Here is a 144,179-nt window from a genome sequence, read left to right as displayed (position 1 = left end):
CACTATCTGTCCTAATAAAGGCTGCATGATCCAAGATGAACAGATGCAGTACTCTACATACCAGATGTCATGCATGGAACATCTTGCATTTTCAGTTCTGCAGTAGACAGAATATCACAACTCCACTCAAATCAAAGCATTTGGCAGCTAAAGTTGCTACTGTATTTAGAATTGAAAGCACACAAACAAATAAACAAGATTAGGCAACTACTGCAAAGTACAATGAACAAGTATAAAAGCCCTTTTACAAAGGATTATTTTATCCTCAAACAGTCCTGCCACCACAGAATTTGAGATGCAGTATTTTGTAGGTTTAAATCATAAACAGCCCATTAAATTCTCCAACAGCCATGGTGCGTTTGAACACATTCACTGGATTATTAGTGTCGGCCTCTGGATTACCAGTGGCAACCACTACAGTACTATTTTCCCACAAAACAACAGTAACTACTCATCAAAAGGGAATGAATTGACAGTGAAGCACTTTGGGACCCCCTGAGGATGTGAAAGGTATTGTTTAAATGTATGCCAGCGAGGTCTTTTAGATGAGCTGTCTAACAATAAAATCTTCCAGTTTTTAAGCCAAATTCCTATTTAGTTTCAACATTTAAGATGACATGATTAACATATGAAAAATTAGAATTTCAGACATACCTTTGACAATGAAGTACTATTAGATTAATTAAATCCAATATATTACAAAAAAATCTCTATAAAATGCTAATGTAGAGTTGACTGAACATTCTGAGTCAAATGGCAGGCGTACAATTGTGGACACAGCTGCCCTCATCACATATGAAGCCCTTTCGTATGAAAGTTTAAAATGCGATGTGTTTGTGTGTTACAATATACAAAGTTTGCAAAGAGACATCCTTTCAAAGGCAAAGTGAAATACTGAAGACACTGGAAATCTGAAAAATGGAAAATCCTGGAAATACTCAGCAGATTTGGCAGCATTTGTGGAGAGAAACAGGAGTTAACGTTTCAGGTCTGACCATTTGTCAGAACCGTTTTGCCAGACCTGCTGACTATTTCCAGCATTTTCTGTTAGTTCAACCTTTCAAAGGACCATGGTGTTTATTAGATTTTTTGCAACAGTTGATCAAAAGCACCCTCTGAAACAGAACTTGATGGTCAAGCAGACAGACGTTGCATACATTCACTTTGGAACTTACATAGTGTCACTTCATGTTACATTATATATAAAAAAGAGAATAAATTCAGTTTTTGTCAGTCATATTATAAATCCAATGTTGGTTAATCATTAGAAGTAAAATATTGCTCAAAATGTAACATTAAAACTGTCCCATAATGGCAAATTAAAATTATAAGTGATGGAACACACACAATTACAGAGTTTCCTGTTACTGTAGATAAAAAAACATTAAGCACAAATAAAATGTAACTTCTGGAGATGTGCCCTTGTTCTTGGAGATAATTTGCTACAAATGTTAGTTAAAAATGTGACTATGTAATCGTGAACAAACTAAACTCAGTTCAGTGCATCACAACCAACATTTTTCAGTTCAGTGGTTCCTGATTATATTCTTACCACCATGTAAAGCTCTTTACAAATAGGGAACATTTTACATGGATTATGTAGAAATGAGGTCTCAAATTTTCCGCAATCTTTTTAAGTTTTAGTCGTAATGTTTAAAACAGCTACAAGGAAGATGGTCATTATATACTTACCCTATTGTACTACTGCATACAACTTTTACTGTCCTGATTTAAAACTAAAATTATGTCCAAATGACTTATTTGTGAATTAATTAAAGTCAAGATGTCTGTAAACAACTAAGTCTGTTCAAGCATTTATGCAAAACCAATGTTGTAGCATGGTTTAATGGTTCTAACATAACCATATTTTGATAACTAAATTCCTAATGAGGATTAACAAGTGTTTTTTAATGTGATGCAGATTTGAGTTTGGTTTGGTAGCTGTAGCTAAACAGTAGCATTGTAGTATTTAAATATTAAAGTAAGGCAACAATTTGTTAAAACTAAAGAAAAAAAATACCATATTTGACCAGTAGAATATATTGTTAAGATGTAGCAAAATGTAAGGCTTACAAATTATAGACATGACTAGCAGCTCAGAAATGATTGTAATGTCTTAAAGTAGTCTTGTTTATGTGTGTCCCATTGTAAATAAACAGTTCACTATTATGGTTCAAAGTTCCTGTGTTTTAACCGAGCATGTGCATTGTTCATAATTGTCCTTGGAGCTAATCACTTGTGATATGACTTCCTGAATTTTAAAAAAAAGTTAAGTAAGAGGTGGAGTTTGCAGAAGAATGGTCTGTAATAAATTTTGGGAACAAATATCAAGAATGGGAATATACTTCAGAAATTGAGGCAGAGTGATCTAGATATACAAATACCTAAATCCTCCAAAGTAAGTGATGCGTTTTTTTAAAAATCAAAAAGGCAATTGAATTATTGAGGTTAGTGATGAGAGGAAACTAATGCAGCCCCAAGAAATCATGATGTTTCTGTACTAAATGACAGTTAGTTCATATCTAGGATACTGTGTGCAGTTAGATGTTAACAGTAGGATGGGTATAATAGTTCTGGAAAATGTGGAATACAGATCTATCAGCATAGTATCAAGGGCGAGGAGACCTCACTGACAAAGAAAGGTGACTAAGGCTATATCCTCTTGAATTAAAATAGAAAAGGGACTGATCAAGATAATCAAAATGTTGAGAACAGACCAGGTAAACACACACAATTAATTCCAGTGGTAGTTGAAAGACCTTGGAGGGAGTGGAATGGTGTCAGAACAGAGTTCCAAAGTCATGATGCCATGTCCAGATTTTGCTCGGGGCAGACGGAAAGTTTAAGTGGAATACCTTCTGAGAAAAGGTACTTAAGGCAGTTAAAAGTGGTAATTGGTCAGTATTTTATGAGCCCATTCGAATTATCCGAAAAGTGAATGGAGGTCAAGGGATGTCAGAGCCCCAGCAGGTATATCATGGTGGCAATGAGGGGACAGCTCCAGTCATTTCTGCATTCAGCGGCCGTAGAGTGAGGGAGCGTGCCTTCACAGGAAGGCTGGGGCAGCATGATCATGGCATTTTGCAGCGACAGGGGAGTTCAGGTTCCACGGCTTTGGAGTCGATCCTCCATAGTACCATCTTGCTGCTGGCACTTGGGTGCATTGAAAGGAGGCCGAGAGGGGGTGGGGATGGTTGGAGGAAGCATCTGGAAGAGTGACCCTCGAGACTGGGAGTACACCTGCCATGGGCATCATCCATTCAGGAGGCGGGTCCTCCAGCAGGCCTGCACTGCTGGCTGGATCTTCAGGGAAGGCTGACTTCTGTCGAGGAGGGCTTCCGGCTGCATACTGGTGCTGGTAGCCCTTTAAATATGGCACCAGGACATCCTTCTGTGCCAGCTGACCCCACGGTGGCTGCCTAAATGTCTGCCTCCAACCTCGGAATGGTCAGACTCCCACCATCTGGCGGCAGATAATTGGCCAGCTGCTGCGAAATAGCTATGCAATCAGGGTCTAGGTTGGGAGCATCAGCGCTACTTGCTTCCAACCTTGGCAAACGCTCCTCGGCAATGCTCTTAAAATCCTGGTCCAAGACGAAAGGCGGTAACCTCAGGATAAGCATTTTAAAATGGGAAATTTGAAAAAACTTTTTCATAATGGGAATATAGCAAATTGTATTTAATGCTAATATAAAAGCAAAATACTGCGGATGCTGGAAATCTGAAATCAAGACTGAAAATGCTGGAATTACTCAGCATGTCAGCCAGCATCAGTGGAGAGAGAACAGTTAATATTTCAGGTTGATGACCTTTCATCAATAAAGTCATGCTAAATTGATTTCTTGCATTCAAAAAATACTGAATGATTACTCTAAAGAAGAATTTAAAAGGAATGGAGAAAATTAAGAAAGTATGATTCATTTGGGGAGAGCTCCTAAGAGGGCCCTAAGTTCAGTGCAGGCAAACAGGATTGAATGGCACCCTTTAATGCTTAAATGTTTGTTTTCATTTCTAAGTCAAAACTTCAGTGCCTTGCATGTTTCCCAAGATTGCTAATTGTGAAGACTTATTCCCACATATATATATGGGAACTGGGTCAATCAGTTGGAACACAGGAACCATAAGGCTTTTCATTTCCTCAAAAGGTGCTCTACAATCACTGCAAATGGTCCCAAGGTTGCTCCAAATAAAAGAGTTTTTACTTACAATTCCTCATATTGTATCATTTGATTCATTGTTTGGCCAAGCCAAATGATATGGATATGAGTTGAAATCATAGCTTATAAATCTTCACATTTCCCCTAAATTTTAATACGTACATCCAAATTAGGAGCAGGAGTAGGCCACTCGGCCATTTGAGCCTGCTGTGCCATTCAATAAGATTGTAGCTGATCTGATTGTAACCTCAACTCCACATTACTGCCTACCCCCGATAGCCCCTTGATAAAGCAAAGATTGTTTAACCAGGCACACCTGTTATAGAGCAAAGTTTTGTTCCAGCAATTATTATTTCTTCATTCCACTTTCATATACAGAAAGAAAAATAGCCTTAATCCTGGTGGCAGAGGGAACTCTTGGAGACATTGGCCACTAAAGTGAACCGTGGTAGAAAATGGCCGCAGATATCGCACTGCATAATTAACCCATGTCTGTTGCATCCAATGCAGGCAGCATGCAAACTTCATGCTGTCTACTGATTTGCATGATAGCTGTCTACAGCCAGCACAAAACACACTGCTGAGTGGCTCAGGTTGTGAGGCTTGCACTACTTAAAGCCAGCTTGCACTTTTTAAAGTGGAGGTGCATTTTGGCTGGAGCAGGTGCTGGAATTGGTTGCAGAAGAGAGTACGATCAAGAAGAACACTGAATTGTAGCAAAACAGGGCAATGAGCATGCTCCAAACCTTCCTGACACTGCACTGGATGCCCAGCAGGAGGAGGTGTACAGTAGGAGAGAGGTCCATCGTCCACAGGAGGCCCTCCAGACAAACTGCAGAGACAGTGGGAGCAGATAGCTATGGCAGTCAATGTCAGGAGCCCAGCCCTGAGGACCTGGATGCGATGCCACTAGAAGCTCAATGACTAACATGAATGGCCAAAGTTGGTGAATTGTCTTCAAATGCCATATCACATCAACTGCACCAATAGCTGGACATACTGCTCAATGCACCACAGTTCAAATAATCTACCAACAGTCTTATTGGTCATGACACAGTGGCGCAGTGGTTAGCACTGCAGCCTCACAGCTGCAGGGACCCGGGTTCGATTCTGGGTACTGCCTGTGTGGAGTTTGCAAGTTCTCCCTGTGTCTGCGTGGGTTTTCTCCGGGTGCTCCGGTTTCCTCCCACAAGCCAAAAGACTTGCAGGTTGGTAGGTAAATTGGCCATTATAAATTGTCACTAGTATAGGTAGGTGGTAGGGAAATATAGGGACAGGTGGGGATGTTTGGTAGGAATATGGGATTAGTGTAGGATTAGTATAAATGGGTGGTTGATGGTCGGCACAGACTCGGTGGGCCGAAGGGCCTGTTTCAGTGCTGTATCTCTAATCTAATCTAATCACATTCGTAGCTTTACGTCACCCTCACTTGGCACTGCTGCAAGCATCACACTCATATCTCACAGTTTACACACTTGTCAGCGATTCAAGCATGACAACCATATCACCCAAATGAAATGTACCACACTCACTGACACCCTTCCCTGTTGCAGGACATGGTGGTGCATAACCAGAGGTAGCAGCATCTAACCAGTGGGATATGGCAAAGCTGCATGTTTTAACTTAGATGGATAAGGTGGCGGTCACCGTTATTAATGTGGCCTTCACTGTGGCTAGTGACAGGACTGAAACAATTGAAGTTGACAGTATCCTGACACCTAATAATCCTCCTCCATCCCACTTCCTGCACATCCCACAATCTTCTAATTTACAAGCTGCAGATGGTGTAAGTATGCACCTCTCGCTTCCCCCACCCACCACACCTCACCACAGCCCTACCCTTGTGCCCTTATCCTTTCAGATACCCAAGAACTGCAACGTGGCTAGGCAGTGATGAAGGAGCTAGAACTGCAAGAGCAAAAAGTTTGAAGAAGAAATGTCGTCACTCGCTTTCAAAGCCACCAGCTCAGATACTGACATTGTGTGTACATTAGAGGATAGCTAAGAGGTAGATCTACATGTGGTGAGACTGGGCATAAGTGGGCTGCAGCTAGGGCAGGTGACAGAGGTAGCACAGTGCTCACTGGAGGGCAAGTGAGGATTTTGATGGGGTGGCCTACAAAAAAAGACTGATGGGGATGCACAATGAAATGCTTGGCGCATTGGAGGAATCCAGCACTAATTTGTCACAGGGCTTTGTGCAGAGCTTGGACCCCCATACCAGCGTGCAAGTAGTGGTCAACTCCATTTCAACACTGTGGACTCGACCATGATGCAGTGTCTGATGGCTGATGTCTCGGTCTCCACCCAAAATCTGAGTGCTGCAGTAGAAGCTCAGACTTGCAAACTCAGCTTGCTACCATGCAAGCTTAGATTACTGCTACCATGGCTGCAGAAACCAATATTCAAAGGCACTCACAGGATGTCACGGCGCTCCAGCAATCTGTCCTCCAACACATTCCTAGGATTGATGAGGTGCTTTCTGGGGAAGTGGCAGTGCCTTTATGGAGAATGAACCTGCTGTTCACCCTCAGGATGACAGCATTCATCCTCCCACCACTGCCATTCCACAAGTGCCCTTGTTATCTGTCAACTAGCTAGCCCAGACTGCTGCTGTGCATGAGGAGATGTTGCAGTCCAAAGCCAAACCTTCCAAGCCCAGAATAAAAGCAAAATACTGCAGATGTTGGAAATCTGAAAATAAAAGCAAGAAATGCTAGAAATACTCAGCAGGTCTGGCAGCATCTGTGGAGAGAGAGGCAGAGTTAACATTTCAGATCAGTGACCCTTCATCAAAACTGGCAGATATTAGAAATGTAAGAGGTTTTAAGCAAGTAAATCGAGTGGGGGGTGGGCAAGAGATAACAAAAGAGGTGTTAATAGGACAGAGGGTCACAGAGAATAACTGACCAGAAGGTCATGGAACAAAGGCAAACGGTATGTTAATGGTGTGCTGAAAGACAAAGCGTTAGTACAGAGAGGGTGTGAATAGACTGTAAAGCACAAAGCACACCATGCACAAACATTTTAAAAAAAAATAGAAACAGTGGGTAGGCACCGTAGAAATAAAATGACCAAATAAAAAAGAAAAAATAACATAAAAAGGGGGGCCCGTCATGCTCTGAAATGATTGAACTCAATGTTCAGTCCGGCAGGCTGTAGCATGCCTAATCGGTAAATGAGATGCTGTTCCTCAAGCTTGCGTTGATGTTCGCTGGAACACTGCAGCAATCCCAGGACAGAGATGTGAGCAGAAGATTGGGTGACCGCTTTGCGGAACACCTCCGCTCAATCTGTAAGCATAACCCCGAGCTTCCGGTTGCTGGCCATTTCAACACTTCCCCCCCCCCCCCCCCCCCGCCCCAGCTGTCATGCTCACTCTCTGTCCTGGGATTGCTGCAGTGCTCCAGCGAACATCAACACAAGCTCGAGGAACAGCATCTCATTTCCTGATTAGGCACGCTACAGCCTGCCGGACTGAACGTTGAATTCAATAATTTCAGAGCATGACGGACCCCCCTTTTTATGTTTACTTATTCTTTAGTTTATTTTTAGTTTGTTTCTACTGTGCCTACCCACTGTTTCTGGGTTTTTTTAATGTTTGTGCTTGGTGTGCTTTGTGCTTTCCAGTCTATTCTCTGTACTAACGCTTTGTCTTAAAGCACACCATTAACATACCATTTGCCTTTGTTCCATGACCTGGTCAGTTATTCTCTGTGACCCTCTGTCCTATCAACACCTCTTCTGTTATCTCTTGCCCCACCCCCCACTTTACTTCCTTAAAACTTCTTACATTTCTAATATCTGCCAGTTCTGATGAAGGGTCACTGACCCGAAAAGTTAACTCTGCTTCTCTCTCCACAGATGCTGCCAGACCTGTTGAGTATTTCCAGCATTTCTTGTTTCTAAGCCCAGAGCTGCTCGGGGGTCATCCTGCAATGCCATGTGCAATTTCTCCCATTGGAAGTCAGAAGCTTTCCACCAGTCATGCTGCCACTGGGGTAGTACTGCATAGGAGCACTATGAAAGGCAAAGGTACACAGAAGACAGGAACTAGGGGAATTCACAAGGGTTATTAGTTGATGTTTGGCATTGTTTGATTCGTAAATCTGGTTTGGCATATTTATTTTGTGGTGGTGCACTGGAGTTATGAGCCATGTCATCAAAGTATAGCCCTTGTTGCCCAGTAGCCACCCTCTATTTTGTCATGGTCACTCAAATGCCGATTGTATTTTCTGCAGAATGAAAGCATGACTGTATTGATCTGCATGATGCGCTGAGTATGGGTGGAATCTCTTTTCGGTTGCAGTACATATCAGAATTGAGATGTGGCACCTGCAAAACGACATCTGTGCAGCGAATGGCACTCAGCACCATGGGGAAGCCGGCAATCTTTGCTAAGCCGCTTGCTCACTCCACCTGCTTCTCTCTGACAAGAGAAATAAATGTGTTCCGCTCTATTGGAACACATAGGGCTGTATTTTCATTACTGAGGTGCAAAGCTGGAGCCAGGTCAGGTTTTGGGTCAGAAACCCACCTCCGATGGGAAACTGATTAAGATTTTCAAATGCATAAGCCCTGAATTGGTATGGAGACGGATTTCTTGTCCATTTGAACCAGTAGGGGAAGGAATGGAGGTAGGTCAGATGAACTGTGGCACTCATGTAGATAGCCCATGGCAGCCATCACTGAGGCTGTTGGTTGTCCTGAGGGAGAGATCATTTGTGCCAAAACCTTCCACTTCACCAGAAGGAAATGAGATGTCACAGGGGAGCTTGAGGTCTGGAACTAGGGACAGAGCAGACCCTTGCTTCAGCGATACCAACCTGGATCTAATTCTGGAGGCCTTGAGGAAGAGGAGGGAGGTCCTCTTCCGAATAGTGACGGGGAGGCCACTTTGTTGTGCAGTAGGGGCACCTCTCTGTTCAATGTTATCCCCCTCTGCCTTCTCTTCCTCCTCCTGCTCTCTTACCTCCTGCCCTTCCCACTGATGAGCTGTCTCCTTCCATGGCCTCACTGTCATCAAGGGTGGCGCAGTGGTTAGCACCGCAGCCTCACAGCTCCAGCGACCCGGGTTCAATTCTGGGTACTGCCTGTGTGGAGTTTGGAAGTTCTCCCTGTGTCTGCGTGGGTTTCCTCCGGGTGCTCCGGTTTCCTCCCACATGCCAAAAGACTTGCAGGTTGATAGGTAAATTGGCCATTATAAATTGCCCCTAGTATAGGTAGGTGGTAGGGAAATATAGGGACAGGTGGGGATGTGATAGGAATATGGAATTAGTGTAGGATTAGTATAAATGGGTGGTTGATGGTCGGCACAGACTCGGTGGGCCGAAGGGCCTGTTTCAGTGCTGTATCTCTAACTAACTAACTAAGATCCACATCTCTCTGGAGGGCCAAGTTACGGAGAGCGCAGTAGACCACCACAATGACAGAGACCCTGCAGGAGGGTATTGGAAGGTGCCACCCAACTGGTCCAGGCACCGGAATTGCATTTTCAGAGGCCCAATGGCCTACTCAATGGTTGGCCTACCAAGCAAGTGGGATTGGTTGTATCACCTCTGTGGCTCCTGTAGAGCGGTGAGTTGCCATTTCTTCAAGGGATTTCCCTTGTCCCCATCCGCGCATTTTGGGGGATGGAGTGAAGATCCGAACCAGCCTGGAATGACGGAGGATGAAGGAGCATGACAGCAGCCGGGAAAGTGAGTGCACATATGGAGGAAGCTCTTGTAGTTGCAGACCAGTTGGACATTGAGGGAGTGGGAGCCCTTCCTGTTAATCGATGATACCCTGCAACTGGGGAATCCAGCAATAAAGACGGAAACCAATGCCTTCTGTGCCTGCGCAGGCCCATCTGTTTCAAAGTCAGTGTAGTCCCCTGCCCTCTTGAATATGGCATTCATGATCTGCCTGGTAACGTCATGCTAGGCCCCCACCTGCCAAGAATGAGGTGTTTGCTCCTGGACTGAGAAGATCTCTTCCCTGTCTGCTCCCATCTCTCTCTTACAAGCCTTTGAATCTACTGAAGATGCATGAACCCAAGACAGAAAAGTCTCCTACAGCGAACAAGGTTTAAGAAGAACACTGGGCCCCAACGAAAAGCAAGATCTACCTACAATCAAGAACTCTACAGTGAGCTCGAAGAAGGTAATAACAATCTTTAGATGTTGCCTTAAACTTTTCCACTTTATTTTGCTTCTCTTTTCTGCCTCTGTTTGCCTGTGTGTATCGCATACACATGCTAGCGTGGGCACGTCGTGTATCCGTAGGCGAATAAATTTCAACTTTTTTTCATTAAATCTAAGAAAGCCTGTTTGTGCTGGTTTCTTTGCCTTATAATTAGAAAGCAGTGAACAAGGATTCACCAAGGGGGAGCTAAAAACACAATGTGTTTAAAATTAAACCCTGTTACATTAAGACCAGGTGAATGCTGAAACGGAACCCTAGACCTCTTTCTCACCTGGTCAGAACAGAAATTTGGGTGCTAGCATCTGGAATTGACTCACAGACAAACGAGAAATTGGAAGTGGAAAGCCAAATTGTTTTCAATCAAAACAGAGCAAGATTTCAATACAGGTTTTCTTGTGGTTGTTTGTGCTTGAATACTAACATGTCTGCAACTGAAGCTAATAGCTCTCCAAGCCAGGGTGAAGTAACGGGATAAGTTAAAAGCACTGTCTATGGAGGAGTTGAGGAAAATGGCTGAGCAATGTGGGATCACTGTATGTGGCAAGGCTATGAAGTCTGAACTCCTAAGTCTAATGGCCAACCACCTTTCCCTTGAATCTGAAGAAGCAGAAACGGGGTTAGAAGCAGACTCCAACAGGGTATTGTTAGCAAAGATACAATTGGAACAGAGGAAACCTGAATTTGGGGAAAGAGAGAGACTTCCAGAAGGAACATGGAGGGAGAGAGAAAGAAAGGCAGGAGAAGGAATGAGAGTGGAGGAGAGAGAGAGAGAGATGGAATATTTCAGAAAGAGAGCTGAAGTGGCTTGAGTTAACTAGGGGGCAACAGAGTAACCCCAGTGAAAGCATGACCAGTATGGAGGAGCATAATTCAGGGCTGGGTACCACATTGTTAAAACTAGCTCAACTAATTCGAAGATTCAATGAGGGGGATGTAGAAGATTTTTTTGTGTCCTTTGAGAAACTGGCAAGGCTGCTAAAATGGCCAGCTGAGACCTGGCCTCTTTTACTGCAAAGCAAGCTCACTGGAAAAGCGCTTGAGGTTTATTCCCTGTTGCCAGATGAGAGTTCATCAAATTATGAACTGACCAAAAATGCTATCCTTGGGGTGTATGAATTAGTACCCAAAACCTATTGCCAAAAGTTTAGAACCCTCAAGAAGCAAGCTAATCAAACTTATCTGGAGTTTGAAAGCAGTAAGCAGCTGGCTTTTGATCAGTTGTTGAGGGCTCTTAAAGTACAGCTAAGCTATGAGAATCTCAGAGAAGTAATTCTGTTGGAGGAATTTAAACACTCTCTCCCACTCTCCATCAAGACCCCTGTAGAGGAGCAGCGGGTTCAGAGAGCCTAGCAAGCTGCATCCTGGCCGATGAACTTGCTTTAATTTATAAGTCGGTTTCCCAGTCGCCCTGACAAATCCGAAAGGGACAAAGGGTGGGAAGGTGATAGGAGCCCAAGCAGTCCTGGGAGAGATGGGAAAGCAGGAGACACAGGGGGCCCTCCTCCATCCAAAAAGGAAGGTGCTGTGAGCAAGAGTGAGACCCGGAGACCTATGTGCTTCCATTGTAATAAAGCAGGGCATTTAACAGCTGACTGCTGGAAACTAAAGGGAAAACCTGCAGGGTTAATCAAGACCGCCCACTCAGCAAAGAAGTGAACCTGATGGAAAGCACAGCAGAACAAGCTGTGGCTTTAACTGCAGTAAGAGTGAGACCCAGGAAGTCTAACGCTGCAAGTGCAGGAATATTTAATAGGGTTCCTGAAGGTTATCAGGGTTTTGTGTCTGAAGGGAGAGTAACCCCATACCTCTTGAGGGGGCAAGCAAGCCCATAGTGATTCTTAGGGACACATGGGCCACTAGATCCCTTTTACAGGGAAAAGGCCTGACCTTTCCCCCAGAGAGTGCAGTAAACACCAAAATGGTGGTGAATGGTATTGGAAGGCAGTGTATGCCTGTACCTGTACACTACATGCACCTGGAGTGCGGCCTAGTTTCGGGACCGGTGACTATAGGGATTATCCCTAGTTTGCCTGTGGATAGGGCTGACCTGCCCTTAGGTAATGATCTGGTGAAGGTGGTAGCCCTCCCAGTAGTGAAAGAAAGACTGCAGGAGGCAGTTTCTCTGAATGTGTAGTAGATCAGGCTATGATCAAACCACCTCCCCCAGAGGAGACTGCATTGACAGTGCAGGCAGATGACCGTGAGGTCTGCCTGTCCAAGACTTTCTTTGGAAAGTTAGGAGACCCAGGGAATGAATTAAATGGATTTTCCCTAGCTGAGGCTCGGCGAGCTGACCCAGTATTGCAAGAGTTAGCACAGGCTGCCCAGTCTGAAAGTGAAGCAGAGGGAGTCCCTGATTGCTACTATTTAAAGAATGAAGTACTGATGAGGAAATGGAGTTCTCCTCACTGACCTGAGAGCAAGGAGTGGGCAGTAGTTCACTAGTTAGTGGTGCCACAGAGGTACCGGAGAGAAATATTAAGAAGGGCCCACAAGACGACGGTGGCTGTACATGCCGGTATACAAAAGACCAAAGCCCACATAAGACAGCAGTTTGACTGGCCAAAATTCCACAAAGATGTGGTGGAGTACTGCAGGTGTTGCCACATATGGCAGGTTGAGGGGAAACCCCAACCTACAGTGAAACCTGTACCCTTAGGTCCTGTACTGGTGTTAAGATGACCCTCCAGCAGAGGGCTGGTGAACGGTAAGGGACCTCCGCCGAGAACAAAAGGGGACATTCAGGCACAAGACTGGCAAAATGTTAGATAGGGAAGGGGAAAAAGTGACCAAGAGGGCAGGTTAAAGGAAGTCCAGGAGGAATCCCGGATCCGGTCAGCCAATCCTGAAAAACTTGAAAGGTTAGACCCCACATCCTCCTATGTAAATGCAGACACTAGATGCACCACACCAGAGTTGCTAACAGCATTTACAGGAACCTGCAGAGACAAAGAAAGACCTCTAGGGGGAGAGAAACCATGAGGGTGATGCCTCACCTAGTCTAAGTGTCACGGGTGTTCAGTAGGGTCTGCACAAATACCTGCAGGCAGGTGTGTCCTCTGGGACAAAGGGGAGATTAGCAAAGAATCCTCCCCCGCAGCCAGAAATAAGAAAACCACCCATCCCCCTAAAATCAAAAGCCTTTGCATAACTCAGCAAAGCACTGAAGGAGAGTTCAGGATAGACCCGCCCACTACGGACTCTCCTGAGGAAATAAATTACCTCAGCAGGAACAAAGACCCGAGGCAGCCATGGAAATGGGCAAACGGAAGAGAAACTTCCCCAAAAAAGAACCAGTGTTTATTGGGATGCCAGAAAAGGGGTGATTTTAATAAGTTTTAAGATTTATGAATGAATGAGAGAAATGCATGTTTTTTTCTGTATCATACTTTTCTCTTGACCCTTTTAATGAAATGCACTTTTCTCCAATCGCATTTCATTCAGCTGGGTGTCAGGCTAGGCCCCCATCTGCCAAGAATGAGGCACATGAATTTTGTCATGAACATTGATTTTAAACTGTTACTGGAGTGAAGAAAGGACTTATTAAACAGATCAGCCATGGCTGGAAAGACATTTGCATATTAACAGATAGTGTTTGGAAAGACAAAACAGCCATTCCCTGACACATTCAACCCACAATGGACATTTGATCACCAGATGTTGAAGGTGGGGGAGTTTGCATTCCAGGTTGACTGCTAAGATGGCCGAATACACAAATGGACATGGTCAAACCAGCTAGTCACATGACTAATCTGCTGGACAACCTGAGTTTTTTGAATTTGTACAAACAGTTTGGGCAGAAAGTCTGTTTGTTTCTGGACTGAGAAGATCTCTCTCTTGTCTGCTCCCATCTCTTTCTCACAAGCCTCTGAATCTACTGAAGACACATGAAGCCCAAGAGAGAAATGTCTCCTACAGCGAACAAGGTTTAAGAAGAATACTGAGTCCCAACAAAAAGAAAGATTGACCTACAATCAAGGAGTTGACAGTGTGCTCGAAAAACAGTAACAAAAATTCTTCAGATATTGCCTCAGACTTTTCTACTTTATTTTTATTCTGATCTTTTCTGTCTCTATTTGCATGTTTGTATAACTTATACATGCTAGCGTGGGCATGGCGTCTATCCATAGGCGTTAATCGAATTAGAGTTTAAGTTTAAGTTCAACTTTTCTTCTTTGAACCTAAGAAAGTTTGCAAGTTCTCCCTGTGACCGCGTGGGTTTTCACCGGGTGCTCCAGTTTCCTCCCACAGCCAAAGACTTGCAGGTTGATAGGTAAATTGGCCATTATAAATTGCCCCTAGTATAGGTAAGTGGTAGGGGAATATAGGGAAGGTGGGGATGTGGTAGGAATATGGGATTAGTGTAGGATTAGTATAAATGAGTGGTTGATGGTTGGCACAGACTCGTTGGGCCGAAGGACTTGTTTCAGTGCTGTATCTCTAAATAAATAAATAAAGCCTGTTTGTGCTGGTTTCTTTGCCTTATAATTGGAAAGCGGTGAACAAGGATTCACCAAGGGGGAGCTAAAAACAGGATGTGTTTAAAATTAAACCCTGTTACAGTAAGACCAGGTGAAGGTGAAAGGGAAGCCTAGACCTCTCTCACCTGGTCGTAACAACGTGATGAGCTGCCAACTGCGAGATGCCACCTAGGTCCACAGCTGATTCCTGGAATAACCTGGTTGCATAGACAGTGACCTTGACGGCTGCAGTTAAGGGACTGCCATGGGGCCCAGGCTGCAAGGCCAGAGATCATTGTGAATCAGAGCACCCAGGTCCGAGACCATCTGCCTTGGTAGGCATAGCTTCCTATGACACTGGCACTCTTTCATTTGCAGGTAGCTGACTTCTGAACGATAGACCCGATGTCTAGGGTAGTGCCTTCTTCCCCTTGCAGCCCTCTGTCCAGGAGGTTGCATCTGCTGAAGCTCATCCTGGCTGCTCGATCCAATGTCACAGTAACCTGTTCCCATCTGAACAATCTCAGCTGGACTTTTTACGTTCAACTGGCCTTCCCTGCCATCCCCAGCTGCCTCAGTGATGGCAGCGGCCTCGTTCTCTCTCCGAATTCCTACCACTCACCATTGAGAAAAACAAGTCTGACAGCTCCAGCAATAGCTACTCTGCGGCACTTTTTGAGTAGCTGAGCTTCATTTTGGGCCTCTGCATTATGTTAATCAGCCCTTCTCATGGACCCCTGCAGTGTTCATGACCTATTCACCCTGCTGTGTTCCAGACCTGGTGTTCTCCCAATGCCCTTCTTTTGAAAATTGTGAACTGCTGCTTACAAGCCCGTTAATGAGCTCCACAATGAGCTCAACAGGCACTGAATTGGAGACATGTGGGGATGTCGTTCCCTCCCTCCCGGCGTCCCTTTAAAAATAGCTTCACGTTTTGGAGGCGGTGGGACCCAGTGCCAATCTCCGAGAATGGAATCTTCACATCACGCACAAACCTGCTTCCCACCCCAAGCGGGCTTTAGAGATCTGGCCCAGAGCCGCAGTGACATCCCTTCAACTGGCAGATGTTGCAGAACTACCTGCTTCAGCCTAGAAGGAGCCAGATGTATTAAACGTTCATGGCCACGGTCACCTTCACGGCCACTGGCAATGCAGGCCTTGTCCTAATCTGTGGCTGCAGTTGCGGCTGTAGCAGGTGGCAGATTTCAGTGAGGATTTCTTTAGTGAAGTGGTTTAGGTACAAGAATTGTTAGTTGAACACTATGGGCAATATAGCCTTCTTCTGATAGCCCTTCTGTCCCTCCTTCTCTTCCCTCTGCAAGCAGTTTGTCCTGTTCTGTTTCGCCTTTGTTCATTCTCCTCGTCATGCTGTAGTTCAAGGGGTTGCAGACTCCTGCACCCATGTCTGAGCGCAAGTGATTTGTGCAGAATTCTTAAAGTCAGGACAAAGTCCTTCAGCGAGTGCCACACCACTCTCTGTAGACTTCAACAACTTTAAAGAACTCTGAAAACCACCACCAACACTTAATCACAGCAAGAGCCAGTAGAAATCAATCAGCAACATGACCTGAAAGTAGTTGATGATCCCTTTAAATAGCGCTGGTTGGAGTTTTTCTCTTGCTACTGAATGCACATTCAGTTGCGCAAGACTATGAGCGAGGATTAGCTGAAATGTTGAGCTCCAAAATGGTACCACTGGCGTCAAATCAGCATTACACACTGATTGACTTCACAGTCTGCTTTCTCTACACACTTAGGACGGACACTCACTACGTGTGCGCTAATGCCTTCTCCAAACAGCATCTGACCTGGCTAGCACAAGTGTGTGCGTGTGCACTGTGGATGCCATTTTGTAGGCAAAATACCACGTAGTACTGAGCAACAATGCATTATGGAGCTGAACTTTGCAACCATTGTTCTTTTAAGAAATTAAGAAATGTTCACTCAACAACAGTTTGCATTTATATAGCAACTTCACAGGCATAAGGAGCAGCAGACCAAATCTTGGTCAGAAAGATATGAAGGAAAGCCTTAAAGAAGGAGGTTGGAAAGAAGTTTAGGAAGGACATTCCATATGATGGTGGGTTAAGGATGGGCACAGATAGAACGTTTCTTGCGGTACTACTTGAGTTTTTCCAAACTTTTTGCTAAAAAGCTGGAGGACAAATTCCAAACTCTTAATTATTACGATAGAATTGATTTTTTTTAATGAAAACAGTCTTATGCGTAGGAAACCCCTGTTGTGCTGTCGGGTAAGTAATTTCAATATTTAAATACCCAATTAACTGAGGATTTAACCCAGCATTCTGGCTTTAACAGCCAGTACAGGTTTCCCGAGCTGTGTGGAACTCGCCAGGGTCAACCAAGTGAAAGCACAGAGGGGAGTGCTTGTACAGTGAAATTGACAGGCTGGAAGGCCTTCAAATGCTGAAACTGAATAGTTGCTGATGCTCACTTCTGAGTGTGTGCTTTCCCTGCTTGACAGGTGATTTCCAACTTCCAAGAAGTCAGTCACCTGACTTGGACTTCACTCACCTTGATCTGCAGTTTTCTTTTGTTTGCTTTCACTGTGGCATGGGAGCAGCTTATGCAGCTCCACCTTAGACCTCTGATGAGAAACAAGAGCAACAACAAAAGCAACATCAACAGACCACCAGCTGCCTTCTCAGTCACATGTTGCTCCACCGAATGGAATGAATGGGCACAGAGATACAGTTTGAAAGAGTCGAGCCCCCCCCAACACCGTTTCTACAGGCAGACGATCAGCTCTCATGACGTATGTGAGCACCGGTGCCTCAGGAAGCTCGGGCTTTTACAGCGAGTTGTTGCTGACATCTGCAGCTTCCTTAAACACCCCCTTCCCAGAGGACCAGGTTTCCATCCATTGCCAGTAGCCATCAAGGTGCCTATCACTGTAGATGCAAACTTCCGCTTCCTAACACCATCCCGCCCCCTGCCTTCCTGGGTTCTCTCCCTGGAGTTTTGCACTCTTCTGCAAGGAGAGAAAGCAGAAGGTTGAGAGGAGGGAAGGACAACATATGTTGAGAGTGTAAGGCATGGGTGTGAGATGGCGCAAAGATGAAGGTGTGTGAGTGTTGGCTATTCAGATAGTGATGTGAGGAGGTGGCTGCAGAGAGAGATGAGTGGAGCTGCAAACTGTGTTGGTCTGAGGAGTGTTGTGCAGGAGAATGCTGGAAAAGTCAGTGTGTGGGGCTTGGCACCTGAAAGTATAATGCCACTCACCTTTCTTGCCCTCCTGAGGTCCTTGAACCGCTTGGGGCACTGTTTCCAGGTTTGACGGACCACACTCCTGCTCGCCTCTTTGGCCGCTTCTATTCTTGCCTGGTTGGTTTGAGAAACCAGCCTCTTCCTCCCATTCTTGGCAATAATCTCACTTCAGTCCCTCAGATCCCACAGCAGACCCTCCAGGTAAGAGTCAGAGACCTGGGGACAGCCTTCCTAGGTCTCCTTTCCAGCTTTCCATTCCTTTTGCTGAAGCCTCCAGAATCAATGTACAGGTTAGCCATTGTGACCCCTGCCAGAGTCCCTTTAACTAGAAATCCTTCCTTTGACAGATTCGTCCACCCTCACTAATTGATCAGGAAACCCAGAAACATGATGTCAGTGCCATGGTTGAGTTTAAGAGCAACTGCAAAGCCCACTACTGGCTATGAGCAATGCCACAGTGGGTCTGGTATATTTTTCTAGGAATTTGTTCTAAAATGGCTCTGATAGCTTTCTGGGATAAATTTCTTTTGTCTTGAGACTGGTTGAGTAAATCCTGCCTGTCTAGAGTGGATTTCAGTATATTCAAAGAAAACATCTCACCTCTATTTATAAAAACAAAATACTGCTGATACTGGAAATCTGAAATAATAACCAAAAATGTTGGAAATACTCAGTAGTCAGGTAGTATCTGTGGAGAGACAGAGTTAACGTTTCAGGTTGATGACCTTTCATCAGAGCTGGGAAAAGTTATAGGTGTTATAAGTTTTAAGTAAATAAAGGGGGGAGGGTGGGGAAAAGAACAATGACAAAAGATTTTGTCATTTAATCTCTTCTGCCTTCTACTTTATCATAGACCTTCCTTTGGTTCTTTTTCCCACGTTGGTGGAGGTAGATACAATCAGGGCTTTCAAAAGGGAATTGGATAAGCACTTGAAGAGAAAAAATTTGCAGGGCTATGGGGAAAGGGTGAGGGAGTGAAACGAGCTGAGTTGCTCTTGCAGAGAGCTGGCATAACCACAACAGGCTGTAACCATTCTATAATTCAATGATTCCATATATGTGGGTTGGATATGGCTGTAAAGAGTTCGAGCCATGCTCTGAACTGGTTGTCTCACTGGGGAAGGATGTAATTGCTTAACAGCTTGTTTCTTGAAATAAGTCAGACCTTCTTTATCAAAAATAAAAACAGAAAATGCTGGCAATACTCAGCAGGACTGGCAGAATCTGTGGAGCGAAGCTCAAAGCATCTAGTGAAGCAGTGATAGCTTCCGCTCTGGTACTCACCAATGTCCTTTGTACTTATTTCTGGTATCATATTGCCACTGCTCCTTCTAAAATTGGTGCATTTAGGCTTGTGCTGGAGTACCTGAGATGCCATCCCAGGAGTAGTGAGGATAGGCTTGATGGAACCTGCTGGTTGTCTACTTCCTGTAAGCTTTCTCCTAGGATTTGAAGCAGACAAAGCCACCTTGAGCTCGTTAAACAATCACATGTCTAAAGAAATAGAAAGCTTTGCAGTTCATTGAAAGGCAGAGAGGCTGTGAGAAAAGGGGATATGCAGATTCACCAAGGATTAAATTATGAGGAGAAATTACATTTAACTAGGCTTATATTCCCTGGGATATAGAAGGTTAAGTTGTGATTTGATTACGGTTTTATGGATACTGAAAAGATTTGACACTGTCAATAGAGAAAACCTTTTTCTGCTGATGGGGGAGTCTAGGACTCAGAAATCAGAAATAAAAACAAAGTGTGAAGGCAGAAGCAGAGAAATCAGAAATAAAAACAAAGTGTGAAGGCAGAAGCAGAGTTAACGTTTCAGGTCTGACCTTTCATCCGAACTGGCAAAGGTTAGAAATGTAATAGGTTTTAAGCCAGTGAAGCCGGGGTGGAGGGGGACTGGGAAGGGAACAAAAGGGAAGATGTGTGATAGATCAGAGGGCAGGAGAGATTAACTGACAAGGTCGTGGGGCAAAGGGAGTGTGATAATGGTGTGGTGAAAGACAAAGCATTAGTGCAGAGAGAGTGTTAATAACAGAATAATGAACAGCTCTATCCAAAAGCACAAACATGAAAAACCAACTTTAAGGCAGGCACATGGTGAAAAAAATGATAAAATAAAATAATAAAAAAAGGCAAGTCATGCTCTGAAATTATTGAACTCAATGTTCAGTCCGGAAGGCTGTAGAGTGCCTAATCGGAAAATGAGGTGCTGCTCTTCGAGCTTATGTTGATGTTCACTGGAATACTGCAGCAGTTCAAGGACAGAAATGTGGGCATGAGAGCAGGGGGATGTGTTGAAATGGCAAGCAATCGGAAGCTCAGGGTCATGCTTGCGGACTGAGCGGAGATGTTCCGCAAAGCGGCCACCCATGATCTTGACCATGATCTTGTCAGTTAATCCCTCCTGCCCTCTGACCTATGAGACACCTTCCATTTTGTTCTCTTCCCCCCCCACCCCTACTTCACTGGCTTAAAACCTATTACATTTCTAACCTTTTCCAGTTCTGATGAAAGGTCACAGACCTGAAACGTTAACTCTGCTTCTGTCTCCGCAGATGCTGTCAGACCTGCTGAGTATTTCCAGCACTTTCTGTTTTTAATTTCAGATTTCCAGCATCCGCGGTATTTTGCTTTTATTTTAGCGTTTAATTCACTGCCACTTCTCTTCCAGGAATGCCTACCTTGAAGAAGTTCTGCTCTCCTCTCCGACGGGATTTCTGTTTGTCTCTTTTACCTTGTTCACCTTCATTGCTTTCTATTTCCCTCCTGGTGTCTTATCAAAACTCGTTTTCACAGCCACATCTCCTTCCTCAGTGACTGTCTCTGTTTCCGACTTATTCCGTGTGGATTCCAACTGAAGTTCCATCCTTCATGTTTTGAATCCACCCAGGATTACAGATATCTCTGAGATATAAAACGTTCCTTGGACTGTTATTCTCGCCGCATCCCGAGATCCACACTCAGTGCCATACGCCGCCACATGTACACACACGACCTGTCTTCAGAAGCACCAATTCACCTTGTCTCAAAGCTGTACTGACCCGCAGTTTCATTTCATTCCTCATCTTATCTGACACATTAACAAAATCTTTTTTTCTTCCTTTCAGGTGTTAAGGAATGCAAGCTCCAGCAGCTGATGGGGCATAACACCCCTCCAGATCCTTCTTCCCCTTCACTTCCCTCTTACCCCATCCCTTCTCCTAATCTGACCCCTTGCCATTTATTCACAATACCCTCTGACCTTTCCCTCTCTGACGCTGAACGATCTGTACTCAACAAAGGATTCAATTTTATCCCCTTACACCCCCACCTCAATGAATTGCACGTTCGGCATGACGGTGAGCTCTTCTTCAGTCCCCTTTGCCTCCGGGCTCACTTCTTTGACCAGGAGTCTTCCTCCAACCAGTAGACCCATTCACTCGCCTCCAGCATTCTCCCTCCACCTGGACCCCTCCCTCTGGCCTCTTATCCACTCTAGATCTTTTTATTGAGAACTGTCGGCAAGATATCGGCCATCTCAATTTCTCCACTCCTCTCTCTCACTCTAACCTGTCTTCCTTTGAACTTGCTGCACTCTGTTCTCTCAGGTCTAACCCTGACATTGTGATTAAACCTGCTGACAAGGGTGATGCTGTTGTTGTCTGGCATACCGAGCTTTGCCTTGCAGAGGCTGAGCGCCAACTCTCAGACACTTCTTCCTACCTCTCCCGGACCATAACCCCACCACCGAACATCAAGCTACTGTCTCCAGGACTGTCACTGACCTCATCTCCTCCGGAGACCTTCCCTTTGCAGCTTCCAAGCTCATAGTCCCGCCACCCCAGACAGCCCGCTCCTGCCTCCTTCTCAAAATCCACAAACAGGACTGTCTTGGTAGACCCATCGTTTAAGCCTGTTCCTGCCACATTGAACTTATTTCTTCCTATCTTGACTCTATGTTTTCTCCCCTCTACCAGTCTCTTCCCACCTACATCCGTGACTGTTCTGATGCCCTACGTCTTTTCGACAATTTCCAGTTTCCTGGACCTAACCGCCACCTCTTCACTATGGACGTCCAATCTCTCTACACCTCCAACCCCCCACCAAGACGGTCTGAGGGCTCTTCGCTTCTTTCTTGAGCAGAAGTCCAACCACTCCCCATCCAGCACCACCCTCCTCCGCCTGGCTGAACTTGTTCTCACATTGAACAACTTCTCCTTCAACTCCACTCACTTCCTTCAAAAAAAAGGTGTTGCTATGGGTACCCACATGGGTTCTAGTTATGCAATTCTTTTTGTGGGGTATGGTCCACCACCCTTCCCTTCCTCGACTTCTCTCTCTCCATCTCTGGGGATAGACTGTCCACTAATATTCATTATTAGCCCACCAACTCCCACAGCTCCCTTGACTACACTTCCTCAAACCCTGCTTCTGGAAGGACTCCATTCCATTCTCCCAGTTTTTTTGTCTCCGACGCATCTGTTCTGATGCAACCTTCCACAACAGTGCTTCTGATATGTCTTCCTTTTTCCTCAACTGAGGGTTTCCCCCCCACTGTGGTTGACAGGGCCCTCAACCGTGTTCATCCCATTTCCCCACATTTCTGCCCTCATCCCTTCCCCTCCCTCCCTGAACCGCGACAAGGTTGTTCTTGTCCTCACTTTCCACCCCACCAGCCTACACATCCAAAGATCATCCTCCGCCATTTCCGCCATCTCCAGCTTGATGCCATCACCAAATGCATCTTCTCCTCCCCTCCCCTGTCAGCATTCCGAAGGGATCATTCCTTCCACGATACCCTTGCCCACTCCTCCGTCACCCCCGACACCTCATCCCCTTCCCACGGCACCTTCCCACACAATCGCAAGAGGTGTAATACCTGCCCTTTTACCTTGTCTCTCCTCACCATCCAAGGCCCAAAACACTCCTTCCAGGTGAAGCTGCGATTTACTTGTACATCTTTCAATTTAGTATACTGTATTCGCTGCTCACAGTGCGGTCTCCTCTGCATTGGGGAGACCAAACGCAGATTGGGTGACCACTTTGCAGAACACCTCTGCTCAATCCGCGAGGATGACCCCAAGCTTCCGAATGCTTGCCGTTTCGATACACACCCCTGCTGTCATGCCCACATTTCTGTCTGGCCTGCTGCAGTGTTCCAATGAACATCAACGCATGCTCAAGAAGCAGCACCTCATTTTCCAATTAGGCATTCTATAGCCTTCCGGACTGAACATTGAGTTCAATAATTTCAGAGTGACTGGCCCTTTTTTATTATTTTAATTTGTTTTATCATTTTTTTCACCATGTGCCTGCCTTAAAGTTGTTTTTTCATATTTGTGCCTTTGGACAGAGCTGTTCATTATTCTGTCATTAACACTCTGCATTAATGTTTTGTCTTTCACCACACCATTATCACACTTCCTTAGCCTTTGCTCCATGACTTTATCAGTTAATCTCTCCTGCCCTCTGATCTATCACACACCTTCCCTTTTGTTCTCTTCCCAGTTCCCTTCCACCCCGGCTTCACTGGCTTAGAATCTATTACATTTCGAGCCTTTGCCAGTTCTAATGAAAGGTCACAGACCTGAACGTTAACTCTACTTCTTTTTCCACAGATGCAACCAGACCTGCTGATTATTTCCAGCAATTTCTGTTTTTATTTCAGATTTCGAGCATCCGCAGTATTTTCCTTTTACTCTGAAATCATAGCCAGGCCATTCAGGAGAGAAGCTTTTGAATACCTTGTCACACAAAGGGTAGTAGAAGTTTGGAGCTCTCTTCCACAAAAATCAGTGGGTTCCAGCTCAAGTAATAACTTTCAATCTGAGATCGATAGATTTTTGGTAGCCATAGACAGATATGGAGCCCCGGCAGGTAAATGGAGTTAGGGTACAGATCAGTCATGATCTCATTGAATAAGCTCAAGGGGTTGAATTGCCTACTCCTGTACCTATATTCCTAATCAATACCTGTTTCAGTACTTTGACACTCCACATGAAGCTGAAAACTGCCCTCTCTTACCCGGCCTTTACTAACCCATTCTTAGCCCTTTCCCTTTACTCATAGTCTCTCTGTGTGCCTTCCAATGAGATACAAAACTTCCTTATTGTATGCACTCAATTTTTGTAAATGGGGTGTTCCTCCCTCAGTTGCATTTCTTTGCCACAAGTTGGGCAGAACCTTTCCCTTTGCAGACACCATTTAAAAACCCCTTCAAGGTTAGCATAACTTCCTTATGGCAGTCAGTGTGACTTTAAAGAGTGATATGGAGCTAACAAGATGTATTATTGGTTCCAGAGATTCCATGTGAATAATGCAAGTTACTTTTTAGCCAGCTAATAATACAATGAGTCAGGAAAAGGAGATGGTGGATCCTGTCGGATGGTTCCCCAAGCAGACCGCCAAAGTCATTTGGCGAAATGCCTCATCACCAGAACTTTCAAACAAGCACCAAGATGTAGCTTGGCTGTTGGTGAGAAGAGCCCTCCCCGTCAGATCCTTCCTGCACGCCCGAAGTCTCACCCCCTCTGCACAATGCCCTCAAGGTGTCTGTGGTGGGGAAGAGATGGTTGCCCACCTCCTTCTGGAATGTGTCTTTGCGAAGCAGGTGTGGACAGAGATGCAGTGGTTTTTGTCGAGGTTCATCCCAAGCAGCTCTATAACATCGGAGTCTGTGCTCTGCGGGCTGTTCCCAGGGATGCACATCGAGATAAACATCAACTGCTGCTGGAGGACTATCAATTCGGTGAATGACGCCCTTTGATCTGCCCGAAACTTGCTGGTCTTCCAGCGCAAAGAGTTGTCCACGACCGAATGTTGCAGACTGGCACATTCCAAGGTCCAGGACTACGTGCTGAGGGACGCACTAACGCTTGGGGCAGCCGCAGCAAAGGCTCAATGGGGAAAGACCACTGTGTAAGGTCCTCCCACCAAGATGAACTCAGGGACTAGATCCATGGAAAACCCTTTGAACTGTATCGGAAAATTTTTGTTTGCTGTAAAATGTATATGACATGAAAAATGAAATGGAAGGGTTGTGAGGCAACTCACTTCTGTATTGAAGGAAACTGACCTCCTTTGCACTGTTTGTATTTTTTGACTTGGTGCTGTTTGGAACTGTTTTGTAATGTATTTTTTACAGATTTTTATGAATAAAGTATATTTTGGAAAAAAATAATACAATGAGTATGATGGATAAAGGGGAAGCATCATGCCTCTATGATAGAGTGTGCTTGGGGAATGATTCCTTCACTCACCTTGGCTAACCTTGTGAGGTAATTAAACCTCTCCCTGTAATGTATACTAATTTGTGGGGCGGTATACTGCTAATCTTGAAGGGATTTTTAAAAGGAGTCTGCAACTTTCAGCATTACAATCATTTTATGAGTGCAAACACCTGGGTGAAAAGAATTTAAGTGGCAATCCGATTCATTCATCACTGTATTTTCTCCTTGCAAAGGAACATACAAGATTCTGAAGGGGCTTGACAGGGTAGACACTGAGAGTTTGTTTCCCCTGACTGGGAATCTATAAACAGGAGCACAGTCTCAGGATAAGGGTTAATCATTTAGAACTGAGATGAGAAGAAATTTCTTCACATAATTGGGCGCCGCAGTGGTTTAGCACTGCAGCCTCATAGCTCCAGTGAGCTGGGTTCAGTTCTGGGTACTGCCTGTGTGGAGTTTGCAAGTTCTCTCTGTGACTACATGGGTTTCTGCTGGGTACTCTGGTTTCCTCCCACAGCCAAAGACTTGCAGGTTGATAGGTAAATTGGCCATTGTAAATTGCCCCGAGTGTGGTAGGTGGTAGGAGAATTGAGGGAAGATGGGGATGCAGTAGGGAATATGGGATTAATGTAGGTTTAGTATAAATGGGTGGTTGATGGTTGGCACAGACTTGGTGGGCCTAAGGGCCTGTTTCAATGCTGTATCTCTCTATGACTCTAATCACTCAAAGTGTTCTGAATCTTTAGAATTGTCTACTCCAGTGGGTTGTAGATGCTCCATTGTGGAGTATGTTTAAGGCTGATATGGACAGATCTTTGGTCTCTCAGGGAATCAAGGAATATGGGGAGTGGGTGGGAAAGTGGAGTTGAGGCAGATCAGCCATGATCGTCTTGAATGGCGGAACAGGCTCGAGGTGCCAAATGATCATCTCCTATTTCATATACGTGTCCCAGACTCCTCCATCACCATCTTGTAAGTCTTGTCCCACCGGCAGGACAGACCCACCAAAGGTGGTGGCTCAGTGGTATACAGTCAGGAGGTAGTGGTCCAGGGAGCCCTCAACATTGACCCCAGACCCCATGAAGTCTCCTGGCATCAGGTCAAACATGGGTAAGGAAACCTTCTGCTGATTACCACCTAGCACTCTCCCTCAGCTGATGAATCAGTACTCCTCCATGTTGAACACCATTTGGAAGAAGCACTGAGGTAGCAAGGACCTAGAATGTATTCTGAATTGTCTATCACCAAAAGCTTTGTTTTTATTCGTTCATGGGATGTGGGCATCACTGGCTAGGCCAGCATTTGTTGCTCATTCCTGTTTGCCATTGAGAAACTGAGTGCATGAGGACATTTTAAGAGTCAACCACATTGCTGTGGGTCTGGAGTCACATGTAGGCCAGACCAGGTAAGGACAGCAGATTTCCTTCCCTAAAGTGCATTAGTGAACCAGATGGTTTTTACAACAATGGAAAATGGTTTCATGGACTAGCTTTTAATTCCAGATTTATTAATTGAATTCAAATTTCACCATCTGCTGTTTTGGGATTCAAACCTGTGTCCCCAGAGCATTAGCCTGGGTTTCTGGGATTACTAGTCCAGCGACATTACCACTACACAACCACCTCCCTGAAGGAATAGCTGCGAGATTGGGCCTGCAGCAGGTGGTGAGAGAACCAACATGAGGGAAAAACCTACTTGACCAATCTACCTGTCGCAGGTGCATGTTTCCATTACAAGATTGATAGGAGTGACCACCACAAAGTTCATGTGGAGCCTTCACACCGTTCATCATGTGTGGCACTGTGCTAAATTGGATAGACTCAACAGATCTAATCGCTAAAAACTGGGGACATATGGTCCATCAGCAGCAGCAGAATTGTATTCCACCACAATCTGTAATCTCATGGCTCGGCATATCCCTTGCAGGGAGCATCAAGCCAATGGACCAACCCTGGTTCAAAGCAGATTATAGGGGAGCATGCCAAGAGCAGCATCAGGCATACCTAGAAATGAGGTGCCAACCTGGTGAGACCACAACACGGGACTACTTGCATGCTAAACAGTAGAAACAGCATTCCATCAGCAGAGCTGAGCCATTCCACAACCAACAGATCAAATCAAAGCTTTGCCCTCCTTTCACATCAAGTCATAAATGGTGGTGTGGAATTGAATAACTAACTGGAGGAGGAGGATCCAGGAACATTTCCGGCTTCAATGATGGTGGAGCCCAGAATGTCAGTTCAAAAGACAAGGCAGAAGTGTTTGCAACCATCTTCAGCCAGAAGTGCTGAGCAGATGATCCATTTCAGCTTCCTCCTGAAGTCGCCACCATCACAGATACCATTCTTCAGCCAATTTGATTCACTCCAAATGATATCAAGAAATGGCAAAAGCTATGGGCCACAATAACATTCCAGTTGTAGCACTGAAGACTTGTGCCCCAGAACTAGCCGGGCCCCTAGCCAAGTTGTTCCTGTACAGCTACAACGTTTAACCTCTATCCGAGAATGTGGAGAATTGCCCTGGTATGTCCTGTCCACAAAAACCAAGAGAAATCCAATCCGGCCAATTACCACCCCAACACCCTACTCTCAATCAATAACAAAGTGATGGAAGGTGTTGTCAGCAGGCTATCAAGCAGCAGTTACTCACCAATAACCTGCTCACCAGTGCTCTGTTTGGGCTCTGCCAAGACCACTCAGCTTCAGACCTCATTACAGCCTTGGTCCAAACAGAATTCCAGAGATGAGGTGAGGGTGATTTCCCCTGACATCAAGGCAGCATTTGGCCGAATGTGGTATCAAGGAGCCCCAGGAAAATTGAAGTCAATGGGAATGAGGGGCGATAAGTTTCCTCTGGCTCAAGTCATACCTAGCACAAAGGAATTTGGTTGTGGTTGTTGGAGGCCAATCATCTCAGCCCCAGGACATTGCTGCAGGAGTTCCTCGAGATACTTCCTGAGGCCCAGCCACCTTCAGCTGCTTTATCAATGATCATCCCTCCCTCATAAGGTCAGAAGTGGGGATGCTTGCTGATGATTACACAGTGTTCAATGCCATCCGCCACTCAGATAATGAAGCAGTCCATGCCCAAATGCAGCAAGACCTGGATAACATTCAGACTTGAGCAAGTAACAACTGTGCCACACAAGTGCCAGGCAATGGCAATCTCCAACGTGAGAGAATCTAACCATCTCCCCTTGACATTCAACGGCATTACCATCGCTGAATCCCCCACCATCAACATGCTGGGGGTCACTGACCAGAAACTTAACTGGACCAGGCATATAAATACTATGACTACAAGGTCCAAGACTGGGTATTCTGTGGTGAGTAATTCACCTCCTGACTCCCTAAAGCCTTTCCATCATCTGCAAGGCAGAAGTCAGGAGTGTGATGGATTACGCTCCTCTTGTCTGGGTGAGTGCAGCTCCAACACCATTCAAAAAGCTCAACACCATCCAGGACAAAGCGGCCGAATCGACTAGCCTTAAACATTCACTCCCTCCACCAGAGGCACACCTTGTCTACAGTGTGCACTATTTACAAGGTGCACTGCAGCAACTCGCCAATGCTCCTTCAATAGCCCCTTCCAAACCTACGACCTCTACCACCTAGAAGAACAAGGGCAGCAGGCGATGGGAGCACCACCACCTACAGGTTCCCCTCCAAGTCACACACCATCCTGAGTTGGAACTATTTCGCTACTCCTTCATCGTCACTCGGTCAAAATTCTGGAACTCCCTCCCTAACAGCACTGTGGGTGTACCTGCACCACATGGACTGCAACGGTTCAAGAAGGCAGCTCACCACCACCTTCTCAAGGGCAATTAGGGATGGATAAATTGCCAGCAATGCCCACATCCCGCGAATGAATTAAAAAAAAGTCTACTATAATATTGTAATATTTGCATATACTGCAGGTTATTTTAAATTCCACATGTATTTTTAAAATCCTTGCCCTCTGCATGGAGGAAATAATTCTGTTTGCAATGATTAAGGAATTTCATCAACATGTATTTTTCTTCACGTAATTTCCTGATTTATGAAAAATACAAAAGGTACAAATACTGTAATCCCGAAGGTTTTTTTTATTTGAATTCATTGCAGCATTGTCAGAAAGCTTGATGACTTCTATAGTTCAATCTGCCTAATCCACTATTTTTAAGTTTAGCCAGGAAGTTCTTCCTGTAAAACCATGACAAAACTATTAATAATATTTTCTTACTGTTTTAATAGTCTTTTATCAGTTTGTTCTTATCGTACATGGCAAATTAGTTTCCTGAAACAAACTCTTGATTTGATGTGGTTTTCCAAGTATCCAGGAACTATGCTCCAATCTGCAAATGAATGATTTCAGCAGAATCCAAACCTCTCAGTGTGTTAACCATTCCTCTCAGATGCCAGAAACAGTTTCCTCTCAGGGATTTTACTTCCTTTCTGGAAATGATTTTAGTCTACAACCATTTTGGAGCTTTCTACTTCAGACGGGGTTTCTATTTGCTGTTTGGACAGCCATCTGACTGGTTCCAGAGCACTTCTTCTCATCGCAGGTAATTCCTTCCAAGTTTCATTCTTGCCTTTTGTTTACTTGTTAATTACCCAGTTTAAGTCTGTCGGGGGGGAAGAAAACTTGTGTCCACTACTACACTATTAAGGGCCTTAGTCCAGACTGACGTGGCATGAAAGGCTGTGATAAAGTGGAGCTGTTTGTGTGCAGCATTAATGATTGTAGCTAACTTTTTACTCCATACATATGGGGTTTGTGTTTCAAATGCAGAAAATGCAAAACGTGACATATGGCTTTAAAAAATACATAGAGGAACAGTTCTCCTGTTTTTGAGAGTTCAGGGGCCCAGTTTCACTTTTAACTGATTTCAGGATTTATAGAAGCCAGAAGGCATAACAGAAATTATAACTGCCCTTTGTTGAAATCAGAGTCACAGAACTCATGAGTAGTTCTTGAATCTGTCTATTTGCAGATCCTGCCATGGGTTGTGGGCTACGAAAGCTGGAAGATTCTGATGATAGTAGCCCTGGCAAAATATTTTCTACTCTAAAGAGACCACAAGTGGAAACAAAGACTGATATTTCATATGAATATCTTTTGCTGGATTTCACTTTGGACATTGGTGAGTCTCTTTTGCTTTGTTGTTGTTTCTGTTTGAAACCCGGTTGTTGTTAATAGTGCAGAATTAGAAGATCTTTTAATAGTCACTTTGATTTTAAAAAGCCAGATAGCTGTTTAAACAATTGTTTATACACATCACAGCCAATAGTCTTCAAATTAATCAAGTACATAATTGTTCCATAGCACTAACATTTAACACCTCCAGAAGTGTAAGGAAAGCAATTGTGATTGAAGTCTGTTTAATTTAAACAAAGCAACTTCAGAAAAGGTTCCAAAGTCAACCACTTACTTCAGTTTCATGAAGTAAGAATTCATGCATATCATCAATTGAATGTCTGTGCTGAGTGTGCCATTATGTTTCTGTTTACAATACAGGAGCCTTCTGCCCAGGGTGCAGACTACTTGAAGTTAGCACCTCAGCTTAAACTGGGTTGTTTGCTGTTCCCAAGTCAAATAAACACCCCCAGCTGGCAGCAATCTTGAAATAGAGCAGCCAGTGTCTGTTGGTGCTTCAAATTCTGACAGAAAGCTAAAACAATTAGCTCATAATCTTTTGAAAAATTTCCAGTCACTCTGTAGTAACCAGCTCAGTGTACTTAATCAGATTGTTGTTATATTTGTTAAAATAATATGGTGTGTTTAGTGAACACTATATGATTGAAGATAGTAGAATGAAAGTTAATGCTGCTGAATTTTTCTCCCGTTTGATATTTTTTCTGTCTCCTCCTCCTCCTGCCTGTTTCTGAAAGTGTTCACTCCATGCTGGTCTATGGTTTCATTGGTGCCGAATTGACTATTTTTCACAGGTGAACTTATGCAATGACAGGCAGCATTCTTTTCAGCTGTACAGTTCATTACAGCTGAGCTGATTTCACACAACATCCATATATAAAAGCACTTTGTAGTACGGAGTCACTGTAGTAATTAGGAGGGATCATCCTGACTGGATTACCCTTGTCCACTTGAAGAGCACTGAAAGCAATTGTTCCAATGCCATTGAACCGTTGGCAATTGGCATCGGAACCCTTTAACTGAGGACAAACCAAGAATTGGATTTAGAGCCAGGATGGCTCAGAAACTTTACCCCTGAGACCTTAAGGGAGCCCCGTTCCTGTTACTTGCGTTCCTCAGCCTTAAAAATGTTTTTCTTTTAAAGCATGAGTAGAAATTGAATCTATCAGTGTGTTTGACCTCCGTATTATAATCTAGAATGACCTCCACCTCTTAGTGTTTAAGTTGAGCAGGGGGAGATTCCTTCGGAATGGAAACTATATACGTTGTGTCAGCTTGTCTTCAGTTTTGCAGCATCATAGTCTCAACTTGGTGCAGGTTCTTAATTTCTTTTCCAGAGACATTAGCAGTAGGCACGTTCACTTGCTTTCACAGAAAAAGTCTGTAGGTTCCAAAAGTCTCTGAACAAGAAGGATTTGTTAAAGAAAATAGAAAATGCTTGAAATACACAGCAGCACTGGCAGAATCTGTGAAGAGAAAAAAACAGATGTACGTTTTAGACATAAACCTTTTATCAGAACTACAGACTCGGTGATAAAGTTGTTTTAATAGGTCTGAACAAAATAAAGGGAAGGCCGAAAAGAACAGGTAAAAGTCAAATATCATAAATGCTGACTTCTATCACTTAAAGGAGTTAATGGACTGGATTTTTCTTTGTATACCACCCAAAATCATAGGAAAAAAGGAAAATCAGGTATGGTGGCCTATAGCCACATCCCCACCTCCACAAGTACACCAATAAATTTCCCTTTCTCACCACAGCACGGACAAAAGCCTCACAATGCTTTAATAAAAGCAAAATACTGCAGATGCTGGAAATCTGAAATAAAAACAAGAAATGCTGGAAATACTCAGCAGGTCTGGCAGCATCTGTGGAGAGAGAAGCAGAGTTAACGTTTCAGGGCAGTGACCCTTCTTCAGAACCCCTCACAATGCTTTCCTGTCCTGATCCATTTAAATGATAGCCAGAGATGAAGAGTGCCTCGTAGTGGGCTTCCCTCCCTCACTTCGCTATTCTCTTACCTTTTTTGGGAGGTTGGTCAGCTCATGAAAAGCCTCATAAAAGTTTAAAAATTTTATTTGAGGCTGTTTTTCCCTTTGCCTGTGCCTTTGACATTTTGCTCCTTTACAGCGGCAGGCTCCCTCTTAGTGATAAGGCAGGCACCAAGAGGCAGCTCTATGTGCGCAACGAGCCATGGCTCAGGATAAAAGGTTGGTATCCTATCAGGGTTGGAGCAGAGGGTTGTGACCCTCCACTGCAGGCAAACCCATACTGGAGGAAAATCCAGCCCAACAGACATCTGAAAAGGTGGAAATGCCGAGAATTGGTGGATGATAAATAAAGTTTATCTGAGGGAGACAATAAAAACCCATTAAAAGAATGAAAAGCACAAGATGTAGGAGCAGGAGTAGGCCATTCGGCCCATGCCTGCTCCACCATCAGTAAGATCATTGCTGATCTTCTACCGCAGCTACACCTTCCCATGCTATCCCCTATCCCTTGATTCCCTTAGCATTGAAAAATTTGCCAATCTCTGACTTGAGTATACTTAACAACTGTGCATCCACAGCTCTCTTCAGTAGAATGAAGAAACTTCTCATTGCAGTCCTAAATAGTTGACCCCTCTTAATCTGAGTCTGTGACCCCCAGTTCTAGACTTCCCAACCAAGGGAAACATCCTCCCAGCATCTACCCTGTCAAGCCACTTAAGAATTTTATATGTTTCAATGAGATTACCTCTCATTCATCTATGCTCTAGGAATATAAAAATTTGCATTTATATAGTTCCTTTCATGACCACAGGACATCCCACAGCACTTTTCAGTCAATTAAGTACTTTTGAAGTGACTTCACTGTTGTAATGTAGAAAAGACAGAAGCCAATCTTTTGCACAGCAAGCTCATGCAAACAGAAAAGTGATAATGACCAGATAATCTGTTTTTATGATGTTGATTGAGGGATAAATATTGGCTAGAGCACCTGGGATAACTCGCCTTCTTCAAAATAATGCCACGGGATCTTTTACGTCCACATGAGAGGGCAGACTGCGCCTCGGTTTAACATCTCATCCAAAAGACAGCACCTGTGACAGTGCAGCACTCCCTCAGGACTGCAGTAGATTTTTGTGCTCAAGTCTTAGAGTGGAACTTGAGCCTTCTGTCTCAGAGGCAAGAGAGCTACCAACTGAACCACAGCTGACACTCTATGCAGACCTAGCTTACTCAATCTCCCCCCAGGACAATTCCGTCAACCTAGAAATCCGTCTAGTGAATCTTCACAGTCCCTCAAACGCAAGTATATCCTTTCTTAGTTCAGGAGACCAAAACTATACACAGTTACAGGTGTTTTCACCAAGGTCCTATATAACTGAGTAAGACCAATTCATTCTTATACTCCAATTCTTTGGTAATAAAGGCTAACATACTATTTGCTTTCCTAATTGCTTGCTATATCTGCATGTTAACTTTCTGTGATTCATGTACAAGGACACCCAGATACCTCTGAATACCAATATTTTCCAGTATCTCACCATTTCAAAAATATTCTGCTTTTCTATTTTACCTACCTGCAATCTTATTGCCTAATCACTTAACCAATATAAATTCTTTTCCCACCTAATTTTTGATCATTAGCAAGCTTGGATACATTTGGCTCAACATCTAAGTCATTGATATAGATTGCAAATAGCTGAGGCCCAAGCAATGATCCTTGCGATACCCCACTTGTTACAGCCTGCCAACTCAAAAAATGACCAATTTATTCCTACTCCCTGTTTTCTGCTGTTAATCCGTCCATGCTGATATATTACCCCTAATCCCATGAGCCCTAATTTTGTATAATAATCTCTTGTGCAGCACCTTATCGAATGCTTTTTGAAAATCCAAATACACTACATCCACAGGTTCCCCAATATCTACCCTGCTAGTTAACCTCAAATAACTCTTAACAGGTTTATCAAGCATTTCTCTTTCATGAATCCGTGTTGACTCTACCAAGTGTGCTGTTATGACATCCCCAATAATATATTCTGGATTTTCTCTATTACTGATATCAGGCTAACTAGCCCGTGGTTATCTGTTTTCTCTCTCCTTCCTTTCTTGAATACTGGAGTTACGTTTGCTACCTTCCAAGCCATGCGGACTGTTGCAGAATGTAGGGAATTCTGGAGATCAAAATCAGTGCTTCTACTATTTCTGTAGCCACTTCATTTAAAACACGAGGGTGTAAGCCATCAGGTCCATGGACTTGGTCAGTTCTTAGTCCCATTAATTTCTTCAGTACTATTTCTTTACTAATACTAATATCCTTAAGTCCCCCATTTCCAGCAGACCCTGGCTCCCCATTACTTTTAGAATGTTTTTTTCTGTCTTTTACTGTGGAAACAGATACAAGGTAATTGTTTAAACAATTCCTTATTGCCCGTTATAATTTCTCCTGTTCTCAATGCTGCATATGGACATGGGCTGCTTCAGTATCTGAGGAGTCACAATTGGTGCTGAACATTGGGCAATCATCAGCAAACATCCCCACTTCTGACCTTGTGATAGAGGGAAGGTCATTGATGAAGCAGCTGAAGATGGTTGAGCCTAGGACACTACCCTGAGGAACTCCTGCAGTGATATCCTGGGACTGAGATGATAGACCTGCAACAACCACAGATGGATGCAAATGCTTTAGCCTTGTCTTTTGCATTGATGTGCTGGGTTCCCCCATCGTTGAGGATGGGGATATTTGTGGAGCCTCCTGTTAGTTGTTTAATTGTCCACCACCGTTCACGACTGGATGTGGCAGGACTGCAGAGTTTAGATCTGATCTCTTGTGGGGGAGACTGGAATAGGGGACTACTCCTAATGGGCTACTCCTGCTCCTGAGTTCTATGTTCCTATGTTCAATCCAATGCTGCCTTGATGTCAAGGGCAATTACTCTCACTTCACCTCTGGAATTCAGCTCTTTAGTCCATGTTTCGACCAAGGCTGTAATGAGCTCTGAAGCCAAATGGTCTTGGTGGAACCCAAACTGAGCATCGCTGAGCAGGTTATTGTTGAGTAAGTGCTGCTTGATAGAACTGTCGACGACCCCTTCCACCCGTTTACTGATTGGGCAGTAATTTTCCAAATTGGATTTTCCTGCTTTTTGTGGACAGGACATACCCGGGCAATTTTCCTCTTTCTTGGGTAGATGCCAGTGTTGTACCAACACTAGAACAGCTTAGCCAGTGGCACATCTAGTTCTGGAGCACATGTTCAGCACAATAGCTGGGTGTTGTCAGGGCCTATAGTCTTTGCTGTATCCTGTGTGTTCAGCTGTTTCTTGATACCATGTGGAGTGAATAAACTTGGCTGAAGAATAGCTTCTGGTATTGGAGGGATCTCATGAGGCTGAGATGGATCATGCACTCAGGACTTCTGGCTGAAAATGTTTGCAAATGCTTCAACTTTGTCTTTTGCAATCACATGCTTGGCTCTCTCATCATTGTGGATGGGGATGTTCATGGAGCATCCTCCTCCCGTTAGTTATTTAATTGTCCACCACAGTTCACAACTGGATGTGGTGGCACAGCAGAGTTTGACGTGATCCATTGGTTGTGGGTTGTGGGCTCTGTGTATAGCTGCTTCCACTGTTTAGCATGCATGTAGGCCTGAGTTGGAGCTTCACCAGGTCGACATCTCATTTTTAGATATGCCTGGTGCTGCTCCTGATCATGCTCTCCTACACTCTGTGTTGAACCAGGTTTGGTCCCATGGCTTGCATTAGTGACAGAGTGAGGGATATGCCGGGACATGAGGTTACAGATTGTGGTGGAATATGCTTCTGCTGCTACTGATGGCCCACAGAGCCTCATGGATGCCCTGTTTTGATCTGTTCTGAATCTATCCCATTTAGCACAATGGAGCGTGTCCAATGGTGGAAGATGTTCTCAGTGTGAAAACAAATAAAGATAAAATTGCAAATGCAGGAAATCCAAATAAATCCAGTATAGGCAGGACTCACAGCAGGTCCATCAGCATCTATAAAGAGAAACCATGCCCGAAAACCTGGATCCTCTTAAGCTTTCGTAAGGGTAATGGCTGAGCAGGCTCGAAGGGCTGAATGGCCTACTCCTCCTAGTTCTTGTGTAAAGCAGCACCAATTAAAATATACAGGGAAGTAATCGTGAGCCTTTTCTACCATTGGTGAGCCAAGGTAAACATAAGTGTGAATCAGAAAAAAGGCTACAACATTGTAACCCCAATTCTGTGCACCTTGTTGCAGAAAGCCAGTTGCTGAAGGATATAACTGGAGCCAATCTTTATACAGGTTTATAAGCATTCTTTTACACAGTTACAGATTACAAACAAACACCAACAATCACAGTTTAAGTCAGTGTCTCTATATAGGGCACAAGTGAATCTAGTTAATGTCCAGCACCTGCCTACAATTAAACATAACAAAAATACAATTAACAGAGAGAACAAAGTACTGTAATAGGCTCAGGCCTGGGCACTGATGCCCTACAGATTCGAGACCAGTAATCCATTCTTGGTCACCAGCCCCAAGAGTTGCATACGGACCCTCTGCCTTCTTCCCATTGAGTAGAAGAAGGGGAAGACGCAGTCCAGGTCCTGGAGGAACCAGATTCCCAACATCATGAATGTGCAGGTCCTTCAGCTCGCCCATCTTCTCTTCATATACCTTCCACAGGACTGGGTCCTTGACATCTTCAGTGAGATGGGATTCCAGGTCGAGCACCTCCCATTCTAATTGCTCGAGAACTGTAAAGGCGGTCGATTCTGGACCTTTCTCCTCCAGACCTCATGGAAGTAAAAGCAGTGTGGAGATTTTGCCAGACGTCCACCAAGTTGTAGGACTCAACCAAATCCCTCACCCCTCCATTACTACCAGGCTGTGCAAAGTACCGAAGCGGTTCCTTGTCTCAACAGTATAGTTGAAACCCCCACGAAGATAATGCACTCACCAGCATCAATGAAGTCAAGATGAGTGAACGTTATTTCAAAGTGCTAGCTTGCATGCCAACCTGAGGAGTAAACACCCTGCCTGAATTAGAGGCCATGTGGCTCATGTAGCCCCATCCTTGCCACTCCAGGAGCCACGTGGCCTTTTCTCCCAGAATGGCGTGGGTTTCCTGCAGGAAGCACGCTCCCCAAGGGAACAGACCTCCCTTGCTTAAGGAGCGAGAAGTTGAGAAATCTGTGCCTTTCTGCTGCTGTTGATGTTGAGGCTGGCTATGGCTGGCTTCATGGCAAGAGTATTGTGCAACCCCACCTATACTTATGATCCTCCACTCTCTCAGCAGCCCAGTGAGGAACACCTTCAGCTGGCGCAGCTTATGTTGGCTCACATCCCTGCTCGTGCCCGCGGTCTTTACAGCGAAGCAGATAAACCTGACGAGCAGCGGCAATTCCAACCACTGGTCGCAGGACGCCTGGACCTTGTCATGGTGACCCAAGCTATTGGCCAGGAATTCCCAGAGTTCTGCAAGAGTGTGTGACTCGGTAGGAAGCACCAAGGCGTCCACTGACGATGGACTCCAAATCATTCCTGGTGCCCTCCACTGAGCCACCGTCCTCCTCCGGGTTGTTCAGCTTTAACAACCAAGCCACCCACTGCACAAGGTGCAGTGGGCAGTCTAGGAGCACCAGGCAGCCCTTCCTCTGCCACCATCCCAACCCCAAGGTTGACAGCAGAGGGACCCTCCCTGGGCTGCTGTGCAAGGTCTGGGCCCGAGGGCAGCTGCTCCACCTCAGGCACCCAGCTATCCCCTCCCCCAGTTGTGAAGGTTAGGGAGGAGGAGCTCACCCGGGATAAAGGGCGGGATGTTTGAAATGACAATCCGTTGCACAGTGGCTTCAAGAGGGTCCACCGGCAGGAAGTTCCCGCCCATTGTGAGCCCGCTTTCAAGGGTCAGGTGCACGACCTGCTCGGTCTTCAGAAAGAACACCACCTTCCCACCTTTTCAAGGCAGCTACGATGGATGAAGGGTTGACAACCTCAGGCATAGTTTTGACACACGCCTCAATCATCATATTTGGGTGAGTGTAGCTCTTCACCCCATGCTTTTTAGTAATTAGTGTAAATGGTGATGGAGCTGCAGGAGCAGCGGGAGAAGCAGAGGCAGCCACTCTACATAGGTCCTTGCAGATCCCGCCACCAGCAAAGATGGAGTCGCCATTGAAGCTTGCAAGCTACACCCTCCCAAAGCCTGATGTTCCTGATGACAGCCTTCATCTGCACAGAAGGGCACTGATAAGATTGGGATGGGACAGTGGCTTCCTCCCTTCTGTACAGTTCTAAAATATAACAATATATCGTGAGGAGACCGAAAGTCAGTTAACACATTATGCTCAGATCCAACACAGCCATAGGGAGGCCATGTATATTTTTACAACCACTTACATACATACATACATACGAATTAGGAGCAGAAGTATGCCATTTGGCCTCTATTTTGCTCATTATGTGGTCCATTGTTTTGCTACATCTTTTAAGTGGGAGACTACAGTATCTAGATTGTGAAATTCAGTTTAACAACTAACACTGCCATTTTGTTGCTAGCTATATGGAAGACAAATCTTCTTCTGCTTAGGCAGTCCCTCGGCAACGAGGATGACTTTCTTCCACTCCACTCCAAGGCAGCATGCATAGGATTACATAGAAATTACAACACAGAAACAGCTTGTGTTGGTATCCTCCATATAAGTAGTAGATAGGCCCTGCTCCCATTACTTTTATCTCCCTTTCCTCCAACCATCTATCTGAACTATTAAATGTTGACAGAGTCTTTGCTTCAGTCACTAATTCCAGTTGTGCATTCCACAGTCTCTCAATCCTCTGTGTAAAGTTTTTCTTGCACTCAGTCCTCCATCTCATATTTAATCTGATATCTATGTATCTCATTCGAGACCCCTCAATCACTGACAATTCGGTTTCTATCTAATCTTCCCATTTCTTCATAAATTTGGATACCTCTATCAAATAACCCTTCTAATCTCCTCTCTGCTAACAAAAGCAGCTCCAATTTTTCGCCTTTGTATTTCTATTTCTTCATATCAGGCAACAATTGTGGAGATGTTTAAAGGGTATTTTCCTGCAGTAAACAGAGTAATAACTATTGAACTTCTACAACATAAGATTGGCCAAGTTTGAATATGAGTTTAGGAACAACCCAATATTTATTTTCCAGCGAAACTGCCAAATTAGAAGCTTTTAAATAAAATTTAATTTTAAAGAATCAAGGGCCAGATTTTTAACGCCTACTGGGGGGCGGGAGCAGGTGCAATTACAATTTGATGATCGCGATCTCAGAGGTCAGCACCGTGTCTTGCCATCTGCAGAACGCAAAACCATTTTTAAGGGGATACCATAAGGGAGGGAACGGCAAGCCCACATGCCTCCAATTAATTTTTTCAGGTTGTTTTTCTTCAGGTTTGCACTTGCTGATGTTCCTTATTCAGTATATTCACACCTAATCTGTACTAATGCTTTGTCTTTCAACACACCATTAACATATTGTTTGCCTTTGCTCCGTGACCTTTTGGTCAGCTATGTGGCCTGGTCCAATCTGCACCTTCTCCTTTGTTATCTCTTGCCCAACCCCCACCTCACTTGTTTATAATCTGTGACTTTTCTAATATTTGTCAGTTCCGAAGAAGGGTCACTGACCCGAAACGTTAACTCTGCTTCTCTTTCCACAGATGCTGCCAGACCTGCTGAGTGAATCCAGCATTTCTTGTTTTTGTTTCAGATTTCCAGCATCCGCAGTATTTTGCTTTTATATTATTGCCTCCAATTAATTGCCTGCTGAGCTAATTAACAGGCTTGTCAGCAGCACACTTGGGATTTTCAAAGGAAGGACATGGGGAGAACGCCATGTCTGGAGCACGGCAGATTTAGAAGATGTGAACAATGCAGAGGGCCATGAATGCTATGGGATGGGCTGATTAACATAATGCAGAGGTCCAAAATAAAGCTCAGCTGCTCCAAAAAGCACCACAGAGTAGCCATTGCTAGAACTGTGAGACTTGCTTTTCTCAGGTGGTGTGTGGCAGGAATCTGGAGAGGACACAAGCCCACTGTCATCACTTGGGGTTGGCAGGGAAAGGCCTGGTGAACGCACAAAGCCCAGCTGAGGGAGTTCAGATTGGAACAGGCTACTCTGACATTGGACAGAGCAGCCAGGATGAATTTCAGCAGATGCAACCTCCTGGACAGCAGGAGGCCAGAGGTGCATAGTGGTGGGCTGCAAGGTGAAGAAGGCACTACCCAAGACATCGGGTCTGCCACCCAAGAGTCAACTACCAGCAAATGACAGAGCCAGTGCCGTAGGAAGCTGTATCTATCCAGGCAGATGGTCTCGGACATTTGTGCTCTGATCCACAATTACCCAAGGCTTCACGGCCCCCTTGGCAGTCCCTTATCTGTAGCCATCAAGGTCACCGTCGCCCTGATTTTCTATGCAACCAGGTTGTTCCAGGGATCAACTGCGGACCTAGGGCATCTCGCAGTCAGCAGATCATCACGCCATCAGACACGTCACAGATGTCATATTCAGACAGGTGGGGGGGGCTACATCCACCTTAACATAGATAGACATGTACAGGCACAGAGGGTATTGGGTTTCGCCTCCGTTGCTGGATTCCCCCAGGTGCAGGGCATCATCAATTGCGCCCATGTGGCCATCAAGGCGCCTAGCCATCAGCCAGTGAGATCCATCAATAGGAAGGGCTTCCACTCCCTCAACATCCAGCTGGTCTGCGACCACAACAAGAGTTTCCTCCATGTGTGCACTCGTTTCTTGACAGCTCCTATGACTCCTTTATCCTCCACCATTCCAGGCTGTCTAGAATCATCACTCCATCCCCCAAAGTGCATGGATGGATCCAAGGAGACATGGGAAATCTTTTGAACAGATGACTACTGACCTCTCTGTGGGAGCCCCAGTCAAAGGCTTAGAGACGATACAGCCAGTGCCCAAATAAAAGCAAAATGCTGCGGATGGTGGAAATTTGAAATATAAACAGAAAGTGCTGGAAATACTCAGCAGGTCTGGCAGCATCTGTGGAGAGAGAAACAGAGTTAACACTTAAGGTCTGTGAACTTTCATCAGCTGACCCTCCTGCAAGGGTCTCTGTTATTGTGGTGGTCTGCTGTATTCTCCATAACATGTCCCTCCAGAGAGTTCTGGACCTTGAGGACAGTAAGGCCCTGGAAGGAGACAGCTCATCAAAATTGCTGAGATGGATCACCCACTCGGCCTTTCTGGCTGAAGATGGTTGCGAATGCTTCAGCCTTATCTTTTGCACTGATGTGCTGGGCGCCCCCATCACTGAGGATGGGGATATTTGTGGAGCTATCTCCTCCAGTCAGTTGTTTTATTGTCCACCATCATTCATGAATGGATGTGGCAGGACTTCAGAGCTTAGATCTGATCCACTGATTGTGGGATTGCTTAGCTCTGTCTATCGCATGCTGCTTCCGCTGTTTGGTATGCAAGTAGTCCTGTGTTGTAGCTTCACCAGCCTAACACCTCATTTTTAGGTATGCCTGGTGCTACTCCTGCCCTGCTGCACTCTTCATTGAACCAGGGTTGATCCCTTGGCTTGATGGTAATGGTAGAGTGAGGCCTATGTTGGGCTGAGGTTACAGATTGTGATTGATGAAGGGGGCGCTCCAGCAGTGTCCAATGCCCAGGCATTGGAGGATGAATGCCAAGGCCATCCCAGGCCGCATGGCAATCAGCAGACTGGCATGGCCACAAGGGCCACACTAATGCAGCAGCCTTTCACTTGTACACCTCTCAGCCCTTATGATAGATGACGTAACTCACCTTCCATCTGAGAGGGAAATCATCCAGCAAGCACATACATCTGAAGAAACCCAAAATTGCCACCCAAAACTATTGAGAATAGGGTTTCCACCGGCAACATTCTCCCACATCACAGATCATGGCACCACAGCAAACCCAGACGCCCACACCACTCACCCCCCCCCCCCACCTCCCCAAACTCCATTTTCCTTTTGTCATCAAGCAATTATAACATACATGTCTGATCGAAAGCATAAGCAATTATTACAGGAAAAGTCACTGAAAAAACAAATTGAGAAAACATCACTCAAGTGACCCATAAAGGCCAACAGCGTGGCCCCTTGTGTTCCCATTCACTTCAATGGAGTGCTCCCACTGTGTCTAAGGAAGAGTTGGAGGCAGCCTGCCTGTGGCTTCTGTCCTCATCTTGGAAGTGTCCATGGGGGCTCCTCCACAGGCTGCTCCGCCTGCGTCTTTGCAAGGTTAGCCTCTGTCTCAGGGCCTTGCAATATGGATGGTTGTTGAGTCAGTGAGGCCAAGGTGGCAAGGGATGACTCCAGTGCTCCCTGAGGGGTGGCCCCTTCATCAGCCCCTTTGACTTCCTCAGCCCTTTCAAGGCACCCATGCATGTTGTATGAGGCCTCTGGCTGGGATGCAACTGGCATCCACTTCAAGCATCTCTGCGCCATCAGCGACACTGAGCGGTCAATGCCACAGAGCGTGTCTCTGTTTGTGTATATCAGCGTGCTGCTGGTGCATCCACTCAGAGTGGTACTGCATATGGCTCTTTCTCTCCATAAGACCACTCTCAATGGAGGAGCTGATGCGCTGAAAATGCTGAGTCACAACAGTGCACATGCACTACATGGACTCCTCCATTGTCTGCCCGTGGCTCCACAATGCCTCAGAGATCTGACATTTGGGAGCTCATCTACCTCTGATGCTCCAAAAAGAACTCTCCTTGTGTGTGGTACCTGAGGCCCAGCAACTTCGCCCAGAGGCTGTATCAGTCCTCCATCCTCCAAGGGGAACTGCCCACAGCTGACTTTGCCTCACTCTCCTCCTCCTGCTCATGTGTGATGTGCTGCTCACCCAGTGCTCCCCGCTCTTATCTTGATTGAGGCCCAATCTAGGTGAATGTGTCTGCACTGGTGGATGGTGCGGAGGAATGATGTGACTGTGCAAGCCCTCGAACGTCCCTCCCCACTGAGGAGGCAGGCGGCGACTGGGCTGGAACACTCTGCTCCCACTCCACTACTGATCCTGTCGGAAAAAGGTGATAAAAATAAAAGGGCTACTCAGCAGGTGAATCAGCACAACCAACCCCATAGATAACAGCGAGAGTATAGACACAATGTGCGTTGGGCAGGAGTTTCCTTCATGCCCTTCACCAGAAGATGGAGCTATCAAATGACCCTGCTCTTTATAGCTTCCCATCTCGCCATCACACACAGCGTGGCGCAATGTCAGTCTCGCGGTTTCCAGTGCCACCTCCTCCATCGGGAGTGTGGTGGTCTGCCACACCATCACCCCTCCAAGACATTTCTTGGGATTGTGCGCTCTCTTATCCTGCAGGATGAGGAGAGAATGATTTATGAGTAGGCTGCCCTCCCACACCTATTCCAGTATGATATTCACAGGAACTGTTACGCTCACAGTGATGCCCCCTGCTCAATTGTGCCCCATATGAGGGTTGCTCACATCTCAATAGTGCAACTGGACACTTGATCTGACAATGTTAGGGAGAACTATGGATATTCAGTCTGCTCAGCTCATCTGCATGTTGGCGTATACAGAGTTGGAGACCTGATTCCTGGGTGTCGCTTGCTACTCACCTTTCCAGTCCTTATCAGGTCATTGCATCTTTTTGTATACTGGACCAACATCCTTCTGATCACTCCTCAGCTGCTGACTTCTATCACCACCTCCGTCCAGGCCCTCTGTTCCTAGGCGCGTTTCTTCTTCCAGACACTGGGAAGATCTCTCTCCTATCTGCTACTGCATCGGTTAAAGCCATGAGGAAAACATCAGAGAACCATGGTGCCGCCTGTGGACACCTGTCCATGCCAGTTCTGGCCCTCTGAGCGCCCTGCTTCTCCATCTCAAAATGAATGGCAAGCAGTCATGGCTACCACTCACCTTTTAAAAGGGCCCTAGGTTACTCTGTCCTGCTTCCAGGCCACAGAGGTGCCAAACTCGCCCCCAGACCAATTAGGCCCCTTTCATTTGAAAATTGCATTGTCTCTCTGACGCTGACACGACGCAGGGTCAGGACCCGGAAATGATTCAGGCGTCGGGTTCCCAACCCCGGACTGAAAATCCAGGCCATTGCTATGGAAAACGTCCCGGACCCAATCAAGAAATTCACTAGTTTTCTGACGTGCTAGTCTGCTTACCAGTATCGAAATAAAAGTTAAAATCCCCCATTAGTCTTTGCTGCATGGTTGTCTAATTTCTGCATTTATATAATCTACCACTTCATAGCTGCTACAAGGAGGCCTCTACACAACTCCCACTACAGTCCTAAATCCTTTATTTCTTAATGCTACCCATAAAGTCTCCACTACCTGCTTACCTCTTGTTATATCCTCTCATCACCGAAGTAATTTCATCCTTAATCATGGAGGTGCTACTCCTCCCCTTCTACCATTTTCCCTATCTTTCCTGTAGTCCTTATAAACTGGTATATTTCATTTCTAGTACTCACCATCTTGCAACCATATCTGAATAATAGCTATCTTGTCATACCCTCCTAGTTGAATTTGTGTCTGCAGTTTATTCAATTTGTTCTTTATATAAATGCATGCAGTATAAGGAACGCTAATTTGGGCCACACGCCGTAACACTTCTGCTCTGTTTTACGCGCATGTTTCTTATTTCTCTCTCCTGGTTTAATTACTTTACATCTTTTAGTTTTCCTTTACCTGTAGTGTCTAAAGCACAATTTCTGACAGTTACTATACTCACTTCACTTTCATTTATTTTTGAACTATTATCTAATCTACCTTTCCCACTTGAGCCCTCCACTCGCCCCACACCCCCACCCCCCACTTATTAGTTTAAAATCCTTGTGACCACTCTATTTCTCCTTTCCGCTAAGATAGTGGTCCCAGCCCAGTTTAGGTGGAGCCCGTCCTAATGGTACAGTTCCTTCCCGTCCCAATACTGGTGTCAGTGTCCCATGAAATGGATGCCCTCTGTCCCACACCACTCCTTTAGCTTTTCATTCATCTCCCTAATCTGCTTATCCCAACGCTAATTCACACGTGGCTCAGGTAATAAGAATGTCTATAACTCTTCAGGTCCTGTAGTTCCTGGTACTTTCCAAACAGGAACTCTTGCCTGCTCTGCCTGATGTTGTTTGTCACATGGATCAAAATGGATTGAATCCTCCCCCTCCCCTCCAATATTCTTTGAAGCCAGTTCAAGATGTCCCTCACCCTGGTACCAAGTAGGCAAAACACTATGTGGAACTCTTGATTCTGTTTACAAAGGATGCTATCTGTTCCCCTAATTATTGAATCCCCTACAACTACCGCTTTACACTTCCCCTCCCCCTCCTCCTCCCTCTCCCTGCTTTGCACAGCTTTCTGCTCGAAGTTGCTATACATGGTTCGCATTCTGGCTGTCCTTTTGACAATTTACAGTTAACAAGTACATTTTGCCTGTTGAATAGGATCAGCTTTTGCAAATCCTGTTTCTGCACTTCACCTGGGTTCCCCTTACTCTGCACACTATCAGTCACATGAATCCTGTTCTGAACCTGCACACCTGAGGTGCGAGTGAAGTCTGGAGCAAACTGTCCAGATACTGCACCCCTCCCTTATGTGTCTCCAACTTGCACTCCAGCTCAATAACTGAGCGGGGGAGATTGGAGATATCTGCAGATGTGTTTGCTTGTAACAGCCTTGCTTTTTCCCCCCAAAAATATACTTTATTCATAAAAATCTGTTAAAGAATGCATTACAAAACAGTTCAAAACAGCACCAAGTTGACATTCCAAAAAGTGCAAAGGAAATCAGTTTTCTTCGATACAGGAGTGAGTTGCCTCACAACCCTTCCATTCCATTTTATATGCCGTGTACATTTTATAGCAAACCCATATCTGGTGTATACAGCCCAAGGGATTTCCCATGGGTCCAGCCCCTCAGTTCACTTTGGTGGGAGGAGCTTACACAGTGGTCTTGCCCCATTGAGCCTTTGCAGCGGCTGCCCCAAGCTTTAGTGCATCCCTCAGCACGTAGTCCTGGACCTTGGAATGTGCCAGTCTGCAACATTCAGTCATGAACAACTCTTTGCACTGGAAGACCAGCAAATTTTGGGCAGATCAAAGAGCGTCTTTCACCGAATTGATAGTCCTCCAGCAGCATTTGATGTTTATCTCGGGGAGAGTCCCTAGGAACAGCCGGTAGAGCACAAACTGCTGTGTTACAAAGCTGCTTGGGATGAACCTCGACAAAAAACCAGTGCATCTCTTTCCACACCTGCTTTGCAAAGACACATTCCAGAAGGAGGTGGGCAACTATCTCTTCCCCGCCGCAGTAACCTCGAGGGCAGCGTGTGGAGGGGGCGAGACTCCGCGCATGCAGGAAGGATCTGACGGGGAGGGCCCTTCTCACCACCAGCCAAGCTACATCTTGGTGCTTGTTTGAAAGTTCTGGTGATGAGGTATTCTGCCAAATGACTTTGGCAGTCTGCTCGGGGAACCATCCGACTGAATCCACCATCTCCTTTTCCCGTAGGGCCTTGAGGACATTTCGTGCAGACCACTGCCTGATGGATTGGTGGTCAAAGGTGTTTCCCCGCAGAAACTTTCCCACAAAGGATAGGTGGTGTGGCACAGTCCAACTGGATGGAGCGATCGTAACACCAGGGACAGATAGAACCTCAGCACGTAGTGACACTTGGTGTTTGTGCACTGGGGTTCTACACACAGTTTGATGTAGCCGCACACGAAAGTGGCCACCAGGATGAGGGCAACGTTGGGTACATTTTTCCTGCCCTTATCCAGAGGTTTGAACATTGTGTCCCTCCGGAGCCGGTCCATTTTAGATCTCCACATAAAGCGGAAAATGGCTCGGGTGACCGCCACAGCGCAGGAGTGGGGTCTGGGCCAGACTTCCGCCATATACAGCAACAATGTGAGCACCTCGCACCTGATGACCAGGTTCTGACAGACAGACAGACAGAGAGAGCTCCACATGCAGATTCCCTCCCCAAACCACATTTTGGAGAGCACGTCCATCATGTAGGTGTGCGATATCTTGTCCAAAGCCTTCTCCCGGGCCAAGCTGATGAGGCAGGTGTCCACCCTCCTGTCCAATACATAGTCTCGCGCTACTCAGGGATACGATCGCCAATCAGAGATCTTCCTGCCGGGTATAGTGCAGGTCTGGTCAGGGTGAATCACCAACTCCAGAGCAGACCTGACCCGACTGGCAATGACTTTGGACAGAATCTTGTAGTCAACATCAAGCAGTGAGATGGGCCGCCAATTTCTGATTTCCGCCCTCTCCCCCTTCCACTTGTAGATGAGGGTGATGCTTTTCCTCATGGATTCTGACATGCTGTTATCCAGAAGCATACTCTCGTATACATCTTGCAGTTCTGGGCTGACCCAGTCCCACATAGCCGAATACAACTCAACCGGTAAGCCGTCGCTTCCGGGAGTTCTACTTGTCTCAAAAGGACCCATGTCTGCTCATCCAGAGTTAGCAGTTTGTCCAGTATCTCCCTCATGCTGTCATCCAAGACCTCCATGATAGATGACAGGAAGGACTGGGAAGCGGTGCTGTCTGTGGGCTTCACGTCGTACAGCCCAGCATAAAAGGATTTGCTGATCCTTAGTATGTCGGACTGCGAAGACGTTACCGAGCCATCCTCTTCCTTCAGGCTGCTGATCACAGAGCTCTGTGTACCTTTTGGAAGTAGTAACGCAAGCACGTCTCATCCTGCTCAACGGAGCGGACTCTGGACCGGAAGATGATTTTGGAGGCCTCTGTGGCAAAGAGCGAGGCCTGCTGGCTCTTCACCTCTTGGAGTTCCTCCTTGACCTCGACCCCCATCGACTGCAGCCGGAGCAGATTTTGCATTCATTTCTGGAGTCGGGGCATTTCCCTCTGTCTCTCTCTCGCCCTCTGAAAATCTTTGGAGATAAAGAACCTCTTGATGTTCTCCTTGATTGCCTCCCACCAGTGAACTGGAGACTCAAAAGAGGGGTTTCATGGTTCTCCAACCTTTGTAATCCCTTTTGAGTTCCTCAACTTTCTGTGGGGATGGCAGTGTAGCATTGAGCTTCCATGCCCCCCTGCCAACCCGCTGGTCGGCCTGTAAGTGACAGTCGACCAGTAAGAGGCAATGGTCGGAGAAGAACACCAGCTTGATGTCGGTGGATCTGAATGTGACAGCACGGGACACAAACAGGAAGTCAATCCTGGAACGGGCAGGCCCATCCAATCTTGACCAGGTGTATCTACGCTGCGCTCTGTCTGCAGGGTTGCTGAAGACATCATGCAGCTTGGCATCTTTTACTATTTCCATCAGGAATCTGGACGTAGTGTCCAGTTTGCTGTCATCACTGCCGGATCATCCAGCTGCATCAATGATGCAGTTAAAGTCACCGCCTAGAATGACCGGCCTGGATGTCGCCAGCAGCAGTGGGAGCCGCTGGAAGATGGTCAGCCGCTCACTGCATTGAACCGGGGCGTACCCGTTGATCAACCGGAGCATAGCATTGTTGTACATTACATCTGCAATGAGGAGGCGACTGCCCACCACCTCTTTAACTTCGGAGATGGTGAAGTTACCTCCCCACAGCAGAATACCCAGGCCGGAGGAATGGGAATCATTACCCCCTGACCAGATCAATGGCCCGTGGGACCATCGCAACCATTGCCTGTAGGTGCTGAGGTGTGGTATTCCACACTCCTGCAGAAGCAGTAGGTCGGCTTTGACCTTGGCAAGGTAGTCCAAGGTTGAAACACATCGCGTAGTGGATTTAATGCTACGCACGTTAATTGAAGCAATCTTTATACCCATTTTTAAGTTAGTTGTTGCTTCCCACACCATTTGTCCTTGCTAGTCCCAATCCTTCCGTATGTTCCTGCATACCCATAGTGTACGCAAGCTGTTTCGCATTTATTGGACTCAGAAACCCCTCCTGCTTTCTCATGCAGGGTTTGTTCCACTGGGGTGACATCGGTGGGGGGTGGGGGGGGGTGCCTCGTAAGCAGCAAGGCTTGGGTTGTCTTCTGCTGTTGGTGTCTTTCCCCTTTGTTCCTCCTCGAAAACATCACTGCTCACGGCTTCCCGGAGCTGGAGCGTGCCCGACGCTTTTGTTCTCGGTGTTCCGGAACTGTGATGCACTGGACATGTCGCTAGGTTCAGCATGGGCTGGGCCCATCACAGCTTCCAGTGCCCCGGAGTTGGGGGGCTTTATCTTCCAGCTCCTTTGAGTTCTGCCGCTTCTTTTGCGGGTGCAATCGTTCCGGTCCTTCCTCGTCCAGTGAGGAGCTGCTGTAGTCTGTCTCAGACGGTAGCCTCTTCTTGCCACTGGTTTGGGTAGTGGCCTGTTCCTTTGAGGATTTTTCTTTGTGATTTTCCTTTGTACCACCTGCCACTGACCTGTTTGTCTATCTGCTACCTCCTCCTCCATTGATTCTGTCTGTAGAGGGGTTTCGGGGCACAAGATAGATATTGGGTCACTGGTTTCAGCTGCCTCCTCTTTCTTCTCCTTGTCAGGTAGACTTTCCTCGCTGCGGAGAGGGTTGCTGGTCTCCTTCCAGCACCAGACGCATTCGCCGTTCCTTCTCCCGGCCTTTCCTTGGACCTTGCCGCCTAAGCATAACTGAGGCAGCATTTGGGGCAGGTTTTGTAGAGGTGGCTTGCCTCACTGCACAGGTTGCAGCAGTGACTCTGCTTAGTCCTTGGTCTGATGGCCTTCCTTCTTGCAGTTCTTGCAGACGACTGTGCTGCAGTTAGCTGCCATGTGACCAGATTTGCCACAGTTGCGACAAACTCTGGGTTGCCCCGCATAGACCAAGAAGCCTCGACTTCCGATTGCGAAGCTAGAGGGAGGATGGACGATGGCTCCATTGGCATTGACCTTCAAGGTCACCTTGACCTGCCACTTGCTGGTCCAAATCCCAAATGGGTCCTTGACATCAGTGCTGCTGCCAGCCACCTCAATGTACTTGTCGAGGAAGGAGAGTACATCCACGACAGGAACATTGTCACCACCCGGTCATGTTGTGACAGCAGCGTGAAGAGTGGCTCCACTGTGAGGATCTACAGCGACGCCTTGTTTTCCTTCTCCTTGAACACCTTCAGGAACTTGATGCATCCTGCTACGTTCTTGAAAGTCACGTCGAAATATCCACTGCTGGGGAAGTCCTGCAGGCAGAAGATGTCCGCAGCTTGGAATCCACAGCAACCAATAAGGATTTTCTTAATGAAGAAGGTATGGTCAACCGGTGCACCTCCTTCCTTATCCTTCACCACCACCCAAACGGTGTTATGCACTCCCTGGCCTGAAACTCTAGAATTGGTTACAGCCATTCTACTCAAAACCTACCTGGAACAGGATCAAAGGCTACTGATCATGGTTTCGCCCCTGCCAGGTAAGTATCGGACTGCCTTGCTGTCCACAAACTCCAGTCCAGACACGTAATCTACTCTGTCATATCTTAGACCAGGTTATTTATATCTACTTTTTAAATTTGTTGCAAGTTCTTTTTTCTTTTCCACACAAACTTGCGCTAAACACAAACCACTGGAAAAATGTAAAAGTTGCTATTAGACTACTATCTAAACTTAGCAGAAATAAACTTTTGACCCTGATCTGATCTGGAAAAGAAAACACACACCAGCTACTCAATCAGCTCCCTCCCTTGTGCTGCTGTCACTTTACATGATGCTTGTGCTCCCTTACCTCTGGGCTTTCTGATTCTTAAACTAATTGATCAGTTTCAAAAAATATTAACACAAGTACAGTATACACAAGTACTGAACCTATATACTGGGAGAGAGTTCCACTCAGAAGAAGCAATTTGTGGATCGATGACACTGGGATTCTGTGTAGATACTGGAATATTAAAGGAAAATATGCTTCAATTGCAGCAACTCTTATGTTCCCACAACATGAGGTCCAGTTGAAGCAGTTCTGAATCTGGAAGTGCTCCAGCAGTCATAATTTATTAGGAGGACTGTCGACCAAGTATGCTATATTCATCATACTAATTTTAAGAGTAACTCATATCTACCATCTGTCTGATACGCAATTGTCAAACAGCTCCTATGCAGACTGTCCAATAAAATCAATTGCTGGTGCACAGAAGCAGTTTTCTTTTGACACCTCTTTTGTTAGAGAAATCTCCAAGCTTGTTTGTGAAGAAGACACTGAGACTAGGATGTTTTGGAGGAGATTATTTATTGCTTGCCAGAGCTGACTTCTGCTCTTCAAACACCAGCCAGTGCTGGCTGGCTTTTCTTTATACAGACACACACAATTGAACACAATTAACTAAACTAACACCCAACATCTGTTCACCTTATCTTTAACAAGCAGGTATTTATCATCCATTAACAGAACTTCAGACCCTAACAGATTCCCCCTTTTTTCTTTAAATATAAAAAAAACAAAAATAATGACACATTTTTCTTTACATTATTTATCATTAACTTTCAACAGCACCAGCTATTAAAATGCTGTATATTCCCCCTTTAAAAAAAAACCACGATCTTATCAAAAAATTTCCACATTTTCCTAACCGTTCATAACACAACACGAGGACATCCAACAAGCACCTCTTAGCAAAACAATCCGACAACTGATGACTTGCGTCAACCCATTTTATTTTGGAATTTCTTTTTCTTTTATACTCGAGATCAATCCTCAACCTCTTTTCTGCGATACTTTTTGTCGAATGGACATTAACCATTCTTTCTGGGACATTTATGTAGCAGTCTATAGGAAAACTTTTCTCCGATTGCCCCTTATACAAGAGTTCCTTTAAAATATTGAATAGAGGGAAACTGTTCCCACTCATGAAAGGATCGAGAACAAGAGGGCACAGATTTAAATTATTTGGTAAGAGAAGCAAAAGTGACATGAGGAAAACCTTTTTCACGCAGCGAGTGGTTAAGGTCTGGAATGCGTTGCCTGAGATCGTGGTGGAGGCAGGTTCAATTGAAACATTCAAAAGGGAATTAGACAGTTATATGAAAAGGAAGAATGTGCAGGGTTATGGGGAGAAGGCAGGGGAATGGAACTGAGGGAATTGCTCTTTCAGAGAGCCAGTGTGGACATGATGGGCCAAATGGCCTCCTTCTACGCTGTAATGGTTGTGAAATACATACCCATATCTATTGCTTCTTTCAGTGCAAGTGTCTCAGCAGCTCAGGTGCTTTTAACTATTTATTTTCTTCAATTCCCAGGCTAACAGACCACATTTATCATATCTTCCCACCAAAAATATAATGAAGCCTGCTGCGCTCGAATAACCATCGGGAAGATTAGCATGTGAGGCGTCACTAAAAATGACCAATTTCATTTCTTCTGGGTCACCCAGTGCTGAAAACCTTGTGTACACACCTGTGTGTACATTTGTCAAAACTCAGTCTCTTCAATGTCTTATTTGCTTTCAGCACTTCAATTCTAATACATCATAGCAAACATCAGGCCTCTTTTGTATGCACAACCAGTTCAACTGCCCGATTAAGCTCCTTACCTGTTCTACTTCTTCCTTGGTTGCAGAGTCTTCCTTTTGTAAGGGTCTGGCCCGATTTATTGGGATCCTATTAACATTCTCCTAGGCGAGACTGTTGATTTAGGGTTACCCCCAACTTAGTCTGCCTAATATTCAACCCTATGTTTTTAAAAGCTCTGGAAGCCGGACTTCCAATTTTAAATTCCTGCAAAACTTTATCTACCACAAGTTTCTCAAAAGCCTCAGATCCTCCCCACAGAGCATTGTCCACATGCATCAAGAAAATGCCTGCTGGTTTTTCTTCATAGTACCAATAAGACATTGCCATCGCCACCTTTAATTACATAGAATCAGCTTTTAGTAGGACGGACCTAACTGAAAAATACCACACCCTGGATGCATCATTTAGCCCATAAACACACTTGTTTAGCTTGCATAATTTCCCTTCTATATCACCAGCTTCTTTTGGTAGCTTTAAAAATACTTCCCTTTGAAATTTCTCCCCTTGCAAAAATGCTGCTTTGAGGTCAATGGACTTACATTCCCATGAATGTGTCACTAAAAGGGCTAGGAAAATCCTTAAACTTGCTTTTCTTGCTGTTGGGGAGTCCACTCTAATTTCCTGGTCACTTAGTTGTTCCTCAAGTCCCCGAGCTACAAGTCTGGCCTTCGCTTTGTACGTACCATCAGGAAGTACTTTCTCTGTGCAGATCCATCTATGGGACAATGCTGGTTGTCCTCTACCTGGCACCTCCCTGTATACGCCAAACTCTCTCCAACTGTCAAGCTCTTTTTGCTTTGCATCCTTTATCAATTTACTATCTAACTTGTTAGTAGCCACTAGAGCTTCTCTATCGTAAAGGCTCCTACTTCTTGTGGCACCCCTCACCTGCTCTCTGGTCCTTGCTCTAGAAACCAAGTCCTCTACTAGAGTTCCTATCCTTTCGGGACTACTACTACTCCACCTGTCCCTCCTACAACCTGACTTCATTTCACAAGTTCGTGACCTTTTCCTTGGACTATGATCATCTTCAGGCCCACGTCTGAACTTAAACTGTTTTCTGGCTTTCCAGATTTTCACTTCCTTCTGCCAATCTATAGATCTGATATCCTGTCGCTTGTCTTGCACATTCAGCCAATGTTTGTATTTCCCTGTGGCCTTTCCTGCCCTTCCTATAATGGTGACTTCCCTCCATTCACTAGCCCACTTCTGGCATATACGTCACTCTAGTCCCAACTTTCGGTAGTTGACCTTTGGGATAAATGGCTTTATCTGGATCTTCACTATCACTTGGTCCCTTCTCAGTTAGCCCATTATCTGCCACAATCTGTTGCTCGCAAAGGTCTGACATATGTGCATGGGAAGTACATGGTGCATCACCAATGTCCATCATTTGTTCAGATTCTGGTCAATGTATTATCAGTGCCAATAGGCAGCGAGGAATGTTCTCTAATAGTTTGGTTGCCATGTTGGTAATATCACCATTTTGCCATCAGTGCCTGTAACTATTCCCGGACCTCTCCATTCTTTCTGCCATTCTCTTTTGTAATACACGATATCCCCAGTATCAAAATTCTTTCCTGATGGCCTGATCCAATACCTCAGTGCTCTCCTGATTTTTTCTGAAACCCCCACCTTAATAAATGCTCATCTCCCTACATGCATGGCATTCAAATGTTCCGCAAAAATTGAACGAATTGTCATCCCCTCTAAAGCCGGGGATGATCCCACATTACCAAAGGTATTTTCGGATTCCTGCCATAAACTAATTGATATGGGCTGTAGCCCCCAACCATTTGAAGCGTGTTTTTTGTATGAACTACCTATGCCAGAGCAGTAGTCAATTTACAGTTTGGCTGGTCTGCTAAAATTTTCCCAGAGCATTTTGTCAATCACGGCATGATTTCTCTCTCAAATCCCATTACTAAAAGGACTTTCTGCTGCTGTGTGCATTGCTACAATATTCATTGTGTCATACAAACTCCTGAACTCATCATTGGCAAATTCTCCTCCATTGTCAGTTAGAAACCTAGCCAGTGCTCCCAATCCTGTTCCTATCCACCTTTCCATTATCTGGTCCACTATTACTTTGTCTTTACTATAAATTACCATCAACCGACTGAATCTGGTCGCCATGTCTATAAAGTGTGGAAGAAAAATGTTTTCTTTATCCCATATCTTCAAGTCCATCGCTACGGTTTCATTAAAGTCCCTTGCTAATGGAAGACTCACTATGGGTCACAATGGCATCCTCCTGTATTTTTTTTTTAAAACAGATACTACATTTTCCACTGATATCTTTGATAAGTTTAGTGTAGTCATCATCTATTACCCCTGCATCTTTTGACAGAATCTTCAACCTATGACAAGATAGATGTGCAAACTGTCGATGTAGTTTTGAAATAATTTGCTTTTTCTCCTTTAAATCCCGATCCCCAGCTGCCATTAATACGTCTTTAGCATCCTGCTTATAGATGTTAGGTCTTGCTAAAGGAATACAATAATGTCCCGACTGTAAACCGCAAAGCTACAGGTTTCCCAAAGACAATTGCCTTGTCATGTTCCATATTCAATTTCATCCGAGCTTTTTTCATAGACTGTTTACTTAACAGCAAAGGTATTTCACTGGATACTACATCCATACTAATAAAATGGTTTGCCTCTGCTATTTTACATGGAATTACCACTCTTTTGAGTGATTTCAACGTGTTATCATCCCCAAATCTGAAACAGGTAGAACTGTCATTCTTTGACCTTATTTCAGTCTTCTTTACTTAAAGAACCCATGTAACACCTTAACCAGTCCACTCTACATACTGTGGACGTACACCCACTGTCTAGTATTGCACAATTAAATTAATCTGCGACCTGGACACTCAGTACTGGACTGAAGCTTCTCGTGACCAGTACAATTCCTTCTGATTGATCAGTAGCGTCATCCTCACCTTCCACATCATGTGTCATCTCAAAAACCCTGTTATTCCTTTTTGGACAATGCAACGCATAATGATACTTTGAGTCACATCTGAAACACCTGTTGACCACCCCTTGGTTATTCCTGGGGTTCATCCTTCCACCATAAATTACCCAATTCCTGCCATCTGTTATAGCTGCCAAAAAGGTCTCTATCCTCATTAGTTTTGTGTGTGTTTTTCCTTTCATACGGACACTTGGGCCCCATACTTGAACAGCCTCGACATGCTGCTAACATTGTATCCTCCACCTTCGGAGTCACTGCTAAAGAGCCCATCTGCGCCACGAAAGCAGCCAGAAAAGAATGTTATCCCAAAATTTTTCTTTTTTTATAAAGGTGTCAGACATCTGATCAAACAGCTTATCTTTTTCTTTTAATCTAGCTCTGGTTAATACCAAGAGCCTATCCATGCTCAATATCCCAGCACAATCCAACAATTTGAAGGCAAGTACTGATCTAGAAATTTCCAAGCAGAATCACTGTGACCTTGCATATAGTCAGTTAAACTGCATAATATATTCGTCTGTGGAAGAACCGTCCATTTTTCTAAATTTATCAAAGTCCGGCTATGCTTCACAAGCATTCAATAAGTCATCTCTCAGATTTTATCCATAAATTTCAAGAGTTTGTCCAGACTTTCCTCATCGTCCAAATGATGAGCCTCTAGCTCAGAGAACACTTTGCTTCTGGTAGGAAGTGAAAGTGCAAGGGCCATTCCTTGCTTCCTTTTAAGTAAAGATGTAACCCGTGTCCATATATCAACGTCATTCTTCCATTGATCGCAAGATTCAGCTTCACAAAACAGTGGTGGAAAATCATATCCCGACACCTTACACTTGGTTTCAGTCATCTTTCTTCCAAAAAAACACTCCAAATACAGCTTTCTCAAAAATAAAACTCCAATTCTAATCTGTCTGAAAACAAATCTTAATCTCCACTTTCAGGCAACCACCCTCTGCTACCAATGTTAGAGAAATCGCCAAGCCTGTTTGTGAAGAAGACACTGAGACTAGGATGCTTTGGTGGAGATTGTTTATTACTTGCCATAGAGTTCACTTCTGTTCTCCAAACAACACCAGCCAGTGCTGGCTGGCTCTTTATATATAACACTTGAATACAATTAACTAATTAAACCCAACACCTGTTCACCCTATTATCTTGAACTACAGGTATTTATCATCATTAACAGAATTTCAGACCCTAACATCTGTCCTCGTTGGCAGAGCCAGGACCAGGCTTGCTCTCAGATGAGCTGTCCTTTCCACTATTCGTCTGCTAATACACACTTGAGTAATGTGAATCACCCTGTGCAGACCCAGCTAACTTGCTATGTATACCATTTAAGGTGCTGTTTTCCATGCTGGTGTTTGGGAGGGATTGGGTGCATGACAGTATTTCTTCCAGAGGATTGTCCCACTTATTCGGCAGGGTTTGAGTCATTGGATGGTCCTAGAAGAGGACAAGGGTCAGCACGACATGGAAAGGTTTGGCAATAGCAGATGATTGACAACACTTTGCAGCACCAGAATACTATGCTGCCTGGATGTATAATTACTTGAGAGAAGAGTAATAGGCAAGTACTCTGTTGAGCATAGCCTCCAACCTCACCATCGCCTATGCACCTTGAGCTGTCTGCTCCAATTATCTGCGTGGCATCTTCCTCCACCTGTCTGAGGACCTGGATGGAGTCTGGCCCTCTCCTGGCTCTGATCCTCTCCCACTTGAGCCAGCATCTCCTCCAAAAAGAGTTGGAGACTGTTAGTGTGTGGTTATTGTGAAGGTGCAGACCTGTGACACAACTTCGTACAGTGTGCATGCCGAGAGAAAGAGGCAGCGGGTTGCAAGCAGAATGAGAAGGTGATCACATGTAAAAATGTGGCTGCAGTGTGAATGTGGAAGTAGTTAGGAGAGAAATGAAATGCTTTGGAGTTGCTACCAGGTAAGTGTGGAATGCTGTTGTGAGGGTAGCAGCAGCAGGTGAGTATGTGATTAGCATGAGAAGGAGAGATGGTACAGTATCCTATTGTGATTAATGATATGGAGTAGAGGAGGGATGTGTTTAGAGTTCTGGTGGGTGGGGGGGGGGAGGGTCAGCAGTGGGGAGAATTGCTGTGGCAAGGTGTAATGTAGAGAAATAGAGATATTCTCACTGTTGCTGTCTGGCTCAGGTTGCTGAAGCCCATGCAGCACTGAACCCATATCCTGGTGTGATAGTCCAGGCCCTAACATTTCCAACCACCTCCCTCCAAGCAAGCCACATAGTCTGCCTTAGCATCCTCCTGGAAGAGTTCCTGCCTAGATGTGGAAAATTGCCCAGGTGTGTCCTGTCCACATATAGCAGGACAAATCCAATCTGGCTATTTACCGCCCCATCGGTCTACTCGCAATAATAGGCAAAATGATGGAAGGTGTCACTGACAGTGGTATCAAGCAGCAATTACTCTCCAGTTACCTGCTCACCAATGCTCAGTTTGGATTCTGCTAGGACCACTTGGCTCCAAACCTCATTACAGCCTTGGTCCAAGCATGGAAGGCAAATTCCAGAGATGAGGTGAGAGTGATTTGACCAAGTGTGGCATTAAGACCCCAGTAAAATTGAAGTCAATGGGAATCAGGGGAAAACTCTCCTAGCTGGAGTCATACCTAGCAGAAAGGAAGATCCTCTCTGCCCCAGGACATCACTGCAGGAGTACCTCCAGGCAGTGTCCTAGGGCCAACCATCTTAAACTGCTTCATCAATGATCTTCCCTCCATCATAAGGTTTGAAGTGGGCTTGTTCACTTATAAGTGCACAGTGTTCAGTTCCGTTTGCAGATAATGAAGTAGTCTGTGCCCGCCTGTAGCAAGACCTGGACAACATTCAGGCTTGGGTTGATAAGTGGCAAGTAACATTCGCACCACACAAGTACCAGACATTGACCATCTCAAACAAAACAGAATCTAACTGCTTCCCGTTCACGTTCAATGGCATTACCATCGCTGAACATCCTTGGGGTCACCGTTGACCAGAAACTTAACTGGACCAGCCACAAATACTGTGGCTACAAGAGCAGGTCAGAGGCTAGGAATTCTGCAGTGCCACCCCCATCACTGGCATACACTGGCTGGAGTGCATACCATCTACAAGATGCACTGCAGCAGCTCGCCATGGCTCCTTCAATATCACCTCCCAGGCTCGCAACCTGTACCATGTGGAATAGAGGCCTGCTCAGGTTGGGGAAAAAGAACCCGACCAAACCACAGCGGACCTGAGCCCGGCCCGAGTCCCTCTGATTTTGCCCTGGGCCCGACCCGACCTGAACCCGCCCTGACTCGACCCGACCCAAGCCCAATCTGACCATCCCTTTACTTACCTTCCGACTAAGAAGCCCCACGAAGCTGCAGCGCATGCGCGATGACGTCATAGTGACGTAACTCGATCACTGCGCAGACTCAGTTTTGTCCCGGACTCCCAGCTCAGGTAAGTTTTTTTTAATTTCAATACTGACCAGCAGAACACTTACCATGTGTGTCCGGCCCGACCTGGACTCGGCCCGACCCGACCTGAGCCCGAAAGCAGTACCTTGAAGATAGGCCCTACCCGACCCAAACCCGACACAAGTCGCCGGGTCCCGTCGGGTTCAGGTCCGGTAGCAGGCCTCTAACGTGGAAGGACAAGGGCAGCAGGTAGATGGGAACACCACCACCTGAAAGTTCCCCTCCAAGTCACACACCATCCTGACTTGGAAATATATTGCCGTTCCTTCATTGTCGCTGGATCAAAATCCTGGAAGTCTCTCCCCTGCAGCACTGTGGGTGTACCTACACCACATGGTCTGTAGCAGTTCAAGAAGGGGTTTCACTGCCATCTTCTCAAGGACAATTAGGAATGACAATAAATGCTGGCCTTGCCAGCAACACCCACATTCCATGAACAAATAAAAATAATGCTGTCACCTGCTCAACAAGGACTTCCACCACTGAGTCACTAAATCTAAGTGCTCTTGCCTGAGACATGTTCCCTAATCTTCCTTTAGCAGCAAAAATTTCTAGAGCGTGAAAAGACACCCCGCTGTATATAGCTCTGGGCCCAATGGAAATATTGTTGTCCAATTGGATTGGCTACCCATCACTACTAGAAATGTGTGTGCAACCCACCAATGAAATTTCAATTTGGCCTAAACATCAATATAGTTCAAGCCTCTCACTAATGACATCAGGTGGGCAACCCAATTGCTCCAACCAATGCCTGCCCAAAAAGTAAGATTTTGGCCCAGATTAACATGTATATTCATGAATATTGCATCAGTTCATCACCACTTTATCAAGGGCCATTAGGGATGGGCAATAAATGCTGCCCTGGCTAGCGACACCCACATCCCATGAAATGAATTTTAAAAAGTCAAGTTGTAAAAATATTTTTAATTTCTATCATGCAGGCCATGAATGAGACACATTAATTTCGCTACATGAGCAATGATTTTAAACTGTTACTGGCGTAAAGAAAGAACCTGTTTTTTAAAAAAAACAGACCCTTGACTGGAAAGACATTTGCATAGTAACAGACAGTACTTGGAAAGGACAAAGGGGCCACTCCTTGCTCCAGTTTAATCCACAATGGAATTTTGATTACCAGACGTTGAAGGTGGAGAAGCTAGCATTCCAGGTTAATTGCTAAAATGGCTGAATACATAAAGAGACATGGTCAGACCAGTTTAGTCACATGACTAACTGGCTGTTGGAGTTTTTTGAATTTGAACTTGCCACAGAGTTTTAAAACTCAGAAAGCTGTTTGCTCCGGGACTGAAAAGACCTTTCTCCTGTCTGCTCTCATCTTGCTCTCACCAGCTTCGGAAACCATTGAAGACATATGAACCCCAAGAGAGAAAAGTCTCCTACAGTGAACAAGGTTTAAGAAGAATGCTCGGCCCCAACGAAAAGCAAGATCTACCTACAAGCAAGGACTACAGTGAGCTCGAAGCACAGTAACAAAAACCCCTCTTCAGAGATTGCCTCAAACCTTACTTTATTTTTCTTTTGCTCTTTTCTGTCTCTGTTTGCATGTGCACATCGTGTATGTATGCTTGCGTGGGGCGCGCGGTATGTATCCGTAGGCATTAACCGAATTAGAGATTAAGTTTAAGTTTTAATAAATTTCACTTTCCTCTTTAAACCTAAGAAAGCCTGTTGTGCTCATTTCTTTGCCTTATAATTGGAAAGCAGTGAACAAGAATTCACCAAGGGGGAGCTCAAAACACCAATGTGTTTAAAAACAAAACCCTGTTACAATAAGACCAGGTGAAGGCTAAAAGGGACCCCTAGACACCTTTCTCACCTGGTTGTAACAATATCACTGCTACATACAATATTCTGTTCATCACAAGCTCACCAACCACTTAATTTATGTTTAAGAATTCTTTTAGAATTGTCTTTTGCATGCACTGTGTCCTGTAACAGGAACTTCATGGTGACATGATTGTCATCGTATTATGAATGAGTGAGGAAGCATGCTTCTCCCATATGGAAAGGAACAGTCCACATGTTTCATATTATTGGAATTAGGATGCAAGCAGAATCCAAACTTTAATGATTGCTCACTTTTCTGTCTTTTGTTCCTACCATTATAGGTTCATCAAATCCAGATGTTATCAAGATCTCCTCTCTCTTGGATCTTAATTCTAAATTGGAAGGGTACTACAGGAAAGGATATGTTGTTGCCACCATCCACCCTACAATTCTTCCTATGGGGCAAAGGAAACGATCGCCACTGAGTTACATCTATAGAGTTATATTAACTAAAATGAGATCAGGGTAACTTAAATTCATAGCTTTAATATCTTGTTTTTTTATAAGTGTAAGAGTTCTATATCAAAAATGAATGACTTAATTTGAAATTTAAAGATTCCAAAATGCAAATGCTTCATGTTAGATGGTTGTAATAATTGTCACATTTTGTTTGAAGTGCTATTATTATAGTGCAGCTAAGAAATAAGGTTTTATGTTGTACTTGCGGTAGAAATCTAATTCTACGTCCATTGGGACAACATTGAGGACATTTTAACAATTTGATTCCAGCGATTATTAGAATTTAATTGCAGTTAATGGTTTCTTTTAAAACTTAAGTTTGCCGGTTGCATGTATAGTGTATTTTTTAAAGATTTGTTTTACAGTATACTCTCCTTGATCATTCAATTGGATGAAGATTGTTTTATAATTTATGTCATGATAAATTTCTTTAAAAGTTAATTGGTCAGAACATCTTTATACTATGTGTATTCCCTTAGTAATAGAACAAATATGTCCTTACTTTTAATTAAGTTTGGGTTTAATAGGACATTATATACCTACTTGTACTGAAAATATTGGGCACAGCAAATCTGCCTATATATTTATTTACTAGCTGATGATCCTTGGTGTTGCGCACAGGAAATCAATACTAAGTGTCGTCTTCAGGTGAAGCGGGTTTCACGGGCAAGGCATAATTGGACTACCGTCTGCAGATGTAATTAATTCCCAATTCCAAAATTATACATTATGTCCTTTGTTTGACATTTCCATTACTAATTCTTAAGTGCAAATTTATGTCAATGTAAATTTATCACACAGTAATTACTGCCTCCTGCCAGTGATGGCATTGCATCCTCTCACCACCATCCATCCCTACACTTCACCCATCTCCTTCATTTCTGATCTTCTGCCTTGTCACTTATTCCTAAATCTCTTTTCCCCCATCCACTTTTCTGTTCTCCCACAATCTCTGTACTCCTCCTTCCCCTTACCCTGACTTCTCTTTATCCTGCTCTCTCCTACCAATCTCCTTTCCTGTCTCCCTAAGACCTTAATCACACTTCTTCCCTCTGTCAGCCTTCTCACACTTGATAAGCTTGGTGGAAGCAGGATACAAAATTGTGTGAGTGGCCTGGAGGGGTCAGTAGTTTGAGGTGGATGAAGATACAGATGGAGCAGGAAGTCATCTGAGCAGTGTGGGACAAACACAGGATGGCTGTGTTGGGAGTATGGGGGAGACAGGATCACCCTGGCTACATGAATTAGCTCTGTAAATGCTTTCCTGGTGAAGAGAGGGGCCAAAAAGGTAGTCACATCTGAGGTTGGAGTTTGTGGAGTAGGGCACCAAACAAGAATTTTGCCATCTGCTAAACAGTACAGAAAAGGCTGAAGCAGCCCGAGAGAGAATTACGAGGCTGGATTAAAACATGTGAGGGGCAGAAAGCTAGACAGAAGAAAAAATAAATTAATATACAAAGCAAGAAGAAAAATTGTTAAACTTAGAAGTATAAAACTGATTTATCTGACACGAAAAGTCACTTTCTTTCTCCAAAGGTGCTGCTTGGCTGAATAAATGTTTCCACAGTTTTCTGTTATTGTTTCAGATTTCCAGTATCCACAGTATGTTGCTTTTGTTTTTGTGTAAACAGGAAGTGCTCATGGACATATGATTTTAATCTATCATAGCTAGACATTAAAAGTTCTCCATCTGCACATACTTCTGGTTGATTAACCCTTTTTACTCCCTTTAGCTGTCATATATTTTGTCACAGTCACACTTGTGTGATGCTATTTCCATTGTGCTGTCCATCACATTTTCTGTTATTTTTCAATTAATGTACTTATCTCAAGTGCTGCAATACTTGGTCTGCAAACTAGATGGCACTGCTGTCTACTTAGCTTTGATACCTCTAAGTGCCTAACCTTGGTGGCAGTGTTTCAGGACATTCATGCCTTCCAGATACACTTTTTAAAATGTATCATTTTTTAAAAGACTAGGTTTCATTTAAATTTAACTACACATGTTTTAATTTTTTCTGCATCTTTCTTCCACTCCTGCCACCATCCACTTTTCCTACTTGCCTGTTCTTGGTCACCACCCACCATTATAGCCTACTCCCACCACAAGTCATATCCCTACACCTCCTCAGTTGCTCCTATCTTTGGGCTTCAGGATTTGTAGTTGTGATTCCGGCCCTGCACCAACCTTCCACCCATTCTGTCCCCATGCCAGTCCCTACCCCAGTCCCATTGCAATCCTCTTCATTGTTCTCCCAGCTTAGTGGAACTTATCTTCAAAATGGTTGTAAAGCTACAGTTTATTTAAAACACTAAGGAAACCAGCTGGAGGGAGACATTAGGAGATGGGGATACAGATGTAAAGAAAAGGGATGGGGTAAGAAGGGGCGATCATAGGGGCTGCAGAGGAAAGGGAGGGTGAGAGAGTGTGTAGGTGATGTAAGTGTCATTAGAAGGAGCACTTCGAAGATCTCCTCAATCGCAACTCAGTCCTGGATGCGAGTGCCCTCGACCACATTCCACAGCATGCTACCAACCACGACCTCAGCACAACCCCAGACCGACATGAGATTGAAAAGGCCATCCGACAGCTAAAAGAACAAGACCACCGGCATAGACAGAAATCCCGCCGAAATTCTAAAATACGGTGGAGAGGCACTCTTGACACAAATACATGGTCTCTTCTCCCTCATCTGGAAGGAGGAGAGCATGCTGGGGAATCTCCGAGACACCGTAATTGTGACCATCTTCAAAAAAGGCGACAAGACCAGCTGTGGTAACTACAGAGGGATATCCCTGCTGTCTGCCACAGGGAAGGTCATTCCCTGTCCTTCTCAACTGCCTCCTCCCCATGGCTGAAGAGCTCCGACCGGAATCACAATGTGGTTCCATCCATCAAGAGGAACAATGAACATGATCTTCACAGCAAGACAACTTCAAGAAAAAGGTAGGGAGCAGCAGCAACCTTTATACATGGTCTTCTTTGACATCCTTTGACTCTTATCAACCAGGAGGGATTATGGAACATCCTCCTCAAAGTTGGCTGCCCAGAGAAATTTGTCACCATCCTCCGCCTACTGCATGACGACATGCAAGTTGTAATCCTTGCTGACGGATCTGCCACTGACCCAATCCGAGTACAAACTGGGGTCAAGCAAGGCTGTGTCATCGCACCAATGCTCTTTTCCATCTTCCTCGCTGCAACACTCCACCTCATCTACTTGAAGCTCCCTGCGGGAGTGGATCTACTCTACAGGACAAGTAGGAAACTATTTAACCTACGTCGCCTCCAGTCCAGAACCAAGGTCACTCCAACCTCTGTCATCGAGCTGCATTATGCTGGCAACGCTTGTGTATGCGCACACTCAGAGGCCGAGCTTCAAATCCTCGTTGATGCATTCACAGAGGCGTATGAAAGAATGGGCCTTAAGCTAAACATCCGAAAGACTAAGGTCCTCCACCAGCCTGCTCCCGACTATCAAGATCCACAGCGAACCACTGGACAATGTGGATCACTTCTCATACTTTGGAAGCCTCCTCTCAGCAAGGGCAGACGTCGACGATGAAACTCAGCATCGCCTCCAGTGTGCCAGCGCAGCCCTCGGTCATCTGAGGAAAAAGGTGTCTGACAACAAAGACCTTAAACCTGGCACCAAGCTCATGGTCTACAGGGCCGCAGTGTTACTTGCCCTCCTGTATGCATCAAAAACATGGACACTGTACAGCAGACATCTCAAAGCCCTGGAGAGATATCACCAGCAGTGCCTCCGCAAGATCCTGCAAATTCAGTGACAGGACAGGCGCTCCAATATCAGTGTCCTCTCTCAGGCCAACATCCCCAGTATCGAGACGCTGGTCATGGCTAGTCAGTTACTTTGGGTGGGCCACATTGTCTGCATGCCTGACACAAGACTCCCAAAACAAACCTTCTACTCCAAGCTCCGTCACGGCAAGAGGCTACCAGGGGGGCAGAGGAAACGTGACAAGGATGTCCTTAAAGCCTCCTTGAAAAAATGTGACATCTCCACTGATTCGTGGGAATCTCTTGCCCAAGACTGCCCAAAACAGAGAAGAAGCATCTGCAAAGGTGCCAACCAGTTCGAACAACGTCAACATGCTCAGGCAGTGAACAAGTGCAAACAGCGGAAGGAGCGTTTGGAAATTCGAGCATCCCATTCACTCACCTCACCAAACACCACCTGCCCAACCTGTGGCAGAGTGTGCAGATCCAGAATTGGACTTTTCAGTCACCTAAGCACCCACAACCCTGGAGTGGAAGAAAGTCATCCTCGTTCCCGTGGGACTGCCTAAGAGAAAAGAGGTGATGTGAATGAAGGTGAAGAAGGAACCTTTTTTTAAACATATGTGACGAGGGTTTCCATTTTTTTGTTAAAACTTGAGAATCTATATATTTTTAAACATGGAAAAGGATTTCATAGATGCTGGAATCTTGAAGCCAAACAAGATTTTTTTAAAAGGGAGGTCAACAGAAGTTGACACATGTTTTTACTGGAAGGCACATGATTTCAAGTAAACATAGCAGGGGTTGTGTTTTGATTTTATCAGCTGTTTTCTTATTGACAAGTCACGATTTATGGTGTCCTAGGACTTGCCTCTGGAAACGTTTTTGTTTCATTTTGAACTGTTAAGAAAAGCTAGCTGGTTTGGCTAAAAGCAAGGAGTTGGCGTTTGATTATTGACCTGCCAGGAGAACCGAAGATCGAGCCCATCTTTCTCTCTTGAAAAGCAAATCCTGCATCAAGTTGTGCTGTTGCCTCCTGTATTTGAATAAATCCTGAATGTTTGCAGAAACCTTGCATCTTTGAAAAAATTTGCATCGAATGTGTGAGAATTGAAACCGTTGTTGCTGCAGACCTGATGTGAGACCTATGTGAAGCATTCTATAGCTACATTTTTGGAAAGCCTACCCAGACTGTTATTCAACATTGCCTGAAAAGAACTGTCCTAGGACGATTCCTAGTGGCAGCCATCTATTCGCCTTTGGGACACCTCGCCAGAATAAAGGACTTCCATACCTTCGTTTTTAAGCATACATGTTTTGTTTACTCCTTCTATTTCATTCTAACAGCTGTAAACTAAAATCCTTTTTTTTGTTCCCTGTTAACTGGTTGTGTATGTGAGTATGTGTGAGGGCTGGGATAAAATAAGGGGCTTTAATATTTCCATTTATGGATATGTTTTACTTCATTATTGGTTAAGTCTTGGTTTATAATCAGATAAATGAGTTGTTTATTGAATAAACCTGTTTGGTGTACTTTCTTTCTTTCTTTTGGGCCTCCTTATCTCGAGAGACAATGGATACGCGCCTGGAGGTGGTCAGTGGTTTGTGAAGCAGCGCCTGGAGTGGCTATAAAGGCCAATTCTGGAGTGACAGGCTCTTCCACAGGTGCTGCAGAGAAATTTGTTTGTTGGGGCTGTTGCACAGTTGGCTCTCCCCTTGCGCCTCTGTCTTTTTTCCTGCCAACTACTAAGTCTCTTCGACTCGCCACAATTTAGCCCTGTCTTTATGGCTGCCCGCCAGCTCTGGCGAATGCTGGCAACTGACTCCCACGACTTGTGATCAATGTCACAGGATTTCATGTCGCGTTTGCAGACGTCTTTATAACGGAGACATGGACGGCCGGTGGGTCTGATACCAGTGGCGAGCTCGCTGTACAATGTGTCTTTGGGGATCCTGCCATCTTCCATGCGGCTCACATGGCCAAGCCATCTCAAGCGCCGCTGACTCAGTAGTGTGTATAAGCTGGGGATGTTGGCCGCTTCAAGGACTTCTGTGTTGGAGATATAGTCCTGCCACCTGATGCCAAGTATTCTCCGAAGGCAGCGAAGATGGAATGAATTGAGACGTCGCTCTTGGCTGGCATACGTTGTCCAGGCCTCGCTGCCGTAGAGCAAGGTACTGAGGACACAGGCCTGATACACTCGGACTTTTGTGTTCCGTGTCAGTGCGCCATTTTCCCACACTCTCTTGGCCAGTCTGGACATAGCAGTGGAAGCCTTACCCATGCGCTTGTTGATTTCTGCATCTAGAGACAGGTTACTGGTGATAGTTGAGCCTATGTAGGTGAACTCTTGAACCACTTCCAGAGCGTGGTCGCCAATATTGATGGATGGAGCATTTCTGACATCCTGCCCCATGATGTTCGTTTTCTTGAGGCTGATGGTTAGGCCAAATTCATTGCAGGCAGACGCAAACCTGTCGATGAGACTCTGCAGGCATTCTTCAGTGTGAGATGTTAAAGCAGCATCGTCAGCAAAGAGGAGTTCTCTGATGAGGACTTTCCGTACTTTGGACTTCGCTCTTAGACGGGCAAGGTTGAACAACCTGCCCCCTGATCTTGTGTGGAGGAAAATTCCTTCTTCAGAGGATTTGAACGCATGTGAAAGCAGCAGGGAGAAGAAAATCCCAAAAAGTGTGGGTGCGAGAACACAGCCCTGTTTCACACCACTCAGGATAGGAAAGGGCTCTGATGAGGAGCCACCATGTTGAATTGTGCCTTTCATATTGTCATGGAATGAGGTGATGATACTTAGTAGCTTTGGTGGACATCCGATCTTTTCTAGTAGTCTGAAGAGACCACGTCTGCTGACGAGGTCAAAGGCTTTGGTGAGATCAATGAAAGCAATGTAGAGGGGCATCTGTTGTTCACGGCATTTCTCCTGTATCTGACGAAGGGAGAACAGCATGTCAATAGTCGATCTCTCTGCACGAAAGCCACACTGTGCCTCAGGGTAGACGCGCTCGGCCAGCTTCTGGAGCCTGTTCAGAGCGACTCGAGCAAAGACTTTCCCCACTATGCTGAGCAGGGAGATTCCACGGTAGTTGTTGCAGTCACCGCGGTCACCTTTGTTTTTATAGAGGGTGATGATGTTGGCATCGCGCATGTCCTGGGGTACTGCTCCCTCGTCCCAGCACAGGCATAGCAGTTCATGTAGTGCTGAGAGTATAGCAGGCTTGGCACTCTTGATTATTTCAGGGGTAATGCTGTCCTTCCCAGGGGCTTTTCCGCTGGCTAGGGAATCAATGGCATCACTGAGTTCCGATTTGGTTGGCTGTATGTCCAGCTCATCCATGACTGGTAGAGGCTGGGCTGCATTGAGGGCAGTCTCAGTGACAGCATTCTCCCTGGAGTACAGTTCTAGGTAGTGCTCAACCCAGCGGTCCATCTGTTTGCGTTGGTCAGTGATTATGTCCCCCGATTTAGATTTGAGGGGGGTGATCTTCTTGATGGTTGGCCCAAGAGCTCTCTTCATGCCATCATACATTCCTCTGATGTTTCCGGTGTCTGAGGCCAGCTGAATATGGCTGCATAGGTGTTGCCAGTAGTCGTTTGCGCAACGCCTAGCTGTTCTTTGTGCAGTACTTCTGGCTGCTTTAAGTGCTGCGGATGTTAAATCGCTGGGGGCTTTCTTGTAGTTCAAAAGTGCAATGCGCTTAGCGGCTATGACAGGTTCCAGCTCTTCATTATGAGATTGAAACCAGTCTGCATTTCTCTTCGCACTTTTGCCGTAGGTGGTCAAAGCTGACTCATAGATGGCGTCTCTGATGTGGGCCCACTTGGTCTCAGCATCCCCTGTGGGAGTGTTTTGAAGGGCTGTTACAAGTGAATTTAGAAATTTTTGTAACAGCTGTGGGTGAGAAATTCTGCTCGTGTTGATGCGCGGGTGGCCCTTCTGCTTGGAATGATGCAACTTCTTTGGTCTGAGTCTAACCTTGCTGCACACCAGGGAGTGGTCGGTGTCGCAGTCCGCACTGTGGAAGCTGCGTGTGATTTGAACACTGTTTAAGGCGGCTCGCCTTGTGACAATGAGGTCTAGCTGGTGCCAACGACGTGATCTTGGGTGCCTCCATGAAACCTGGTGACAGGGTTTAGTGTGAAAGAACGAGTTGGTGATGCAGAGGTTATGATAGGTACACAACTCAAGCAGTCTCTGCCCGTTCTCATTCATCCTTCCAACGCCATAGCGCCCAAGGCAGGAGGGCCATGAGTCATGGTCGGCCCCAACCCTGGCATTAAAGTCCCCCAGCAGGAATAGGTGTTCGGTGTTGGGGATGCTGCTAATGATGTTATGGAGTTGTTCATAGAACTGGTCTTTAGCTTCAGGTGCGGAACAGAGTGTTGGAGCATAGATGCTGAGTAGGTGTACTGGACCAGAGGTGGTGAGCAGTCGGATGGACAGTATGCGTTCCGAGCCATTTGAGGGAGGCTCTATCATGCTGAGCAAGGAGTTTCTGATGGCGAAGCCCACTCCATGCTGTCTTGGTTCTTCAGGATCCCTGCCCTGCCAGAAGAAGGTGTAGTCTTGCTCTGCTAGAGAGCCACTCGCGGGGAGGCGAGTCTCCTGAAGTGCTGCAATGTCCACATTGAGTCTACTGAGCTCGTTGTTAATGATGGCGGTCTTCCGAGAATCGTTGATTTGTGTAAGGTCTTCCGACAGGCCAGGACACATAGTTCTGACGTTCCAGCTTGCAAAGCGAAGGGCTGGTACCTTCTTTCCTTTTTTCATGTTGTTTGGTGCGGTGTATCAGTCCACCTTTCGGGCAATGACCCTGAGCTCCAAGCACCCATTGAAGCAGGCAGACTGTGGCGGGACAGAACCTTATTGACCGGGGGCTGCCCGGTTTGAGGCGGGCGGTAGCTGTCCAGTGAGGTGCAATGACCTCTCCCACCGACAAAGGCAACCCGTGGCGCCCAGTTTCTACGCCAATTTATCTGGACTTATAACCCGTAACTGCTGCCTTCCGTGTTGTTTCAGTCGCTGTGAGGCAACTATGGAGTGACCTCTCCATGGCGCATGCCTGGGCAAATTTATGGAGGTTGAGAGTTGCCCAGTCGTCAAAACCCCCCTCTCGGCCTTTCTGGTGGGGTCCAAAGGAGTGCAGGACACGACGTTTGGCACCAGTATGGCTGCAGGAACTGCCGGAAACATGCCAAAGGTGACACATGACCGCCTACGGGGTTCCGCTCCGGATTTTCTGTTAGGGTTTACTCCCTTAGCCTTGGTCTCTCCCGAGACGCCCACAAGGCAGTGGGGTTGTTGGGGCCCCTACACAGGTGTAGGATGGTGCCGGTGGGAGGAGGGGATGCAAGGGGGAGGGGTAGAGGGAGGGGGTGGGGGGGGGGTGCAGGGGAAGGGGGTGCGGGGTGAAGATGGTGCGGGGGGGGGGCGGGCTGGGACGGGGTTGTGAGGGGGTGAGCTGAGAGGGTGGAGCAGGGAAGGGGACGGGGGTGGGGGGGGGTGGAAGGGGGGTAAAGGGGGGGGGGAGGGGGGGTGGAATCTGGTGCAGGTAATAAGCCATTTCCTCAGTGCCCACCATCGACGTCCGGTGTGCTTTATTCTGGGAACAAATAGAGTATCTGATTGACTGTTTCGGTAAGTGGGAAAATTTAAATATATGTTGTGAGCTTTGGAGCAGTTGGGCTGAATTAAAGTGCACTCCTCTCACCTCAGTCGTAACATACAGTAAGCACTTAAAAAACAGCTTCTTAGCAGTACTGTCCAACAGAAACTGCTGACTAGCCATAGGTGTAGCTACAGTGACAGTATTTTAGCCACAAGCACCAATTTCAGGAGAAAACTCCCGACACCCAATACAGGAAATCGACTTTGCATGTACAATTACTCAGCAGACATCTACTATTTAGTACTACAGATAATCAAATGTTGGCACAGAATTTAATTTGGTGGGCTTAATTCCTCCAGTCGCTTTGCATTACAGAACAACCAGAACCGATTATAAAACATTGATGTTCTGGATTTTGCATTTGTAATGATGGCGAAAGGGCGGCACAGTGGTTAGCACTGCAGCCTCACAGCTCCAGTGACCTGGGTTCCATTCTGGGTACTGCCTGTGTGGAGTTTGCAAGTTCTCCCTGTGACCGTGTGGGTTTCTGCCGGGTGCTCCGGTTTCCTCCCACAGCCAAAGACTTGCAGGTTGATAGGTAAATTGGCCATTGTAAATTGCCCCCAGTGTAGGTAGGTGGTAGGAGAATTGAGGGAAGGTGGGGATGTGGTAGGGAACATGGGATTAATGTAGGATTAGTATAAATGGATGGTTGATGGTCGGCACAGACTTGGTGGGCCGAAGGGCCTGTTTCAGTGCTGTATCACTCTATGACTATGAAACTGATAGCAGCTTCTGGCATCTGTACATGCACAATTAAACGTGGCAATCTGGACAATGCTGTCAGTGATGCTCAGATTCTCCACAGGATGTGTTGTACAGTCTTTGCAAATATGAAATCCACACTAAATCATTGATTTGATGTGAACTTCAACTTTTTATGCAGTATTCTTGCTATAAAAACCACTAAAAATGTTAAGCTTTGTTGAATGAGGTGTAACTGAGTTTTCAACAGCACATTAAGTCATAATTGAACACCCTCACTGACCCTGAAAAACTAATTTTACAAGTGTGAAGTATCATTCCTTCATAATATATTTTTAAAATTGCATGTTTTTTTAAATCTTACAAATAATTTTTAATTTTATTTTTTAAAGTTCATTTAAGATATTTCAGCTTCTACCTTAACCCCATATGTATGTACCAATCTTTATTTTGCTGTCTGTAAAATGGTTAGAAAAATGAAACATAATCTGAGATTTTTGCTTCCTCTTTTACTGTCTGAGAATTCTTCAATCCGGTTGCCAGATCAGCCTCCTTGATTACTTCACTGCTGCTGGATGCCACAGATTCCTATAGTGGCGCCAGATTCAAAATTCTTTTTTATTCATTCATGGGACGTGGGCGTCGTTGGCTAGGCCAGCATTTATTGCCCATCCCTAATCACCCTTCAGAAGATGGTGGTGAGCTGGCTTCTTGAACCGCTGCAGTCCTGCAGTCCTGGATTAGTACCTGGGAGTATGATGTTATTGCTATTACTGAAACTTGGTTAAGGGAAGGGCATGATTGGCAACTAAATATCCCAGGATACCGATGCTTCAGGCGGGATAGAGAGGGAGGTAAAAGGGGTGGAGGAGTTGCATTACTGGTCAAAGAGGATATCACAGCTGTGCTGAAGGAAGGCACTATGGAGGACTCGAGCTGTGAGGCAATATGGGCAGAACTCAGAAATAGGAAGGGTGCGGTAACAATGTTGGGGCTGTACTACAGGCCTCCCAACAGCGAGCGTGAGATAGAGGTACAAATATGTAAACAGATTATGGAAAGCTGTAGGAGCAACAGGGTGGTGGTGATAGGAGATTTTAATTTTCCCAACATTGACTGGGATTCACTTAGTGTTAGAGGTCTAGATGAAGCTGAATTTGTAAGGAGCATCCAGGAGGGTTTTCTAGAGCAGTATGCAAATAGTCCAACTCGGGAAGGGGCCATACTGGACCTGGTGTTGGGGAATGAGCCGGGTCAGGTGGTTGACGTTTCAGTAGGGGACTACTTTGGAAATAGTGATCACAATTCCGTAAGTTTTAGAATACTCATGGACAAAGATGAGAGTGGTCCTAAAGGAAGAGTGCTAAATTGGGGCAAGGCCAACTATACCAAAATTCGGCAGGAGCTGGGGAATGTAGATTGGGAGCAGCTGTTTGAAGGTAAATCCACATGTGATATGTGGGAGGCATTTAAAGAGAGGTTGATTAGTGTGCAGGAGAGACATGTTCCTGTGAAAATGAGGGGTAGAAATAGCAAGATTAGGGAACCATGGATGACAGGTGAAATTGTGAGACTAGCTAAGAGGAAAAAGGAAGCATACATAAGGTCGAGGTGGCTGAAGAAAGACGAAGCTTTAAAAGAATATCAGGATTGTAGGCGCAATCTGAAACGAGGAATTATTAGGGCTAAAAGGGGTCATGAAATATCTTTAGCAAACAGGGTTAAGGAAAATCCCAAAGCCTTTTATTCATATATAAGGAGCAAGAGGGTAACTAGAGAAAGGATTGGCCCACTCAAGGACAAAGGAGGAAAGTTATGCGTGGAGTCAGAGAAAATGGGTGAGATTCTAAACGAGTACTTTGCATCGGTATTCACCGAGGAGAGGGACATGACGGATGTTGAGGTTAGGGACAGATGTTTGATTACTCTAGGTCAAGTCGGCATAAGGAGGGAGGAAGTGTTGGGTATTCTAAAAGGCATTAAGTTGGACAAGTCCCCAGGTCCGGATGGGATCTATCCCAGGTTACTGAGGGAAGAGAGAGAGGAAATAGCTGGGGCCTTAACAGATATCTTTGCAACATCCTTAAACACGGGTGAGGTCCCGGAGGACTGGAGAATTGCTAATGTTGTCCCCTTGTTTAAGAAGGGTAGCAGGGCAAATCCAGGTAATTATAGACCGGTGAGCCTGACGTCAGTGGTAGGGAAGCTGCTGGAGAAGATACTGAGGGATAGGATCTATTCCCATCTGGAAGAAAATGGGCTTATCAGTGATAGGCAACATGGTTTTGTGCAGGGAAGGTCATGTCTTACCAACTTAATAGAATTCTTTGAGGAAGTGACAAAGTTGATTGATGAGGGAAGGGCTCTAGATGTCGTATACATGGACTTCAGTAAGGCGTTTGATAAGGTTCCCCATGGTAGGCTGATGGAGAAAGTGAAGGCACATGGGGTCCAAGGTGTACTAGCTAGATGGATAAAGAACTGGCTGGGCAACAGGAGACAGAGAGTAGCAGTGGAAGGGAGTTTCTCAAAATGGAGACGTGTGACCAGTGGTGTTCCACAGGGATTCGTGCTGGGACCACTGTTGTTTGTGATATACATAAATGATTTGGAGGAAAGTATAGGAGGTCTGATTAGCAAGTTTGCAGACGACACTAAGATTGGTGGAGTAGCAGATAGTGAAGGGGACTGTCAGAGAATACAGCAGAATATAGATAGACTGGAGAGTTGGGCAGAGAAATGGCAGATGGAGTTCAATCAGGGCAAATGCGAGGTGATGCATTTTGGAAGATCCAATTCAAGAATGAACTATACAGTAAATGGAAAAGTCCTGGGGAAAATTGATGTGCAGAGAGATTTGGGTGTTCAGGTCCATTGTTCCCTGAAGGTGGCAACGCAGGTCAGTAGAGTGGTCAAGAAGGCATACGGCATGCTTTCCTTCATCGGACGGGGTATTGAGTACAAAAGTTGGCAGGTCATGTTACAGTTGTATAGGACTTTGGTTCGGCCACATTTGGAATACTGCGTGCAGTTCTGGTCGCCACATTACCAAAAGGATGTGGATGCTTTGGAGAGGGTGCAGAGGAGGTTCACCATGATGTTGCCTGGTATGGAGGGCGCTAGCTATGAAGAGAGGTTGAGTAGATTAGGATTATTTTCATTAGAAAGATGGAGGTTGAGGGGGGACCTGATTGAGGTGTACAAAATCATGAGAGGTATAGACAGGGTGGATAGCAAGAAGCTTTTTCCCCAGAGTGGGGGTTTCAATTACAAGGGGACATGAGTTCAAAGTGAAAGGGGAAAAGTTTAGGGGGGATATGCGTGGAATGTTCTTTACGCAGAAGGTGGTGGGTGCATGGAAGCATTGCCAGCGGAGGTGGTAGACGCGGGCGCGATAGCTTCTTTTAAGATGTATCTAGACAGATACATGAATGGGCAGGAAGTAAAGAGATACAGACCCTTAGATAATAGGCGACGGGTTTAGATAGAGGATTTGGATCGGCGTAGGCTTGGAGAGCCGAAGGGCCTGTTCCTGTGCTGTAATTTTCTTTGTTCTTTGTTCCATGTGAGGTAGGTACACCTACAGTGCGTTAGGAGGGGAATTCCAGGATTTTGACCAAGAGACAGTGAAGGAACGGCGATATAGTTCCAAGTCAGGATGGTGTGTGACTTGGAGGGGAAATTGCAGGTGGTGGTGTTCCCATGCATTTGCTGCCCTTGTCCTTCTAGTTGGTAGAGGTCGCGGGTTTGGAAAGTGCTGTCGAAGGAGCCTTGGTGCATTGCTGCAGTGCATCTTGTAGATGGTACACATTGCTGCCACTGTGCTTCGGTGGTGGAGGGAGTGAATGTTTGTGGATGGGATGCCAATCAAGCGGGCTGCTTTGTCCTGGATGATGTCAAGCTTCTTGAGCGTTGTTGGAGCTACACGCATCCAGGCCAGTGGAGGGTATACCGTCACACTCCTGACTTGTGCCTTGTAGATGGTGAACAGGCTTTGGGGAGTCAGGAGTTGAGTTACTCGCCGCAGGATTCCTAGCCTCTGACCTGCTCTTGTAGCCACAGTATTTATATGGCTACTCCAGTTCATTTTCTGGTCGATGGTAACCCCTAGGATGTTGATAGTGGGGGATTCAACAATCATAATGCCATTGAATGTCAAGGGGAGATGGTTAGATTCTCTCGTTGGAGATGGTCATTGCCTGGCATTTGTGTGGCGCGAATGTTACTTGCCACTTATCAGCCCAAGCCTGGATATTGTACAGCTCTTGCTGCATTTCTACACGGACTGTTTCAGTATCTGAGGAGTCGCGAATGGTGCTGAACATTGTGCAATCATCAGTGAACATCCCCACTTCTGGCCTTATGATTGAAGGAAGGTCATTGATGAAGCAGCTGATGATGGTTGGGCCTAGGACACTACCCTGAGGAACTCCTGCAGTGATGTCCTGGAGCTCAGATGATTGACTTCCAACAACCACAACCATCTTCCTTTGCGCTAGGTATGACTCCAACCAGCAGAGAGTTTTCCCCCTGATTCTCATTAACTTCAGATTTGCTAGGGCTCCTTGATGCCATAGGCAAACAATTGCTGCCTTGATGTCAAGGGCAGTCACTCTCACCTCACTTCTTGAATTCAGTTCGTTTGCCCATGTTTGAACCAAGGCTGTAATGAGGTCAGGAGCTGAGTGGCCCTGGCGTAACCCAAACTGAGCATCACTGAGCAGGTTATTGCTAAGCAAGTGCCGCTTGATAGCAATGTCGATGACACCTTCCTTCACTTTATTGCTGATTGAGAGTAGACTGATAGGGCGGTAAGTGGCTGGGTTGGACTTGTCCTGCTTTTTGTATACAGGACAAACCTGGGCAATTTTCCACATTGCTGGGTAGATAGATGCCAGTGTTGTAGCTGCACTGGAACAGCTTGGCTAGGGGCATGGCAAGTTCTGGAGCGCAGGTCTTCAGTAATATTGATGGAATATTGTCAGGTCCCGTAGCCTTTGCAGTATCTAGTGCCTTCAGTCATTTCTTGATATCACATAGAGTGAATCGAATTGGCTGAAGTCTGGCATCTGTGATGCTGGGGACTTCAGGAGGAGGCCAAGATGGATCATCCACTCAGCACTTCTGGCTGAAGATTGTTGCAAATCCTTCAGCCTTATCTTTCGCACTGATGTGCTGGGCTCCCCCATCATTGAGGATAGGGATATTAAACAACAGTTAGTCGTTTAATTGCCCACCACCGTTCACGGCTGGATCTGGCAGGACTTTCAGAGCTTAGATCTGATCCGTTGATTATGGGATCGCTTAGCTCTGGCTATCGCATGCTGCTTACGCAGTTTGGCATGCAAGTAGTCCTGTGTGGTAGCTTCATCAGGTTGACACCTCATTTTGAAGTATGTCTGGTGCTGCTCCTGGCATGCCCTCCTGCACTCTTCATTGAACCAGGGTTGGTTTCCTGACTTGGTGGTAATCGTAGAGTGGGGAATATGCCAGGCCATGAGGTTACAGATTGCAGTTGAGTACAATTCTGCTGCTGCTGATGGCCCACAGCGCCTCATGGATGCTAGATCTGTTCGAAATCTGCCCCATTTAGTATGGTGGTAGTGCCACACAACACGATGGAGGGTATCCTCAATGTGAAGGCGGGACTTCGTCCCCACAAGGACTGTGCGGTGGTCACTCCTACCAATACTGTCATGGACAGATGCATCTGCAGCAGGCAGATTGGTGAGGACGAGGTCAAGTATATTTTTCCCTCTTGTTGGTTCCCTCACCACCTGCCGCATATCCAGTCTAGCAGCTATATCCTTTAGGACTCGGCCAGCTGGGTCAGTAGTGGTGCTACTGAGCCACTCTTGGTGATGAACATTGAAATTCCCCACCCAGAGTACATACTGCCCCCTTGCCACCTTCAGTGCTTCCTCCAAGAGGTGATCAACATGGAGGAGTACTGATTCATCAGCTGAGGGAGGGCAGTAGGTGGTAATCAGCAGGAGGTTTGCTTGCCCATGTTTGACCTGATGCCATGAGACTTGTTGAGGGCTCCCAGGGCAACTCCCTCCTGACTGTATACCACTGTGCCGCCACCTCTGCTGGGTCAGTCCCGGCGGTGGGACAGGAATTACCCGGAGATGGTGATGGCAGTGTCTGGGAGATTGTAAGGTATAATTCTGTGAGTATGACTATGTCAGGCTGTTGCTTGACTAGTCTGTGGGACAACTCTCCTAACTTTGGCACAAGCTCCCAGATGTTAGTAAAGAGGACATTGCAGGGTCGACAAGGCTGGGTTTGCCGTTGTCGTTTCCGGTGCCTAGGTCGATGCCGGGTGGTCCGTCCGGTTTCATTCTGTTCTATTGACTTCGTAGCGGTGAGATATAACTGAGTGGCTTGCTCGGCCATTTCAGAGGGCATTTAAGAGTCAGCCACATTGTTGTGGGTCTGGAGTCACATGTAGGCCAGATCAGGTAAGGACAGCAGATTTCCTTCCCTAAAGGACATTAGTGAACCAGATGGTTTTTACAACAATCGACAATGGTTTCATGGCCATCATTAGACTTGCTTTTAATTCCAGATTTGTTAACTGAATTCAAATTCCACATTCTACTGTGGTGGGATTCGAATCCATGTCCCTCGAGAAATACTCTGGGTTACTAGTCCAGTGACAATACCACTACACCACTGCCACCGTCATGTTGGATAGAGGAAATTGACTCTCTGGAGTCCGCTCAATATATGTGAGCTGCTTTTTTCAAAGTCAGCAGCAAGCACTGCCCTTCATCACTGACCGCAAAATCCAGGCCATATATTTGTAATCCCATAGACATTTCCACCAACTAGGATTGCAGCAGCCCACTGCTGGAGTTATGGAAAGAGACTGATAGAATTTCAGCTCCCTAACCTTATTCTCTTAATTCCTCTTAAGTGTTTAATTTTATAACAGTGGAGCTTTAAGGCTGAAGAGTCTATAGGTGAATTAGGAAAAATAAAACTATTTGACTATAGAGAAAAGCAAATTGATCTGATCCAAAACTTTAAAAGAATTAGCTGAAAATGTTCTTTCTTTCACTTCATGGTACAATGACTTTTACTAAACAGAAACTAACTCAGACTGTGGGATATTTTATGGTTACATCAATTCTAATGTGAACAGCCAGCATTTAGTTATTTCCTCTAAATATCCACAGAAAATCTTATTCCTTATAAAGCTAAAAGTATTATTACTCTTATATAGTTTCTGTTTATTTTACTTCAATACAGTGTAAAGAAATCAGAACAAGAAGAACAAAGACACTGCAAGCTAGTTGTTGAAGAATGGTCTGTAAACAATCAAGCACTCTCCAGTGATGATGTGAAGGGATTGTTAGACAAGGTACTCTCTCATAATGCTCGCTTAGTGAGGCCTGTTGAATCATTATCGGAGTCGATAATGAGTCCATGGAGTTCATGAGTAAAGGCAAACAATGAACACTGTATCAGTGAATCAGGCCATCGAGGAGCACCTGTGTATATACTGCGTGTGTGTATACAATTGATCAATTTTGAGTCTGATTAGTGAGATAATTTTTGCTTGTTCTGTGGAACTTTAACGTTTCAGCCTTCATGTTTGCAATGTAGTCGCTCTTGCATATTATGGTGTGTGAGGAATAATCTACTGCATACATATCAGTAATGACTAATGGCTAGACAAACATATTTTTCACAGTTGCATCCAGAAAAGATCTATTTCACTTAGTTGAACTAAATGACAGTATTTCCTAATTTGTTTGGGAGGCAGTGTGTTGGTGCAGACGTAGGAGGTCATAAATTTAGTATATGTGATCAGGTATACCAGAATTAAGCATTCTAAAATGCACACAAAATTCTGATGGAAGTGAACGCTGGCACCCTGTCCTCCACCACCCTGCCACCCCTTCCTTCCCCACCCACCCCCCTCTACCCCCCGCCCCCACCACCCTGTCTATTCCTTGCCCACTCTGCCCATCCCTCAGGGCATGAGAGAGCCACAGCAGATAAGGCTGCACCAAAGGAAAAGGAAAACCAAGAATTACCCTTCTACCAGAATCTACAGACTACGCTGTTCCCTCCAGGATGTATCAGAAGAGGTCTTCTTAAACAGGCAATGATTCAGTAAGGAGCCATAGAAGGAGCTAAGCCATCTTCTTGGAGATGTACTTGACACAATGACCCTAGGGCACTGTACAATGAGTGCGCCACATGACAATGGGGCCCTTTCCTGAAATTCCCTGTTTCAGAGTGACCTGTGATTTCTGCCCATTACCCTCTTCAGAGAACCACAACCTGCTGCATATTGCTGCCCAACAATTTTTAAAAATAAGAGAAAATGTGTGTTTTGAAATTGACAAATACAACTTTTAATTCTGTGTTGTTGAATTTTAGGTGAATGATTCAGCCAAGAAAGGAATGAAGTTCATCGGATTTTTAAATCAACTCAGTTCCCAGTCAAAGGACTGCAATGGTACAAAATTATCAAGAGAACTAGACGTAGATTTGGAACAGGGTGTCTACTTTAAATTGCCAGATCAAATAAAGCATAATACTGATGATAACTATATAAAATGCAGTGAGGGGACTTTGACCAAAAGGCCTGTGGAATTTGCAGTGGAAGGAGAACATTGGTGCAATAAAATCACTGTTTTAGAGAATGCAAAAGCTCCAGAGGAAGATCTTTTGCATAGGAGAGAAAAAGGAATTGGAAAAGAAAGCTGCCTTTCTGTTCAACCAAAGGAAGGTTTGTCTTATTTATTTTTTTTAAAATCACTTTCCTTCATAAGTGTCAATGTTCTGGTTAAAAGTGGTATTTATTTGCAAGTTACATATTCATGTGGTCAGATACTGAAATATAGGAAATCCTAAATTTACTCCAGTTTCTTTATAATGAAACATCTTCTATGCTGCATGTCCATCAACAATATGAAATAGAACATGAAAGAACTACTCTCAATCCAGAGTCCTATAAAAGTGACATGAGCCACCCTTGTTAAGTGGAAGCAGAGCAATAACAAACTGTTTTTAATTTTGGGCACATGTGTACCGCAGGCTAGATTATAGTGCAGTTTGAGTTGTATCTGATCCTGTGGAGAATCCTCCCAGACCCAGACGGCACTAAAATCTATGAGGATGGAAAATTGACTTATATTTCAAAGATTTGAATTATATTTTATGAGTAAGAACATTTGTTACAGCAGCCATAAAATACTGTCTCAGCAAGGAAGGAGTGTTGAGAAATTATGACTATAAACTAAACTTTTAAAAACATCACGTGCCCCTTAAAAATAAGCAACTTTACTTAATTCTTATTTTTATTTTTAATTCTTATTTTAAGATACAGCACTGAAACAGGCCCTTCGGCCCACCGAGTCTGTGCCAACCAACAACCACCCATTTATACTAATCCTACATTAACTCCATATTCTCTACCACATCCCCACCATTCTCCTACCACCTACCTACACTAGGGGCAATTTACAATGGCCATCTTACAAGTATCATTTGTGTCCATCTTGCACCGTAACAGAATCCACTCCAATTTTCTAACCAATGGAAGATATTATTACTATAGAAATATTACTATGGACAGTACAACATGCCAATAAGAACACTTGTTTCACAAGGTCACACACTCAAGTACTTGAGCTTCCTGACATTTGACTGCACCAATTAGTGCCTGAGATGAGTTTGCTTTATTGTCAACCAGGCTTCCAGATGAAGCACCTTACAGTGAAGGAGCATTCTCCCCAGGTTCAGATGCACCTTAGACGTCACTTAGAAACAACCAACTGACAACTGACTCATGTTCTCTATTGACTGAACTGATGAAGAAGGGTAGCAATGTGCTTTGGAGCACCGATATCTTCGATCTGGTGGAACCCATGTTCAGTATCCCATGCTGGTGAATTACTGATCAATGGAAGTGTAAAACATTGTTGATCAGAGGCCAATGGGGAAGAATGGAGAGTCATTACCAATTTGCTGTTATATTTTACCTTTTGGTTCAGCTCAGAATGGCATAGGGAGTAGTTCGGAAGTTGGTCATCTGCCTGTATTCTCAGGCTTTAGAAAATTCACAGCAAGGGAACTGAGATTTTTAGCCTCACCAAAGTTATAAAAAGAAACAGAAGTAAGAAGCTTGGGGAAACAATACATTATTGGTCTCTGCACATCCACTTCCAATTCTGAAAAAAATCTTTAAAAGGGGTAAGTTTAGCTTAACCCATCCAGTGGGAAATTGATGGGATTGGATCAGCTGCCCATTTTACAGCCCTCTCCCAAACCGACGGGATTGGATCAGCCGCCCATTTTACAACCCTCTCCCACACTGATGGGGTCACCTGTTTTAAACCCCTGGCCCCCACTGATGGGAATGGATCAGTTGCCCTTTCTAACGTAAAGCACAAAGTCGGATTGTAAAGCAGGCGGTAAACCAATGCCATCAGTTTCTCAGTGGGTGAGTTAAGTCAAAGTTACCTACTCTATGACTAAATTACCTTTTGAATTGTGGTGCTGTTTATTTGCTATATTCATTTTTTATTCTACTTTTTCCAGTATTCTGACAGTATATAAATTGTCATTCTAGATTTAAAACTGTTCGCAGTTTTCAATGTTTCTGATGAAGACGTCAGTGGATGGTCCTACCATGAAGGCAATATATCTCTCAGAGTAACAAGGAAGGGCCGTACCATCTGTACCCTAGAAGCAGATTGGTTGGAAATCACAACATCTTATTATAAAAGTGGAATGTCATTGGTTGATTCATTCATAGCCTGGGAAACAATGAAGGGTAAATATATATTTTATCAAAATTTACAGCAGTACTGTGAAATCTATGATGTGTACAATACTTTTATTAGTTTGAGGGTAATTGTCTAAGAGTTACTGCATTAGGAAACTGCTTTTAAAATATTCTGCTATTGAAGAAGATAAATGTGTATGTGCGTATGGGGTGACAATTGATTTAATGTAAAGTAGCACCCCCTGGCTAAATTGAAAGATTAATACCTTGTAGGATCCTGTGAACAGGCAAAGGATCAAAGTTGTAAAATGATCGAATGTGATCTCTTGCAATAAAAGAACTGGGCAGATGTTAGAAAGTGTTTCAGTGATGCCCAGAAAAAGCCCACACAACAGGTCACCAAGCTGATGGAGCGACGAGCAGTGGAGCATCCATTCAAAGACCACTGAAACTGTTTAGATGAGTTTCAAACATGTTTTCTGTGCACCATTGAGAAGGAATTGAAGGCAATGATACGTATTGGACCATTAGTGATTCTGGTAAGTGCCCTCAGGTATATTTTTAAATATAACAATTTATAAATCACATTTCTTAGCACAATGTATCAAATTTACTTTTTTTTTCTCATTTTATCTCTACATAATATTGACAGACCATTGTTCATATTGTGGGGAATTTTAGGATACTGTGCCTTTCAGACTTTGGTGCTTTGCATATACATAGTTTTCTCTAATTCTCAATGCACACGAGTCCTCATATTGGTATTGTAACTTTTGATTTTTTTCAATTGTTCCCAGCATCAGTTTATTTTGTAACTAGCACTACTTCACTGTCTTGTCTATATAATAATAGTTACTGAATTTCAAAAGTACTCCATTGGTTGTGCAGTACTTTGGGATATTCTGAAGGTATGATAAGGCAGTATACAAATGCAAGTTCCCTTTCAGAATTCAATTTTTTATCCTTAAATCATGTTGATTTTGTAAAGGTTTGACAAAATGTCTGTAATTTTTTTCTTCAAAGTTTGTTTATTCCTACTAGTTCTCACTTTTTTGCACATAGTAAATAGGAACATAGAAACAGGAGTAGGCCAGTTAGCCCCTCGAGCCTGTTCTGCCATTCAATGAGATCATGGCTGATCTGCAACCTAACTCTATAAACCTGCGTTTGCTCCATATCCCTTAATATCTTTGGTTAACAAAAATTTATCAATCTCAGATTTAAATCAACAATTAATCTAACATCAATTGCTGTTTGCAGAAGTGAGTTCTAAAGTTCTTCCATTCTTTTAGTGTAGAAATGTTTCCTAATTTCACTCCTGAAAGGTCTGGCTGTAATTTTTAGACTATGTCCCCTAGTCCTAGACAGCCCACCCCATGAAATAGTTTCTCTCTATCTATCCTATCTGTTCCCCTTATATTGAAAACTTTAATCAAATTACCCTTAATCTTCTGAATTACAGGGAATACAACTCTAGTTTGTGTAATCTCTCCTTGTAATTTTGGAGTCCACGTCTCATTCTAGTAGATCTCAGTTGCATTGTGTCCAACGCCAATGTATCCAGAACTCCTCACAGTACTCCCAGGTGTGGTGTAACCAGGGCTTTGTGTAGCTGAAGCATGACTTCTACCCCTTGTATTCTTGTCTTCTAAATATATAGGCCAGAATTCCATGAACCTTTTTGATTATTTTCTGTGCCAGTTCATGATATTTTAATGAACTATGTACCTGGACTCCCCATGTTTCTTTGGACCTCCACTGTTTATAGCTTTTCCCCATTTAGAAAGTACCCTGTTCTATCCTTTTTAGGTCCAAAGTGGATGACCTCACATGTGCCATTATTTTGTCCATTCTCTTAATCTATCAGTGTTTCCATTTTATTTTGTGCTTCCATCAGCACTGCTTATAATGTCAGTAATTGCCATGAACTTCTGGCTTCAAAATATAATCTATTATTTTCATGTCAAACTTCTTGATCTGAGTTCCTAGTCCCCTCAGATTGTTATTGCTTTTAATAGATATCAGCACTTAGATATCAAAGTGGAATATCTTGCCATGGTCATTTCCACTGACTGATAGTTACACTTGGGGGAATAGCTGGGCTGTGTAACGCCTTTTTTAGGCACCACATAGCCTCCTAATGCTCGAAAATGGGATCCAGGATGCTTGCGCACACTTTCAACTGGAAATGCGCTGACTGTCATCTTGGTAAAAAGGAGTTTGACACACACACTTAACAACTACTGGCAGCATGCAGGGCAGGCAGATCATGACATCAATCACTGTGCAATGCTGATTTGACACTGGTACTGCTATTTTTAAAAGCCATGCTCCAGCCTGCGCACTGTCTTAACCTCAAACAGCTCAACTAAACAGCATGAAGGACCCTCCGCCACCATCGCTATTTAAAGAGATCATGAACTACTTAGTTGCTGGATGATTTTTTATGGCTGCTGGTGCAATTGTATGAGTTTTTGGAACTTTCCTACACTTGCATAAAGTTTGAATAGTTTCCAGGGAGTGATCTGGCTGGTGCTGAATTACTTTTTTAGGGCTTTAAAGGCCTGTGCTGAAACACGATGTTTCTGTACATGGATAGCCTGATGGAGCTTCCTCTGGGAATTGAGTATGATTGGGAGAATGAAAAGAGGCCATGTAGAGCAGGACACGCTTCTAGAAGAGGGTGGAGGAGCAAGAGGGAGAGAAATGTTCTCAGCAGGAGGCTGTTAGACAGGTTTTTGATCTACGAGGGAGTCAAGAGTTATTGGAGGCAGGCAGGAAAATCGAGTTAAAGGCCTCAATTAGATCAGCCATGATCTTATTGAATGGCAGCGCAGGCTCAAGGGGCCAAATGGCCTACTCCTGCTCCTATTTCTTATGATCTTTTGACCTTATGAAGAGATTGTGACTGAAATCTGCCAACTGCTGCAACCACAACTGCAATCTCAAAATAGGGCAAAGATAGCATTGCTGGTGACTGTCAAGGTTACTGTGGCTCTTACCTTTTATGCATCTGACTCCTTTAAAGCTACTACTGGAGAAATGAGCAACATTTCACAGTTTGCAATACTCTGCTACATAAGAGAGGTCACTGAGGCTCTCTACACACAGAGATAACTACAGCTCATTCCCTCTTGCCAGAGACGAGCAGGGAAAGTGGGCACAATGGTGTGCATGGATTGCCAGCTTCTCCTTGGCGCAGGGTGCCATAGACTGTATACATCTTGCCTTGTGTATGCTTCATGCGAACTTGACCATTTTCATGAACAAAAAGGGATTCAACTCCTTTAATGTGCAGCTTGTGTGTGACCACAGGCAGCGCATCAAGCTGATGAATACCCGTTATCCTAGTAGCTGTTACAGTTCCATCATTCTACGTCAGTCCTCTGTGCCACCTGTACTTGACTCACCACGTCAAGTCAAAGTCTGGCTACTGGGTGGCAAGGGTGACAGATTATCCACTGAGACATGGTTCATGACTCTGGTTAGGAACCCATGCTCACAAGCACAGCAGGCCTACAACAAGAGCCGTGCTGTCACAAGGAGCATTATCGAGCACACATCTGTCATCCTGAAGCAACATTTTCACTACCTGGACCACTGAAGGAGCCCTGTGATACTCAGCTGACCTGGTACCAAGATTTTTGTTCCATCACCTATCAAGTATGGAGCAGGAGCATAAGGAAGAGGAGGAGGAAGAAGTGCAAGCAGAAATAGAGGAACAGGAAGAAAAAGGCAGGATATCACATCGTCAGCCGCTTTCTGACCAGGCTGTACGTGATTAAATAATGCAGAAACAATACCAGTAACCTCAACTACAACTCTTCATTCATTCACCATCCCATGCTCCTTATCTTTCCTCTATCACTGACCATCACATTCTCCTCTTTCCAACAACACAAAAATAAAAACCACCAGAGGAGGGGAGGTGGTGGCATAGTTATAATGTCACTGGACTAGCAATCCAGAGGCCCAGGCTAATGCTGTAGGGACACGGTTCAAATCACACCATGGCAACTTGTGTAATTTAAATTCAATTAATAAATCTGGAATTTAAGGAAAGCCATGTCTCAGTAATGGTAATCATGAAACCATTGTTGATTGTTGTAAGAACCCATCTGGTTCACTAATGTCCTTCAGGGAAAGAAATCAGCCATCCTTACCTGGTCTGGCCTACATGTGACTTCAGACCCACAGCAATGTGGTTGACTCTTAAATGCCCTCTGAAATGGCCAAGCAAGCCACTCAGTTGTATCAAACCGCTAGAGAAAAGTCTAAAAAAAAAAGGATTGAAACTGGACGGACCACCTGGCATGAACCTAGGCACCAGAAACGACAACGGCACACCCAGTCCTGTCAACCCTGCAAAGTCCTCCTTACTGGGGGCTTGTGCTAAAATTGGGAGAGCTGTCCCACAGACTAGTCATGCAACAGCCTGACAAAGTCATACTCATGGAATCATACCCTACAATGGCCCAGACACCACTATCACCATTCCTGGACTGGACATACCCACCACAGGTGACGGCACAGTGGTATACTGTCGTGAGGGAGTTGCCGTGGGAGTCCTCCATGTTGAACACCACTTGGAAGAACAACTGAGGGTGACAAGGGCATAGACTGTACTCTGGGGTGGGGGCCTTCAATGTCCATTACCAAGTGGCTTGGTAGCACCATTACTGACCGAGCTGGCCAACTCCTACAGGACACAGCTGTTAGACTGGATCTGCAGCAGGTGGTGAGGGAGCCAACAAGAGGAAAAAACCTACTTGGGCTCGTCCTCACCAATCTACCTGTCGCAAATGCATCTGTCGATGACGGTATAGGTAGGAAGATGAAGTCCCGTCTCCACATTGAGAATACCCTCCATTGTGTAGTATGGCACTACCACCGTGCTAAATGGGATCGATTTTGAACAGATCTAGCAATTCAAAACTGGGCATCAATGAGGCGCTGTGGGCTATCAGCAGCAGCAGAATTGTATTCAACCACAATCTGTAACCTCATGGCCCGGCATATCCCCCACTCTACTGTTAGCGTCAAGCCGCGGGATCAACCCTGGTTCAATGAAGAGTGCAGGAGAGCATGCCAGGAGCAGCACCAGGCATACTTAAAACAAGGTGTCAACCTGGTGAAGCTATAACACAGGACTACATGCATGCCAAACAGTGGAAGCAGTATGCAATAGACAGAGTTAAGCAATCCCACAACCAATAGATCAGATCTAAGATCTGCATTCCTGCTGCATCCAGTTGTGAATGCTAATGGACAATTAAAACAACTAACAGGAAGAGGAGGCTCCACAAATATCCCCATCCTCAATGATGGGGGAGCCCAGCACATCAGTGCAAAAGGCAAGGCGGAAGCATTCGCAACCATCTTCAGCCAGAAGTGCCAAGTGGATGAGGTCCCCAGCATCACAGATGTCAGTCTTCAGCCAATCTGATTCACTCCACGAGATATCAAGAAACGGCTGAAGGCACTGGATACTGCACAGGCTATGGGCCCTGACAACATTCTGGCAATAGTACTAAAGACTTGTGCTCCAGAACTGGCTACGCCCCTAGCCAAGCTGTTCCAGTACAGCTACAACACTGGCATCTACCCAACAATGTTGAAAATTGCCCTGTTATGTCCTGTACATAAAAAGCAGGACAGATCCAACCCAGCCAATCACTGCCCCATCAGTATATTCCCAATTATCAGCAAAGTGATGGAAGGTGTCGTCAACCATGATATCAAGCGGCACTCGTTCAGCAATAACGTGTTCAATGATGCTAAGTTTGGGTTCTGCCATTTCCTGACCTCATTACAGCCTTGGTCCAACCATGGACAAAAGAGCTGAACTCAAGAGGTGTGGTGAGAGACTGCCCTTGATATCAAGGCAGCATTTGAGCGAGTGTGGCAACAAGGAGTCTAGCTAAACTGGAGTCAGTGGGAATCGGGGAAAACTCTCCACTGGTTCGAGTCATATCTAGCACAAAGTAAGATGGTTGTGGTTGTTGGAGGTCAGTCATCTCAGTCCCAGGACATCACTGCAGGAGTTCCTCAGGGTAGTGTCCTGGGTCCAACCAACTTCAGCTGCTTCATCAATGACCTTCCCTCCATCAGAAGATCAGAAGTGGGGAAGTTCGCTGATGCTCGCACAATGTTCAGCACCATTCGCGACTCCTCAGATACTGAAGCAGTCCGTGTCCGTGTGCAACAAGAGCTGGACAACGTTCAGGCTTGGGCTGATAAGTGGCAAATAACATTTGTGCGACACAAGTGCCAGGCAATGACCATCTCCACCAAGAGAGAATCCAACCATCTCCCCTTGACATTCAGTAGTATTACCATTGCTGAATTCTTCCGCTATCAACATCCTGGGGGTTACCATTGACCAGAAATTGAACTGAACCAGCCATATAAGTACTGTGGCTACAAGAGAAGATCAGAGGCTGGGAATTCAGCGGCGAGTAACTCATCTTCTGACTCCCCTCCACCATCTACAAGGCACAAGTCAGGAGTGTGATAGAATACTCCCCACTTGCCTGGATGAGTGCAGCTCCAACAACGCACAAGGAGCTTGACACCATCCAGGACAAAGCAGCCTGTTTGATTGGCACCCCAGCCACCATCTTCAACATTCATTCCCTCCACCACCGCTGCACAGTAGCAGCAGTGTGTACCATCTACAAGATACACTGCAGCAATTCACCATGGCTCCTTCAATAGCACCTTCCAAACTCGGGACCTCTACCACTTAGAAGGACAAAGACAGTCGATGCATGAAAGCACCACCACCTGCAAGTTCTCCTCCAAGCCACACACCATCCTGATTTGGAACTATATTGCTGTTACTTCACTGTTGCTGGGTCAAAATCCTGGAACTCCCTTCCTAACAGCACTGTGGGTGTACTACACCACATGGACTGCAATGGTTCAAGAAGACGGCTTACACCACTTTCTCAAGGGCAATTAGGGATGGACAATAAATGCTGGCCTAGCCAGCAATGCCCATATCCCATGAAAGAATAAATAAAAAAAGAAAATATACATTCCAATCCAAACTTATAAATTCAATCGAGACATAATGCATGCAAAAATAATTATCCTTATGCATTCCCTTAGTGCCTGTCTTCTGTATGCCTTTGCCTCTCTGAGGTGTTTTCTCAGTGGTTGCAGCATGAATGATAGAAGGCTGTTGGCCTCGAATTGAGGCAACTGCAGATGGTCTTCAAGAGCGACCTCAAGCAGTTCTGGAGAGAAGCAGCAGGAAAGGAGAGCATTCAAAAAGCATGCCAGAACCTCGGAGATTCGGAGAGAAGCAGCAGGAGAGGAGAGCATTCAAAAAGTGCACCAGAACCTCGGAGATTCGGAGAGAAGCAGCGGGAGAGGAGAGCATTCATAAAGCGCGCCAGAACCTCGGAGATTCGGAGAGAAACAGCGGGAGAGGCGAGCATTTAAAAAGCACGGCAGAACCTCGGAGATTCAGAGAGAAGCAGGGTGAGAGGAGAGCATTCAAAAAGCGCGCCAGAACCTCGGAGATTCGGAGAGAAGCAGTAGGAGAGGAGAGAGAGTTTCAGATGCAAATCCAAAATCGAAAAGTGATGTCACAATCAACAGAGGGCGCAAGGAAACGGGTGAGTATATCGGTAAACTTTAATTTAATCTAAGTTAATCAAATATAAAATTAGACTTGATCGATTCATTAGTATAAAAAAAATTAAGGCGGATTTTATAATTTACTGTATATATAGAGAGAGAGGGACCAGCAGGCAGGGTATTGGTTCAAATTAAGAGCTGGGTAATTAAAATTTTTTCAACCGTGGTAGTGTAACAGTAAGTGTTATAATAAGGATATAAACACAGAGCAGGACTAGAAGTATTAATTACAATTGATTGTTTAAACAGGTACTTTTAATTTAATTTAAATCAAACGTAGCATCAAACATCCAAATATTTAACATCCAAATTAATTAATTAAATAGAATAGAGATGGCTGGGCAACTGGAGTATGTGGGAGCTGGTGGACGCCGGTGCAATCCACGGTGGCCACATCTGCAGCAAATGTTGGCTGCTCGAGGACTTTCGGCTCAGAGTTGATGAGCTGGAGTCCGAGCTGCGGACACTGCGACACAACAATGAGGGGGAGAGTTACCTGGACACTGTGTTTAAGGAGACAGTCACACCCCTTAGATTAATTACATAAAATTTGGACCATGGTCAGGGACAGGAGGGTGTGACTGCAAGTGAGGCAGGTATGGGGATCCAGAATTTAACTTTGGAGGAGCCTCAGCCAGTGCCCTTATCCAATAGGTACGAGGTTCTTGCTCCCAGTGTGGACGAGGGCACAGACCACAGGGAGAATGAGCAAACTGACCACAGCACCATGGTTCAGAGTGGGGAGAAAAGAGAAATGTAGTAGTAATAGGGGATAGCATAGTTAGGGGAATAGATACTGTCTCTGCAGCAAAGACAGGGAGTCCGGAAGGCTGTGTTGCCTACCTGGTGCCAAGGTTAAGGACATCTCTTCTGGGCTGGAGAGGAACTTGGAGTGGGAGGGAAAGGATCCAGTTGTCGTGGTCCACGTAGATACCAACGACATAGGTAGGACTAGGAAAGAGGTTCTGCTGAGGGACTATGAGCAGCTCAGTGCTAAATTAAAAAGCAGAACCCCAAAGGTGGTAATCTCCGGATTACTACCTGAGCCATGTGCAAATTGGCTTCGGGTAAATAAGATTAGAGCGGTAAATACGTGGCTCAAAGATTGGTGTGGGAGAAATGGGTTCCGATTCATGGGGCACTTGCACCAGTACTGGGGAAGGAGAGAGCTGTTCCGTTGGGACAGGCTTCATTTGAGTCATGCTGGGACCAGTGTCCTGGCGAATCATATAACAAGGGTTGTAGATAGAACTTTAAACTAATTAATGGGGGTGAGGGTTCAATTGAAGGGAAGTTTAAAAAATCAAAAAGAAACGAGAGAACAGAGGTGCAGGGTAGTGAAGAGGCAAACGGCAATCAAAGTGTGACAGGAAGGGGCAGAAAATATAAGCAGAAGAGTACAGCAGAAATTAGAACCAGAATGAGTAATAATGGTAAAAAGTCAAAGCTTAAGACTCTTTATCTGAATGCACGCAGCATTTGTAACAAGATAGATGAGTTGATTGCACAAATAGAAAGAAATGAATATGACTTGATAACTATTACAGAGATGTGGTTGCAGGGTGACCAAGACTGGGAACGCAACATTCAAGGGTATTCAACGTTCTGGAATAATAGGCAAAAAGGAAAAGGCAATGAGGTAGCTTTATTGATAAAGGAAGGTATCAGTGCGGTGGTGAGTAGTGTTATAGGTGCAATTGATCGTGATGTGGGATCAGTTTGGGTGGAAATAAGGAATAGCAAGGAGAAGAAGTCACATTCTTGGGAGTCGTCTAAAGGCCCCCCGAAGAGTTGCCTCACTGTGGTTCAAAGTATAAATTGGGAAATAATAGAGGCGTGTAAGAAGGATGCTACAATTATCGTGGGTGATTTTAATCTGCATATTGACTGGACAAATCAGATTGTGAAAGGTAATATGGAAGACGAATTTGTAGAGTGCATCAGGGACGTTGCAGAACCTACCCAGGAGCAGGCTATTTTAGATCTAGTAATGTGTAATTTCTCACCCACAGCTGTTACAAAAATTTCTAAATTCACTTGTAACAGCCCTTCAAAACACTCCCACAGGGGATGCTGAGACCAAGTGGGCCCACATCAGAGACGCCATCTATGAGTCAGCTTTGACCACCTACGGCAAAAGTGCGAAGAGAAATGCAGACTGGTTTCAATCTCATAATGAAGAGCTGGAACCTGTCATAGCCGCTAAGCGCATTGCACTTTTGAACTACAAGAAAGCCCCCAGCGATTTAACATCCGCAGCACTTAAAGCAGCCAGAAGTACTGCACAAAGAACAGCTAGGCGTTGCGCAAACGACTACTGGCAACACCTATGCAGCCATATTCAGCTGGCCTCAGACACCGGAAACATCAGAGGAATGTATGATGGCATGAAGAGAGCTCTTGGGCCAACCATCAAGAAGATCACCCCCCTCAAATCTAAATCGGGGGACATAATCACTGACCAACGCAAACAGATGGACCGCTGGGTTGAGCACTACCTAGAACTGTACTCCAGGGAGAATGCTGTCACTGAGACTGCCCTCAATGCAGCCCAGCCTCTACCAGTCATGGATGAGCTGGACATACAGCCAACCAAATCGGAACTCAGTGATGCCATTGATTCCCTAGCCAGCGGAAAAGCCCCTGGGAAGGACAGCATTACCCCTGAAATAATCAAGAGTGCCAAGCCTGCTATACTCTCAGCACTACATGAACTGCTATGCCTGTGCTGGGACGAGGGAGCAGTACCCCAGGACATGCGCGATGCCAACATCATCACCCTCTATAAAAACAAAGGTGACCGCGGTGACTGCAACAACTACCGTGGAATCTCCCTGCTCAGCATAGTGGGGAAAGTCTTTGCTCGAGTCGCTCTGAACAGGCTCCAGAAGCTGGCCGAGCGCGTCTACCCTGAGGCACAGTGTGGCTTTCGTGCAGAGAGATCGACTATTGACATGCTGTTCTCCCTTCGTCAGATACAGGAGAAATGCCGTGAACAACAGATGCCCCTCTACATTGCTTTCATTGATCTCACCAAAGCCTTTGACCTCGTCAGCAGACGTGGTCTCTTCAGACTACTAGAAAAGATCGGATGTCCACCAAAGCTACTAAGTATCATCACCTCATTCCATGACAATATGAAAGGCACAATTCAACATGGTGGCTCCTCATCAGAGCCCTTTCCTATCCTGAGTGGTGTGAAACAGGGCTGTGTTCTCGCACCCACACTTTTTGGGATTTTCTTCTCCCTGCTGCTTTCACATGCGTTCAAATCCTCTGAAGAAGGAATTTTCCTCCACACAAGATCAGGGGGCAGGTTGTTCAACCTTGCCCGTCTAAGAGCGAAGTCCAAAGTACGGAAAGTCCTCATCAGAGAACTCCTCTTTGCTGACGATGCTGCTTTGACATCTCACACTGAAGAATGCCTGCAGAGTCTCATCGACAGGTTTGCGTCTGCCTGCAATGAATTTGGCCTAACCATCAGCCTCAAGAAAACGAACATCATGGGGCAGGATGTCAGAAATGCTCCATCCATCAATATTGGCGACCACGCTCTGGAAGTGGTTCAAGAGTTCACCTACCTAGGCTCAACTATCACCAGTAACCTGTCTCTAGATGCAGAAATCAACAAGCGCATGGGTAAGGCTTCCACTGCTATGTCCAGACTGGCCAAGAGAGTGTGGGAAAATGGCGCACTGACACGGAACACAAAAGTCCGAGTGTATCAGGCCTGTGTCCTCAGTACCTTGCTCTACGGCAGCGAGGCCTGGACAACGTATGCCAGCCAAGAGCGACGTCTCAATTCATTCCATCTTCGCTGCCTTCGGAGAATACTTGGCATCAGGTGGCAGGACTATATCTCCAACACAGAAGTCCTTGAAGCGGCCAACACCCCCAGCTTATACACACTACTGAGTCAGCGGCGCTTGAGATGGCTTGGCCATGTGAGCCGCATGGAAGATGGCAGGATCCCCAAAGACACATTGTACAGCGAGCTCGCCACTGGTATCAGACCCACCGGCCGTCCATGTCTCCGTTATAAAGACGTCTGCAAACGCGACATGAAATCGTGTGACATTGATCACAAGTCGTGGGAGTCAGTTGCCAGCGTTCGCCAGAGCTGGCGGGCAGCCATAAAGACAGGGCTAAATTGTGGCGAGTCGAAGAGACTTAGTAGTTGGCAGGAAAAAAGACAGAGGCGCAAGGGGAGAGCCAGCTGTGCAACAGCCCCAACAAACAAATTTCTCTGCAGCACCTGTGGAAGAGCCTGTCACTCCAGAATTGGCCTTTATAGCCACTCCAGGCGCTGCTTCACAAACCACTGACCACCTCCAGGCGCGTATCCATTGTCTCTCGAGATAAGGAGGCCCAAAAGAAAGAATGTGTAATGAGGTAGGATGAATAAGAGATATCATAGTTAAAGGTCCTCTAGGGAGTAGCGATCACAACATGGTAGAATTCCATTTCAGTTTGAGGGCGAGCAACTCAGGTCTCAAACCAGTTTCCTCAACTTAAACAAGGCAATTACGGAGGTATGAAGAAAGAGTTGTCTAAAGCGGGCTGAGAAAATAGACTAAGGAGAAGGTCAGTGGATGAGCAGTGGCAGACATTTAGCAGGTATTTCATAACGCTCAGCAAAAATGTATCCCATTCAAAAAGGACTCGATGAGAAGGATGAACAACCCGTGGTTAACAAAGGCGGTCAAGGAGAGTATCCAATCAAAAACTAAGGCATACAAAGTGACGAAAACTAGTGGTAGGCCAGAGGATTGGGAATTTTTTAGGAACCAGCAGCAGATGACTAAAAAGCTAATAAAGAGGGAGAAAATTGATTATGAAAGTAAATTAGCAAGAAATATAAAAACAAAAAGCAAGAGCTTCTACGGGTATATAAAAAGAAGGTAGCTAAATTGAGCGTGGGACCCTTGGAGGATGCAACTGGAGAATTGATAACGGGGAACAGGGGAATGGCAGATAATTTAGACCAATATTTTGCATCGGTCTTCACGATGGAGGACACTATAAACATCTCACAGATATCAGATAAGCAAGGAGCTAATGGGAGGAAAGATCTTATAACAGCCTCTATCACGATGGGCAAAGTATTTGACAAACTAATGGGACTAAAGGCAGACAAGTCGTCAGGACTTGATGGCCTGCATCTAAGGTTTTAAAGGAAATGGTTGCAGAGATAGTGGAGGCATGGGTCGAAATATTCCAGAACTCACTGGATTCCGGGAGGGTCCCAGCAAATTGTAAAACTGGCAATATGACGCCTCTGTTCAAGAAGGGAGGGAGACAAAAAGCAGTCTGTCTAACATCGGTCATTGGGAAAATGTTAGAGTCCATTATTAAGGAAGAAATAGCAGGACATTTAGAAAAGCTTAATGCAATCAAACAGAGTCAACATGGTTTTGTGAAAGGGAAATCATGTTTGACAAATTTGCTCGAGTTCTTTGAGGATATGACAAGCAGAGTTGATAAAGGGGAACCGGTAGATGTAGTGTATTTGGATTTTCAGAAGGCATTCGATAAGGTGCCACATAAAAGATTATTGCACAAGATAGGAACTCACGGTATTGGGGGTAATGTATTAGCATGGATTAGTTAACACAAGAAGACAGAGTCGGGATTAATGGGTCTTTTCAGGTTGGAAAGACATAACTCGTGGAGTGCCACAAGGATCAGTCCTAAGGCCTCAATTATTTACTATCTATATTAATGACTTGGAGGAGGGGGAAGAGTGTAATACATCCAAATTTGCTGACGATACAAAAACAGGTGGGAGAGCATGTTGTGATGAGGACATAAGGAATCTACAAGGGGATATAGATAGGTTGAGTGAGTGGGCAAAAACTTGGCAGATGGAGTTTAATGTAGGAAAGTGTGAGGTCATGCACTTTGGTCCGAAGAACCAAAAGGCAGACTATTCTATAAATGGAGAGAGACTTCAAAAAAGTGGGATCGGGGTGTTCTTGTGCATGAAACACAAAATGTTAGCATGCAGATCCAGCAAGTAATTAAGAAGGCAAATGGAATTTTGGCCTTCATTGCTAGGGGGTTGGAGTTTAAAAATAGGGAGGTCTTGTTACAACTGTATAGGGTGTTGGTGAGGCCGCACCTAGAGTACTTTGTACAGTTTTGGTCCCCGTATTTAAGAAAGGATATACTGGCATTGGAAGCAGTTCAGAAGAGATTCACCAGGCTGATTCTTGGGATGAAGGGGTTGACTTATCAAGAATGGCTGAACAGGTTAGGCCTTTAATCGTTAGAGTTAAAAAGAATGAGGGGTGATCTTATTGAAACGTACAAGATTCTGAGGGGGCTTGACAGGGTAGATGTTGAGAAGATGTTTCCACTAGTGGAGGAATCACGAACTAGGGGACATAGTTACAGAATAAGGGGACACTCATTTAAAACAGAGATGCGAAGGAATTTCTTCTCTCAGAGGGTAGTGAATGTCTGGAATTCTCTACCCCAGAGAGTTGTGGAGGCTAGATCACTGAAAGTATTTAAAGAGGAGTTAGATAGATTTTTGAAATATCGAGGACTTGAGGGCTATGAGGAACTGGCACGAAAGAGGAGTTGAAGTCTGGGGCAGTTCAGCCATGATCTTATTGAATGACGGGGCAGGCTTGAGGGGCCGAATGGCCTACTCCTGCTCCTATTTCTTATGTTTTTATATGGGCCTGGAAGGCCCTGCTTCAGGTTGCACCATCTCTGTCTGGGCTGGCTGATGGACACCAGCAAGGGCACTGGCAGAGGAGCAGGGATTGTTAGTTGTATATCAATTGGGTGTTAATTGTATTCAGGTGGTGGGTGCTAATTGGGGACTCACCTGTGCCATTACATATAGGAACAGTCTTAAAGCAAGATTGGTGGTTGGAGGTGTATGATATGCTATGCTTGTCTCTGTAAATAAAATTTTAAGTGTATAACAACTCGGCCCCAATGTTCCATCCTTCACTAAAAGCAAAATACTGCGGATGCTGGAAATCTGAAATAAAAACAAGAAATGCTGGAACCACTCAGCAGGTCTGGCAGCATCTGTGAAAAGATGAAGGGTCACTGACCCGAAACGTTAACTCTGCTTCTCTTTTCACAGATGCTGCCAGACCTGCTGAGTGGTTCCAGCATTTCTTGTTTTTATTCCATCCTTCACTGCCTGGTTATCTAAGTTCTAACAGAGTGGGAGCAGGAATGCTGTCATCCTGAAAGAGGACAGCACGTTTGCGTTCCATGGAATCACTGCCACTCTCCTGGGCTGGTGCCTCAGCAATTCTGCTGATCTTTTGGAGAACAGATTGATTGACTGCTATGAGGCCCTGGAAGCCCTTTTGAACATGATAGCAGCAGTCTGAGCTTACAAAGGAACAAACGGAGCTTCCACTGCAGCACTCAGACCTTTGATGGAAGCTGTTTGTACTGCATTGGGGGTTGTTTGTGCTGCAGTGGAAACTATGACATTGGCAATCAGACATTGCATCATGGTGTGTTCCACAGGTGAGCTGATGGAAGTGACCACCTATTCAATGCTGGAAAAGATGGGCTCCAAGCTCTGCAAAGCCCTGTGTGAATTTGATGCCACACTCCTCCATGCTTCTTGACATTGAGCACAGGCTTCCTGGCAGGGTTTCCAGTGTACCAATCATTTGGTTATGTACAATCATCAGCCTAGTTCTGTAGCCTGCCCCATCGAACTCCTCATCTGACTCCTCTGCAGCAGAACGTGTTTGCAACCTTGCCCTCCAGTGAACTGTCACCTGTGCTATCCTTTCCCCACCCTGGCTTCTGTACTCTTGTGCAGATCTCACCACGTGCAGATCCCACCTCTACCCTAGGCTGTAAAATATGTGTAGTGTCAGTATGTCTGAGCTGGTGACTACAAGTGTAACTTTGAGTGACAGTGTCTCTTCACCTTCATTGGCTTTTTCCTCTTCCTACACTGACTGGGAAGACTCCAGTTCTTGGGTACCTGGAATAAAAAAGAGATTGACTCATCTGCTACTGAAACCCTCATCCATGCTTTATTACCTCTAGACATAACTATTCCAATGCACTCCTGGCTGGCCTCCCATTTTCCTCCCTCCATAAACTTGAACTCATCCAAATGTCTGATGCCTGTGTCATAACTCGCATCAAGTCCTGTTCACTCATTACCCCTGTGCTCACTGACCTACATTGGCCTCTTGAACATCCCTGATTTTAATGCTCCACCATTGATGGTTTTGCCTTCAGCTGCCAAGTCCAGAAGTTCTAGAATTCCCTTCCTAAACCTCTCTACCCCTCTTTCCTCCTTTCAGACACTCCTTAAATCCTACCTCTTTGACCAAGCTACAGGTCATCTGCCCTATTGTCTCCCTTATGTGGCTCGGTGTCAAATTATGTTTGTTAACGGTCGTGAAGTACCTTGGGACGTTTTACTATATGTTAAAGGTGCAAAAGAAATACAAGTTGTTGTTTTTATTGTTGTTAAGGGGAGAGGAGAAAGTAAGAAGTGCTTATATCATCTACAGCTTGTGAGTCAGAGGAAATTGTGGGTTAAGGGAGAAGTGGGATGAGAGAAGGAGGATTAAGTATGCCGATACCCTCAACATCGATCGCTCCAGCCCCCCGCCAGTGGCCACAGCTTCACTGGTTAGCCAATTTCTTCACCCATTGTCTTCCTTTTTGCTACAATGCAATTTTTTCCTTCAGCTCTAGGTGGCTTTCTTGTACAGAAAACATTCACATTATAAACTAGCATTAGAAATTGCATTATACTGTACCCATTTTTAGAGCACTGTGTGACACCTAAGGCTTCAAAATGGCTAGCAGGAAGCATGTGCACTCTTTTGGCTGGAAGTGTCCTGACTGCCATATTGGTCAAGGACAAATAAGAAGCTTCCTTTACCCACATTTAACATATATGAAAAATAAGGGACCTACCACCTCTTTGAGATATCCCCTTTCCAAGATTGGTTTGCCCTGAGGTAGCCATTGCGGGCTGCACTCAGGTAAACCAGCCCTAGACATCACCTGTAACAAAGAAGTTAAGTAACTTATCTGAATGTGGAGTCGGAGGAGCAGAGGTACTTCTCTAACCCCACATTAAAGGACACAGGCCACTACCAGCCACTACTCCCCACCCCATTTTAATCCCCAAAAATGGGTGGGTTTGGATTGTTTTGAAGGTCAAAATGTTTAAAAATCTGAAACAGGAACCCAGCCCACCCACTTACAGTTTAATGGAGGCGGGACAAGGGGTGGGTGACTAATCTGTTCTGAGGAGGTGGGTTGGTCACTAACGCCTTTTAAAGAGGCTGCATGCCTTCATTTTAACAGGATTTGTAGCTTTAACTGAAGTTGGCCAGGTTTCCTCGGCCTTGGGAAACATGGCAGTTAAAAGAAGGTGAGAAGGGCTGGACCCATCAGGTTACTGCCTTTTCGGCGCCACATATGGACTAGGAGGAGCAGGATTGTTTCCTCCAGGCCCAACAATGATCGGTGACTTCCCTACTTCTACAATTTCATCCCCCACCCCAGCCATCACCAACCCCATCTCCCGCGACACCCCCCATGTAATTTTTCACTCTTCCCCGACCCACCATCTCTTACCCCACAATCTTCAAACTCCCCGCAATGTCTCCCTAATGTGGTTTGGTGTCAGATTTTGTTTGACAACAGTCCTATGATGCGCCTTGGGAGGTTTTACTATCTGTTATGGGTTCTATATAATGACAAGTTATTGTTGTTAAGGGGAGAGGAGAAAGTAAGAAGTGTTTACATCATCTGCAGCTTGTGAGTCAGGAAATTTTGGGTTGGAGAAGAAGCTCTGGGTAGCTTCCTTGTACAGAAACCTCCCCCAGTGATACTCTACCAATTCCCACTCCACGATCTCTACCCGCAACAGCCACAAAACCTACCTGATCCTGGCTTGCGGCATTTTCTGGAGCCTTTGCCACCCATCAGGCAGCCAGCCGTGTCAATCAGGCTGGCTTCCAGACTGGGAATCTGTTTTAAAAAACACACAGTTTGAAGAAAGCTGCCCTTTCAGGTTTTCAACCATATCTCTGCCCCACTCTGAAACCTCGCTCCAGTAAATATTATGGCCTTTGTGTATTACATACACTGCTTCTCACTTATTTTTGATCCCTATTCTCTTAGTATCTAACAGTCAGTTTGTTAAAAGGCTCATCAGGCAGACATTGCAACATACTAGCTGCTTCTAATGGAAAATACATCTGGAACTTCAGAGTTAGATTTATTTAGAAACTTCAGAGTGCTTCAGTGCAGAGGGATCTGGGTGTCCTCGTGCATGAATCGCAGAAAACTAGTTTGCAGGTACAGCAGGTGATAAGGAAGGCAAATGGAATTTTGGCATTTATTGCTAAAGGAATAGAGTATAAAAGTAGGGAAGTGTTGCTGCAACTGTACAAGGCCTGGAGTATTGCGTACAGTTTTGGTCCCCTTACTTGAGAAAGGATGAAGTTGCATTGGAGGCAGTTCAGAGGAGGTTCACTAGATTGATTCCAGAGATGGGGGGCTTGTCTTATGAAGAGAGATTGAGCAGTTTAGGCCTTTACTCTCTGGAGTTTAGAAGAATGAGAGGAGACCTAATTGAGGTATATAAGATGTTTAAGGGGATTGACAAAGTTGACATAGAGAGAATGTTTCCTCTTGTGGGGCAATCTAGAACGCGAGGTCATAGTTTTAGGATAAGGGGTAGCAGATTTAAAACAGAGATGAGGAGAGCTTACTTCTCTCAAAGGGTTGTGAATCTGTGGAATTCACTACCCCAGAGTGCGGTGGATGCCAGGACATTGGGTAAATTTAAGGAGGAGGTAGACAGATTTTTAATTAGAAATGGGTTGAAGGGTTATGGAGAACGGGCAGGAAAGTGGAGTTGAGGCCAAGATGAGATCAGCCATGATTGTATTGAATGGCGGAGCGGGCTCGAGGGGCTGAATTGCCTGCTCCTGCTCCTAGTTCTTACGGTTAGCTTTATGAATCTTCTTGAGTAGATCCGTTTGGCTATAGTTTACTAAGTCATAATCAAATGATGATTTCATTTTAGCTGCATATCAAATGACATTGACAATTCAATTATCTACTCAAGAACTTTAAATTAATGTGGGCCCGTTTTTGAACCAGAGGCCAGAGGATTGGTGGAAATTGGTCCTCGGCATACTGCCACTGGTCATATTTCTCCACAGGTAACTCGCCCGAGTGGAGACCTTAATGTCGGGCCAATTGGCTCTCCAGCAGCAGACCTGTCCCAGGAGGGGAGGATTGGAATAATGAGAGGGATTGCAATCATGACCTGTGGAGTCAGAAGCACTCCTGCTGCACCTGGCTTCACAGAGTGAGTTTTTAATAAGAAATTTTTTAATCACCTACCTGGAGCTGGTGCCTGCTGGAGAGACCTGAGTGGGCCAGGCCCAAACGCCCACCCCATTTATCGCTGGCGCATTTCTCAGTGGGGTCCTTCAACAGATATTAGGCCCATATTTAAAGGGCATAATAAGCTTAAAAAAGGCCCCCCCTCCAACTTTAGCAGTCAGTCAGACCAGTAGTTGCACAGACTGTCTCAGTGCTAAATTGGTATGCTTTGTGCCCATTTAATATCTGAGAAATAGGCACAATTCTTACAATTTCTACCCTATAATTCTCTGTCCAGTGACTTCAATTATCAACCATGAGAATCAACCAGCAAACAAAGAATAGAATACCATGGCAAAGCGATATTCTTTTACAATTACTAGCAGCTTACAATTACTTTTACAAATCCTACTGGCTGTTTCCCAATGGATGTAATGCTATCCATCATTGACTGATTTCCTCATCATCATCAAGCAATTAACAAGACATCCGTTTGCACTGTGGCCACTAATTTGTTAGAACCTTGAAAGGAATGCTGAAAGGAAGGTTTTAGCTTTTGAGTGGATGAATTGGAATCGCCTCAAGCAGGAACTTACAGCTGATTCATTCTTACCTAGAAGTTGAACTGTCTGAAACAATAAGAAATCCATCCCAATTGTAAATAACAATGTTAGACACGAGGTGGACCTGGGGTATTGACAGCATCATATTGATAAAGGCAGCTTCCCAGGCATCCATAACAGCCAGAATGGCCATAATCATAGATGTTGCCAGACCTGCCAAGCATTTTCTGTTTTAAATTTCAGATTTCCAGCATCCACCGGCTTTTGCTTTTATTGCGTCTCAGATGTTTGGAATCAACTACATAATGTAATTTTTCTACCCAGGCACACCTACATTTTTGAGGAGACCTACCCTCACTGTTGCTGCTTGAGTTATGCTGTTGGCCAAAGTCTGAACTGAGACAAGATCTCGCACAGGGATAGCCCTATCTCAAAGCTGTTAAAGTCACTATAGTATTGCACCTTTATACCACTGGATCCTTTCAACCACCAAACGTGATATTTGCCACATTAGACTTTGTCCCACTGATGTATCAAGCCTGTGACAGAAACAAGGCAATACTTTTGTTCACTCCCCCACAAGAAAGTGCAGTATTTTTGCCTTTTGGCCACCTTTCCAAAAGTGGAGGGTCTCAATGAACATATACACATAGCCACCAAATCCCTTACTACCAGCTAGTAACCCATATGAATAGGAAAAGGTAAAAGCAAAATACTGCGGATGCTGGAAATCTGAAATAAAAACAAGAAATGCTGGAACCACTCAGCAGGTCTGGCAACATCTGTGGAAAGAGAAGCAGAGTTAACGTTTCAGGTCAGTGACCCTTCTTCGGAACTGAAGAACTTCGGAACAGTTCTGAAGAAGGGTCACTGACCCGAAACGTTAACTCTGCTTCTCTTTCCACAGTTGCTGCCAGACGTGCTGAGTGGTTCCAGCATTTCTTGTTTTTATTTATGAATAGGAAAAGGTAACATCCATCAATGTACAGGTGCTATCAGATCTCAAGAAGAGAAAAATGCAGGTGACTACACACCTCAGCAGCTGTCAAAATACCTTTAGTGCAAGCCCACAATGCAAGCACTATTTCAAACAGCAGGCAAGCTGGATCGACGGCTTTTAGGAAGCAAGGCTTTCACCTGGAGCCGAGGCAGTTTACACCAGGGAGGAATCCCCAAACAGAAGTTGACATAAAAGTACAGTGAGGCTTAGACTTCCATCTGAATTCTGATGGAACACAAAGTTTGCATGTTGAAACGGAGATTCTACTGTCTGCACAGATCAGATTGGGTTTTGCTCTACAACTTAGAAGATCTCAAAAATTATTGGAAAATTATTTGCTGTTCACTGCATAATTTTGTAATTTTTAAAATTCGTTTGTGGGCTCTGGGTATCACTGGCTAGGCCAGCATTTATTGCCCAACCCTAATTGCCCTTGAGAAGGTGGTGGTGAGCTGCCTTCTTGAACCGCTGTAGTCCTTGGGGTGTAGATACACCAACAGTGCTGTTAGGAAGGGAGTTCCAGGATTTTGACCCACCGACAGTGAAGGAACAGTGATATTGTTCCAAGTCAGGATGGTGTGTGGCTTGGCGGGGAACTTGTAGATGGTGGTGTTCCCATGCACCTATTGCCCTTATCCTTCTAGGTGGTAGAGGTCGCGGGTTTGGAAGGTGCTGTCAAAGGACTCCTGGTGAGTTTCTGCAGTGCATCTTGTAGATGGTACACACTGCTGCCACTGTGCGTCAGTGGTGGAGGGAGTGAATGTTGAAGCTGGAGGATAGGGTGCCAGTCAAGCGGCTGCTTTGTCCTGGATGGTGTTGAGCTTCTTGAGTGTTGCTGGAGCTGCATCCATCCAGGCAAGTCGAGAGTATTCCATCACACTCCTGACTTGTGCTTTGTAGATGGTGGACAGGCATTGGGGAGACAGGAAGTGAGTTACTCACCACAGAATTCCCAACCTGTTCTTGTAGCTTCAGCATTTATGTGGCTGGTCCAGTTCAGTTTCTGGTCAATGGTGACCCCCAGAATGTTGATAGTGGGGGATTCAGTAATGGTAATGCCATTGAATGTCAAGGGGAGATGGTTAGATTCTCTCTTGTTTGAGATGGTCATTGCCTGGCACTTGTGTGGTATGAATGTTACTTGCTACTTATCAGCCCAAACCTGGATGTTGTCCAGGTCTTGCTACATATGGACATGGGCTGCTTCAGTACCTGAGGAGTCACGAATGGTGCTGAACATTGTGCAATCATCAGTGACCATCCACACTTCTGACCTTATGATGGAGGGAAGGTCATTGATGAAGCAGCTGAAGTTGGTTGGGTCTAGGACACTACCCTGAGGAACTCCTGCAGTGATGTGTTGGGACAGAGATGATTGACCTCCAACAACCACAGCCATCTTCTTTGTGCTAGGTATGACTCCAACCAGTGGAGAGTTTTCCCCCTGATTCCCATTAACTCCAGTTTTGCTAGGGCTCCTTGATGCCATACTCAGTCAAATGCTGCCTTGATGTCAAGGGCAGTCACTCTCACCTCACCTCTGGAGTTTAGCTCATTTGTTCATGTCTGGAACAAGACTATAATGAGGTCAGGTGCTGAGTGGCCCTGGCGGAACCCAAACTGAGCGTCAGTGAGCGGGTTATTGCTGAGCAAGTGCCACTTGATAGCCCAGTCACGACCCTTTCCATCACTTTGCTGATGATCGAGAGTAGACTGATGGGGCGGTAAATGGCTGGGTTGGATTTGTCCTGCTTTTTGTACACAGGGCATACCTGGGCAATTTTTCACATTGCCGGATAGTTGCCAGTGTTGTAGCTGTACTGGAACAGCTTGGCGAGGAGCGTAGCCAGTTCTGGAGCACTAGTCTTCAGTACTATTGCCGGAATGTTGTCAGGGCCCATAGCCTTTGCTGTATCCAGTCTCTTCAGTCGTTTCTTGATATCACGTGGAGTGAATCGGATTGGCTGAAGACTGGCCATCTGTGATGCTGGGGACCTGAGGAGGAGGCCAAGATGGATCATCCACGGCACTTCTGGCTGAAGATGTATGCAAATGCTATAGCCTTGTCTTTTGCACTGATGTGCTGGGCTCCCCCATCGTTGAGGATGGGGATATTTGTGGAGCCTCCTCCTCCTGTCAGTTGTTTAATTGTCCATTAGCATTCACAACTGGATGTGGCGGGACTGCAGAGCTTAGGTCTGATCCGTTGGTTATGGGATTGCTTAGCTCTGTCCATCGCATGCTGCTTACGCTATTTGGCATACAAGTAGTCCTGTGTTGTAGCTTCACCAGGTTGACAGCTCATTTTTAGGTATGTCTGGTGCTGCTCCTGACATACCCTCCTACACTCTTCATTGAACCAGGGTAGGCCCCTGGCTTGATGCTAATGGTAGAGTGGGGGATATGCTGGGCCATGAGGTTACAGATTGTGGTTGAATACAGTTCTGTTGCTGCTGATGGCCCACAGCGCCTCATGGATGCCCAGTTTTGAATTGCTAGATCTGTTTGAAATCAATCCCATTTAGCACAGTGGTAGTGCCACACAACAAGATGGTGAGTACCCTCAATGTGAAGATGGGACTTTGTCTCCACAGGGACTGTGCAGTGGTCACTCCTACCAATACTGTCATGGACAGATGCATCTGTTGACAAGTAGATTGGTGAGGCCAAGGTTAAGTAGGTTTTTCCCTCTTGTTGGTTCCCTCACCACCTGCTGCAGACCCAGTCTAGCAGCTATGTCCTTTAGGACTCGGCCAGCTTGGTCAGTAGTGGTGCTACCAAACCACTCTTCGTGATGGACACCGAGTACATTTTGCGCCCTTGCTCCCCTCAGTTCTTCTTCTAATTGGTGTTCAACATGGAGAAGCACTGATTCATCAGCCGAGGTGGCAGGGGATGAAGGGCGGTAGGTGGTAATCAGCAAGAGGTTTCCTTGCCCATGTTTGACCTGATGCCATGAGTTCATGGGGTCCGGAGTCAGTGTTGAGGACTCACAGGCAACTCCCTCCTGACTGTACACCACTATGCTGCCACCTGTGATGGATCTGTCCTGCCGGTGGGACAGGACATACCCAGGGATGGTGATAGTGGTGTCTGGGACATTGTCTGCAAGGTATGATTCCATAAGTATGCCTATGTCAGGCTGTTGCTTGACTAGTCTGTGGGACAGCTCTCCCAATTTTGGCACAAGCCCCCAGTTGTTAGTAAAGAGGACTTTGCAGGGTCAACAGGGTCTGACTGCAGCATTGGTAGAGGATGCAGAACATCAGATTCCTCTCCAAAGTTCTTGAACGTCCTTGAACGTGTTGTCGCCTCCCAAATCCATGCCCATCTTTCTCGGAAATCCATGCTTGAATCCCTCCAATTAGATTTCCGCTCCTGCCACAACACCTAAATGGCTCTTATCAAAGTCACAAATAACATCCTATGTGATTCTAACAAAGGTCAACTAACCCTCCTCATCCTTCTCAACCTGTCTGCAGCCTTTGACACGGTTGACCACACCATCCTCCTCCTACACTTCTCCACCGTCGTCCAACTGGGTAGGACTGGTTCCATTCTTATCTATCCAGTCATGACCAGAGAATCACATGCAATGGCTTCTCTTTGCTGCTTCCACACCATTGCCTCTGGTGTCCCCAGAAATCTATCCTTGGCCCACTCCTGTTGCTGATCTACATGCTGCCCCTCAGTGACATCATCTGAAAACACAGTGTCAGTTTCCACATGTATGCAGATGACACCCAGCTCTGCCTCATCACCGCCTCTCTTGACCCCCCGCCCCCCACTGTCACTAAATTGTCAGACTGCTTGTCCAACATCCAGTACTGGATGAACAGAAATTTCCTCCAACTAAATATTGGGAAGACCAAAGCCATTGTCCCTAACCACTGACTCCATCCCTCTCCCTGGCAATAGTCTGAGGCTGAACCAGAACGCTCACAACCTTTGTGTCATATATGACCCTGAGATGAGTTTCCAATCATATATTTAGGCCATCACTAAGACCACCTATTTCCACCTCCGTGATGTCGCCCGCTTCCACCCCTGCCTCAGCTTATCTGCTGTGGAAACCTTCCTTTGTGCCTTTTTCTACCTCTTGGCTTGACTATTCTAACATCCTGCCATGTTCTGCCCTCAGTAAACATGAAGTCATCCAAAACTCTGCTGCCTGTTTCCTAACTCGTAGCAAATCCTATTCATCCATCACCCCTGTGCTTGGTGACCTACATTGGCTTCCAATTAAGCAATGCCTCGATTTTAAAACACTTATCCTTGTTTTCAAATCCCTCCATGACCTTACCCCTCCCTATCTTTGTAATCTCTTCCAGCCCCACAACCCTCCTCCTATTCAGGCCTCTTGAGCATCCCCGATTTTAATCACTGCACTATTGGCAGACGTGCCTTCAGCTGCCAAGGCCCTAAATTATGGAATTCCCTCCCTAAAACTCTCTACCTCTCTTTCCTCCTTTAACACGCGCCTTAAAACTTACCTCTTTGACCAAGCTTTTAGTCATCTGCCCTAATATCTTCTTATATGGTGTCAAATTTTGTTTAATAATGCTCCTGTGAAGCGCCTTAGGATGTTTTACTATGTTAAAGGTGCTATATAAATACAATTTGTTGGTGTTGAGTGGGATACGTAGCCAGGAAGACTGATGCATCAATCATTGATTTTTTCATTAAAGTTGTATTAATGATATAGTTTAATATACAATTGCCCTTTGCCTTCTCTGATTCAGCCAGTTTGATTCACCAGAAACATCCCCTCCCCTAACTCCCCATCCCTATCACAATTCAAGACCTTAGGGAAAACCTAAGATCGGGGGACCAGCATTAGAAAGCTTCTGTTTTAAACTATAACTTATCCAAAGTTGTTCTTGAGCTTAGATTTCACAGTTATAGTTCAACTCTTACATAGTACTTACAGCACAGAGACAGAACATTCAGCCTGTAAGGTCCATACAAGTATTTATGCTACACACCAGCCTCCTCCCACCCTTCTTCATCTAACCCCATCAGCATATCCTTCTATTCCTCTCTCCCTTATGAGCTCATTTCACTTCGCCTTAAAAGCCTCTATGCTGGTTGCTTCAACTATTCTTCGTGGTCGGGTGTTCCACATTCTAACCACTCTCTGGATAAAGAAGTTTCTCCTTAATTCAATATTGGATTTATTATTGACTATTTTATATTTATGGCCCCTAGTTCTGGACTTCCCTGCAAGTTCAAACATCTTCACTACGTCTATCTTACCAAACCATAAAGACATCAGTCCGGTCTCCCATCAGTCTTCTGTTTTCTTGAGAAAAGAGCCCTGGTCTGTTCAGTCTTTCCCGATAGGTATAGTTCTGGTATTATCCTAGTAAATCCTTTTTGTACCTTCTCCAGTGCCTCTGCATCCTGCTTATCCTTACAAATAAGTAATTAGATATTATTTAACTCATGTGAACCTATTTTAGTTTTAGTTTATTACTGCCAATCTCGCAAGACAGAATTTTGCCTGTAAGAAAATAAAGTTTTCCAAATTTACTGATTACCTTTTGTTTAAATATATTAGGCTGGTGCAAACATAAATCTATCTGCTTGTCAATCAAATGGATTGGTTATACTATTTCTCAAAGATAATTTATCTGTTGAATTTTATATTCTATGTGATACGTCTTGCTATTTTATAAGATCAAATATAACTAAATTCCTGTAGAGAATAAAGGCAAATAAGTGCAATGGTGACTTAATGAATTTGCTTCATGGTGCAAATAGTTCCTAGTATCACACCCTGGATCCCATTTGTTGCACAAAGAGAGACGAAGTCCGACTGTAGCTTTAAGAAATTTTATTGCAGTATTTAATTGTTACATCTTCAGAAAACTTAACAATGAACTGAACTAAACTAAAACTAAAAGCAACACACACACTGAACTAACACTTAGCACCAAATCAAGCCTTATTATAGTTATTCATACAAATCAGTGACACCTACTGTTTGTTTCCCAATTGGTCTACAAACTTCTGCAGTTTCTTGGTGTCGGGGCCTGATTGGGGTACTGCCTTGTCAATTTGTTTTAACTTTTTACTCCAGTTTCCCATCCCCTTATCTCCTTGTGAACCGTTAGGCTGACTGTTATACAATAGGCTACTATTAAGCAGTATACAGCTGTCCTGATAGTTTCTGTTTGTTAGTCTGCTTTTACTGATAAGCTATCCCTGCAGCACTGAATAGGCTACTATTAATTTCTGATAAGCTGTCTGCTGAAGCTCTAAAGTTATTTTGTTAGTAAGCTATACTTAATTGATTAGCTGTCCTTAAATGTTCCCAAAAATTCTGTTCCCACAATTTGACTCTATGCTACATAGATAGAATTTCATGCAACTGACACCACCTATCATCCTTGGCTAATTGAAATCTATTAACAACTGTCATCATTTATTTTCCATTTTTCTCCTTCAGTTTTTGTTCTAATTTCCCTATCCTTGCCGTGCCCTTCCTAAAAGGCTTCTGTTCTACTACCATGGCAATCACACTATAGTACCCTAATGAGTGAATTTTGTGAATGCATGAGCCTGTTGTCCCATAGCCATCCAGGAGTGTGTCCGTCGAGCAGGAGCATCACCTGGTCAATGCCGCAGAAAGAAATATGGGTATGCTTGTCCATTTTATAAACAAGGAAGAGAGCACATTCATCAAGTGCATGAATTACACTGTTATTTTTAAACAGTTAAACAATTTAAACATATCATTCACTACACATGGAACTATTTAATAATGTGATAGATCAACACATGAATAAGTAAAATCTTACAACACAGAAGAAGGCTATTCAGCCCATCATGTCTGGGTAACTCCTTGAAAGAGCTATACAATTAGTCCCACTCCCTTGCTCTTTCCCCACAGCCATGCAAATGTTTCCTTTTCAAATATATTTCCAGTTGTTTTCTGAAAGTTACTATTGAATCTACTTCCACCACCCTTTCAGGCCGTGAATTCCAAATCATGACATTTTGCAGCATAGGGGTCACAGATTATACAGAATGTATCATTCTTTTTGAAATAAATTAAAGCTCCTCACACAATTCAGTCTAAAGTAAAACATTCAGAAATCATGCTTTTATGTCTACACAGATGATTCATCCCCACATCAAACTACATCTAGTAACTGGAAGAAGTCCCCAGGTTTTGTCTAAGAAGGTTGATGAAGATGACAAAAATGAAGGGAGATCGATACCATTGGCAATGTGAAAGGCCACCAACATTCAAGGCCATAACACAGCCAATGGAATATCAAATATAAAACAAAAACAGAAAATGATGGAAATACTCAGCAGGTCAGGCAGCATCTCTGGAGAGAAAAAGAGAGTTAACATTTCAGGTCAATGACCTTTCGTCAGAATACATCATTTCGTCAGAATGGAATATCAGTCTTGGAAGACACCTCACTTGCAAGTTCAAATCAAGGTTCACATCACAAAAAGATGACGTTTAGCACTGCATTGGAAAACAGACATTGGCAGACAGGGATTAGCCTATCACTCCCACCTTCACATCTAGAGATAGCAGAGTACCTCAAGAGCTCAGAGCACCAAAAATGATTTTGATGCTCTTGAAATAATATTTGCCAGCTGTAGAATCATACTACATCTCATCATCATAATAGGAAAGGCTGGCCAAAATTTAACTGAGCAGGTTGGCACTTTTGTTAGTCTGCTGATTACCACTGTGCTCCATACATCTGAGAAATTTTGATAATAAGACCTCCTTGGAATCCTCCAATACTCAGCCTGGAGGGACTGTTAACGCAGCCTCAAGTGCCACTCTGGTTGATCTGGCCACCTATCTGAAACTGATCCTTTGTCTTTTCTCAAGAGTTTACCTTCAAGTAGGTAATCTGATGTTTTCCACATAAATAAATTCATAGTGATGTGCTATATCATCAATATAATTTATTTACCCCTTTAACTAAAAGGCTGTCAAATAAGAAATGTAATTCTTTGCAATTCTGTCAAATTTGTTATTTCTTCCAATGCAAAAAAAAAACTGACCGATTTAGAATAAATTTGATAAAAATTTGAAATTAGCATGCTAAGGTTCCATGTTTTCACACATGTTCTACATTATCACATTTGGTAGTGTGCTGCTAAATGGGCCACAATATGTCCTCTGGATCTGCAGTCCTAATGCAGAAGGTGACATGCCTTATGCTAGATAAGTCATCAAATTAGGTAGAGTATAATTTCATGTGTCATGTTTATCATTGTTATTTTTGCACAAACTATAAAAGTTATGCATTATTTAAAAACTTCAATTTTTCTGCGATTCCATCCTGGTCGGCATTAATGAATTCCAACATTTCCATTTGTCACAGTTTAATCTATCGTATTGTATCAGATTTGTAACTGATTGACAGTCTTACATAGCAATGTTATAAACTCTATGTGACAGAAATCACACCTGCCAAATGGAAACATATTAATTTTGTCATTTGGGACACTACTTGAAACTTTTTTACTGGCCATTGCAAAGAACTTGTTTTAAAAAAGCAGAGCTGAATGGCTGGAAACATGGTTACATATTTGCATTCTGAGAGACATGAATGGAGAGACAAGGGGGTGTGCTCCTTGATTCAATTAACAAGTTTGGCCTGGTCAATAGTGGTAATCAACATCCTTTGACTGTGTAAGAACCAGAACTCCACTCCCCCCCCCCACCCCCCCCCCCCCACCGTGTGTGTCTGGAAAGCTTTAAAATTCAACAACCCTCCAAGAAGCTGTTGTTACAAGCAAAGAGATGGTCACATGACCTACCTGCTGGCCAGACTGGGGCTTTTTGAATTGTGCCTCACAGAAAGGGAACAGACTACAATTTGAACACCAAGGAGACGATCTCTCTCTCTCTCTCTGTCCAGCAAAGTCTCAGGGAACCCTCAGTGGCAACTTAGACTTCAAGGTTACAAACAATGCCCTGCTTCCATCTTCTGGTACCAGAGAAACAAGTCTGGAATTGTGCACGTGGTCCCAGCAAGGACTCCCAGACCTTAACTTCAATCAAGGACATTACATCAAAGACACAAAAGACAGTACCTGCATCCATTTATTGCCAACTCTACTTCAACCACCGCTCCCCGCCCCCCCCCCCCCCAACAACTCTTTCTTTCCCTCTATTTATTTGTGTGTGTGTCTCGTGTGCATGTGAGCATGGCTGCATCAAGTATTTAAGTAATTTTAACCGGGTTAGAGTGATAAGGCTAATAAACATACATCTTTCTTGTTTAAACCTAAGAATACAGTGAGCAAGGGCTCACTGAGATGGTAAATTAAAATCACTGTGTTTTAATGATAAACCCTGTTATAGCCAAACCAGGAAAGGAGCAAGAGGGGAGCCTGAGACCCCTTCCTCGCCCAGTCATAACTGAAATTGTGGGGCTCCAGTCCAAGGTTGGACCCACAGACAAACGAGAAATTGGAAGTGGGAAATCAAATTGATCTCAATCCAAAAGAGAAAAAACTTCAATACAAGTTTTCTTGTGGTTGATGTGCTAGAATACTAATATGTCCCTGACCGGAGCCGGTACCTCCCCAAGGCAGGGTGAAGTAACTTGCGATAAGTTAAAGGCACTATCTATGGAGAAGTTGTGGAATATGGATGAGCAGCGTGGGATCATTTTCCATGCTAGAACCAGAAACTCCGAACTCCTGAGACCAGTGGCCAACCATTTTTCCCTCAAACCCGAAGAATCAGAGGCAGAGTTAGAATTCGAGTCAGACAGGGTAATATTGGCAAAGATACAATTGGAACAAAGGAAACTTGAATTAGAAGACAGAGAAAGGGAGAGAGAGGAGAAAGAAAAAGGAAGAGAGAGGAAAGAAAAAAAGATAGAGAAAGAACTTTCTAAAAGGAACAGGAGGAAAGGGAGCTGGGGCGGCTTGAATTAACTAGGGGGTGACAGAGTAGCCCCAGTGAAGGCATGACCAATATGGAGAATACAAGTAATTTGGGGCCGTGTGCTGAGCTTTTGAAATTTTCCCAATTGATTCCAAAGTTCAATGAGGGAGACGTGGAAGCATTTTTGTATCTTTTGAGAAACTTGCAAAGCAGTTAAAATGACCTGTTGAGAGCTGGACCCTCCTGCTGCAAAGCAAGTTAACAGGAAAAGCCCATGAGGTTTATTCCCTGTTGCCAGATGAAAGTTCATCAAATTATGAACTGACGAAAAATGCTATCCTCAGGGCATATGAGCTCATACCGGAAGCCTACCACCAGAAGTTCCGAACCCTCCGGAAACAAGCTGATCAAACTTACTTGGAGTTTGTGAGAAGTAAGCAGCTGGCTTTTGACCAGTGGTTGAGGGCTCTGAAAGTACAGCCTATGTATGGAAATCTCAGAGAAGTAATTTTGCTTGAGGAATTTAAAAACTCTCTCCCACTCTCCATAAAGACCCATGTGGAGGAACAAAAATTACATAGAGTGAGGAAAGCCACAGTTCTGGCTGATGAGTTTGCTCTAATATACAAGTCGGTTCCCCAGGGGACAACCTTTCCTTGTCACCCCCACAAACCCGAAAAGGACAAAGGGTGGGAAGGTGATGGGAGCCCAAGCAGTTCTGGAAGAGAAAGAAAAGCAGGACACACAGAGGGCTCTCCTCCAGGCGGAAAGGACAGTGCTGAAAGTAGGAGTGAGACCTGGAGGCCGGTGTGCTTCCATTGTAATAAGGCAGGTCATCTAACAGCTGACTGCTGGAAACTACAGGGAAAGCTTGTAGCGTTAATCAGGGCACAGCGCTCAGTGCAGGAGAAGGGACCCTGATGGAAAGCGCAGCTGAGCAGGCTATGGCTTTAACTTCAGCAGCAGTAAGACCCAGAAAACATACTGCTATGGGTGCAGAAAAATTTAATAAGATCCCTGAAGGTTATCAGGGTTTTGTATCTGAAGGGAGAGTCACCCCATACCTCTCGAGTGGGGCAAGCACGCCCATAGTCATACTCAGGGATACAGAGGCCACCAGATCCCTTTTACTGGGAAAAGGCCTGACTTTTCCCCCAGAGCGTGCAGTAAATACCAGAATGTTGGTGAATGGTATTGGGGGGCAGTGTACGCCCGTACCTTTATATCGGGTGCACTTGCAGTGCGATCTAGTTTTGGGACAGGTGACCATAGGGATTGTCCCTAGTTTGCCTGTGGACAGGGTTGACCTGCCCCTAGGTAATGATCTAGCAGGGGTGAAGATGGTAGCTTCCCCAGTAGTGAAAGAGAGACCTAAGGAGGTGAGAGAGACAGGGCAGTGGCAGGAGACGGTCCCCTGCAGTGCCCCTGAATGTGTAGTGAATCGGGCCATGGCCAATCAGCTCCCCCAGAGGAGACTGAATTGGCACTGCAGACAGATGACCATGCTGTCTGTCTGTCTGAAACTTTCTTAGGAAAGTTAGAGGACCCAAGGAATGGATTAAATGAATCTTCCCTAGCTGAGGCTCAGCGAGCTGACCCAGTATTGAGAAAGTTAGCACAGCCTGCTCAGACTGAAATTGAAGCAGAGGGAGTCCCTGATTGCTACTATTTGAAAAATGAGGTGCTGATGAAGAAATGGAGTTCTCCTCACAGACCTGAGGACAAAGAGTGGACAGTGGTTCACCAGTTGGTGGTGCCGCAGAGGTACCGGAGAGAAATATTAAGAATGATCCATGCGATTATAATGGCTGTTCATGTCAGTATGCAACAAACCAAAGCCCGCATAAGACAGCAGTTTGACTGATCAAAACTCCACAAAGATGTGGTGGAGTACTGTAGGAGTTGCCACATGTGCCAGGTTGAGGGGAAACCCCAACCTGTGGTGAAATCTGCATCCCTAATTCCTGTACCGGCTTTTGGGAAACCCTCCAATAGAGGGCTGGTGAATTGTAATGGACCCCCGCCGAGAACAAAAGGGGACAGACAGGCACAGGTCTGGCAGAGAGTTAGAGAGGAAGGGGAGAAAGAGGACAGGTTAAAGGAGGTCCAGAATGTTTCCCAAATCAAAACACCTATTGTCCAGTCAGCCAACCCTGAAATGTTGGAAAACCTAGACCCCATATCCTCTTATGTAAATGCAGACAACAGAAGCACCCTACCAGGGCTGCTAACAGCATTTTGAGTCATAGAGCATTTGCAGAAATCTGCAGCGACAAAGAAAGTCCTCAAGCTTTGAAGTTCAACAACCCTCCAAGAAGCTGCTGTTACAAACAAAGAGATGGTCACATGACCTACTGCTGGCCAGTCTGGGGCTTTTTGAATTGTACCTCACAGAAAGGAAACCGACTGCAATTTGAACACCAAGTTCTGGGTCCTGCCTGTGCGGAGTTTGCAAGTTCTCCCTATAACCGTGTGGGTTTCCTCCGGGTGCTCCGGTTTCCTCCCACATGCCAAAGACTTGCGGGTTGATAGGTAAATTGGCCATTGTAAATTGCCCCTAGTGTGGGTAGGTGCTATGAGAATTGAGGGAAGGTGGGGATTGGAATGGGAAAATGGGATTAATGTAGGATTAGCATAAATGGGTGTTCGATGGTTGGCACAGACTTGTTGGGCCGAAGGGCCTGATTCAGTGCTGTATCTCTCTATGACTCTATCAGAAGATCTCTCTCTCTCTCTATCTCTCAAGCAAAGTACCAGGGATCCACGGTGGCAACGTAGACTTCAAGACTACAGACAAAGCCCCACTTCAGCCTTCTGGTACCAGAGAACAAGTCTGGAATTGTGCACGTGGCCCCAGCAAGGACTCCCAGACCTTTCCTTCAATCAAGGACATTACATCAAAGACACAAAAGATAGTACCTGTATTCCATTTATTGCCAACTCTACTTCAACCCCCGCCCCCCCGACTGCACTTTCTTCCCCTCTGTATCTGTTTGTGTGTGTCTCTCATATGCATGTGAGCATGGCTGCATATTTTAGTAATTTTAACTGTGTTAGAGTAATAAGGCTAATAAACTTACATCTTTCTTGTTTAAACCTAAGAATACCTGTCTGGTTCATTTGCAATTGTAATGAGAGTGCAGTGAGCAAGGGCTCACACAGGTGGTAAGCTAAAATCACTGTGTTTTAAAGATAATCCCTGTTACGGCCAAACCAGGAAAGGGGCAAGAGGGGAGCCTGAGACCCCCTTCCTCACCCGGTTGTAACTTCCATTTCAGAGGCCCCTAAAAGGGTGCTGTCAATATTGCACTCCCTGCCCTGCTCTGCCCATTCTGCAGATTACGATAGTAGAAGATGGGCTCGAATTTGGTTTCTGTAGCACCACTGGAGACAGCGTTATGGAAGCTGAGAGCCCTTTTGCTCGGAGTGTACATTGCACCCCCAGCTGCTTCCGGGACAGTCCATACTGCATGTCTTCTTGAGACAGGCACTTGCACGGGCATTCTTTCCGCATGCCAGAGGCAAATGTCACTTGGCTTTACCGGTTAATGTGACACCAGACTCCCTAATTTGGACCACGCAGGTCCGTTGAACAAATTTGCACATCACTCGACAAAGACCAACTGCTGAACTGCAAGTTGGGCCCTGTACCAGTGATATTTAAAGGGCCATGCACCCAACTTGCAGGTAAATTTGAAAATCTTTTGCTTTTACAAAGTACCTGAAAATACTCTGGAGTGCTTTTGGAGGTGTTGTGGGGAGTTCCTGCATTTGGCAAGGAGTATTGCTGCATCCTCACAGGGATGGCAGAGGAGTTGTTGACCTGTTCATACAAAGGCTACAATAGGTATGGGAGAAGGAGTGGCAGTGTCTCTGGCCGGTAGCACGAGAGGGCGATGGAGCATAGGCTGTAAAGAAAGGAAGCTCTGCCACATTGGAGATGGACTGCTGCATGTTTCTTGACAGTAAAAGGAGGCTGTCTTACAGGACAGTCAATGCACCTAGCATCTCTGTGTACATGCCCATAAATGCTCTCCTGTATGCTACCCCATCAAGGTCCTCACCTGCGATCTCTGCAGCAGAACCCGTCTGCAACCGCGCCCTCCAGTGAGCTGGCAAATGAACCCTTCTTTTCCCCCAGTCTGGCTGCTGTCCCACATGCTGATCCCAACGCTATACTACCCATCAGGGTACGTGCAGTGCCAGTATCTGAGCTGGTGGCTGCGAGTGTCAGATCAAGTTACGATGCCTCTTCTTAGAGTAGGGCTCAGGAGATGAAGGCATCCTTATCCCCCACCAGTTCCTTCTATTATGTGTAACCTTGTCCTGCAAAAGATGGGACAAAATGTCAGTGATTGCGTTTCATAGGGTTTGGGTGATGTGCCTGCCATAGCTGAATAACTGGAGTTATGTAGCAGCAGCGAGAGGTGGGTATGAGGCTGGAAGAATTCGTAGCTGTGTGAGGGTGAGATGGAGTAGTGTCTGGATGTTAGGCATAGTCCTGAGTGCCAGGGAATGCTGCTGGGTGAGCGATAGGGTAGTGAATTGAGCAGTGTGAGAGGTTGGTGGTGTGGCGGGTTGGAGGTGTCATGTGAAGATGCGTGAGTTCATTAGACTTCTTGTGACAATGCTGCCAGGTCTTTGAAACCAGATGTCAGGAATTGACTACACTGGCCCACCTGCTTGCATTTTCTTTTGAGGGTGGTCCTTGAGGGCCTCCTGTACCCCCGTGGAATGTTGGTGTCTCTCCATCTGCCTACCTCCACCACTAACGCCTCCAGCATTGCATCTGTGAACCTGAGAGCCTTCTGCCCTGGTGTTCCATTTCCCATGTTTTAAGTTACAAAAATATTATTCAGTCCTTAAATTGCCTTTATGAGCAGAAGGCTAGCTGCACCATGTACTTTTAGTACAATGCTGTTCAACCCTTGCAAAGCACAGAGGCAGCTAGCAGCACAGCAGGTGCTCAGCCCTATGCTACAATCATGGTAATGAGGTGGCAGCCAAATTTACATGTTGCACACCTCTACCACAGCTGGCACGGGCAGGTGACAAATCATAACACCTATGGCCAAAAAATGGGGTAGACCAATTTTTAGCCCCTAATATTGAAATCCTTTAAGGTGCTGTTGCCATTTTTTTCACCATTATCTGATGCTGCATTCCAATAATACCATTAACTAGAGTATGTGAGCCAGTGATTGATGGGTTTTTAGCATTGGTCAGATATTTTAGAACTTAATAGCAAACTCTTATTAGTGGTCTTATTCTACAGATTGATGAAACATGGATTTACATCCATAATTTCTCATGTAACTAGTTCCCGACAAATAAAAAAGAAGCATATTATCTAAATGGTGAGAGGATGCAGAGGGATCTGGGTGTCCTAGTGCATGAATCGCAAAAGGTCAGGTACAGCACATAATTAGGAAAGCTAATAAAATGTTATTGTTTATTGCGAGGAGAATACCAAAATTGAATACCAAAAGTAGGGAGGTTATTCTTCAGTTATACAGGGCATTGGTGAGACCACACCTAGAGTACTTTGTACAGTACTGGTCTCCTGATTGATTGAATGAAGGATGTATATGCGTTGGGGGCAGTACAGAGAAGGTTTACTAGACTAATACCTGGAATGGGTGGGCTGTCTTACGAGGAAGGATTGGACAGGCTAGGTGTGTATCCACTGGAATTTAAAAGAGTAAGCGGCGACTTGATTGAAACATATATGAGCCTGAGGGGTCTTGACAGGGTCGATGTTGAAAGGATGTTTCCCCTTGTGGGAGAATCTAGAACTAGGGGTCACTGTTTAAAAATAAGGGGTCGTCCATTTAAGACAGAGATGAGGAGAAAATTTTTCTCTCAAAGGATCGTGAGTCTTTGGAATTCTCTTCCTCAAAAGGCGGTGGAAGCAGTGTCCTTGAATATTTTTAAGGCAGAAGTAGATAGATTCTTGATAAGCAAGGGGGTGGAAGGTTATCGGGGGTAAGTGGAAATGTGGAGTACTCAGTTCAGCCATGAACTTATTGAATGGCGGAGCAAGCTCAAGGAGCCGAGTGGCCTACTCCTGCTCCTAATTCGTATGTTCTTGGCCATCTTAGCACAAAGAGTTGGTCAAGGATGATATATGATTTCATAAAAGAAAACTGGGAAAACCATTACATTTTTGTGCACCAACAGGGAGATTGGAAGACGATGGGAGTAAGCTACCAGCCTCTGATTTCAACTGACAATGAAGCTTAAGATCAAGGAAGAGCAAAAAATATCAAATTGTCATCTCATTCTGCCATGTGCCATCTGTCTTTTGTCTGTGTCTAATGTTGAACTTTTATGTTATGAAGCAGATTCATTTTTTAATGGAAGTATAATGACATTCTCAAATGCCCCTTGTTTAAAGTTAACTACCTAGGTTAACTTTCTCTATATCTTACTGTTGTTAATAACTGGAAATGTAAAAGGCAACATCTTACAGTAATACATACTGAATCTGCATAACTGTCAGACTTGGAAAATGTCAGGAGCTCAGAAACCTAGAATACTCAGTAAAATGATGGGGAAGAAAAACAAATGTATTTTCTACCTGCTGGAGGATTGGTTATATTGCTATGGGATAATAAATCTATTCTGGCATGTTGAAAAACATACATCAGTTATTAAGCAGTATTAGTTACAATGACCAAAAATGGTATCACACCACCAATAATCATTTATCACTGTGACTAGAAACATGAAAATCACCTTGAACAAATGAAAGGTATTTTAATAGCATTTCTGCGTGAACAATTACTGTATTAGGATTAATCACCACGGGTGTATTTCTGGAATTGAATTTGATAATCTTTGGCAATCTGGTATATAATGGCCTAAAGGTGAATGCAACATAGTTAACAATCGATCGGCAATGACGTTTAAATGTTTATCTTCAGACAGCAAGAACAAAAATGAGTGCACAGTAAATCCCTATTCCTGTATGCCTTGCGTAATATTTTTGTGCAGTTGGTACAATCAGACAGTTTTGGAGTGTGAGTAAAATTGATTTTATGAACCTCATTTATGCACAACTATTTCTTATGTGCAGGGAGGGTGTTATGGAAATCAGATATTTGTTAACACATCATTATGCTAAGCAGATTTTGTAACACGTCAGATTTCAGCTTTTATACATAAAGCAGAAAAAGGATGACTTTTGATTTTTTGGTGTTTTCCATGCTCTTGAAACACTCACTTCTATTTCTCAGCTGAGCCACCAGGTATGCCACCTCATGTTGGTGGAGTATCTCACTAGGGTAACAAAAATCTGCCCACCCATTTTCTACTCCAGCAACCATTTATTGATTTTTCTGTTAGTATGTATATTACATCAAGAGTAGAAGGGAATTTGGTCCAGGGTGAAGAATGCTTAGCAGTACATGACATTGTTGGTGGAAGTGGAGGTGGGGTACAAAATAGTTTAGGAAGTTGAACTTTAGGAAGTTGAGAGAAAAATGCTAGGAATTCATTGGCTCAAATTTGCAGTAGAAATAATGGTGAGGCTGGTAGCACTCACCATTATTAAAGTGTAAATTGGACATCAACTTCTGGTGACTGTACATGTGCAGTTAAATGTGTCAATCAAGAAGTTGCTGTCCAAGCTGCCTTGTTCCTCTAAAATCATCACTACACGATATCGCACCAAGAGATTGAAACACATGGAATGATGTGAAGTTGCTGTACTTAGCTGACATATACCCACTAAACAAGCCAGATAAAACTAGGGCTTGTCCATTCTATTGTAAATAAAGTTTTAGTGGTGTGATAAGTCTTCATTACTGCCAAACAAGCTCTCTGACACTGGAAATGAATGTTTACAAGCATGGAGTCTCATCCTTTCAGCTTTTAATTATTGCTGGCAATTTTAAAAAAGTACATTTTTAATGTTTTCTTTCTGTCTCATTTGCCTCCCTTAATCGCTTTTTTCTTTTCCTCTGTTCTTTGCTTTCTGTACATGTTTTGAGATTGAATTAAATATTGCAACTGACACTTCCTGGTTCAGACTCTGCATAGCTCAGTAACAACTCTTTAATCTGATTGGTTAAGGAGATACACAGTTGCCTGTCTTGTTCACAAAGGTCCCAACTCCCCTGTAGAGGGTGGTGCACCAAAATGACTTTCTGATCACAGAAAATTCCAGTACAAAAACCCATAGAAAGTCTATGGGCAAGTGTAACTGTAATGAACGGCTGGCGCCATTCGTTCACCACTGATCACAAAATTCGGCCCAATGGTTTTTATCTGTATTGTTTTATACATTCATTTTCAATTCTAGGAGACTATTTATCCAAATCTGTGGATGGAATGTTTATTTATGAAGAGCATCATCTGGGGACAGTTGAGCCAAGCAAGATACCAAATGATGCAATTGTTGTTGAACAGTGGACTGTCATTGAGGTAAGGTGGTCTCCTACTTTGTTCAGAGTTTATCAATAAAATATGTTTCCAAAATATTTAGGATGTAGAAAGTTATGTTTAGACATTCCTTGTTGATTTTCTTTTAGAAGTATATCTCATAGAGTTATTTGTTACTTCTTAAATATACAGCATTGTTATTCCTTATAAATCAGGATTGTATATTACCTAAAATAAAAGCAAAATACTGCGGATGCTGGAAATCTGAAACAAAAACAAGAAATGCTGGAATCACTCAGCAGGTCTGGCAGCATCTGTGCAGGCACACACATTGAACAGAAAATAGTCAATTATTCGTTGTTTGGTATGGTTATTTTTCTAGTTAATAGGTATTGTACATACTATGGGTAATAAACTGCAGCTGAGGAAATCAGAGGGTAACTATCTTTTCTTTGGACCAGAAATCTCACAACTCTCCTTTACTACACCTTGCAGGAGCACTCTATTGTTTTCAATGGAAAAGCATTCTCATTAAGATTCTGCAATGAAATGACATAGTCCATGGGAGATTGGAAGCTATCCTTTAGTTACACTAGCGAAAACAAAATGTACTGCAGCTGGATGGAAACAGAACACTGGTGTGTTAATCTGTTGTGTCATGCAGTGGCAGGACAGTGATACCTACCCGTAGTTCCTCATACAGTGACTTACGGTCATGACTACACCACCATACTATGAATTAAAACTAAGTGCCTCACCTACAAGAAAGGAAAAGTAATTTATGTGATTAAAAGCAAAATACTGCGGATGCTGGAAATCTGAAATAAAAACAAGAAATGCTGGAACCACTCAGCAGGTCTGGCAGCATCTGTGGAAAGAGAAGCAGAGTTAACGTTTCGGGTCAGTGACCCTTCTTAGGAACTGACAAATATTAAAAATGTCACAGGTTATAAGCAAGTGAGGTGGGGGTGGGGCAAGAGATAACAAAGGAGAGGTGCAGATTGGACAAGGCCACATCGCTGACCAAAAGGTCATGGAGCAAAGGCAAACAATATGTTAATGGTCTGTTGAAAGACAAAGCATTAGTACAGAATAGGTGTTAACGGACTGAATATTGAACAGCAGCAAGTGCAAACATGAAAAAAAACATGAAAAAAACAGTGGGTAAGCAAACTGAACAAACTAAGATGAAATGAAATAAATGCAAAAAAAAGGTTGTAAAAAATGAAAAAAAGAAGAAAAAAGAAAAAACAACTAAAAATGAAAGTAAAATGTCATGCTCTGAAATTATTGAACTCAATGTTCAGTCCGGCAGGCTGTAGTGTGCCTAATCGGTAGATGAGATGCTGTTCCTCGAGCTTGCGTTGATGTTCACTGGAACACTGCAGCAATCCCAGGACAGAGATGTGAGCATGAGAGCAGGGGGGAGTGTTGAAATGGCAAGCAACCGGAAGCTCAGGGTCCTGCTTGCGGACCGAGCGGAGGTGTTCTGCAAAACGGTCACCCAGTCTGCGCTTGGTCTCGCCAATGTAGAGGAGACCACATTGTGAGCAGCGAATACAGTATACTACATTGAAAGAAGTACAAGTAAATCGCTGCTTCACCTGAAAGGAGTGTTTGGGGCCTGGGATAGTGAGGAGAGAGGAGGTAAATGGGCAGGTATTACACCTCCTGCGATTGCAGGGGAAGGTGCCATGGGATGGGGACGAGGTGGTGGGGGTTATCTCTTGCCCTACCCCCACCTCACTTGCTTATAACCTGTGACATTTTTAATATTTGTCAGTTCCGAAGAAGGGTCACTGACCCGAAACGTTAACTCTGCTTCTCTTTCCATTAATTTATGTGATTCTTGCATAGCATCTGGCAACCAGTTACTGAAAGAAAAGATTTGTGGGGTTTAAGTCGTAACAAATTATTCTAAACTTTTATAGATCTTGGTTGGGCAAGGTTGAGCACCCTACCTTAAAAAAAATCCTCAGTGCCTTGGTCAATGTGCAGAGAAGAGCAATAAAAAAGATAGCTGGAACTAGTGCTTTAAGTTAAGACTCACAGAACTGTTCTCATTAGAGAAAAGAAGATGGAGAAGAGACATGATCCAGGTCATAAAATGTTGAGAAGACATGATAATTTAATGCAAATATGTTATTTAGCTTGCAGGGCACATTTAAAGAGCTTGATTTAACTGGAGCAGTGGGTAGAGTTGGGACTTAATTTTGGAAATCCTTTTCTCAAATGATTAAATAGATGTGGTACATTCCATGATCTTATGAAAAAATAGATTAGAAGGATTTTTTTCACATTCCTTACTTACCAAGTTTTGGGCCCACATAAGAACAATGGGTTTAGAAGAGGGTTGTTAGTTTTTCCAGACATCTTTTATGAAGTGGAAGAACTTGGATTTTCATCCAGGGATGCCCATTATTGGGCATGTGAAAACCCTGGTCGATCAGTAACCAGAGGACAGATTTTAAGATAATTGACAAAAGGATCAGAGAAGAGATGAGAAGAATTTTTTTATGAACACAGCAAGTTATCGTGATCTGTACTTCCTGAAACAGTGATGGGAGCAGATTCAATAATAACTTTCAGTAGGGAATTAGAGATATACTTGAAAAGGAAAATTTTGCAGGGCTATGGGGAAGGAGCAGAGAAATGGGACTAATTAGAAAGCAAGTTCAAAGAGCCGACTCAGGCTTGATGGGCCAGTTATCCTCCTTTATGCTGCAAGATTCAAATATTCTGTGTTTTTTAAAACTTTTTTTTGAATTATTTTGATAATTTGTTAGTCATAGCTTTATTTGTTCTTACAGGGTTGTGAAGTAAAGACTGATTATGGTCCTTTGCTGCATACACTGGCAGAGTTTGGGTGGCTGGTTACTTGTGTGCTAGCCACACCTATCATTCGCCATGACAGGTAATATAGGGTGATGGACAATTGTTTTAATGTCTTGAAGTATTTTTTACAATTCATATTTGAAAATACTTATGTTCATTAAGGTAAAGTATGTCAATACTGTGAAATGGAACACATTTCCATTTTAAACACCCATTGATTTCATACCCTTCCAGGTCAGAGTTATGTTGCCCACCTCTATATTAGCCCACAAACATCTGGGACACTTATCTCTCATTGCGTATCTGTCCTGTTCTCCAAGTAAAGGGGCGAGGCAACAAACGGGTTGCTTTTGGACAACAATAGTTTTCATTCCAAGAATTAAATAGATCAGTAAGGGTGCATATCAGAAGACCAGAAAGAACTCATATTCCCCAGATTCCTCCTCCACCGTCCAGCAGTAACTGCCTTTATCAGTGACTTTGAAATTTCAGTGGTAATTTTGAAGTGAATGAGATCTTATTTCATCACATGCATAGGTCAGGAAAATTATCAAGGAGGCTGTTTTCTTGATTTAGAGGCCCATGGTTCCTTCCATGCTGAACCTACCATTGAATCTCTAATTAAGAATGTAATTTGTGTCTCACTTAAGACTTAGGGATACAGGCCCCGATATTTATAGGAAGATGAGGAGGGAGCGCAGTAGAACGAGGGAAACCTGACAAGGCCGCGGACATGGAGATTCTGCTGAATGTAATGGCAGGACGTCATTATAATTTCTTTTTTCCATTTCCTGTCCGGCAGCTGGACAAATTGACAGACTGGCCTGCTGTTGGGTTGGAAAACCAGTGTTTGGAGGCCGCAGCCGGGTATCCTTACATCGGCAATCAGATGGCAGGTTTCATTTAGAGGGGTCAGTTATTGCGGGTGGTCGGCAATCACAGCAGGGACTAGAGTGGGACCACAATTGGCAGAAGGAATGCCAAAGGAGGGACTTGTGGAGGGTTGGGGGTGCAGTTTCCTGGTCCTCCAGCCCCACAGCTAATGCAATAAAAATCCTTTAACTTCTGGAGCTGGCCACTCCCACCTCAATTTCTCTGCCTTATTTCCCGAGCCCTGGGAAACCCGGCTGACAAATGTTGAATTTAAATCAGGCTCCCAATTGCACTCTGGGAGCCTGATTTAAATACGATAATGAAGTTTCCCAGCCTTCCAAGACAAGACATTCAGACACCAGGAAACCTGCTGCTGTAAAAATGGCAACGAGTGCATACGCATCAGGTTAGGATCACTATTCACTTTTTTTCACTTTTGTTTAGGGTTTAACCCCCAACCTCCCCCACTTGTTGTGGGGGGTTAATTTCAAGGCTATGGTTTTGTTGGAAAGGTTAATGAAGGAGAGCTGCTGATCTAAATGTGCATAAATTACTACTCACAAGGGCCGTAGGAATACCAGCACTGCCATGACTATATAGTTCCTGAAAGACAGGAGACATTTGACCCTTTTTGACTTCAGTATTCTGAATTCATTTATGCTAAAATAACAGTTAAGAATACTAATCCTCTCATTATCTGAATGTGTGGAACCAGAGGGCTGGTTTGAAACCAAGATACTCTGGAATGTACATTCTCATGGAAGAATCAGAGTATCTCTGAGGCGATACACAAGGTTCAGCCTGGAAGAGGGTCATTGGCCTTAGTTATTTTACTTGCCATTCTGCAAAATCAGAAAATAGTGGATGATATTTCTTTTTGACAAACTGCTCCCAGGACTCTGCTAAAACAGTGGTTCAGGAAATCCTTGGTGAATTGATTTGGAAATAACCTGTTACAGCTAATACAATCCAACTCAGGAGCCTTCTTTTAGATCTGATGGAGTATGGACAAACTGCCATGTTCTTGATCCGCTAACTTCTTTGGGCTTCCTCCCCTCAAAACAGCAAAATGTTTACATGCACATATTTTAATTCAATATGCCTATCGGTAGATTAATTGCTGATGTTACAGTAATTTAGATCTTAATCCAATTTCACAAATGTTTCATGTTTACAGTGAAGGAAATTTAGCAACAAAGCAAGTGATATTCTTACAGAGACCTGCCACACCCAATCTTGATCTGCATCTGGAAGCATTAGAGGTAGGATAACTTCAGGATGCCAGAGCGTAGAATGTTATTTCTTGTGATTATTGTTTTCTTAATACTTTGAAACAGTTGATCAGCATACGCGTACTATACCTTCCCAATGGCAATAACACAAATTAGGAAATCTCCATGTCAGTTCTGCACAGTTGCAATCTCAAAGGAATATGAGTTTGTATTTGCCACTTAGATAATGAAGTGTACTGGCGGTGCAGAAATTGAGAGGGGGTATTATGTAATGTAGCCATGGTAGTCGTTGTTCTGCTTTCTGCAGAACGTTACCAGGACTCCAAGGGTTAAATTATGCGGAACAATTATATAAACTAGCCTTATTTCCCTGGAAAATAGAAAATTAAGGGGTGATTTGATTGAGGTTTTCAGGATTTTGAAAGGAATTGACAGGGTAGATAGAGAGAAACTTTCCACTGGTGGGGGAATCGAGGACAAAGGGGTCCTAACCTTAAAATCAGAGCCAGGCCATTCAAGAGAGGAATTAGGCAACGTTTCTTCAAGCAAAAGGTGGTAGCAGTGTGTGGAGCCAGCAGGAGGGCTGAATTGCCTACTCCTGTGTTCCTTTGTTCCAGTTGTTCTGGTTTCAAGCTGTGCTCCAGGAGGCTTGAGCACATAATCCAGGTTGACACTCAAGTCAGGAATGCTACACTGTCAGAAATGCCATCTTTCAGATGAGATGTTAAACTAATGCTTCCTCTGCACACTCCTATGGATGTAAAAGATCCCATGCACTATTAAAACAGGAGCTGGGGAGTTTGCTTTGGTACCCTGGCTAATATTTAGCCCTCAACTAATACCACAAAAACAGATTATCTAGTTCTCTATCTCATTGTTGTTTGTGAAATCTTGCTGTGTGCATTTGACAGCTACATTTTTCTACATTGCAGCAGTGACTGCAGTAAAGTGATAGAAGGTGTCATCAACAGTGCCATCAAGCGGCACTTGCTTAGCAATAACCTGCTCACTGATGCTCAGTTTGGGTTCTGCCAGGGCCACTCAGCTCCTGACCTCATTACAGCCTTGATTCAAAAATGGACAAAAGAGCTGAACTCAAGAGGTGAGGTGAGAGTGACTGTCCTTGACATCAAGACAGCATTTGACCGAGTATGGCATCAAGGAGCCCTAGCAAAACTAAAGTCAATGGGAATCAGGGGGGAAACTGTCTGCTGGTTGGAATCATACCTAGCGCAAAGGAAAATGGTTGTGGTTGTTGGATGTCAATCATCTGAACTCCAGGACATCGGTACAGGAATTCCTCAGGGTAGTGTCCGAGGCCCAACAATCTTCAGCTGCTTCATCAATGACCTTCCTTCAATCATAAGGTCAGAAGTGAGGATGTTCGCTGATGATTGCACCATGTTCAGCACCATTCGCGACTCATCAGATACAGAAATGCAGCAAGACCTGGACAATATCCAGGCTTGGGCTGATAAATAGCAAGTACCATTTGCGTCACACAAGTGCCAGGCAATGACCATCTCTAACAGGAGAGAATCTAACCATCTCCCCTTGACATTCAATGGCATTACCATCTGAATCCCCCACTATCAACATCCTATGGGCTACCATTGACCAGAAACTGAACTGGAGTAGCCATATAAATACAGTGGCTACAAGAGCAGGTCAGAGGCTAGGAATCCTGCAGCGAGTAAATCACCTCCTGACTCCCCAAAGCCTGTCCATCATCTACAAGGCACAAGTCAGGAGTGTGATGGAATACTCTCCACTTGCCTGAATGAGTGCAGCTCCAACAACACTCAAGAAGCTCGCCACCATCCAGGACAAAGCATCCCACTTGATTAGCACCCCATCTACAAACATTCACTCCCTCCACCACTGACGCACATCTACAAGATGCACTGCAGCAACGTACCAAGGCCCCTTAGACAGCACTTTCCAAACCGCGACCTCTACCAACTAGAAGGACAAGGGCAGCAAATGTATGGGAACACCACCACCTGCAAGTTCCCCTCCATGTCACACACCATCCTGACTTGGAACTATATCGCCGTTCCTTCACTGTCGCTGGGTCAAAATCCTGGAACTCCCTTCCTAGCAGCAGTTTGGGTGTTACTTCCTCACATGGACTGCAGCGGTTCAAGAAGGCAGCTCACCACCCACTTCTCAAGGCAATTAGGGATGGGTAATAAATGCTGGCCTTGCCAGCGAGTCCCACATCCCATGAATGAATTTTTAAAAATGTCTATAATTCAATGGTGTTCAATTGGCTGTGAAACACTTTGGGATGGTCTAAGGTGCTATATAAATGCAAGTTCTTTAAATAGTGTGAGACATTTTATTTTGATGTAAGACTAGGGGCTGAATTTTATGGCAGCAGCTGAAATCCCACTTTTTTTTTTTCTTTTGGGCCTCCTTATCTCGAGAGACAATGGATACGCGCCTGGAGGTGGTCAGTGGTTTGTGAAGCAGCGCCTGGAGTGGCTATAAAGGCCAATTCTGGAGTGACAGGCTCTTCCACAGGTGCTGCAAAGAAATTTGTTTGTTGGGGCTGTTGCACAGTTGGCTCTCCCCTTGCGCCTCTGTCTTTTTTCCTGCCAACTACTAAGTCTCTTCGACTCGCCACAATTTAGCCCTGTCTTTATGGCTGCCCGCCAGCTCTGGCGAATGCTGGCAACTGACTCCCACGACTTGTGATCAATGTCACAGGATTTCATGTCGCGTTTGCAGACGTCTTTATAACGGAGACATGGACGGCCGGTGGGTCTGATACCAGTGGCGAGCTCGCTGTACAATGTGTCTTTGGGGATCCTGCCATCTTCCATGCGGCTCACATGGCCAAGCCATCTCAAGCGCCGCTGACTCAGTAGTGTGTATAAGCTGGGGATGTTGGCCGCTTCAAGGACTTCTGTGTTGGAGATATAGTCCTGCCACCTGATGCCAAGTATTCTCCGAAGGCAGCGAAGATGGAATGAATTGAGACGTCGCTCTTGGCTGGCATACGTTGTCCAGGCCTCGCTGCCGTAGAGCAAGGTACTGAGGACACAGGCCTGATACACTCGGACTTTTGTGTTCCGTGTCAGTGCGCCATTTTCCCACACTCTCTTGGCCAGTCTGAACATAGCAGTGGAAGCCTTACCCATGCGCTTGTTGATTTCTGCATCTAGAGACAGGTTACTGGTGATAGTTGAGCCTAGGTAGGTGAACTCTTGAACCACTTCCAGAGCGTGGTCGCCAATATTGATGGATGGAGCATTTCTGACATCCTGCCCCATGATGTTCGTTTTCTTGAGGCTGATGGTTAGGCCAAATTCATTGCAGGCAGACGCAAACCTGTCGATGAGACTCTGCAGGCATTCTTCAGTGTGAGATGTTAAAGCAGCATCGTCAGCAAAGAGGAGTTCTCTGTCGGTGCCAATAGCGGGAGGCGAGTCCGCTTCAGCCGGCAGCGGGACCCGAGGAAGCATATTCCCAGTGGTGGACAATTAAGTGGCTGCCACCAGGCCTGCTGACCCTGTTAAGGATAGCAGCCCACCCACAATGGACTGCCAGCTCAGCAACCTCAAGAGTGCCACCGCTAGCAGTGACTATTGTTGGGGCTGCACCTGCAGGATGAGAGCGCATCGATGGACATGCACCCTCAAAGACAAGTAAGTGAGGTCTGGGGCCGCTAGGACGAGGCAGGCAGGTCCTGCCGATCAGAGTGGGGCATGGGTCGCTGAGGGCAGGTGGTGCTGTTGTGCTGCATGGTGTCTATTGCCATTAGAGGGCCTCTCTGTGCCCAAATAGGAGGCCCCCCCCCTCCCCCACCCTGTCCAGGTTGCACTCGGCCGTCTTCCCGCGTGATGGCGGGGCCCCCGCCGCTGGCAAAATGCGGGCGGAGGCAGGAAGATGCCCTTAGTTGACCATTTAAGTGGCTCAGTTGGGCTCGTGGCAGCCAGCTTTCTTGCACCGGCAAAATGGCATGGTGATGGGAAGACATCAGGCATGCCCACCCCCACCACACACCTTCCCTCGCTATTTTGCCAGCCTTCCTGCCTCCCAGCCCATCGCCAAGAGACTGGTAAAATTCCAGCCTAGATTATTCAGTATTGTAGCCGATTTTGTTTCTTTTAGCAAAAGCAAATTGGAAGTTTATTTTTGGTAATTGCAGAAGACTTTCAAACCTTTAAACCACCAAAAGTGTGTAAAAAATCTCGGAGATTATTATTGAAACTCGGGGCTCAATTCAGTGACCCCATCACGAGTCCCAGCAGCGGAAGCGGGTGCTGTCACCACATTTGATGCGTGCAGCTGGCCGACCACGATCACGTGGCAAGCAGCACTTGCCATAATGGCGGTGCAGGACCCGTCCAATTACACAATAGGGGTGGGCTCCAAGGCAGTGATTGCAGCATCAGATGACTCCAACGCAGATGCTGGCACCATATTTAAAGCGCTGCCAACCCTACTTGTTTTGCTGCCTTTCAGTGAGGCAGTGAGCCTGGAGTGCTGCTGGACCCCACTACAGTGCTGTTGGAATAACTGGAGTCCCCTGCCCCCGCACAAGGACTAACAACTGTTGGGTTGGAGCAGGAGTGACCTGGCAATGTGTCAGAGGCAAGAGGTGGTGTGGTTTAGTGATGCCTCCCTGGAGATTATCCTCCAGACTTCAAGGGAAAGGTAAGAGGTTGTCTTTCCAAGGGATGGCAAGAAGAGAGCTTCCTGCCTGACCAAGCAAGCCTGGATGGAGATCGCAGAGGAGCGAAGCAACTTAGGATCACCCTCCAGAACTGGGTCCAGTGTCATAAGAGGGTCAATGAACTCTTTCGTTCCGCCAATGGGAGTTCTCTAAACCTCTCTCCTCTTTGGGGCTTGCATGTGACTATGCAGAAGGGAACACGACATGGGGAGGGAGTGACCACAAAGGTGCTGGCAAGGGGGGTTGGCATCACCAAATCCTGGCAGATGCATGGCTGCATCTCGGCAACAAGCCGCTTTCTTTCACAGCTCACCCCCATTACCTCCCCCAATAGCAGACATGGGGAGAAACCATGTAGGAAACCCCATCAGGACGAGGGGCTGCCAAAATCATAACTGTCCTGTTGCTCTTCCTGCGAAGACTTACTATGTACCTTTTTCTACTTGCAGGACAAACAGGCCCATAACACGAGGGAGACTTGGAGGACTGGTGGAGGCATCCCAGATCTTCGGCCTCTGTTGTTGGCTGAGGAGGAGGCACTGGAGCTAGCGGGGGCCCAGGGCGGCCATTCAACAGCGAATGGTGAGACAGGAGTCTCCGCACAAGAGAGTGAGGATTGTGTTCATGTCTTCTCCACCACACTTCTGGAGATCCACATCACCCAGGATTGACATGAGGAGATCGGCACAAATTAACCCACAAATATTTGTGTTCTCTCATACAGGTCGTCGACCACAGGAGGCTCGAACTGATGCTGCAGGGTATCCATTGCAGGGACAGCTGTTGACCTCTGAGGAGGAGGAGCAGTCAGAGGATGCACCATCACATCATTCTCCTGCACCCTTCACCAGCACAGATACTTACACCTCGGTGGGTATGCATTTGAGCTTAGATTCAGGGTCACAGGCTGGTGGGAGCACCACATACATGCCTGAGTAGCTAACAGAGGCTGTGACAGCCAAGGCCACTGACACTTGGAGGACTGTGGGTGGCCAGGCCCATACTGAGCCCCTGGCTGATGACAAGCCTCTGATTTTGACAGCATAAGGCATGCTGGAGTTGCAGAGAGAGATAAGGCAACATCTGGTGGAGCTGCCGGAGGCATTGTGTGGCCATGGATGATGGACAAGTCCATCCATGCCATGGGTGCTATCATGTCTCAGGCGTGTAAGCGCATGGCTTCCTTCATCGAGAGGTTGGCGACCCTCATGAAGAACCAGATCCCACAGATGAGCACAGATCTGCACACCATCACCTTGGTCATGAGCTGAACTCAGCAGTGGCAAGGCAAGAGAAGGACGAGGCGCCTGGAGTCTTCTCCAGGTCCTCATTCTTATCTGGCCAGCCGGGATGTTCAAGTGAGCATTGAAAGGGAGGAAGAGAGGCTGACCTCCACATCTGGAGGCTCCCCTCAGGGCAGTCTGAGGGCTGGATTTTGTTTTGGTGGCAGGCGTAAAAAATGGCGGCCGGCACACAGGGGCCGCACACCACCATGCTGCCGCGATATTGAGCCCAGCGGCTCATTAGAATATGCAGGGCTGCCACCTTCCCCCCCCTCCCTCCCCCAAAACACATGGCGGGGCGGCCTCGGCGACACCATGAATGGCGTCAACTGTCTCTGCGCAGGTATCATTTTTAAAGTTGCCCCAGTTAGTGCCCCCCACCACACTGAAAATAAATGTTTGCCCCATCTTCCCCCCCCCCCCACCCCACAACACTAAAATTGCAGAGTTGATCCCTTCCCCACTCCTGCCCCCAGAACTGCACAAAGTGCAGAGTTCACCCTGTCCCTCCCCCGCACACCAAAAATGCAGAGTTCACCCCGTTTCCCCCACCCCCCACTACTCTACAGATGCTGGGATCCCCCCTTCCCCACCTCAGTGGCACTAGCTTTCCCTGGACAGGAAGGTGAAGGCGCGTGAGTGCTGTCCGTCGCACTGAAGATCTGGAACCGAACGTAAGATTGCGGGTAATTCAATTTAAATGAATGCAGAGAGTTAATTTAAATATTTAAACCAGGGTCCCATCGCAGAGCAGCAGAGAGCCCACCACGGAGCTTCCACATCACCAGGAGGATCGGGCCCGGCAATCCCAGCATCAGGTTCCGTGGCGGGCCTTTGCTGCTCTGATCTTCTGGCACCCCCGCCACGGAGCCCGAACAAAATGCAGCCCTGAGTGTGGACAGCGGCTCCTCAGCCCCTTCACCAGTGAGCTCAGCTCCAATAGCCGTGACAACTGAGGAGAGTCCTGCACCTATGCAGGAACCCCTCAGCCAGCCAGGGCCTTCCAGGCCTCAGGCAGCCAGAGGATGCCCGCTGAAGTCATCACAGACCAAGGAGCAGCCTGATCAACAGCCTGGTTCCATACCAGCTGCTAGCACAGGCGTCACACCTCTTGTAAGCACTCATAAATGTATAAAGAAGAGCACCTAGTTGCACTTGGGGCTTTGGGTGTTTTGCATTTGGCCTTTATATTGTTTTCTGCACTTTTGACATAGAGTTAATATTCATTGTTGTGAAATGCTCAATCTTTTATGTCTGAATTGTGAGATGCTACGTTCACCCTTGCTCCTTCAATGGGCTGCCAGTGTAGGCACAGGCCACCTTTGGTAAGCCTCTAAGATGTGCCAGAGGGCATGGTGCAGCTGGGCGCTAGGCACTGAACTGAGATAGGAAGGAGGCGACAGGCAGAATATAGTGAGGTGAGTCTTTACTGAGTTCACTTTGAGAGGCCATCATGGTGGCAAGAAGCGGATAATTATAAGATTGTCTCTTGCCTCCTTTGCGCGTCTTTCAGTGGCCCTGGCCTCTGGTGCAAGGGGTTCAAGATCCAGTGCTGACTGCTCAGTAACCTCCTCCACATCCTCCTCATCAGTTGAGGACTGGCAATCAATCATGTGCTCTTCACGCAAGGCCACCCCCCTCTGCAGTGCTAGATTGTGCAGAGCACAGCAGACCGCCACATGATATGAGACCCTCGGTGGGGCATACTGCTGGGCTCCACAAGATAAATCAAGGCACCAGAATCTTATCTTCAGCAGCCCAATGGCCTGCTCATGGTCGCTTGGGTTGAGCCGTGGCAAGTGTTGCAGCTGTCCTCTGCCGCTGTGCATCAGTAGTCATGTCTTCAGTGGGTAGCCCTTGTCCCCAAGAATCCATCCCTGAAGGTGAGTGCGATGGCTGAAAAGCTGTGGCACCTGGGACTGTTGAAGTATGTAGGCATTGTGGTTGCTTCCCGGGAAGCAGGCATATACCTGCAGGAAACGCTTTCAATTGTTGCAAACCAGTTGAATATAGATTGAATGGAAGCCCTTCCTGTTGATGGAGGCTGCTGGCTGCTCTGTGGGAGCTTTGATGGCCACATGCATACAATGTGTCACACCTTGCACCTTGGGAAATCCAGTGCCGGCTCCGAAGCCTGACTGTCAGGGTCAGTCCAGTAACGCACATAGTCACCAGCCCTCTCGAACAGGGCATTGATCACCTCTTTGATGCAGCGGAGGGTTGCTGCCTGGGAGACCCCACAAATATCCCTGGTGGATCCGTGGATAATGCCAGACATGTAGAGGTTGAGTGCTACGATGATCTTCAGGGCCATAGGCATTGGGTTTCCACCGAATCCCATAGGTCACAACTTGTCCTGCAGCATGGTGCATAAGTTGGTGACGGCCTCTCTGGAGAGCCACAGTCTTTGCTGACATTGCCACTTGGAGATTTGGAGGTAGCTGAGTCGAGTCTGGTACACTCTCTGGTGCAAGTATGCCCTTCTTGACGTGGCCGGCTGCTGCCGATCTCATCTTGGAGCTTAATGGGCGGGCACAGCTGTATCCTGGTACTCCCTCCGTTTGAACTGCTGCTGCTCGCCATGGGGGTCCACAAAGACTGGGTGTATGAGACCCATGCCAGCTGATCAGTAGCCCTCCAAAGCGCTGTCCTTGCAGAGACTAACTTGCCTTGGCACCTTTCCCTTTGCTACTCCCTTCGGAAAATGAGCTAATGCCCCTCAGTGTCCACCCTTGCAGAGAGTCAAGCACTTGATACTATGCCTACCAGACCCTGTCAACTGAGATATAGCCCACCGAACTCTGGGAGTTGATTCTACGCCCACCGACCCTGGCACTCGATACAATGCCCACCCGTGCAGAGTGTCCAGCACTGCAGGCTGACAATGGCCTCCGTTCCCCCCTCTTTATTGCTCCCCATGGCTGCCTTCTCACGGCGTCACTGAGGCCTTGCCTCGGTGCCGCCACCTTTAAGCGGCTGGGAATCAAAAGGCGCATGATGCTCGCACACTGTTGATTAAATTCAAAACCTCCAATAGAATTGCGATTACTTCAATGCTAATGAATTAAAACGAGCTGTTCAGCAATTTAAATTGCAATCGGATGCTGTCTTGGAGCTTTCCCGCCGCTGACAAAATCAGGAACTGATGTCGGGTTTCCGGGCGAGCACACCAATCCCAATTTTTCGACCCCCCCACACCTCCACTCCCGTTCCTGCTGGCCTTACAAAATTCAGCCCACTGCATCATCTAATAATCTAAGGATTTATCTCCCTTAGACATCATATCTAATATTTTATTAACGGCTGTCTTTCCTGTTAGCTCTGATTAGTTGAGAAGCCAGGATACAGGGTGCAATGGATTACAGTTCAATTTCTGTACTTCTGTATTTTTTTCAGAACCATAATGTATCCTATTTCATATGAACATACGAATTAGGAGCAGAAGTAGGCCATTCGGCCATGGCTGATCTGTTTCTGTTTCCACACTCCCAACTACCCCTGATAATCCTTGATTCCCTTGCCCAACAAGAATCTATCTACGTCCGCCTTAAAATATTCAGTGACCCCGCCTCCACGACCTTCTGAGGCAGAGAGTTCCAAAGTCGCACAAACTTACAAGAGAAAAAAATTATCCTCATCTCTGTCCTAAAAGGGTGACCCCTAATTTTAAAACAGTGCCCCCTTGTTCTGGACTCACCCACAAGAGGAAACATCCTCTCCACATCCACCTTGTCAAGACTGTTCAGGATCTTATATACTTCAAACAGGTCTCCCCTCACTCTTCTAAACTCCAATGAAAACAAGCCCAGTCTGTCCAACCTTTCCTCATAAGACAACCCGCTCATTCCAGATATCAAACTAGTAAACCTCCTCTGAACCACCTCCAACGCATTTACATCCTTCCTTAAATAAGGAGACCAAAACTGCACACAGTATTTGAGATGTGGTCTCACCAATGCTTTGTATAACTGAAGCATAACATCCTTACTTTTATTTTCAGTTCCTCTCATAAGGAATAGCCTTCGATTAGCCTCCTTTATGACCTGCTGTACCTGCATACTAACCTTTTATGAATCCTGCACTAGAACACCTAGATCCCTCTGCACCTTGGAATTCTGCAGTCGTTCTCCGCTTAAGTAATACTCTGCTTTTTTATTCTTCCTGCCAAAGTGAACAACTTCACATTTTCCCACATTATACTCTATCTGCCAGATTTTTGCCCAGTCACTCAACCTATCTATATCGGTCTGCAATCTCCTTATGTCCTCTTCACAACATACTTTCCTACCTACCTTTGTGCCATCTGCAAATTTAGCTACCATGCCATCGCTCCCCTCATCTAAGTCATTGATATAAATTGTAAAAAGTTGAGGCCGTACCACAGAGTCCTGTGGGACTCCACTCGTCACATCCTGCCAATCAGAAAAGGACCCATTTATGCATACTCTCTGTTGTCTGATAGCCAGCCAATCTTAAATCGATGCTAATATGTTACCCCCCTACACCATGAGCTCCTACTTTGGGCAATAACCTTTTATGTGGCACCTTGTCAAATGCCTTCTGGAAATCCAAGTACAGTATGTCAGCGGGCTCCCCTTTATCCACAGCACATGTCAATCCTTCAAAGAATTCCGACAAATTAGTTAAACACGATTTCCCTTTCACAAAACCATGCTGACTTGAGTTTTTCTAAGTGCCCAGCTACAACCTGAAATGGCACTAGATTGAAAACAAATATCTAGAATGTATTGAATAGTGAGTGGGTTCAGAATTCTAAAGGCACTTCACCTGTAGGTAGGTCCATCAACAAAACATATTGAGACAATTTGAAACAGTGGGTACCACCTCACGAAAAGTGACAGACCAAATGGGACCTTCAGTGAATCATCTTATCAATCAGTGAAAGTGGCAGGACAGAAAATGTCAGTTGAAATCCATCATCAAATACAGACAACACAGTAGAAGAAAATTTCTTCTTTCCCCACTGAGAAAGTTTCTGTTGCTCATTTCCTGATAGATAATTACTGCAAGACAGCGAATCCAATTAGGCAGCAATTACGTTAGAGGCCGAAGCCCTGAAGCAACAGTGGAATTGCCAGAATTTGTTTGAAGCAAGAGCAAAGAAACCCCCCCCCCCCAACCCAATACCTGCACCTTCAACTGAGTGTAGAATCATGAACCACACAATTCATGAGCAAGAATAATGGACCCCTCCCCATCAGCTGTAAGTCATGGATTGAACTAAATCCCCCCTCCTTCCCACTTGCTTAAATTGTCGTTCATTCATTACTAGCTGTAGCTTCCCCTGCTCCTCAGAGACATCCACTTTCTGCCGCTGTCTTCCTTGCAACCCCACATTCTGTAGTTCCCCCTCAGAAGCTACTTCTACTCCACTTAATTACTCCTTTTGCTGTAACCTTCCCCCCTCAACTGCATTTCCCATTCACAACAGTTTCCATTCTCCACACCACAGCCACTGACTAGTATTCTCCTCCACTGTTGGCTGGCTTTCCTATACGCCAATCCCCCTACCTCCGTTGCTCTAAATTCCATTCTTCAGCACCAGCACCCACCCACCCACAAAAACCCACCATACTGATTTTTTGGCCATTGGCCATAGTAGGAGGGAGTCTCACTCTCAGTAAAATGGATACATTTGTTGAAAGTGAGTGGTAAATTGCTGTTCAATGCTGGAAAGTAATCTATGTTACTGTTTTGTTCACCTTTGCACGAAACACACAATTGCTGTGAGTGAATAAACCTCATTTGTTTTAAACATTATTGTCTAGAATATTAATAGGCAGGACCTTAACCGCATCTTTGTTGGTTCCCCTACCTAAGACATATGTACAGTGGCGCAGTGGTTAGCCTCACAGTTCCAGCAACCCGGGTTCAATTCTGGGTACTGCCTGTGTGGAGTTTGCAAGTTCTCCCTGTGTCTGCGTGGGTTTCCTCCGGGTGCTCCGGTTTCCTCCCACATGCCAAAGACTTGCAGGTTGGTAGGTAAATTGGCCATTATAAATTGCCCCTAGTATAGGTAGGTGGTAGGGAAATATAGGGACAGGTGGGGATGTGGTAGGAATATGGGATTAGTGTAGGATTAGTATAAATGGGTGGTTGATGGTCGGCACAGACTCGGTGGGCTGAAGGACCTGTTTCAGTGCTGTATCTCTAAACATAAAGCTGTAGTCTGCATGTCTAATTGACCACTGGGTCTTAGGTCTGCTTACTGTAGTAGACACACTGCTTTCCTTGGACCTTTTCCAAGTGTTCCCTTACTATAGAAGTGACTGTTTCCCCCACCCCCTCATTTTCATAATGTATTCTACCACATTCAAAAAAGGGCTATTCTGTTCATCCCTAATAATATCTGGAAGCCCATGGGGTTGTCTCCCATACAGAAGCTCAAAAGGTGAAAACCCAATGGAAGCCTGTGGAACTTTTCAAATTGTAAACATTAAGTACGGTAACAAGGCATCCCAGTTCTTGATATCCTTGCCTACTACCTTATTTAGCATGCTTGTCAAAGTTATTGAAACCCTCCACCAACTAATCGGTCTGGGATAATATATCGTGGTTTGTAGATTTTTACTCTTTAACATTGCACATAGGTCTCCCATTAGTTGGATACAAACAGAGTCCACTGATCGGTCAGAATCTCTTGGAATTCTTACCCTGGAAAACACCCTTACCAATTAATTGGTAATGTTTTTGATCTATGTTCCATAAGGGAATAGCCTCTATATACCTGGTGGCATAATCCACTATCACTAGAATACACTGGTATCCCTTGCCAAAGGCCCCACAAGATCCATGGCAATTCTTTGGAAGGGTACATATGTCTTAGGTAGGGGAACCAACAAAGATGCGGTTTAGGTCCTGCCTATTAATATTCTAGACAATAATTACAATACAGATGATCTTCATTATAAATCCCTGGTCATAAAAACTGAACATTTTCTCATCAGCTTTTTCTACCCCAAGATGTCCACCCAGTAAATGTTTATGGACCAGATTTAATACTAGCCATCAAAAGGGTTTTGGAACCAATAGTTATTCCATCTTTACCCTGCCATACTGACAGGCTAGCCTGTACAAAAATAATTCCCAATTATATAGTAAGGACCAGTCATTTTTAATTTACCTTTTTACTTGGTGTCCATTAACCAATATCACTTCAGTTTTCACATTCTGAACAACCAGGTCATTGGCTGTTTGAAATCTTTCATACACATACGAAACTCCTCTAGGGAATCTTCCATTTTTGTAAAAAGTTCTCTCAGAAACTTTCTCCCTCTGCTTCTAACAGTGCTGTACTAGTGGAAGTTGATCTACTAAAACAGTAGGGACCTGTTCTCTAGTTCTTTGAACCTTATCTCGCTTCCGGTTTCCTTTAGATTTTAGTTTTACCCAATCCCATGTAATACATTGGAATCCTCAAAGGGAAAATTTTAAGTAAACTCCTCGTTAACATCCATGTTCGACATAGGCCTATTCTGAACCTGGGATTCAAATTTCAGAAGAATCTCTTCCAGAATCATTGACTGAGGGAGACCTGGAACTACTTCTGTGGTAATCTGACTTTTCCTGTCATACTCTAAAGTTACCGTGGTAGTGGGGCAATACCACACATCCTCATGCACCTACTGTACTCTTGTTTCGGACCCATGAAGTAACTGTGGGAAAGTCAGACCAGACTGGCAGCTACCAGAATCAGCCTGCACAGTGACCTCCTTTGGTTTTTATGAACTTTAAAAACCAATGGGTGATCTCCACGTGGCTCACAGTTTGCACAATGCCAATCAAATAATCCTCCCCAGGGACTTGTTTCTGATTTCCCAGACTACAGCCCACAGGTTCCCCAATGTTAGGACATTGGCTTGCAATATGACCTTGCCTATGACAAAGATGACACCTGAACAGTTTATCAGATTAAACATTTTTAACTTTATCAAAAAGGATACAATGTCCCTTCACAGCTTCTTGCTACACTTCAGCACTTCTTATCCCTGATACAGTTTACCATGATCTCCACAGTTCTTCATGCTAGGATGGTGACCTAGGGTGCTGGGGGGGCCACGACATCCAGCTCCACAATCTTCGGAGGTTATTTGTCTTGGGCTGCAGCAATGGCCAGGTGTATGAGATCATATCTGCAATCTTAGAGGTTTCCCCAACTCATAAGCCCAGGCTTGAAATGTTGAACTCTCATCATGGGAGCTACTCCAATGCAGGCCAGGTTTTCCTCCAATAATGTCTGGTAATCAGCTGCATTTGTTGGTTCCAAATCAAAGTTTACTTTTTGGACATCTCCAACCAAACAAGGAGCCACAATCCCTTCCCACTGTTCTTTTGGCCACTTTTCTCACTCTGCTCATCATTTAAAGGTCAGAGGTACACCTCCACATCGTCATCTGGAATTTTGCAATACCAAGCTAGGCCAATTAAGCAGTGGATCTGTCACCTTGGATCCTAGGACCCAGTGGTCAAGTAGACATGTAGGCCGGGATTTTGTGTGGCTCCCTGAGGCAGGGTCAGAGGTGGGGGGGCACGGAGTATAGCAATAGGGGGCAGGGGGCCCCCCCATTGCCAAGCGATCTTCCTGGAGGTGGGTTAGGCCAACAAGAGCCTTGCTGCCCGGAGGCCAATTGAGGCCCTTAGGTGGCCTATTAACTGCCAACTAAGGGCCTCTTCCCGCCGCTGCTGGGATCTTGTGTTACAAGGCATCCTCCCTGCAGGATTGGGGGGTGCCTCCTTCATGGGAATTTTGTGGCCCACAGAGGACCCCACCAGGGACCACTTTATCCCCCCAGGACCCCTGCCCCCTGGACTGCATGACCATCCCCCTCAGCCCCACCTCGCCGTGGCCTTCCGGACTGACCCCAGCAAACTCGCCTCACTTACCTATGGTCTGGGGTTCCAGCGCTGGGCCTGGGTTTGAAGTCTCTGCAGAACCGGCAATGGCCACCGCTTCCAGTGGCGCTGCCGATACTGCTGTTGCCGACCCTCTGATTGGCTGGCAGCTCTTGGAAGCGGGAACTCCGTCTTTAAAGAGACGAGGATCTCGGCTCGTGAAACTTTGATTGAAAAAGACAGGAGGATCGCCCTTAGACTAAAGCTTAATGTTTGAAACAAGTGAGGTTTATTCACCCAAGGCTGTTATGTCTTTAAGTGCAGAGATGAACAAAACAGTAACAGAGATTACCTTCCAGCACATGCACTCAGAGTCTCCCAAATAGAGCTATTTCCCTGCCTTGTATCCTTTCAGGCTGGGAGCCATTCTTGATTGGCCTTAATTGCCTTTAAAGATCTCTTAAAGCCATATCGCCAAGCTTTGGTCGTTCTGACATTTTGTACCATTTCTCAAAGTAGATACAGAACTCTCAAAAGCCTACAGTTCACATATTGATCTTCTCTCACTATGCAATTTTATTCGAATCCCCTTTACCTGCTTCCTGTTATATTAATCCTTTTCAATACCTATTAAATGGTAATATAAACTCCACATATGTACACTTCCTTGCAACCAGATCAAGTTAAATATTGGCAGAAGTTTAGAAACAGATCACCTATCCACCCTTCTGAATGGGAAATTGAGCTGATGAGAGAAACTGCTTAAAATATTTAAGCCAAAAACTTACCTTTAAAGGTCAGATATGTAATTTCACCAAAGTTTGTATGAGAATTCAGTGTTCTTTGGTATAAATGCCCACAATAGAATCTTTTTCAGTATTCTTTCCATTTATGCAAGCCACTTTATTGAGACTTATCTTACAGAAAAAATCTACTCGGCAAGCAAAAAGCATTGGAAAAAGCAGAAACTGGAACAGAAATGTGGGTGTGAACACTAGTAAAAATAAGCCTTCAGAAACAGAGTCTGCTGAGGATTCTTGTACTACTTCAGAAAGAAAATTCTGGATCAAAGAACCATCCCATCAATACGGAGGCATTTCAGGGATGCTTAGCACTGATAGTGTTCTCAGAGACTTGGATGATGGGCAGCTGGATCAAGAGGAAGAAACACCTCAGGTTACCTGCATATGACACTGCACAATTCTATTACATATGAAAGATAACAGTATAAAGAAAGACAATCGGACGTTCTCGAACGTACTTTCAAAATAGCTTTGTGGGATGCGTAAATTTTCTTATTTTCTGTTTTAAAATGTGCCTTTTTTTTTACTTTTCTATAATCTTACAGCAGACACATTAACAAATATTTCAGGCTTTCAGGATTTATGCACACAGATCCAGGCTTGTTTTACTAATCAAAATTGTCGATTACGATTTGCTCTTAGAAAGAACTTTGCCTGATGATTTAAAATTACTCTCAACTTAGTTAGTAAAACCATTCACAAGAAAGGGAATGTGTAGATATCTACAGATAGTTATATTTTATTTTACAGCTCTCAAGTGATATTTTTGCCACTTCTTCTATTTGTGTTATATGTGTGCTTTTCCTGTCATTTTTTGTTCATATAATTGTGGGATTGTTTTTTACATTCATATAGTTCAAGAATATGTTCACACAAAACAGTGCTATCTCTGCATTCTCTAAAGGAATCATTCTAGGGTGCTGTTAATTCAAAGTAATGGTAGTTGCCCTGCCAATTAATGATAAATGATAATGAATTGTACAAAATATAACCTTTAGTTGTGTTCCTCTGGCTATTTTTTTATTCTTCATGGGATGTGGGCATTGCTGGCAATGCCAGCATTTCTTGCTCATCCCTAATTGCCCTTGAAAAGGTAGTGATGAGCTGACTTATTGAACCACTGCAATCCATGTGGTGAAGGTATTCCCACAGTGCTGTTGCGTATAGAGTTCCAGGATTTTGACCAAGCGATGATGGAGAAGTGGTGTTATATTTCTAAGTCAGAATGGTGTCTGACTTGGAGGGGCACTTGCAGGTGATACTGCTCCCATACACCTGCTGCCCTCATCCTTCTAAGTGGCAGAGATCACAGATTTGTGAGGTGCTGTCAAAGAAGCCTTGGCGAGTTGCTACAGTGCATCCTGCAAACACAGTGCACCAATAGTGGAGGAAATCAATGTTTAAGGTGGTGGATGGGGTGCCAATCAAATGGGCTGCTTTGTCCTGGATGGTACCAAGCTTCTTGAGTATTGTTGGAGTTGCACTCATCTAGGCAAGAAGAGAGTATTCCATCACACTCCTGACTTGTGCTTGATGGAAAGGCTTTAGGCAGTCAGGAAGGGTGTGACCTACTCTTGTAGCCACAGTATTTATGTGCCAGGTCCTGTTAAGTTTCTGGTTAATGGTGACTCCCAAGATGTTGATGGTGGGGGATTTGATGATGGTGATGCTATTGAATATCAAGGGGAGGTGGTTAAGACTTTCTCTTGTTAAAGATAATTATTGCCTGACATTTGTGAGCCATGAATGTTACTTGCCTTTTATCAGCCCAAGTCTGAATGTTGTCCAGGTCTTCCTGCATGTGGGCATGGATGCTTTATTATCTGGCGATTTGCAAGTGGAACTGAACACTGAAGCTAAACATACTGTTGGATTATTAACTTGTCATACACTAAGAGCTGTTTAATAAGAATCAGTCTGGTACTGATGCCATTGCAAAATTCTCTGAATTAATGTATTCATTTCTTCAGCTCATCAGGAGAATAAATGAAACTCTTAGGATTGAAAGGTGTGTAGAACCATTGTATCGACTTGTGCACCGAATATGATTTTAGTTGAGGTACTCAGCTGAATCATGTATTCAATTTGGATCATATGGAATTTTTCATTCTTGGCTCTGCACAATGGTCAATCATCATAATCGAACATAGAAGAACATGTATACAAATAATGGGGATTCATTGTGTCAGCCAGGACAATAATTTCAATGTCACTTAGAAATAAAAAAAACTTCTGGTATAACCA

General features: G+C 45.0%; 1 protein-coding gene across 3 annotated transcripts; it reads left to right on the top strand.

Annotated features, from left to right (window-relative positions):
- The first annotated feature begins 29,696 nt into the window (after positions 1-29,696).
- On the top strand, positions 29,697-142,365 carry rftn2 (raftlin family member 2). Of its 3 annotated transcripts, none has more exons than XM_068034601.1 (10): positions 29,697-29,794; positions 30,224-30,373; positions 61,477-61,660; positions 79,044-79,155; positions 80,184-80,535; positions 82,381-82,584; positions 121,293-121,414; positions 124,183-124,286; positions 126,258-126,342; positions 142,057-142,365. In XM_068034601.1, exons 2-10 carry the CDS (start codon positions 30,232-30,234, stop codon positions 142,321-142,323), a joined length of 1,572 nt encoding a protein of 523 aa, XP_067890702.1. In that variant the 5' UTR covers positions 29,697-29,794; positions 30,224-30,231; the 3' UTR covers positions 142,324-142,365. The 3 variants fall into 3 exon arrangements, with proteins under 3 accessions (XP_067890702.1, XP_067890703.1, XP_067890700.1); XM_068034599.1 differs by lacking the exon at positions 29,697-29,794 and adding an exon at positions 60,698-60,818 and having other exon boundaries at positions 30,246-30,373; XM_068034602.1 differs by lacking the exon at positions 30,224-30,373.
- The last annotated feature ends 1,814 nt before the right edge of the window (positions 142,366-144,179 follow it).

Source organism: Heterodontus francisci, chromosome 7, assembly GCF_036365525.1.
Source record: "Heterodontus francisci isolate sHetFra1 chromosome 7, sHetFra1.hap1, whole genome shotgun sequence".
In the NCBI taxonomy this organism is placed as follows: Eukaryota; Metazoa; Chordata; class Chondrichthyes; order Heterodontiformes; family Heterodontidae; genus Heterodontus; species Heterodontus francisci.
Note: the sequence above shows the minus strand (reverse complement) of the source record. Positions and strands in the feature narration are given on the sequence as shown.

Excerpts from the sequence above, each read along its gene's own strand:
- rftn2 (XM_068034599.1), top strand. The coding sequence starts at position 30,338 with ATGAATATCTTTTGCTGGATTTCACTTTGGACATTG. Across the intron at positions 60,819-61,476 it reads ACCTACAAGCAAGGACTACA|GTTCATCAAATCCAGATGTT; the intron begins GTGAGCTCGAAG and ends CTACCATTATAG. Across the intron at positions 79,156-80,183 it reads TGAAGGGATTGTTAGACAAG|GTGAATGATTCAGCCAAGAA; the intron begins GTACTCTCTCAT and ends GTTGAATTTTAG.